The 143316-nt window shown below is 45.2% G+C and overlaps 3 protein-coding genes across 12 annotated transcripts; 1 reads left to right on the top strand and 2 right to left on the bottom strand.

Annotated features, from left to right (window-relative positions):
* Positions 1-426: 426 nt before the first annotated feature.
* On the bottom strand, positions 427-18604 carry CBX3 (chromobox 3). 6 transcript variants are annotated; one of them, XM_075922178.2, is made up of 6 exons: positions 18271-18604; positions 15936-15985; positions 11257-11399; positions 8674-8839; positions 2753-2847; positions 427-1087 (listed from the first exon to the last, which is right to left on the bottom strand). In XM_075922178.2, exons 2-6 carry the CDS (start codon positions 15957-15959, stop codon positions 961-963), a joined length of 555 nt encoding a protein of 184 aa, XP_075778293.1. In that variant the 5' UTR covers positions 15960-15985; positions 18271-18604; the 3' UTR covers positions 427-960. The 6 variants fall into 6 exon arrangements, with proteins under 6 accessions (XP_075778293.1, XP_006138442.1, XP_006138444.1 ...); XM_006138380.3 differs by lacking the exon at positions 18271-18604 and adding an exon at positions 17579-17665; XM_006138382.4 differs by lacking the exon at positions 18271-18604 and adding an exon at positions 17349-17520.
* Positions 17707-37837, top strand: HNRNPA2B1 (heterogeneous nuclear ribonucleoprotein A2/B1). Of its 4 annotated transcripts, XR_012901989.2 has the most exons (12): positions 19045-19503; positions 25923-26033; positions 27602-27748; positions 28414-28624; positions 28963-29064; positions 29154-29234; positions 30067-30129; positions 31085-31204; positions 31427-31549; positions 35088-35170; positions 36487-36617; positions 37486-37837. XR_012901989.2 is itself a non-coding variant. In XM_075922177.2 (11 exons), exons 1-10 carry the CDS (start codon positions 17911-17913, stop codon positions 35147-35149), a joined length of 1050 nt encoding a protein of 349 aa, XP_075778292.1. In that variant the 5' UTR covers positions 17707-17910; the 3' UTR covers positions 35150-35170; positions 35326-35811. The 4 variants fall into 4 exon arrangements, 3 of the variants coding, with proteins under 3 accessions (XP_075778292.1, XP_006138440.1, XP_006138439.1); XM_075922177.2 differs by lacking the exons at positions 19045-19503; positions 36487-36617; positions 37486-37837 and adding exons at positions 17707-17940; positions 35326-35811; XM_006138377.4 differs by lacking the exons at positions 36487-36617; positions 37486-37837 and adding an exon at positions 35326-35811 and having other exon boundaries at positions 19050-19503.
* A 9174-nt stretch (positions 37838-47011) lies between these two features.
* Positions 47012-70610, bottom strand: NFE2L3 (NFE2 like bZIP transcription factor 3). Of its 2 annotated transcripts, XM_075922181.2 has the most exons (5): positions 69270-70610; positions 57999-58169; positions 56600-56689; positions 55750-55857; positions 47012-52113 (listed from the first exon to the last, which is right to left on the bottom strand). In XM_075922181.2, exons 1-5 carry the CDS (start codon positions 69774-69776, stop codon positions 50905-50907), a joined length of 2085 nt encoding a protein of 694 aa, XP_075778296.2. In that variant the 5' UTR covers positions 69777-70610; the 3' UTR covers positions 47012-50904. The 2 variants fall into 2 exon arrangements, with proteins under 2 accessions (XP_075778296.2, XP_075778295.2); XM_075922180.2 differs by lacking the exon at positions 56600-56689 and having other exon boundaries at positions 47013-52113; positions 69270-70605.
* Between the last annotated feature and the right edge of the window lie 72706 nt (positions 70611-143316).

Genomic DNA, 143316 nt, shown 5'->3' on the forward strand with positions numbered 1-143316 from the left:
TTCCTCCTCACCACCATCTCTGTTGGGGGGGACGGGGACGGACAGTGAGCCACAAATCAGCCAATTCCTGGCTTGCGCCCAGTCTCAGTACATTTAAAAAGCAGAGGTGCAGCATCTAAGAGCTAACAGGTGCCTAATACATTTAAAAGGTTGGTGCGCAGCGGGGGGGGGGGGGAATTGGCACAAGCCGGAACAGCTGATTCCTGGCTCCCATGTGCTGCGCACCAGCCTTTTAAATGTATTAAGAGTATTCTTGCTTTTAATATATTTAAAAGGCAAAGCCGCAGCGGGGTTAGCTTCCAGGGCCGGATGCTAACTCCACTGTGGCTCCCCAGCATATCAGCTAATCGATTAGTTGATTAGGAATGTTAAATTTAGTTTACTCATAGTATGTGACAAAGGTTGAAAAAAACCACAGTATCAATATAAAGGAAGAATATAAAACTAATTTATTGACCACTGTTCACCAGTATTTACAATAAAGTAAACAATATACAGTATGATAACATTCAAATTACTACAAAGTGTTTTTACCTGGCCTCTTTGCGACTAAGTTACCTAAATACTAAAAAGAATGATTCTACATGTTAGGGGTGCTACGCTGTGGGTAAAGAAGATACATGCACATCAATAGCATAGATTACTATAAAACATCTGTGAGTTTGTTTAAACGTTTGTTATGATTTGGTAATAATTATGGAGGTTCATGAAAATTTATAAAAGCCTTTACCTAATATGGAAGAAATAATATCAAATGCTGTCCTGTCAATGAAGCAAGTTACAGAAAGCCTTCATTTACTTGCCGTTGATGCATAACACACTACTTCAAAAAGAAAACATATCTAACTCAATTCTCATTAGAATGTAGATGTTTCTCACATTGCTTATAAATCAAAGAATAAAATCAAAATCCAGGTTTTAATATTAATATATATTTATAAAAAAAAGCAATGTAAGTTATTATTGTGCTTCATCTTCTGGACACGAATGCCAAGTTAGTCGTTCTTCATAAAAAGCAATTACAATCTGAGGACATTTCATGTTAGCTTCTTTGGCCAGCACCAAGTCTGCCTCATCGGAATCTTTCCTAAGAGAGTAGGGTTTAAAAAAAAAAAAAAAAAAAGTCATGAGTGTAAAGGCTATCACTAAACCAGATATGTCTGAAATGGATACGGGAATATATTTTATGATCAACGAGCAGAAGTAGGTGTTTAAGTTTTAGAAGAAAAAAAATCTAGCTTGGTGAAACCATCACTAGAAACTTTTTAGGAACCATCACTCTGAGAAGTTTTTCTTGAAAGGACATCAACTATAAATCACAATCTTTTGTTTAAAGCAATTTCAATATAGCAATATCCAGTTTTCTCTGCCATTGTGCTATTTTACAGTCATATTTCCCCCTCAAAAAATATTCCTCTTTCCTATTTGAGAGATCCATACAGACAAAAAGGGAATCACTGCACAAAGAAAACATTGACTGTACACTATCATAATACTGGAAAGATTTTCCTTTTATTGCTTCTAATCTTATGTACAACTTCTCAGAGAGAAGCTTTTTTTTTTAAATTCAAAGTGTCACTCCGGGTAAAATGTGGCCATCACAAACTATTACATTCAGTTGGGATATATGCAGCAACTTATCAGACAAACTTCTGATCCTGTGTCAGAATGAGAGAAAGAGCAAGAGAGAAAGTACCCCTGTATTTTAAAAACTTACTGATTTCACATGCTTGCTGCATTTTAGAAGTAGGCTTGTTGTATATAGCAAAGTATAACAAGTTCTCTGGTATTTAGTTTCCTCATTCAATATTACTACAGAAAATGCCACAACTGCATTTTATAAACACTCGCTGTACGTATCCACTACCTGAAGTTTTTGAGAAGATGAGTAACAGCATCTTCTAAAGTGCAAATCTTTAAGGTCAGGTCTACACTAAAGGGGAAGGTTGAATTAAAATACGTTATGTACCTTAATGCACGTTTCTGCACCGTCTCCACAGTGGGAAGCTGATGGGAGCAAACACCCCCATCAGCTCCCTTTACTCCTCACGAGAAGTACTGGCACTGACAGGGGCACCCTCCGAGTTTGATTTAACGGGTCTTTACTAAACCCCTATTTCAACTCCAGAAGATCAATCTCGTGGCAGTGTCGATCTTCTGCTTAGTGAAGACATGGCCTATGTGTCTAGGCAAACAAGTGAGAGACTGATTTTTGGGACAACTGAGTTGGACTTCATTTGGAAAGCTATTATTGCACTACCCACGCTCCTCTGACAAACAGCATAAATTCAGTATCTCATCAGTTTGACAATTGAATTTTAGAAAGATTCCAATCTTACTCTGCAGGTTGAACTTCTCTGGTCCAACAGCATCTATGGTCCAGCAGATTCTACATGTTAGGGGTGCTAATGGATGGTATTGGACTAGAGAGAGCACCCCAGAGGTTGCCAAAGAACCTCGCTGGCCAAGGGTAGGAAGCCCTGCTGGCAGGCCAGTAGCCGCACACTGGTCAGGCCAGTGGCCAAGAGGGGAGCCAGCGGCCTGATCTCCCTTGGTCCGGCAAACTCCCTTGTTCGGGACCGCTAAAGTCCCAAGATGCCAGACTAAGTAAGTACAGGTTGGACCTCCTATTTGCTCCGGATAGGTATTCCTAAACAAAGAAACAAGTAACTTGTCTGCTTTCCTGTCACATTCCAAAATCAGTTTGAGGAATTTAAACACTTTGGATCAGACCAGTCTGTACATCACTTACCATTTCATAAGAAACATTAGTTCTCCGCTGCTATCTGTGGCTCCAATTATCCGCTCAGGATCCAGACCTCTTGCAAACCCCCTTGGTTTATCAACCTATTAAAAAGGTTGAAAGTCATATCTAGTTTAACATTAAATGCACATCATTTTAGGAAAGCATCAGACGACTTACAGCTTATATCAAGCCAAGATTTAGTTTGTTAAACTTTTAGGCTGAGCCACTGAATTAGTTACATTTAGCAAAAATTTTGAATTTATATAATTGAAAACTACAGAAGGCAGGTTGCATCCTTCTAGTGGAGGCTAAATGTAAAGACCAGGAAACATTTAAACACCACTTCTGTACGAACGTACCAATGACATGCAAACTACAGTCAACTTTCTGAATATAGGAATATGGCAATAGCTCGAGTTAGATTTAATTTCTCTGCAGAAATCACAATCCAAGCTTGCAAACAGTTACTCCCATATGAAAAAACATGTTAATAGTACCATGCGGGCACAAAGATTATGCAGTTGTTGTTCACAGGACTATAGCCTTAACACTTTAAAATTAAAGTTTAGATTAGATTAATTTATTTTGCTTAAAATTCAAATTTGAGGTTAAGAACACTGCGTAGCACTACATAAACCTGGCTATGATTTAATCATGGGTATTTTGTGATCCGTTCATTAATATTACTAAAAAATACCCTTACTAAATATTAGGTGGTTTGGGGTAGGAGTTACTCCAGAAGATGCTGCAGCACGTGTGTGTCTGTCCCAGAGCCCTGCTCACCAGACAGTACCAGGGACTAACTACCTCAGAAGATCTACAATGTAGACTGTTCTACCAACCTAAGTGTCTTGTGTCAAATTTGTTTTATAAACAAACAAAAGGCCACTGTGTACTTTTGTGAATTAACAGGAAAAGGTAAAGTACAACACTGGGAAGAGGACCAGTTATCTGTTTCTTTGATAGTCTTAAACGGCAACGGTATCTTCTCCTCATTCCTATTTTCAGATGAAGACTTGGAAGGATTTTAGTCATCATTATTCATGAGGTAATTACTCTTAAGCCAGATACATTCTCTTGTATGTTTAGAAGATGTGAGAAGATTTCCAGATCCATGGAGTTGATTTCTTTGACTTTCAAGAGAGTTATCAATGTTTACAGTTTTAACTCCCAGGAAAAATTGGAATTGCCATACTAGGTCCATCTAGTCCACTATGCTGAATAGCAGCCAATACCAATGCCTTAGAAGAAGATGTCAAATCCTCATTGTAGGCAGACATGGAATAATATGCTCTCAGAGGTCTCATCCTGATCTCTTACTGCTAAGATTTAGAAAGGGAAGTACATGGGTATCAAGAATATCCAGATTAATGAGAAATTTTGTTAAGAGAACGAAGATGTTAACTTAGGTCCTGAAGCATTGAGTACTTGACCTCAGTGAGTTCCTATGGCAAAGAAATCCACAGTTTAATTATCTGCTGACTGAAAAGTATTTCCTTTTCAGTTTTTTAATTTCCCACTTCAGTTTTGTTAAATGTCCCTTGGTTATGATACATGGAAGAAAAAAAAGTTATCTACCTTTTGTAACTGTTTGAGATGTTTTGCTCATATCCACTCCATTCTAAGGGAGTGCACATCCAATTGCACACGTTGGGAGACTTCTGCCTTTGCAGTATCCAAAGGATTGGCTGCTGTGCCCTCGAGCAATGCACTCATGTGTCACTATATTTTTAGGTTCTGCCAATCCTATACCCTCCCAGTTCCTTCTTGCCAGCAACTCACATGGGGTAGAAGGGCAGGTAATAGAATGGGCATAAGCAACAAATCTCAAAGAACAACAGTTATAAAGGTAGGTAATTTTTCTTTTCAAGTGCTTGCTCATGTTGATTCCATTCTAGGTGACTCAAAAGCAGTATCCTTGGTGAGCTTAGAAGTTCACAGAGTAGCAGCTTGTATGACTACTCTACAAAAGCCAGCATAATCCCTGCCCACGGGGTGGGTGCATAGCAGGATGTGAACAGACAAACAAGTGGCCATCCTGAAAATGCCATGGCCAGGAAAGCTGTCAAAGAGGCCTGTGCTCTAGTCAAGTGGACAGTCGTGGGAAGTGGCATTGTTACCTCATCATAGCAGCAGCAAATGCAAGCAGTGATCTACGAAGTTGTTCTTTGAGTGGACACTTTAAAACCTTTCATCCTGTCATCCACTCAGAAACAATTCCATCAACCTGTGGAATGCTTTGGTCCTTTCAATTTAAAAGGCAAACACCCTCCTGACAGTGAATGAATGAGAACTGGAAGGGACCTCAAGAGGTCATCGAGTCCAGCCCCCTGCCCTCAAGGCAGGACCAAGCACTGTCTAGATCATCCACGACCTAGTATTTGTATTATTTACCATCCTATCCCCTATGCATCCTAAGGATGTAAAAACCTGTTTAATAAGTTAACCAGTTAAATGTAACGTTTAACCAATTGGGGGGGGGGCCCACTCCAGTTCCCTCACCTGCCACAGCTAGGCTGGTGGATGTGCCCGGGTTCACCAAAGACAAGGCCAGGCTCTATTTAGGATGCATTAGGGATGTGAAAGGTTAATAAAACAAAAACCACAAAACCCATACCATAGCTTCATGATGAATAGGTATTTTCAGTTAACTGTCTAAGACGACACCAAGATCCCTTCCTTGAGCGAATAGTTACTTTAAAAACCATAGAATCTGATGGAACTTGGGAGTCATCAAGTTCAAATTTCCTACATTCACAGCAGGACAAAGAACCATGTAGACCACCCCTGACAGGTGTTTATCTAACCTGCTCTTTATAAAAATAGCCTATAAGCAGTGTTCCCTCTAACATTTTCTATCTTTGTGTGTGTGTGGGGGGGGGGGGGGGGGGGGGGGGAAGGGGGGCGCGCAGTGCTGAATTTTCTTATGTGCAACACCAGCATGGAGGTCGTGTACGGCTATATAAAGCAGTCCAAATGTGTGGAAGAAAATATATTAAAACCTGGAGTTTAGCAAAGTTACATCTGGACTTTAGCAAAGCTTTTGATATGGTCTCCCACAATATTCTTGCCAGCAAGCTAAGGAAGTATGGATTGAATAAATGGACTGTAAGATGGATAGAAAGCTGGCTAGACTGTTGGGCCCAATGGGTAGTGATCAACTGCTCGATGTCAGGTTGACAGTTGGTTTCTAGCAGAGTGCCCCAAGGATCTGTTCTAGGACTGGCTTTGTTCAACATCTTTATTAATGACTTTGATCAGGTGATGGATGGCCCCCTCAGCAAGTTTGCAGATGATATTAAGCCGGGGGAAAAGAGGTAAATACGCTGGAGGGCAGGGATAGGGTCCAGAGTGACCTAAACAGATTAGAGGGATTGGTCCAAAAGAAATCTGACGAGGTTCAACAAGGACAAGTGTAGAGTCCTGCACTTGGGACAGAAAAATCCCAAGCATTATTATAGGCTGGGGACCGACTGGCTACGTAGCAGCTCAGCAGAAAAGGACCTAGGGATTACAGTGGATGAGAATTGGATAGGAGTCAACAGTGTGCCCTTGTAGCCAAGAAGGCCAATGGCACATTAGATTTCATTAGGAGGAACATTGCCAGCAGATCCAGAGAAGTGATTATTTCCCTTTATTGGGCTCTGGTGAGGCCACATCTGGAGTATTGTGTCTAGTTCTTGGTCCCGCACTACAGAAGCGATGTGGAAGCATTGGAGAGGGTCCAGCGGAAGACAACCAAAATGATTTGGGGGCTGGAGCACATGACCTTTGGAGGCGAGACTGAGAGATCTGGGTTTGTTTAGTCTGCAGAAGAGTGAGGGGGGATTTGATAGCAGCCTTCAACTTCCTGAAAGGAGGTTCCAAAGAGGATGGAGAAAGGCTGTTCACAGTAGTGATGGACGGCAGAACAAGGAGCAATGGTCTCAAGTTATAGTGGGGGAGTCTAGGTTGGATATTAGGAAAAACTATTTCTCTAGGAAGGTGGTGAAGTACTGCAATGGGTTACCTAGGGAGGTGGTGGAATCTCCACCCCTAGAAGTTTTTAAGTCTCAGCTTGACAAAGCCCTGGCTGGGTTGATTTAGTTGGGATTAGTGCTGCCTTCGGCAGGGGTCTGGACTTGATGACCTCCTGAGGTCTCGTCCAGCTCTACAATTCTAAGACACCTGTGTCTAATTGCTGTGACTACAAAGTTAAGAAATTTGCCTTCTTCCACGCAAAGAAGAGTAGAAGTCCCAGAACAAATTAACATATGGCTTCAGGGTTTGTAGATAGATGCATGTTTCAAAGATCCTGCAAATACGGTTTCATTGTACAAAATTAGCAACGAACCAAGTATTTGCTACTTCTGGCTTATAAGAGCCAGAACTCTACCACATAGCAAAGATCTGGCCTTAATGTCTCCCACACCCCAGCTACTAATTCCCTCGTTATCCCACCTGCTTATCTTCTCTGGGAGCTCTTCAGTTCAAGCAACACACCTCCATTTAGCTGCTGCTTAGCCAGATAACCTGCCCCCCTCCCCCTGCCCCTCAGTCAGCTAATCTCCCTGCCTCCGCAGGAGCTTTGAACCTCTGAGCACGGCTCAGAAAATAGCTGTGCAGTTGCGCAGCTTAGAGGGAACTTAGCCTATAAGACATTTTAGCTTTCTTCTTTAGTATGCATTATTTTGCATATTTCAACAACAAAAATCATTCATCATGTTGCTCATTCACCTAGTCTGTAAATTCTTCAGACCCATTTGGTCCTGACTAATCTAAACTTCTTTAAAATTTGCAAACTTTAAAATATTCACCTTCCTTTTCAAATAATTAATATATTAAAACCATTGGACCCAAGACAAATCTTGAAGCTAGGAGAATAAGCGACTAGTCACTTCCCCCTGTTGCTGCCTCTATCAGAGAGGGGTAGAGAGGGAGTGCAGGAGGAGGAGGAGCAGGAGCGGTGCTAGGGGGAGCCGGCTTAAAAGCCGTTTCCCCCCCAGCACCATCTCTGTGGAGGTAGAGGCACAGCAGAAACAGCGTGAATAGGGACTGAAGTGGGGATGTCTGCGCTGGTTCTTGTTGCCTTTCTCCCTTTGAAATATACAAGAGCCACAGACAGCTCTTGTACATTTCAAAGAGAGGAGCGCAGTGGGATAGCAAGTGCCCCCTTAGCAGCTCCTTATTGACTAATTTCTGGAAATTTCATCAACTACTAGATTAGCTTATCAATCAAATTTAACATCTCTAGACTGAAGCAGTCTCACTTCACGCAGTTCTGCTGCGCTTCTGCTTTTGAAACGTGCAAGAACCCTGGTGGGGCTCTTGTACATTTCAAAGCCTCAGGTGCAGCAGGGAATGCAAGGCCAGTCCCCTGCTGGCCCTGTGCTCCCTGAGGGACTTCCACTTTTGAACAATAAGGAGAGCACTGGGCTCTTGCTACAGTTCAAAGGTGGAGGTGCCCTTATCAACTAATCGAATAGTCCATGGAAATCCCATCAGCTATTCAATTTGTTAATCTAAATTTAACATCCCTACTTGAAGTACCATAATTTATGATGAAAGGGGCCATTTAATCCTATTGTTTGCCTTTGATGAGGTCCACCAAAGAAGCTAAGTATTCTTGGGTGATAGAACCACAGTAATACTCTTACTAAGAGATGATGAATCATTTTGGAAGTCTAAGGAAGAACCAGTTGGCTATTCACTACTTTGTCAAATAAAAATTAGTGAGAATTTTTTTTGCAGAAGCTGTGCTGTTTAGATTCTATCATATCATGAGCTTCCAGAGGTTTTAAAAATAAAAAATTTTAAACCAATTTCTCAGGTACAGATGTACGGCTCATTTATAATTGGATCACCCCTACAGTTTTTTTTTTTAATATAGGTACAAACATTGAACAAAAGAAAAAACATCTGTATAGGAATAACTTGAACATACTTACAGAATCCCTCTTTTTCTTGGATTTACTGTCATCGGATTCACTGTCTGATAACGATTTTCTTTTAGCACCATCTGTTTTTTCTTTACCAGCTTTCTGGGAGTTCAGAAAGGCTTCGATTAATTCTGGACAATCTAAGTTTTCTTCAGGCTCCCATGTGTTGTCGGCACTGGAACATACACACAGCTCATGAAGGACCATCAAAAGCCAGAAACCTAATTTAGCCAGGATGCTTACTGTGAGCTAAGATTTCTTCCCTATAATGTGAAACAGGCTTCTTAAACCTGAGGTGATTTACTTTGTTTTTTTAAATGACCTTGCAGTCAGCAGATATGAGCTAGGAGTTCTGCTCTATTATGTTTGATGTTAAGACAGAAGACATAGGACATCCACAATTTTTAAAATCCTTTACACATCCACGCTATAGACTCTGATTAGCCCTTCAAGACCGCCTCCCTTCCTATTTAAAAACCTTCAAAGACAGATAGGGAACTGTAACAAAGTGGCTGGGGCTACACAGAGAAGCTATCTAAGTGTAGGGATGTTAAAATGCATTTATATTGGTGAACATGTAAACACTGAAGATTTTTATATGCGGGGGGAGGCATCTCCATGGGAGCTGGTGTATGTGAGGAACTGGCTTAAAAAGCTAGCTCTCTGCATGCACTAGCTCCTGCCCCCTCCCCTCTGTCACTGCCTCTAATAAAGAGGCAACAGCACAGAGGTGGGAGGGGAATGGGCAGGGCTCGACAATCTATGTAATCTATTTGCCTGTGGCGAGTAGATTACATCACAGAAAGCCAGGTTCGGGCGATCTGCGCATGCGCAGAACGATCTGCGCATGCGCAGAACGATCTGCAGTATGGCTGGTGAGGGGGGCTTGCCACGGCTCGGCAAGCCCTGGGAATGGTTGTGTATGTATGTATGTATGTGTGAAGGTTAACTAATGAGTTCAGGCTTGTTGGTTAACCATTTACATTATCATATCCCTATCTAAATATGCCTAGTTTTATTTTATTTGCTACTTAATGTCAAATCTATTAAATGTGCCCCTACACATGGTAAGTGCCTTCTCATTAGATTATACACACCAGTAACAAATAATGCACAAAGGAGAATCCCCAAGCTATTTTCAGTTATTGAAAGATACTCGGGCAACTTGAGGCAAGTCCCATCAACATCCAAACTAAGCAAGTTACTGCTATGTACATCTGAGCAGAATATGCACTTTCAGGGATATAACGACAGGCAAACAGTGAATGAGTTACTTCTGAGGGAATTCTGTGCCAAAAAAAGTGTGTCTGCATATATTAAAATTCTGCAAATTTTATTAGTCAATAAATACATGTAAAGACTTTAGCATGGCAGGGGGAAGCATAGGCCATGACTGTCCAACCCTAATACAAGGGCAGAACTTGCCCCAGAAACTAATTAAAAAGTAGTTAAATCAGTGCAATATTCAACATGGAGACAGTTATATTAATCAAAAGCTGTTCATCTACATTGCAAAACAGTGGTAAAGTAGTACTACTAGTGAGACCTGATCAGATATTACAGTTACTTGAGATTTTCTCCCATCGTCTCAAAAAATCCTTAAGAAGTGAGACAGAAGAACAAATACATACTTAATAGATCTGCTTGTTTTGAATTGGTATGGGCTACAGAAATCGGATGAGCAACCAAGAGAAGCTCTAGTACAGAACATCCCTTTCACACGTTTAAAATATCAAGTTATTCTAAACAAAAAGAGTAAAGTTGTTAAATTGCTGTTGTTATCTGGCTAGTCATGTAGTCGATACAATCTGTATTGTACCAAGTCCAGCAGCCCCTGTCCGAGGTGGTCAAGGCAGGCTGTAGGGACCGGCTGTTCTGGCAGCAGTCCCCCCGTCTGTGGCAAGCCTCCCCATCTCCACTCCCCTCTGTCTCTGATATAAGGATGTTAACTACCCATTAATTTACTAGTAGAGTAGTAGATGGAATTTCCATCGACTACTAGACTAGTCAATAGGCACTTCTGCATTCTCCCTTTGAAAAGTACAAGAGCCCCTGCTGATCCAGGGCTCCATGCTGCGCTGCCGACTTGAAATGCCACACAGAGCCCAAGGCGGTGTTTCAAAAGAGCAGCAGTACAGAGATCAGCTGTGCGGAGCTGCTGCTTTGAAATACCCCCTCGCTCCCCACCTTTGCTGCCTCTTTCTGATAAAGGCAGCAAGGGGAAGGGAGGGAATTGACTAGCAACTAGTCCTAACATCCTTACTCTGATAAAGAGGGGTGTGTGTGTCTGTCCGTGTAGGAGGCGGCACCACAGAGATAACAGTCAAGTACTATACTCGACTACTCACTAACATCCCTAAAAAAGACTATTCACTCTTTAGCCTGGGCTAAACTAGGCTGCTGTAACTATGTTGGTCAGAGTTATGAAAAAGATCCATATCCCAAGCAACACAGTTACAACTGACCTGATCCCCAACATATGTAGTGGTGGGTTTCTAGAAGCATAGAGGCCCTTGCTTCCATAGTCATATAGTGGAAAGTATCTAATGGATTTGGAGGCTACCAGAATAAAACGCATTTGCAATTTCTTACTCTGTAAATCCTTTCCATTTCAAGAAGTATTCAACCTTCCCATTTACTACACGTCTGTCCAGGACTTTCTCCACAACAAATTCTTCAGGCTCTGCTTCTTCAACTTTTTTACCTTTGCCATTCTGTTTCTTTCCCATTTTGTGCTATAAAAGAAGTTAAAAATATGTTTAATATATATATATATATTTTATATTGCTTTATGCAACCACTTCTATGGTCAAGCACAACCTTTGTTCTCTACATAACAAAAGCAACTTATATATACTGCATCCAGGGCTCAAATTCCTATTAGGTTAGTGCATCAGGGCAGGTAATCGAGTGCCATTTTTGTAAGTTGCTTTATAAAACATCAAACACTGAGCACCAGTCTTTAATAAAGATAAAACATTTTTACTCATGCAATTAATGCCTCCTTTCCCTTAGTTCTTATTCCACTCCTTCCTCAGGTGCCAAAGACCAAAAATTTACAAGAACTTGTACAGAAAAATCTAACTGAACATCTGCAAAAAAGGCAGTGTACTAGAAACAGCATAAAAAGTACATAGAAACAACAAAGCTAACTGTGGAGAGCGGGACAAAAGAGACCGGGGATACTATACTGGCTAAGAGAGAAAATTAAAGACAATTAATTTCTACTTTCCTCCCAACACCTCCAAAATATATAACTGTGAAGGGAAGAGGAGCTGAAATCATATTGCTATACCAAACTGGATACCCAACAATAACTGATAACAGCTGCCAACAGAATGTGTTATTTGTAAAATTCCATAGCTGATATTCTCTCCCATCCTCACCCATGCACCAAGCGGTGCAAAAACCTAAGAGCTATGATTAAAGAACAGCACATAATGTATAAAATTTCTCTAATTAAAACTTTACAGAATGTCGTAATTAAATATACATTAGATATATTGTCATATAACATCATTTAAATGCTTAAAATAAAATTTATTACATCCACATCATCCTCAAGGCATTCCACATTTAATAAGGCACAATTAAATGTATCAGGACAAATGGCATTTTTCAAAATTTCTTCGTTCATAACCCTAAAAGGTTTGAAACAAATCTCATTGTCATATGGAGTGGAACTCTATGGGCAGAGTTTTAGTTGCCATTTTGGATGTGCTCCTTATGGGTAAGCATTCAAAATGGCAGCAGGACTTTGACACTCCCAGAATTCAGTCCTATAAGAGTATTAAATTAAGTAGTGCTGTCACATTTCCCTTACCAAACTATTTTTCCACTGAACACGGCCTGCTATTATAGCATTGCCAATGAGTACTATCTACAATTAATACTGACATTTTGATAAAGCAATGAAGTAGTTGCTTTGAAACTCAGGCTCAAAGTTAGCTCTTTCCACTTTCTGTAATTTAAGATTTTGAAGTTATTTGTAAAAATAATAATTGAGGATCTTTTCCTAATTAGCCTTTCCCCAAATGCCACTAACTTCAGACTCCTAAGTTAGCAAACCTATAAATTGTATGTTCATACAGCAAAATACAAAAAGGAAAGGTTTCAAGATTTCTATTCTAAACATTATACATAGAAAAGATATCAGATGTGGTGTTTGTTTGAAGGTGATTTAGGCACAGTGTTAACAGTCTGTTTTAAATATCTTTTATTTTCATATCCCACAAATGACATTCTGAGCAAAGCACCAGTATTTGAAGAGTGCTAACTTAATTACACAAGTATTTTTTGGCCTCCAGAGAGAACGTAAGAGAACAAGGATGCAAGAGCAAGACTAAGTGAAAGAAAAATAGGACCATGATAAACTATCTTCTCAAGGCAGATTCTTTTAAAAGGAAAAAAAGCGAAGGACAGAAGAGAGAAATAGGTAGAAATGGAAAAACAGCAAAAATTGAAGAAAAAAAAGTGATATAATGGTCATAGCACAGAAATAACACTATTGTTACATTGGATGAGAGTCTTGTAAATATAGTTTAAATTAATACTTTAAAGAAATTCTCCTTTGGGCTTTAATTCAGTTCAGGAGTGGGCAATCATTTTGGTAGGGCGGGGTCACTTAATGAATAGTAATGGATCAGCACCTCCCCCAGAAGGGGAGGAGTTTGAGGTGCAAGGGGGCAGGGCTGAGGACTATCCCCCCCCCCCCCCCCCCGAGTTGTCAAGGACTCTAGGCTTTGAAGTAAAAGCAGAGCAAAGAGGTCACAGCTCCCGGCCCCACTGCTACCGCAGGCATCCAGGTTTCTATGGCTATTTAAAAAGCTCGTAGCTCTAACCCCTTCCAGGGTAGCACTGTGACCAGGAGTCAGCCATTTAAATAGATTCTGCTGCCTGAGCCACCGCCTGGAAATTTGGTGGCATATATAAATTTATGGCAGCAGGATATAAATAGAAATCAGCCAGATGCCGTCCCCGGGGTGGATCTGGCCCCCAGGCCACATCTTGCCCAGCCCTGACTCAGTTCCAAGGTGAATTGAGAAAATGAAAAAAAGTTAATGCATTCTTAGTCTCATAACGTTAAGGACAAATATTTAGATCTTTAAATCAATTTTAAAAACTTAAAAAAATTGGCACGTACAAAGCCTTCAATGGTAGCACATGAGCTTTGTTTAAAACAAAACACTACCCCCCCCCCCCCACATACTACAGGAACACACATTTAAAGTTGTTAATGAGAAAAGTCACTAGACCAGTGGTCTCCAACCTTTAAGCACAAGATCATTTTTCAATTTTAAGTCAGTCCAGGATCTACCTCAAACCCAAATACTGCTGCCCCACCCCTTAACCGAGGCCCCACCCTCTTCATTCTGTGAATATGGGGTGCAGGGGAGTGGGACAGTGACAACAGTGCCCCCCACCTCTATCTCCCCCACCCTGCACAAGCAGGAGGCTCCCAGGGGGCAGCTCTGAGCAGGAGCAACAGGGAAGTGGGTGAAGGGGCAGCTGAAGCGCTGGCACTTGATAAAGACTCCTGGCTGAACCCGTCAGAGGCTCCAAGATCTACTGATAAATCCTGATTTACTTGTTGGTGAGCACTACACTAGACTAAGCCCCTCATCCTGTATCTAAGAATACCCTTATCCTGGGCATTTTAAAGCTGAATGTTCAAGTAAAATGCACTTTGCTTCTGTTTCCCACATTCAAAATTCACATTAGTAGTATGGACACACACCACATTACCTTCAGTGTATAATCACTCACCTTGTAAATGTTATACAAGTGAAAGATATAACATTGATGTAGCATTGTGGTAGATAGTGTAGATACATTAAAGTCAGACATCAAAGTTACAGTGTCAAGAGAAACATAAACTGTCTCCTCATATACTGGAGGAAGCATGGTTCCCATGAGAACTAAGTTCCTAAAAAATAGTGATTGCATTAACAGGTTCTCTTCCTTGTCTCCAAGCACTTTGAGTCTGATACTAACTTCCAGTAAAAGTTTTTTTAGCTTGATAACTTGTTTGCAATGTTATTGCTTAAACCAGGACTACTCAACAGGCAGCCTGTTTGTTTGCGGCCCATGGGTGGGAGCCAAAACAAAAAAGTAGTCAATATAACGGTCTTCTATTGAAATGAGTTTTAGTAGTTAAATTCCTGGACTGTCGTTGATCATTAAAAGTACCCGATTTCCACGCATATGACAGCAAATATTGCTTTTTATTAATGTCAGCAGAACTGACTTAAACGGGGCCTGTGTGTTGTGTAGTCTTGCTTAATCTTTGTATTCATGCCTGTCAGTGTGAAAGAAACTATTTGCATATATATTTGTATGTATATGCAACCACACTTATTGCAGCCCTTGGCATGTTCTGTGAGTATCATTGTGGCCCCCAGGGGCTTCTAAAGTTGAGTAGCCCTGGGTTATATAGTTGCAGTCCAGTGAAAAATAACTAGGCAATTAACGGACAGAAGACAGGATACTAGTATTTGTGTGGATGTGGGATAAACTAGCTATACTAGTCAGTAAGTACTATTTGCCTATTATTTTTCTACTAGGTAAATAGAGCACAGACTTCCACACTGTTGTCCTTTACAAACATGTACTGCCACAGCTAAATGAATACTAAGCCAACTACTGTGGCATTTATGTGTCTTCAACTTCAGAGTTTTTTGGGCTCAATTTAACATCAAGAATTTTCATAGGAACTTGATACATGTCAAAGTCCTGTTACAATGGTCCAGATAGGGGAAACAATCTCTGCTCCTATGAAATCCAATTGAATCATTATTTACTAACAGCTCTAACCACAATCCACACTATGCCCCATCATATCAGTATTAGGTAATTGCACTCGTAGTTGTAGCTGAGGAGCTAGGGAGAAGTTAAAACAAATATGCTTCCCCCCCCCTTTTAAATATACAATGAATTACATGGGGTGCTGAAAGGAGGCTAAAAAATCACAAGTGTTTTCTGTAAAAGGTTATTAAACGTAATGTTCACTGAAAGTCAGAGAGCTGAACTGGAGCACAGGCCTCCATTAAAAAGAGAAGGGATTTTGTTTTGTTTGTAAGTCTTTCACTGGAAAACAGCAGTTTTATTTAAGCCAAAGTTAATGTCCTTTCTATTAGCCTTAGTTTCTGGATCTGAGATTTTAGTCAGAATAATGCTGGGGAGGAGAGATGTGGATGTATCTTCTACATGGAGATGCCAAGTTATAATTTTGAAGAAAAATCCTTATATATTTTAGGTGCTCATGAACTTACCAATGTAGTTTTATTGGAGGCCATTTTTATTGCAGACTTGCAGAGCTTTACTAGAAAAATGCATGACAATTAAAAGGAAATTTAAGTTACTCAGAAAAAGGCATCCCCATACAAGCATGGTCCTTGTTCCAACCCCCATGTGTTCACTGCACATAACATGTCAAGTGTGGATTAAATCCAGAAAAGATTACTGCTTTGTCCAGCAGAATGCACAAACACACCATAATGCTAGTCATGATCCTAGCTATTGATTGTGTATGATAGGTTGCAAGAAAGTCCTACCAGCATAAGGCAGAGATGTTTCACAGAGAGGTGGGGAGAACCATTTCCTTAAACCCAAGGAGGAAAAGTGTTCAGTTTCAAGCAATTAACTAAGATATTTAACAGCATTTTCAAGATGCAAAAGTGAAATTTTAGTTAGCAACAAAGTATCTGTAGCATAATTCACTAGTGAGTTACCAGTAATCCTGACACAGCAGGAAATATAAACTGCAGAATATTAAAACTATAATGTTGCAAATGTATGGATCAGAAGGCAAGAGTTAAGGCTAATACAGATACAAACTGCAAAACTGTGTACACTGTATGCGAAGACTAAAATGCTTAATTAAGAAATATACATTGAATTAACCTATATAGATTACATAAAAACCACATGGTCTGAAGAAAACTCATCCTCTTTCCCATGCAGTTGCTTACACTAACCACCTCTTTGGGCATACATTTAGTCACCCATCCCTGCAAATCACAAAATGATCAAGGCAAAAAAAAGCCTATATGGAAGTCAGAGGAGGGCTTTGACTCAGCGATCCTGCCCAATTCTCACCCCCTTGCAGCCCGAGAGGTGGTACTGTAGCCAAGAAGTCCAGCGAAGGACAGGCAGAGGCTTGGGCCCTGCTGCTGGGCACTTCATCTAGGATTCATTGCGATTGGAGGGGGGAGGGGGAGAAGAGGAGGGAAACAAAGGCCCATAGCACAGGAATGAAGGGTATGGCTGCGCCACAGGCCTGTGATGGGCGCATACGAGGCCCGGGTGACCTAACGGGACTAGCTGAGCAAGGAGTAGGGCCAACCTGCACGCCAACGCAGAGGAGGAAACCCTGCGCCCCTGCCTCTAGTCGGCGGAGGGAACAGCCGGCGAGTCATGCGTGTTGCCTAAACCTACACTCCACCATTTCACACACCCGCTCTCAAAAAAGGACGAGGGCCCCTTCCCGGCGCCACGTTGCCCCCTCACCGAACACGACCATTGCGCTCCAAGAATAAGCTGGGCGGACAGTGGAAAAACCGCCCTCGGGGCTGGCGGCGTCGCTTTGTCCCCTGAACGCACCCCCCTCCGCCTCTCCCCAGGCTGCACCCAGCGTCTAAGCGCTGCGCTCCCCTCCCTGTTAGGGCCCAGAGCCTTCCTCCTACCTATGGGGGCAAAGCACCCACTAGAGATCCCGGAGCTCAGCTCCCTCTTCCCCCGCACCGCCGCTACCCGCCTTCAGTAGCCACCCTTCAGGTAAAGGCGGGCAGCGAGGGGAGGGGGAGGGGAGCTCCGCAATTACACCCAACGCGAGCCCAGCTGCAAGGAATTTTGGGCGCTACCCAATTCCTGGCGAGATTAAATGGGAAACGAGAAGAGAGAGAAGGATACAGACTTCAATGGTGCCTGGCGGTGGCGGCGACTCGGGTTTCCCGTCTCCTCCTTGCTCCCTGCGCGCACTGAGCAGCAGCGACATCTGAGGGGGTGGGGGCAGAGGCTGGGGCGGCTGCTGCGGGGTGGGAGCGCTGAGCTGCGCGGTGGCTGGCGGCGGGGCACCGCGCACAACGCCGCCTACACGTTAGCTGCAGCCTCCTGCCGCCGCCACTGCTGCTGCCGTGTCGCTACCAGTGCAGGCGCGAGCGAGAGGGGGGCCAGCCAAGGCTTCTCTCCCAGAGAGCGGCTTGAAACACGGGGACGCGAGCTCGTCGAGCGCCTGGGCGAAGCAAGATGCCTCGCGGAGACCGAGAGAGCGACTGGGTGAGTGCCGGGGCCCAGCGGAGCGCGCCATAGCCGCCGGGCCAACGGCCAGCCCTGCCTGGGCGCGGCCCCGGGACGGGCCTAGAGGCCGAGCTGGCCGCGGAGAGCTCCCGCATCGGCTGGTGGGCTACGAAGGGGAACTTCGGGGGAGCGAGCGGAGGCCGGGGGGGGGGAGCATTAGAGGGGCTTGGGGGCCGGGGCCCAGCGACCATGCGGCCACTTCCTCGAGGGCGGGTGGTGGGAGACCGCGGCCATTTCCCCACTGAGCTCGGCGGGGGGAGGGGAGCTGCCGAAGCGCCATTTCCCCGGCGAACCGGGGCCGCCACTCACCCTGGGCTGCGGGGCCGCTGTGCGCGAAGCTGGGTACGGCGGGGTCCGCCTCGCTCGCGGGCCTGGCAGGCGGCGTCTCGCTGCTGGCGCCAAATCGGGCCACTTCCTCCCAGGCGGCCGGAGGCAAAGGGGCCGCCCCGCCAACAAAGGGGGTCTCAGGGCCGCGCACTCCTCGCGCTCCGGGTTTGGCCCCGTGGCCCTTGCCCACGCTCTACCAGCACCACAGGTGGAGAAAGGGGGCCCCTTTGGCTAATTATAGTCCTTTTGCTGCTGTTGGGATCGGTCTCCGGGCGGCTCCGGCAATTTCCGGAAAAACCCGAAGCGGGAGCTTCGGCTCTATTCGGACGCGAGAGGCTTTCCCGCTTCTTTGTCGGAAACTACCGAACAGACCTTCGTAGTCGAGGAAGCCTGTTTCGGCTCTTTCCGGAAACTGCCGAAGTGGATCGCGCTAGTTCGGGCTTTTCCGGGTCTTGCCGAAGTGGAGTTGGTCCACGACGACGCCTGCGTCGGTTCTTCTCGGAGACAGCCATTGCTAGCGGAGTTGTTGAGCTTTTTTACTACGTTACTAAAGCACAAAGGAGCGTTCCGCAGAACTGCGGGCGCTTCCGGGGAGCATTTAATTCCACTTGCGGTCCAAGCAGCCGGCGACAGTTAGAGGAAAGGGAGGGGCGGACGGACCATTGCCTGACGATGCATTTAAAAATACGTAACAAGGCAGCCATTACTAAAAAGGTTGGGTCGTATTCTCAAAAAGGGTTACGCCGGCCATGAGGTGGGTGGTACGCAAATAGCGCACGTCTCGGGTGTACAGTTGCGCAAGGTGCGTTTCGGCTCGCAAGAGTTAGTACTCTTGCGTCATGGCAGGCATATTCTTAAAACTGTTACGCTGTTAGCGCAGCGGGAGGCGTTCGAACTTCCCGTTCGCTAATACGCTTGGTGGCGCAGTGGGCGAGTCTTGGTGCTTTTCCGTAGTAGAGACGTTAGAGGGGAGGAAGGTTCTGGAAGCGCCGGCGGCAGTTGGGCTGGTGCGCAGCAGAGGGAGGCGGAGGCACACGCTGCGGCAACAGCGCACGCGGAGGCGAGCCCTAGATCCGCCTCACAGACGGTTTAACCGAGCTCCTGTCGCTCTAGCGAGCCGCGTGCGCTCTGGGGGTGACCATGGAGGGCAGTAAGCGAAGCGGGTCTATGTCCGGGCCTGGGAAGCGCCGGGATCAGTCCGGGGAGGCGCAGATGGTAATGGCGGTAATGAGGGGGAGGGGTAAAATGGCGGCGGGATGGCGGGGAATAGACCCCGGCTTGCCGGGAAAGGCCCGGAGAGCCCTGCTGCAGGGAAGCGCCGCCACGGAAGAGTAAGGGGTGGCGGGTATGAGGGAAGGGTGTGCGGAGCGGAGTAACTGTTACCTTGCGGGCAGCCTCTACGGAGCAGGAGGTGATGTAGGGGTGGGGGCACCGGGGTTCCCTGTCCAGCTTGGCTGGGAGCCGGCGGGGGTAGCTGAGGGGGGGCTTTAGGCATCTAGTTTTTTTACGATCTTGCGAGCGAAGCCGACCCCTGTTCTTGCAGTAGCGCCAGGCAGAATTTTTCTCTGCGGCATCGCTCTCCCTAGGGTTGCTGCTTTTAGGCGCCATTTTCCTTCTCTCTCCAGTGGCGGGTGCCTCTGTCTCCCGGCATTGCCACATGGCGGGCTCCGCGCAGCTGCTGCTCTGACCCTGGAGATTGCAGGCCCTTGCCCCGTTGGGAGGGTGCTGAGGTGGACTTGCGGAGGCACCGCTACCGCTACTCTTGAACAGACCCGTACGGGTAACAGTCGCGGGGAGCGGGGAATTTAAACCTCCTCCGCCCCCCCTCTCCCCACACACACGCGCATGAACTTTTTGGCGGGCACGCAGTACTCGGATGCTGATCTGAAGCTCCTGCTCTTTTACCTCTTCCCGCCATTTTTGTTAAGGTCTTAAGCTGCAGTTTGCAGCAGGTTATGGCCATTCTTTGTCTATTTCTGTAGGTATTGTTCTGTAAAACACATTCCTTGTGGCTGGACTCTTGCCTTCTCAATAGAGGCTCAACATATCCCCATCCTTGCAGATTCGCTCATGCTGTGGGAGAAGTACATTCTTGAAAGCTTCAAAGCTCGTTTATACCGTATTTTTTATTATAACTTTGTACAAAAATAGACGTTCTCACCGAGATTATAAATGGAAGGTAGCTGGACATGCTTAAGTTGCCACAGGTAACATTTAGGCCTTGTTTTCACTACAAACATTAGGCTAGTGTAAAGTTCTCCTGCCCTGCCCCATGACATTGTGTAAGTTAGAAACACTCTTCTATCAGCAAAAGTTCCATCTATATGAGGATTTTGCCACTTAGTTGTTAGGTATATGTTTTTTTCCCCCTTTCATACATCGTTATGCTGCTGCAGACAATATAGTGTAGGCCTGGCCATATTGTAGTTTCCTAATTGGTAGGATGCTAGCCAAGGTTGTAACAGTACTTTTAAGGAAAGAGACTGTTCTCATTCAAATCTCAGTAGCAAAGTAATATCTCCTCTCCTCCCCAGTATAGATATGTTCTAGGTAACACATGTTAAAATCACAGTGTAGATAGTTTTAAACATCTCAGCAAGACTGTAAATAATAGGGGGGAGCTGGAAGTCTGAAAATGGAGTCCATGTTCCACCCAAGGCAGGGCATAGCATGGGATCATGTACAATACTGATTTACTCAAGTACATGCTATTTTTGATGCACCATGTGGTAATTTAAATATGAGACTTCAATGTCAAACTTCAGAATAGTTCTGTAGCTCTTGTGGCTGCAGCATGAAAGCTTCAGTGCTGAAATTAAGCTTGTCATGCTTACTACTCCCCGGCCCCCCAAGAAGTTCTGTGCACAAAATGTTCTCAAACTTTCTTAGCGTAACCAATGTAAGGTGTAGACACCCTAGTTCCCCCTACTGAGTTACCTCTTTTTCCTTCCTAGTCTCACTGGTTGTGTGGTGAAAAATGACAGTTTTGTATATATTTTTGTTTCCTTGGTAACTACAGTGTCTTGCAAGTGTCCTTCAGATCCGCAGAAGTTTCATGTCATATATTCTAATAGGTAAACGGTGTGGGTGAGGTACTGTTTTTGTTTGTATTGGACCAACTTTACTCTAACATGATTTACAGCAACACTGCTTATTCTAGTAGCTCTTGTTAACTTGGCTTATAATACTTTCTGAAGATGTGTTATGAATATATGTAGCTTATACCAAATGATAGTAGTGCCTTGATCCAAGTTTTCATCAGCAGTCCATTTCCCCAAACCCTGTCTCAGCTTTGCCCCACTCCAGCTAAGTTTGGAGTAATTTGTGAAAAATATTTATGCAAATATCTTGTAGCATTAATATAGTGGTCCAAATATTCCCATTGAGCAGGGGTTCTCAAATTTTATGGCACCACAACCCCCCCTCTGTGCAAGAACAATTGTTAGTTTGATGCCAGTATGGGGCTTGAAGTCTGAGTCAGACTAAACCCTGGGTTGGGCCGGGTGGGGGAGGAGACAAAGCCCAGGGGCTTCAGCAGGAGACTGAAGAGGCCTGTTGCCTTAAGTCCTGGGCTAAAGCTCCTCAAGCTTTGGTTGCATGCTCCAGAAAGACTAAGCAAGGACTGTTAACCCCATTAAAATGGGGCTCGTTCTTCCCATATCTTTCAGTTGGCTGTAACATTAGTGTGTGGGTGTTTTTGTTTAGTTTTTAAATCCGAGTGGATTTTTGGAACTTATTTATGGGTTAGTACTTAATCATTCAATTTTTGATAAGACTGTGTGGTTGCTGCTTTAATCAGGCTTTGCAGATTGTCTTACAGCTGTGCAGTAATTAGAAATATGAAATTGAACAGTAAAAAAGGTATATAGGTTTGCATCGACAGTCTAGTGGCTGCAGAGCCTGAGAGAGGTAGCAGGATATGCAGCTATATCAAAACCAGGTTTGGTATTTTCTTAAATAGCTTCTTTTAGCTCTAAGGGTGCACCATTGAAATCTTGCTTCAGGCAAGATCAGGAGGCTTCTATTAGTCAGTGTGGTAATTAAACTGGAAAATAATTTAAGGGGATACCTGCTTTTAAAACTACAAAAATTGGTAATGCGTTAAGTATTCTTTAAAATGCTTAATTTTAGTTTTTCATTACCTGTTTGGTTCTTTTCCTTCTCTCTCGACATGAGTAGTGAAACAGATTAGCCAGCAACACTTTTCCTAATCTGGTTCTAGTCAGTATTATTAGGGTCTTATATAGGGGGAATGTAAGTGACTAGTTGAGTTGTGACTCGATTAGTCGCTTCTCCCCCCTGCTAGAGGCAGCAAAGGGGTGGGGAGCTGGTTTAAAAGCTGGTTTTCCCCCAGTACCATCTCCGCAGGGGAAAGGGGAGGCAGAGGTGCAGCATCTGGGACTGGGCACAAGCTGGGACAGCCAAGTCCCAGCTCTCACCCAGTCCCCTGCTGTGCCTGTGCCTTTTAAATGTAAGAATGGGGTGGCTCTTACTACATTTAAAAGACAGAGCCTTGGGGGTTAGCTACCTCTGCAGTTTTTGTCCCTTACCTATTAATTGAGTAGTAATAGAAATGTAGCCGTGTTAGTCTGGTGTAGCTGAAGCAAAATACAGGACTACAGGCAGTCCCCGGGTTACCTACAAGATAGGGACTATAGGTTTGTTCTTAAGTTGAATTTGTATGTAAGTCGGAACTGGCTCCAGATTCAGCCGCTGCTACTGAAACTGACTAGGGGCTGACTACAGGAAGCTGGAGGCAGAATTGCTCTGCCCCCAGCTTCCTGGAATCAGCCACTGATCAGTTTCAACAGCGGCTGAATCTCGAGCCTGGGTCATAACAGCTGGGCTGCCAGGTAGGTCCCTGCAGGACCAACCCGGCAGCACCCCAGCTGCTCTACCCCAGGATCCACAACAAAAGCCTGGTCTGCTGGGGGAGGGGGGGAATGCACTAACTGCCCCCCCCCCCCCCCCCAGCAGACCAGGGACACGGGGAGCAAAGCCGCAGCAGCGGCGTGGTGCTGCGCCTCTGAGGCTTTGCTCTGGCAAAGCCTCAGAGGCGCAGGACACTGCTGCCGCTGCGGCTTTGCTCCTGGTGCCTCTGGTCTGCTGGGGACCGTCTCCAGAAGACCAGGGACACCGGGAGCAGAGCCGCAGCGGCGGTGGGATCCCGCGCCTCTGAGGCTTTGCTAGAGCAAAGCCTCAGAGGTGTGGGGACCCCTCCGCCTCCCCGGCTTTGCTCCAGGTGTCCATGGTCTTCTGGAGACGGTCCCCAGCAGACTAGGGGCACCCAGAGCAGCTTTTCTCGCCCCGGAGGTCGAGGTGGCGGGACTGCTGCGCTCTGGGCGGTCCCGCTGTCTGCGAGCTCCAGGGCGAGAGAGCCCCGTTCGTAAGTGTGGATCCGACATAAGTCGGATCCGCGTAACTCAGGGACTGCCTGTATGTAGCACTGAAGTGCTACATAGTCCTGTATTTTGCTTCAGCTATTAATTGAGTGATTGTGAAATTCCCTGGATGACTTGATCAGCTGATTAAATGCAATTTAATATCCTTAGTCTTATACCCTAGTTCATTGCATCAGTGTAGAGGGTATAAATTATGCAGGATTTTTTTAAACATACTTCTATTTAAAATGTGGGTTTTTTAAAAGTTTTTATGAATCCTTGGAGCAAATTTGAGCAATCCAATATTTTTAAAGCATGTTTTGAAGGCTTGAATAGTAACGCAGTAAATTCAATCAATGTCTCCAAATTTACCACTGGTAAATATCTCATCCCAAACATGTGATTCTAGAAGGGGGGGGGGGCGGGGCGGGATATACAGCCTTTCAAAATTACTTAAATTCTGCTTACCCTCTCACTTTGCAATGACTGGTTCATTAGAGCCTTCAATTCCTAATTAAGTATACAGGCAAACAAATGTTGACAACACATTAATTCCATCTTTTTGATGGTGTTAAATGCCCTGGGAATTTTAATTATGTAAAATTTCTAATTGTGTTAATAGCTACTTCCTTTCCCAGGTAGGGATTTCTCTCCACTTTCATAATAAACTCTTCAGTTGAGTTTATTGGTCAGTTAAACTATATAGCTGTTGTTTGTGTTATGGTAGCTAGTCAGGATTATGGTACCATCATGCTAGACTAGACATAGTCCACACAGTGAAAATTGATCCTGATTTAGTCAGTTTCATCTGTTCATTACTCCTTGAGTTGGTCATTTTGTTTAAGATCAGTTGCTTTTCCTCTCCTCCTTTTTATATATGACTGCTTTAGTATCATACAATATTTAATGTGGTTACCCCAGTGTATAGTAAATTTACTGATCCTCTGAGCCACATACTGTAATCTTCAAAAGTTTGAAACAGGCACACTTGCCAGGGTTCTGGCACCTCATTCCTGCTGGAGTCCTGAGTCCGGGCAAGTGTTTCCCCATGGGGCTGAAGTGCTAAGCTCTCTGATCTGGTGTGGTAGATGGAGGATAGGGAAGCTCTGCAGCCACCTTTTTAGATGCAAAATAGCCATGTAAACCTCTGGAGCCATGGTTTGGCCATCCCAGGTTATATGCACAAAAGGTACATTTGCCTTTTTAAAGACTAGATGTTTTACCTACTTGTACAATATTCAACAGGTTGTGTTTTTTGTAAAAACAGGTGCTTAAAACTGCAAAACAATACCTGTCAGCCTTCACTTTTTTCCCATTATAAAAAGCCCCCAATCTTCTTCTAAAATTGCAGCTTCCTTTGTGTACCACCTTTTCATTTTTTTTTTTTAAACCATGCGAAGTGTGAGTTGGCCTATGTTATAACGCTAGTTCTGAATACGTAGTCTCCTTTTTTAATTTTTGGCATGGCCATAACTTTCAAACCCCTACTGGTACAAAATTGACCTCTGCTGTAAAGGTTGAAATATTTTCTTGAAAGAGTATTTCAGATAAAATGAGGTAAACTGCTTTCCACTTGGGACCCGATCCTACTTATAATGAAGTCAATGGCAAAACTCCCATTGATGTGATTGGTGCAGGGTCAGCTCTTTATATTTGTCATAAGAGCTTTAATTCTCCACATGTGAGTGAATTGATGAGAAATAATGTCTTAAGGTTTTTGGAGAATGAGTGCATGAGGTTTTTATTCAATTTAAAAAGAAGCACCCCTCCAACCCTCTCCTTTTTGTTTGCCTTACATAGAAACTTACTTATTTTCAGGATTATATTGGTGAACATCGATTGGAACACACACTTATTTTATTTTAAAATAAAATAGCCTACTTTTGGGAACGAACAACATACATTCATCTAGTAAAGAGGACACAGCTCATCTATTAGTCAATGGTTTTTTTTTTGGCCTTTTTTTCCTGAGAAGACACACTAATGCAGAGAGGAAAACTTGACACATCAAGGGGAAACTTCTGTAGTTCTAAGTGTACTTTAAAACCTAGTTTTCCCGTTTGGGAGGGGAAGGAAAGTAATTTTAAAACTCTGAACCTGTAGTACAATGTGGCAATAATACAACTTCGTGCCATAACAGTCTTTTGATGAAAATGAGTATTCATGTACATTTGTGAAGATGTCTCAGACTTAATCTGACTGACAGTAAAATGGAAGGAATTGCAAATGACATTAAAAATGTTCTCTAATTAGAGGGAAAAGGAGCAGTTTCGCAAATTATTCATTGGTGGCTTGAGCTTCGAAACAACAGAAGAAAGTTTGAGAAACTACTATGAGCAATGGGGAAAACTTACAGACTGTGTGGTAAGTTACATGTTAATAATGTGGACTTAAGAAAAACTTCATAAAAATTGAATGCCATTTTCTGAGGTAATGGTAGTAGTAGAGTTGGACCTCTCTGGTCCAGCATCCAAGTTTGCCAGACCAGGGGAGGTTGATTCCAGCCCCTTTGCTGTAGCTGGCCGCTGGGCTCTCCTGGAGGGGTTGCCAGCCTCTTGGCTCCCTTCCTGGCTGTCATCCCTGGCTCCCAGATTCCCTTCCTGGCCGCAGGCTCTGCTCCCGGCCCTGGCTGGCCTCCACTTCCTGTTGTTGTGGCTCTTTGGTCCTATTGGACCATAGATGTCGGACCAGAGAGATTCAACTGTAGAAGATTACTATTGTGAAGTATGTTGAGATATTTAGAATTTGCATTGAAAGTATAAATTGGTGAGTACTTGCAAAATCCAGATATGAGGCTATTGAAAACAGTCTTGTCTTTGCAGAAGGTCCACTAGTTAACTCTGTAATAACTCTACCCATCCAAACATAACTAACAGTACTGTCTTAATTTTTTCACAACTGTGTGTATCTTCCTGTATATTGCCTTATTTTAAGAGACAGCTTTGTACATAGTGTTAGGCCTAAGGCTGCCCACGTGCTCCCCGGCTTTTCTCCCCGTCTCCCTGGTGTGCTGGTCTCCAGCAGACCAGGAAGACGCGGAGCAAAGCCACGGAGGATCCAGGCGGCGGGACCGCGGTGTGTCTCGGTCCGCTGCCCATGTCTCCCTGGTCTGCTGGGGAAGGGGGGGGGGGGGCAAGCTAGTATGGCCCGCCCCCCTCCTCCCCCCAGCAGACCAGGCGTTTCTCCGGATGCCTGTGGTAGAGCAGCTGGGGCGCTGCCGGTTGGTCCCGCAGCACCACTCTGGGCGCTACTGGACCAACCCAGCAGCACCCCAGCTGCTCTGCCCCAGGCGTCCCCAAGTCAGCCACTGCTGAAACTTACCAGCGCTGACTACAGGAAGCCCGAGTTGCTCTGCCCCAGGCTTCCTGGAATCAGCCCCTGATCAGTTTCAGCAGCAACTGACTTGGGGACGCTTGGGGTTCTTAAGTTGAATCTGTATGGAACTGGCGTCCAGATTCAGCCTGTTGAAACTGATCAGAGGCTGATTCCAGGAAGCCCGGGGCAGATCAACTCTGCCTCGGGCTTCCTGTAGTCAGCCGCTGGTCAGTTTCAGCAGTGGCTGAATCTGGATGCCAGTTCCGACTTACATACAGATTCAACTTAAGAACAAACCTACAGTCCCTATCTTGTACGTAATCCGGGGACTGCCTGTAGTGGCATAGCTTAAGCACCACAGCTATGCCCCAGTGTAGTAGACCTACTATTAGATGTTACTAATAATTTTATCTAATGCATTTTTAACACTGTATTTTTGTGTACTTGTGGCCCAAATTGTTGGTATACACTGATTAAAAACCAAGTTATGGCTTTTGTAAAACTAGGACATTTTTTTAGTAAGTCTGTCAAACTGAAAATCAAATCTTGCTTTTATTTAACTGTAGAGCTAATATGAAATATAGTGAATTGGTGAAACTTCCTGACTCTCTTTGCAGGTAATGAGGGATCCTGCAAGCAAAAGATCAAGAGGATTTGGTTTTGTAACATTCTCCTCCATGGCTGAAGTTGATGCAGCAATGGCTGCAAGACCTCACTCAATTGATGGAAGGGTAGTTGAGCCAAAGAGAGCAGTCGCCAGAGAGGTGAGCAAAGTGTGATGAGATTCCAGTGCTCTAATTTTTCTTGGAATTAAGAGGCTCTAGTTAGGGGTAGGTGCCTTTTTTCCTCCTCTATCCTTTTATCACTTTTTATTAGCTTTACAGCAGTTCACATGTAGAGGTTGACTTGTACCGGTTTGAATTTAGAACGTGCTTGACAGAAGCCATTTCTGCTTCTTTAGGTTAAGTGACTACACTGTTGGTGGGAGCGTAAATATTAAAAATTTAATCCCTACTGTTGTAGGTTGAATATCCTGGTCAAACTAGATGCATCGGGGGCTTGATGGTCTTTTTGAGACTAGAGATCAAGGATGGGATTCTGGACCCAGTGAAAACAATGGAAGTTTTGCCAGTGACTGTGGGGCCAGGATTTCACTTGAAGTTATCTTTCTAGTAAATAGAAACACAAAATTTACAATTTTCATTCTTCAGCATAGCCTATTTCCCCTCTCATTGTTAAGAGCTTTTCCCATAGCAACCAGATGATTGTAAAACAAAATTGACAGAGGCATTCCAGATAATATGATTTACCCAAAAACTAAATTCATTTCTGAGAATTTAGATTCCTAAGTTAATTATCTTGGTAAAGAGTCTGTATACACTCTTCTACCAAAGTTGTAGTTTGAAAAAATATTTCAAATTCTTTGAAGGAATCTGGAAAACCTGGTGCTCATGTTACTGTGAAAAAGCTGTTTGTTGGTGGAATAAAGGAAGATACTGAGGAACACCATCTTCGAGACTACTTTGAAGAATATGGGAAAATTGACACTATTGAAATAATTACAGACAGACAATCTGGTAAAAAGAGAGGTTTTGGCTTTGTTACATTTGACGACCATGATCCTGTGGATAAAATTGTATGTAAGTAAACTTCATTTCACAATTTCATCTAACAAGTGTTACATAAGGTCCTGATATAGAGAACACTTAAGCATGTCTAGGTAAGTTTGAATTTAATTGGCTGGCTTACATGCATAAATGTCTGTAGGAACACAGCCTTTGTTTTGAACCTTTGATTTATAAATTTGAATGCATGTAACAATACTACCTGAAATTATCATGTGATCTTTTAATTAACTCTCTGATTGGCATTGCAAAAAAGTGTGAAAGAAAAGGCAATTTTAGCCATTCCTGAGTTACATTTCAGAAACAATGTTCACTGTATGAACTTCTTATTCTAAAATATTTATGAATTACAGTGCAGAAATACCACACGATCAATGGCCATAATGCAGAAGTAAGGAAAGCTTTATCCAGACAAGAAATGCAAGAAGTTCAAAGTTCTAGAAGTGGAAGAGGAGGTATTGAGTTTCACTCTGTTTTTAGGTTCAGTTTTTAGGTTCAGTTTTTATGTAATAAAACAATTAATAGGCATCTAAAATTATTTTAGGTAACTTTGGCTTTGGGGATTCACGTGGAGGTGGTGGCAACTTTGGTCCAGGACCAGGAAGCAATTTCAGAGGTGGCTCTGGTAAGAATGCTTTTTTTTTTTTTAATTGAGTTTGCTGTGTCAATTACTACCATCTACTGCAGCTTTGGCAATAGAAAAGGCTAACAAATGTCTTAAGCTGATCTTAGTGATTAAAAATGAGAGTATAAATGTCTGAAATCAGTGTCTTCGAGCTGTTCAAAACACAAGAACTAACTTTATTTTGAGTATCAAGTCTTTTATTTAAAGTGGTATATGTTCCCTAGAATGGACAAAGTAACAAAGATTGCTAGAGTAAATTATTAAAATTTCAGAGGGGCTTTTAAGTATAAGTAATTGAAGATGGTCAAGGTAGCAGTTTCCTCGTTGCCAGTTAAAGTCCAAAAATACAATTCAATTTTGTATGCCTTTTTTAGTGAAAGATGCATATTTTTGGTTCAGGGTGCATATGTCTGAAATTCTAAATTAAAATTATCCCCCCAAAGAGAGCTTGGAATGTAAGTAATTGTATTTTTTACCCCCTAAAATAGTTGTGGGTATCTAAAAAATCTAAAGTGATCTATCATCAGAGAAGGTTTGTCACAGTTTGGAGAGTACAGATGTGTTTTTGAAAGTCATATTTCAGATGAATACATTAGCTTATAATTATCAAATCTTCCCAACACACAAATTATGTAAATACAGTATTTGACACTAGTTTTTGAAGGGCCATACACAGCTTCTGCTTGGTACTGTTTTTGTACTTGAATTTTTTTTAAGAATTATAGCTTGTCTCAATTTAAAAAAAATCTTTACCCATTTTATTCATAATAGTGAACTGGAATTAACTTTTATTATTTCCGTACATATGAACTAAAACAAATGTTTCCAACAGATGGATATGGAAGTGGTCGTGGATTTGGTGATGGATACAATGGATATGGTGGAGGACCAGGAGGTTAGTGTAGGCTAGTAGATTTTTGTACCTTCTTATACTTGAAAAGGTCATTTTCTCTCTTGCTTTTTTGGCTGTCTCACTCATGTTTCTCATTTTGAAGTATATAATACTTTTGCCCCACAAATCAAAGCATGTAGTTCTGATGGCTCGTGCTCCTGTACAGATTACTCCCTTGTGCCTGAACCATACACTGTCTTCACTTCAGCAAAAATGTCTGGCACTGAGTTTTTTCTCTTCTACACTATTGTTTTGTTCCTTTATGATTTTATGCAAAAAGTCTATTAAAACAACTGGTAAAGAAAAATAGTGACTTTTTAGAGACTTGGTAGATAGAGTGTAACTACTAAGGATGTTAAGTATTGTGTAATTGACTAATTGAATAGTCAGTAGGGTGGCGCTGCCCCTTTGAAATGCCTGCCACCAGGCTCCAAGCAGTGCTGCCACTTTGAAATGCCATGAGGATCCTGACCCTGGGCTCCATGCAGTGCTGCCGCTTTGAAGTACCCTTCTCTTTCTCCTCTCCTTGCTGTCTATGGGATAGTCAGCAAAGGGAGGAGGGAAGCGAGTAGTTGACTAGTCCTTAACATCCCTAGTAACTGCAGCTCTATGTTGTTTAGCAGTGCTTTCTTAAACTAAACAGCATTATGAAAATAAGAATTTATTTCAAGAAAAGCCATCTTTTTAGACTTGTAATTATCATGTGTTGGTGGTAATTGTTTTAATCCTTAGGCAAAAACTGCAGTCAGGCTAAACAGTTAAGGGAGAGTACTTAGCTTTAAAATGACTATTATTTGTATAGATTGCCCTTCAAGACTTCCTCTTGGCCTTTCTGGCCTTCAGTGGAATGATACTGAAGAAAAGTAAGATCTAGGTCTTTGTGTGATCTGAGGAATAGTAGACTGAGTTCTGCTAACGTTTATAATGTAAAGTTATTTAAAGGCTTATTTCATAATAGGTGGCAATTTTGGAGGTAGTCCTGGTTATGGTGGAGGAAGAGGAGGATATGGTGGTGGAGGACCTGGATATGGCAACCAGGGTGGAGGCTATGGAGGTGGTTATGACAACTATGGAGGAGGTAATAAATGCTTTAAAGCAAATATGACTGTTTAGTTTTGGACTAGACTGAGCAAGAGTATTGACTTGAACATTTTACTTCAGTGTTGTCAGAATTAGTGTGCCATTTTCTGTGGTCAGGGAAGAAAATAATTTTTCATTGATTAGTGCCTGGATTTGTTCTGTTTGTAATAACGTATGTGCAGTAATTGTAACAATTAGCCTTCTTTTGTCAATAATATAGGCAATTACGGAAGTGGAAACTACAATGATTTTGGAAACTATAACCAACAACCCTCAAACTACGGTCCAATGAAGAGTGGAAATTTTGGTGGTAGCAGGAACATGGGTGGACCATATGGTGGAGGTATTGTATATGTCATGGGTTGAACTGGGACTAAACTTTTCAGTGTTCTGATACTTCGTAGTGGCTGATTAACTTGTATAGAGAATCGCTGCATATCTGTTTTGTTCTAGGGATGTTAAATATTGGTTATTGAACAGTCAACTAATCGCATGAATTCTTATCAGTCGACTATTTTATAGTCCCCGAGGGTGGGGCCAGCAGCCACTGAATCAAGAGGCAGCAGCACGGGGTGGCAGCACCCATCTATGGAGGGGGTTGAGCTCCTGGACCCAGCATGAGCCAGAATTGAGCCAAGTTGCCTGGCTCCTAATACATTTTAAATGCAGAGCTGCAACGGGGTAGGTCCCAGACCTGATGTGATCCAGGACTTAGCTGGGCTGCTGGCCAGCCTGCTGAAAAATTTGGGTGTGTGGGCAGGAGGATGTGTGTAGTCTATAGCATTAACCTATAAGCTTTTGCTTATTGATTAATCAGTTAATTGACTACACCACTATGTCCCTATTTAGTTCCACATAATCTTATAATTTCAGTGCCATTGTGAGCTGAATTCTAGAGCCAGTAAGCAGTGATTATCTCTTAATGCATCCAAACAGTATGGTTTCAAACAAAGTCACTATTTATTTGGTGTGGAGATGAGTTTTCTCAGTGCAGGAACAGTTAAGAGGATTTTGTACTTTGAGCAGACTACTGAGTTCATGCCTGACCCATGTGAAGTTTGTTTGGGGATACTAACTTTGGTGGGGATACTAACTTTGGTAAAATGTAGTATATTTATATTTCTTCCTGTTCCCTCCCTAATTTTAGTGTTGGTAGCTTTGGCAAAGGCTATCCATAAAAAAAAAAAATCATCTTTACATCTCTATACCAGTGGTTCCCAACTGCCAGACCACAACCAATGCAGTGTGGTGGGTTGCTCACTAGGACCCAGCAGCAGTGGACAGGGACTTGGGGAACTAAGGCTGTGCTCAGCCCCCACATCGAAGTGTTGTGGTGACTCAGGGATGGAGCCTGGCCCCAGAGTCCGAGTGGGGCCTGCAGCCAGGAGGGGGAATCTCCATTAGGGCCAGTCGTGCTGCTCCCCAAGTCCCTGGGCAGTGCCTCCAGACTGGCCTGGCCCACCTCTGCTCCAGAGTGGGCAGTGCTTGGGAGGCAGATAAGAGAGAGACACGCCCCAGGGAGTGGGCCCCCCGGGCTGTTCCTAGCAGAGTTGGCTGCAATCCCTGCCCAGGTACCAGGGAAGCTGCTGCCAGTTCTCAGCATGTGCAAGGCAGGGGAGCCAGTCCTGGGGGTGTCAGGTGTAGGCATGTTAAATATCAAGTAATTGAATACTCAGTGCATTTTGCATCTACTATTTGATTAGTCGATAGGGCATCTCTGCCTTTAAAGTATAGCAACAGCCCTAGGGCTGTTACACTTCAAAGGCCAAAGCTCCACATGGAGTCCAGGGTCAGCTGGGGACTCCCCCTCTGACCCTGGACTCTGTGCAGCACTGCTGCTTTGAAATGGAAGCCAGGCTCTTCTCAGCACTTGAAAGCAGCAGTGCTATGTGGAGCCCCACTCCTGGGGGGGGGGGGGGGAGAAGATGGGGCGGGGGAGTCCCCATCTGATCCTGGGTTCCACACGGTATTTCAAAGCAGCAGTGCTGTGTGGAGCCCGGGGTCTGGCCCCAGACTCCACATGGTGTGGCTGCTTTTAAGTGCCCCATTCTCCTTCCGCCGCGCCTCTCTCATGGAGGCAGCAAGGGGGCGGGGGGAGCGACTAGTCAACTAGCCTGTCAACTACCTGATAAACATTTGCTTATTGGATAGTCGACTAGTTGTTCATATTCCTAGTCGGGGGCGGGGAGGTGGCAGATAAGGGGTGAGGGGGATGCAGGAGGCGCGTTGATGCTTAAAGGCAGATGGGAACGGGTGCAATGCAGGGAAACTCTGGGGGCATGGTCACAGGGAGGGAAAAGGGTGGGATTGGTAGTAAGAGCATTCTGGGGTGAGGAAGGCAGATATACGGGGCAGGGGTTGTATCTCCCCCATCTTCTACTATACAATGGCAGTTTCCCTGCCCCATATCCCCACCCCATGGGGCAAGAGAAGAAGGGCAGATGTGATTGGTGGTAGTACCTGGGCACCAGCTCCTATGCCCTTGACAGAAAGTCAGTTGCTAAATAGGGTACCCCACATGCCCCTTGTCCCTTTGAGGGCCACTCCCTCTGCAGGCACCATTCACCCTTGGGGGAGAGGCTGCCCCACCCAGCAGCCATAGGATAATTCTTTCTGTGAACTTTTTTAGTGTTGTAGATATCAGCAAAGTCTGATATGTTACGTGTTGTCGGTGTGAATAGATGCGATGTAAAATAACACGTGGCCTCTTAAATTACCATAATGAGTATGCAAACAAAATGTTACCCATCTACCAATTTTATGAATGCATTTGCTGGTCCATGGTATAAAAAAGGTTGGGAACCACTGTTCTGCACATTAGTTAGAACAGGGATAGGGGACCTCTGGCCCAATCCAGCCCATGGCAAGTCTTTGCAGTGAGCAGGAAGCCATGAACCTCTGCAATGTATCAGAGGTGGCAGCAGCACTTGGTGGGAACTGGTGCACCACATGAGCTATCTTAAAAGAAGTCTTCCAGTGCTGGGAAGCTGGCTGAAATTTTTACCAGTTAGTTACTCATTTTCATGCATTTTAACATCCCCACTGGCTGGCAGCCAAACTCCACACCCTAAACCCATAACCCTCAACCCACTCCTGCAATTAAACATCCTCTCACATCCCAAACTCCCATTTACCAAGTCAGAATCTCCTCCCAGAGCCCATATTCAAGTCCTGAACCTGCTTCTGCATTCCAAACCCCTTGGTCCCAGTCAGGAGCCCTCTCCCACAACTTGAACCCCTCATCATGGCAGAACCTCCTCCCCTGCCACAGGGTTTGTGTGGTCCACAACTGACATTATTCTGTGGCTAAGTAGCCCTGGACAGATAAAAGGTGTCTGTCCCTTCCCGCTGCCCAAGTTGGAGACCAGTATGAATAAGTTGTTCAATATAGTAGTAATTACCAGCATCTCACTATTCCACTAAACTTTATTCTTTCTCTCTCCTTCTTTCATGTTAGGGTCATTATGTTTCTTCCTGTTTTGGGGAAGGGGTAGCAGCTTCTGAGCAGTTACGCTTTGATGTGGAAAGCATGTAAAGAGAAATTTACCTTAAACTATTTTCTGCAAGGTGTAGTGTGGGTGGATTGCTGTTGCCCAGTTCATTCATATTTGCAGGATCAGGCCCAAGAGAGCAGTATTAATTTCCTTATTTGTTTAAACCTTAGTCTTTCTGCAAGAATTTTGTGTTTTCAAAATGTGATTATCATGGCAATTCTTGAGGTAATTTCGGAGGACAGTGATAGTGCACACTACCTTCAATACACAGCTATGTTCTTGTGAATTGAATATACATCTTTTATGTAAATATACGGAAAATGTGCTTGCATTTAAAAAATAAAGAAGTTTTAAATGTTCTCTATCCTGTTATTTCCTCAAATGCAGGAAATTATGGTCCAGGAGGCAGTGGAGGAAGTGGGGGATATGGAGGGAGGAGCCGTTACTGAGCTTCTGCAAACTTACCATGGGTAAGTATCTTTTTTTATAAGTGTTAATTGCAGTGTTTCATGAGACTTAGCTGCAGGAGTAAAAGCTTTTTAGGATCATATTATCTTTCCTTTAAAAATACCTTAGATGGATAATTTCATAACCTATTTTTTACTCTTTACTTCTGTTGAAACAGGCTTCACTGTATAAATAGGAGAGGATGAGAGCCCAGAGGTAACAGAACAGCTTCAGGTTATCGAAATAACAATGTTAAGGAAACACTTATCTCAGTCATGCATAAATATGCAGTGATATGGCAGAAGACACCAGAGCAGATGCAGAGAGCCATTTTGTGAATGGATTGGATTATTTAATAACCTTTACCTTACTGTGGAGGAAGGATTGTAAAAAATGCCTTTGAGACAGTTTCTTAGCTTTTTAATTGTTGTTTCTTTCTAGTGGTCTTTGTAAGAGTGTAGAAGCATTCCTTTGATAATGTTAAATTTGTAAGTTTCAGGTGACATGTGAAACCTTTTTTAAGATTTTTCTCAAAGTTTTGAAAAGCTATTAGCCAGGATCATGGTGTAATAAGACATAACGTTTTCCTTTTAAAAATTTAAGTGCGTGTGTAGAGTTAAGAAGCTGTTGTACATTTGATTTAATAAAATAATTCTAAAGGAAATATTGTGTAATTATAGACTTTTTTTAAAAATATTGTAAAATAAGGCAAGGAGTGGGTAGTATAAGGTCCCACAAATAATACAAAGTTGTTGTTGTATATGTAAAATTAAATGCTGGTCAGAAAAAGTATGTTGTCTGTAAATTATCAGGTTTAAAATATCTAGATAACTTAAGGGATATCTCTGCAAGGAGAAACACCTTTTTAGATCTTTTAGATGCTGCTTCTTCAATGGCAAGGAAAGGAAATATCCCCAGCGAGGTACTCTTCCAGGGACACAGGTCTAGTACAAGAGAACTCTTGAAAACGGCACTAAGTTCAGCCAGTCTTAAAAAGCTGCGCTGTATTTCTGCAAAGGTTTAACTACCGTAGTTTTAAGGATGCCAACGAAGGCTGAGGGTGTAGAGCAAAATAGTTCTAAGCTTCAGTTAAACTTCTTTAGGTAAGATCTTATTTACTTTTCCTTTCTTAATGTTCCAAAAACAAGAAACTAATACTATGACAGTCTCTTTCAGTATAGTGGTTATCATATGTAGTTTAACATAGCAATGAATTGAGTTAACCATTACCAACTGAAGAGAATTTTGTGAACTTTATTTTTTTTTCTTGTATAATTAAATTTTGACATTGTCTAAACATTTCAGCTACTTAACATATTTTTTTCCTACTGGAATCTAGCTTTGATATGAGCCATGGACAAGCATAGACTGCTGCTACTGTACACTGCTACAGTTGAACAAATGAGACCTGCAAGTGTCCATTAGTAAAGTTTTGCAAGGGTTCCATACCTGGTGGTGTTAGTTAAAATGGTAGGTCACAAGTTAATTAAATCATGAAACTTTGTTTACACTTTGCAACCTTTTAGTTTTCTTGGGATTTTGATGTTTACAACTGCAATGAAGGTAGAGCAGTTGTACTATTAATCTTATGCTATTACAAGTGAAATGTACTGCATCTGTGTATACTGGCCTCTTGTTATATAGTGCCTTACTTGGGATCCTTCAGAACGTAACTTCTTTTTATGACCAGTTTGAGAAGTAGCGAGGTTAATCTGTTTCAGCAAAAACAACAGTTCAGTGGGCATAAGCAATTTGTGAGTTGCAATAAAATTAATCTTTTTAAGGTCCTATTGGACTCCTTCCTTGTTACACTTTTTTAATATATTTTAGGGATTTTTTTTCTACAACTGAAATGCATCTACATCGTAGTAATGAATGTGGCACCACCCATTCTTTATTGATGCGTAGTATTTCTCTAAAGGGCAAGTCAACTTCAGCTGTAACTACAAGTGGGAACTTTTTTTTACACACACTTTTATATATATAAATGGAATTTGGCTAGGATACTGTTTCCTACTTTTTAAAAATGTCTTACAGTTAATACATTTTAGTGCCAGATTCTGTAGCCCAAAACCATTCCAGTCAGAAATATTTTACACAGTAACATGCTTCTCAGCATGTGTAAATTGGTAGAATCTAGTCCTTTATGGGTTTTTTTGGTTTAATTGCCTGCAACAGGCTGCACACCTGAAGAACCTGCATTCAGCTAACCAAAGGTGTATTCCTTTTGTGTTCTGCACACTATTGAGTTGTTTAATTTTTTAATCTGTCCATAAGTAAATGGATAGACATACATGATAAACATCTTCAGATACACTTTATTTTTTTTCTTTGGCAGGAAGGTGCCATGCTGCAGGTAACAAATGAAGAAGTGGTCAACCACAGACATGCTTCAAGAAATAAGAAATTCTGTACCATCAGAAAATAGTTGCTTTTTCTGGCTTCATTAAAATTCTATAGGTTAAATGAATCCTGCAAATAAAACATCCTCAGTTAGTACAGGTTTCTGTAATGCTGGGTTTTTAAAAATAATAGTAATAACTGTCTGTAAATCTCTTGAATAAAATTCAGGGCTGGCTAGGAAAAGCAGACCAATAATGTTATGAAATAGCAAAACTTGTGAATAGAAAGATTACATACATATTTTTATAACTTTCATAGCTTTAAAATAAAATTTTATACCACAGTAATTCTAGTGTAATGATTGATAAATTTAATGTGTATTGATAACATTAAAACACCGTTAACATACAACTAAGTTGAGCCTTTGAGACCTTTAACCTCAAGGGAGGTTAAAGTTTTGACAACCATATTGATATAACTTCCATATCTGAGTAATCAACTTTTTTCTCTGCTGGGAGATACAGCACTACACATTCAAGAAGCTACTTTGATTTTTGGACAGCTTTTGTTTTTCACAAGTGCTTTTTGGCTGCAATATTTATCATGGTATATGAAAGTCACCGCTCGGTTAACAAGTTTTGATTAGTTTTCAAACAGTGGAGTCTCATTTAGAAACAGATTTCACATGTAAAATGCGACGCATAATATTATAAACTTTTACATGCTTTCTCCCCAGCAGTACAAGAGCATCATTTCAGGAGCAGCGGGTGAAGAGGTAAATTACTGTGGAGTTGGGGGCACCTTTTATCCTGCCTCAGGCTCAGCTGCTTGGGCTCAGTGGGACTTCCTCTTCCTTTGTGAGGAGGGAAATCAGTTTCACACAAACAGAATGGGAACTGACTGGCTAGGAAGGAGTACTGCAGAAAGATCCTAGGAATCATAGTGGACCACAAACTAAATGAGTCAATATTGTGACACTGCCAACAAAAACATGATTCTGGGATGCATTAACAGGAGTGTCCATAAGCAAGACACACAAAGTGAGTCTTCCACTCTGCTCTCATTAGGCCTCAGTTGGAGTATTGTGTCCGGTTTTAGGCATATTTCAAGAAAAAATTTGGAGAAAGTGGAGAATGTCTAGCAACAAAAATAATTAAAGGTCTAGAAAATGACCTGAGAGAACTGAAAGAATTGGGCTTGTTTAGTTTAGAAAAGAGAAGACTGAGAGGGGATAACTTGAAAACTGCTATCTAAAAAGGTGTTACAAGGCTGAGGGAGAAAAATTCTTTTCTCCATAACCTCTGATGGGCCAAAAAGCAATGGGCTGAAATTGCAGAAAAGGAAGTTTTTTAGGTTAGACATCAACCACCCTGACAGTTATGAAGTTTTTCTTAAACACTGGAATAAACTGTGTAGGGAGGCTGTGGAATCTTCATCGGAGACGTTTAAGAGCAGGTTCTCTGGGATGATCTGCTTGGTTCTGCCATGAAGGTAGGGGATTAGACTTTACCTTTCAAGGTCCCTTCCCATTTCACTATTCTGATTCAGGATGCCTATTTCTTCCGCCATATTGAGCCTCACCACCTGCACCCCAGTCTTTACCCTGCTCTGGGTAAAGGCTTCAGCTTCATCTGGGTCACCTGCAGTCTTATTTTCCCCCTGCTCCCAGAGCCCTGCAGTGAGCGATTGTGCATCCATATCTCTCCTCTCTCTTCTCTTCACCCCGCCCGCCCCCCCATCCCCCCCCAAGGTTGCCTGCAGCCAGATTGCCCCGATTCTGGGTTCTTCTGCACTTAGATCCTTCCAGGCTAAGCCTGCTTTCCCCACACCTGGATTAGGGTTGGGTACGCATGCAAGACTCCTGTGTCTGCCTGTAAGGGCAGTTCCCCAGATTGTTTCTGGGGCAGATCCAGCCATGTACACTCTCCAGTTCTGGTGCAGCTGTGGTGGAGTGCATGTCTGAAGTGGTGGGGGAGCTGCAGGATGATCTCCCAGCTCCATGCAGCCAGTGGCCTGTGCTTCCCAGTGTCTTACCTGCATATTATTGGCAAAATATCCATTATTTTAAAATACTGTGCACATGAGTAATATGTATCCTTGAATTGCAAATACAAGGTTGACATTCCAGTTTAGAAATTAGCTAAAGCATTTCAGCCTTGTATTTATTTGACTGTTGGCTATACAGGCAGTCCCCGACTTATGTCGGATCCGCACTTACGAACGGGGCTTTCTTGCCCCGGAGGTCGGGGTGAGAGCCCCGTTCGTAAGCTGCTCCGGTGCCCCTGGTCTGCTGGAGACCGTCTCCAGCAGACCAGGGGCACCGGGTGGGTTCCCGTGCCTCTGAGGCTTTGCCAGAGCAAAGCCTCAGAGGCGCGGGGAACCGCCGCTGCTGCCGCTTCAGTCCGGGTGCCTGTGGTCTGCTGGGGACGGTCCCCAGCAGACCACAGGCACCCGGACTGAAGTGGCAGCAGCGGCGGGTCCCTCGCCTCTGAGGCTTTGCCAGAGCAAAGCCTCAGAGGCGCGGCACCCCGCTGCCGCTGCGGCTCTGCTCCCCGTGTCCCTGGTCTGCTGGGGAGCAGCTAGTGTGCTCCCTTCCCCCCCCCAGCAGACCAGGCTTTTGTTTTGGACTCTGGGGCAGAGCAGCTGGGGTGCTGCCGGGTTGGTCCAGTAGTGCCCAGAGCGGGCGCTGCAGGACCAATACTGGACCAACCTGGCAGCACCCCAGCTGCTCTGCCCCAGGTCCTGATTCAGCCACTGCTGGTCAGTTTCAGCAGCGGCTGAATCAGGACGCCTGGGGCAGAGCAGATGGGGTGCTGCTGGGTTGCTCCAGTAGCGCCGAGGAGCGGTGCTACTGGAGCAACCCAGCAGCACCCCAGCTGCTCTGCCCCAGGCGTCCCCAAGTCAGCTTCTGCTGAAACTGACCAGCGCTGACTACAGGAAGCCCCAGGCAGAGTTGCTCTGCCCAGGGCTTCCTGGAATCAGCTGCTGATCAGTTTCAGCAGCAGCTGACTTGGGGACGCCTGGGGTTCTTAAGTTGATTCTGTATGTAAGCCAGAACTGGCGGTCAGTTTCAGCAGTGTCTGAATCTGGACCCCAGTTCCGGCTTACATACAGATTCAACTTAAGAACAAACCTACAGTCCCTATCTTGTACGTAACCCGGGGACTGCCTGTACTGAGTTTAAAACTAAGTTCAGAGCTAGTATATTTAGCTTGTATGTAGTAATAGACATTCTTATGTTACACTGCTACAGGAAAATGTAAATGTTCTGAAGCTTCAGTATAAAATTCTTCTTGTAAAACAGTAGCAAACCTGAATTACACATTTAATCTAGCTGTTTTCTCCCATACAGCCCCTAGTCATTATCCTAGAGCCAGACCTAATATGCTTTCTAACTACTCAGCAGGCTCTCCTGCTTGGACATGTAATATGATTTGAACTATGATCAATTTACAAAAGTGGGTTTACACTTAGCAGTTCAGTATTGCAGCTTGGTGGGTTATGGTGCAAATTGGAAGAATAACACTTGGGGAGGAATTTTTATGCATTCCAATGGGGAGGAATTCTTGTGCCTTTTTCCATTTGTTATTTTGACTCCCTATTTTCTATTCATTTTAATAAAACAGGTGGTACTTCATTGTCCGTATTTAGCAAAGGTGAAAGCATAATCTCCTCCTCCCCCCCTCCTGTTTCTGGGAAGCCACTCCACCGTCCTTCCCAATAAGGAAGTATGGGTTGGGGAGATACAAAAGGGAGGAAGCATTGTTCTAAAGCAGTGGAAAGCTTCAATGTTACTAGATTTTTAAGATGTCTTACTACAGCATACTGCTTTTTTGTTTATTTAGGGACGCGTTCTTAATCTAGAAAAGCTGCATTTGTGTGTTTAATGGTGAATTTACTGGAAAATTATGGTCTTTAGTCAACATGGATTCTAGTAATTCTGAATGTCCTGTAACGTGTAGTTGTTGCTCGTCATTAAATTTCTTGTCTTCCTTCCTCCTCCCCCCCTTCAAGCTAATATGAAACCAGTTTTGCAGAGTACATACTTTTAAAAGGTTCTTTGCCATTTAAGATATTTGCTATGTCTCATTAAAAGTCTTCATTTTCAGGGTAGAGGTGTCTTACTGTGGGTGCCTGCAGGCCAATAACGGGCTAAAGGGAAGCAAACTCCTCAGTTGTGCAGGACTAGGGCATGATAGACTGATTAAAATTACAATTGATGCAGAGCCTGCCCATGGGGCACAAAATTTGTGACAAGATGCCCCCTCCCCCCCCCCCCCCGTCCTCTGATATGAGTGGGATTCTTCAGTTTCTCCACTCACCTCTTAAAGCAGTGGTTTGTGTGGTCTGTGGATCCAATATTAATCCATGACAGTCTCACAGTTGAGTTGGGCCATGGGGTTTCAACAGGAAGCCTGGGCTGGTGCTCCAGCTCTGCTTTTCATGTGAAGTTGAAGCACCAGCACTGGCTTCCCAGTGGGTATAAGCCTCATTGCCTGTATCTGGCTTGTAGGGAGAGCATCTCCACAAGCTTATGGTCCCACTCTCTCTGGCAGGGGGAATGTTAGTGCATGAAACAGCTTGCCTAGAGGATTTCTTCACCTCTCCTATTGGATGGAATCCTAGCCAATGGGAACAGTGAGGAGTAATTCCTGGGACTAGCAGGATGCATGCTCCTGCACCTTCCCTCCCTGAGCACTGACTGTCCTGGCCTGACCTCTGCCCTCCAACCCTTTCCTGCACCTGTTTTGTCATGGGTGGTCACTGGTGCTATGCAGAAAGGTGGGTTGAACAGAGAGTGGCTCAAATTTTTTAGCTTGTAGCCCAATCTTCAAGGGTGATATTTAGAATGCAGAAACCTTGACCAATATCCTCTGCCCTACACATTGGTTGGTTGAGCACCAGCACAAGGGACTGTTGTGGAGTTGGTCTGGGCTGTTGGAAAAGATCAGCTGGAAGTTCTCAAGCTATTGACTTTTTATGTGTAATCTCATTGATCCATAGGCTGAAGGTTTTGTGACTATTTCAGCCAAAGAGTTGAACTAGCAACCCTAACTTTGACCAGAATGCAGGGTTGGAGATTTCAATTTTTGCCTGTAAAGGGTGAGTGAGTAGGAAATTTGCTGCATAGTTCAAGTCTAGCCATACATAACGTACCTAGGGTTACTGGCTCTCTGGTTTGAGATCCTGACAATTCTGGTCAGTTCTGTGGTTATACAGCAGGAGCCTTACCTATTTTAACCCCATGTGACTCTTGGAAAGAGCCCCCAGTCTCTGTGCTCCCTAACTGCATGGAGGAGGGATATTAAATTGCAGGTAATTGAATAGTTGATGCATTTTGCATCAACTAAGCAAGAGGGTGTGTCTGCCTTTGAAGTGTAGAGAAAGCCTTAGGGCTGTTACTACACTTAAAAGGCAAAAGCACCACGTGGAGCCAAGGGTCAGCTGGGACCCACTGATCCTGGGCTCCACATGGTGGTGCCACTTTAAATGACAGGCAGGGCTTGATGCTGGCCTCCTGTGGTTGCATTTCCAAGCAGCAGCACTGTATGAGCCTGGGGTAAGGCTCCAGGCTCCACATGGCACTGCTGCTTTGAAGTACCTCCTCCCTTCCCCCTCTTTCTGAGAGGAGGGGGAAACAACTAGTCTTTCACATCCCTACCATAGTGCCTGTCTGCCCCTATGCTAGCTCCACAGCTCACTGTTAGATGGCAACTGACCCATTAGGGGCTAAAAGAACTAACTGTTCATGGAGTGAGGTTAGCAAGCATCAGCCCAGCATGGAATGCCCTCTAGCCTACCCAGATTCCTTGCACACCAAACCCCTCATCCTGCCAGCCAACCCCAGAGGCTGCACCCACAGCTAGAAGCCTCAACCCCTTGCACCCCAGTTTCCTGCCCCAGCCTGGAGAAAGTAGGCACTGGAGGGAGAGGGGGGTGGGTGGGGGTGGGTGTGTGTGTGTGTGTGTGTGTGTGTGTGTGTGTGTGGTGGGTTATGGTTGCAGGGCAAGGGTGCTCAATTCTGTATAACCAGCAAGTTGGTAAATCCACGTGGGGCATAGTGGGATCTTATCTTACACCTCAAAAGGGACAATGTGAAATTTGAAGTGTCAGTGTTTCCCTCTGAGGCTAGGCTAATATTGTGGTAACCTAGTGATTGATGAGGAAAGGAGGAGATTGGATGTGAATGCAATGAAGAGAGCAGGTGCCCCCTAAACTTTGTTTTTAACATGTGAAGCAAAGGTGCTGTGAGTAGAGGCACTTCCATTCCCAGGTGTACTGGAACTCTATTTTTATAGTGACACACAAGCACCATGGGACTTGGAATGCTCCCCCACAACATACTTTCATTCCACCAAAAAAGTGTCACTATCAACCAGTGCTTCTCAAACTTTTGTATTTGTGACCTTTCATACAGCAAGCCTCTGAGTATGACTGACACTTCCCCCATCAAAAACTTTATAGTCAACTATTATAAATGTTGGCTATGTCTATATTGCAGTGCCATGGAGTCCTGAAATAGCTATCCTGTGTCTTAACAGTAAGTCTGTTTCAAAAGATAATGGGCTCACTAGTCTGACATCCCTGTAAACTACATTCCACAAGAAGCAAGGGATGTTTCAGAATAGTCAATTTTGAAATTGATTCAAAATGATCTATGCAATTTGTGTTGCTCAAATGGCGTAGCTTATTTCAAGCTATCAGTGCAGTGTACATGGCACCTCTGGACCTCTTGAAGGGTCATACTCCATTCAAGAACTCCTGCTGGAAACTGAAGCCAAAGCACAACATAGGGAAATGAAAATTTGACTAGAGCTGAAATTTAAGAAAAAGGTGAAGATTAACCTCTTACTAAAGTAGTACAGGTGGTCAGCATTTTATTTCTCAGCTCAATGCTTATGTGAAATAAGCCATATTGGAAACTGATTCAATGCTGTTTAAATACAAGTCTCTATCTAATGGTAGCTGTGAACTAATCTAGATTAGTATGGTCATTTGAAAGCTGTTTCTACAAAGTGGTCATAGATTCCATGTCTTCCTTCACCGTTCGAACTATGTAACTCTACCAGCCTGTTCCCAACTCGGTATGTCTACACAGTGTTTTGTCAGAAAAACTGCCATTTTTCCAACAAAACTTGAGTTATGTCCACACCGCAATCGCATTCTTCTGAAAGTAAATGGAAAGAAGAGGGGTTTTTCCAGTATTGGAAATCCTTTTTCTATGAGGAGGAAGCCTTTTTCCGAAAGAGTTCTTTTGGAAAAAGGCGTGTGTGGATGGGGAAGAGGGAGTTCTTTCGAAAAGAGGAAAAAGCATAGGTGCCCTGGTGGCCACTCTGTCCAAAGTAATCACAGCTTAAATGAGAGCGTGCATCCATTCCGTGTGGACGCTGTCTTTCAAAAAAGCATTTTGCTTTATGTGCTTTGTGTGTGGACTTGCTCTTTTTGGAAGAAGGTTGTGTATGGTAGATTTTTTTTTTTTTTAATCTATTCCGAAAAAGCTCTTCCAAAAGAAGACTGCAGTCTAGACGTAGCCTCACTCTGATAGCTGCTGTCTCTAGTGCCCATCTTTGCTGCCTCATTTGTTTACTTCTGCAACAACTCTTGCCATTTTCCATAAAACTCCTAGGTATAGAATACCTGCCAGTCTCATTTGGTGAGCAATTAAAGTCTCTCTCTTGTGTCTACAGGTAAATTCAACTTAATTCTGTTTAGGCATGTTCATAACTTATAAGCTGCTTGATCCTACTGAAATTGCTGTGTCCTCTCTGGTGTTTATTACTCTTATTTCTATGTCTGTTCTAAAACTAGATTGTAAGCTCTTTGGGGCAGGACCCATTTGTTTGTTCTGTAAACTGGGAGCTATAAAACTGTTCTACATAAAAAAAAATCTTCAAATAGCATAATGCAAAAGTATAGTTTACTATATTCATTAGATGTGCATATGTATTATATAATTGGGACAATGAGATGCCATTGTGAACAAAATGGAGCCTTATGCTATTGCAGTGAAACCCAGTGGGGAAGTTCCAGTCTTTTTATGCACGTTCACAAAGTGATGTCTGCTTTTAATAAACTATATTCTGAATTAGCAGTGGTCTTCAGTGAGTACTTCTTGAAAAGCCATCAAAAGGAAGTCAAGGAAAAAAGGGTTTTGTAAAGTAGTCCTACAGTGTGGGGGGTTTTCCCATCTACATGTTGTTACCAGTAACTAAGGAGAAGCTGTACACTCTTGCTTTGACTCTTTCATCTGAAATTAGTAATCTTCCTCTGCAACCTCTACCAGCTTAATTCAGCAGACAGGCTTCACAACCTGAGTAAGTTGTAAACTGGCTTCCTTTCTCACTCATCCTTTGCCTGCTTGCTGTCCCCATCTCCATGAAATAAGTACAACTTCTAAGGGCCAGCCAGATCAAAACCACTAGATTGTAGGTACTACAGGTAATTCTTTTAAAAGAGAAATCAAGCGATAATGAATTTAGCAAAGTATTCATGAGGTTGCTATTTCTGTTTTGTAGTTAGTTTGGCATTAACCTTTTTGTCATACTATTCTAGTGGATTATACTAGGGAAAAGTTAATGGCTCAGTGAAAGTGTTTGAAGCTTAAAGTTTCATAGATGTGGTATGAAATTAAAAACCTTTAGAGGCTTCAAATATGAGTTCGACTAGAATTTCAGGTTTTAAAGATCTAAAATGATGTGGGTCTGCATACAGCTGTTTTTAAACTGTACAGTATGCCAATTATGTTGCTGTTACTGTGATCAATGCCAGGGGTTAGCAAAGATTTAAATCTCCCTAGCATTCTTCACTCCATTGTTTTGCCTTCAAGAATGGATCATATCTTAACAATTCTATCAGATGCGGAACAGGACTTGGCTAATAAGTCACCTTTTTGAGAAACAGAAAATACAGGCAGTCCCTGGGTTACGTACAAGATAGGGACTGTAGGTTTGTTCTTAAGTTGAATTTGTATGTAAGTCGGAAATGGTACATACTGTAGGGGAAACTCTAGCCAAACATTTCTCCAGAGCTCAGTTTTATTCTGCCACACCTCCCTTCCCTCAGTCCTTTATTCTCAAGCTGAGGTGTCTGCTGAGAAAAGCCGCTCCGCGTCTCCCTGGTCTGCTGGGGGGCGCGCTAGCTTCGTGTCTCCCTGGTCTGCTGGGGGGAAGCAGCTAGTGCGGGGCTGCCTCACCCCGTTTGTAAGTAGGGATCCAATGTAAGTTGGATCCATGTAACCCGGGGACTGCCTGTACTTAAAACAGGTCTCTTCCTCTATATATCTTTGATTATCACTTAAAGATCTGACATTAGATTCTTAAGGCTTGTCTACACTACCACTTTACTGTAACTTTCTCATTCTTGGATGAGAAACTCCTTCCTCCTCCTTCTCCCCCCCCCCTCCCCCCCCAGCTTAGCAAGAAAGGACTGTAAAAGGCCAGTGTACATTGGTTTCCAGTACTGTTAGCTATTCCCCTCATGGAGATAGTTTGTCTAGAGCAGTGGTTCCCAATGTGTTGCCCGTGGGCACCATGGCACCCGCCAGACCATTTGTGTGCTTGCTGAGTGATTGGGGCTGGTCCTGCCCCCAGGTGCGCAGCACATGGGCGGTGCCGGCCCCTGGGCATGTGGCAGTTAGGTGGCCCTGCCCCAGATGAGCGGTGCGAGGGCTGTGCCAGCCCCAGGGCTTAGTGTATAGGCAGCGCTGACCTGGGTGCACAGCACATGGGCGCTGCTGGCTCCAGGTGCACAGCACATGGGTGGTGGTGGCCCTGCCCCTGGGATCACGGGACATTAGCTGTTCTGACCCCGGTCATGCGGTGTATGGGCGGCACCACCCTGGAGCGTGCAGCACAGATGTGGCGCCAGCCCTGGGAGTGCGGCACGTGTGGCCCCAAAAGGTTGGACCACTGGTCTAGAGCTCTGGGAGGGCTCTCTCCCAGTGCAGGTTACATGACCATGCTGCTACATTAAAGTGCTGGCGCAGCTACACATTTATTTATTAAGGCTTTGGCTACATTTACAAGTCAATATAGATTGATGTGCAGCCTCTTAGAATACATAAATTAGCCATTTACTTTTTCAGTGCTTCCCTTCACCAACTAAGCTGCAAAGTGCAAAATATTTGGTAAGGTCACTGACAAACTCCTATTACAAATGGCTGTCAGACTTCCAAAGCCCCCCCTGTAAATGAAACATTACTGCCTAGTCTTTTTGCTTTTTAGTTTTGCAGTGCCTATGAATCTTTCCATGATTAACAGGTACAAAGGCTTACACAGATGTAGAATTAAGTGAATTGTCCTACTAACACATGAATAATCTTTGCAGAATAGGCTTTACTTTGCAACTCAACTGTTTAAAGTAAAAAAATGTAGTGACTTGATTTTAAAAAAGGCAGCTCAGCCTAAAAATATATAGACGGCTAGCTATGGAGTTCTTAGAAGTGATCTACTGAACAGGAAAATTTCAGAAAACTTCAACTGACAAAGTGTTCTCCATGTAGCTTATGTGCTCAAGGAGAGGTGACAGTTGTGCACTAAAAGAACTTGGGATATATACAAGAAAAAAATCTTTAGCTGTATAAATACAATGTGACTGAAATGTTGTACAGGAACAGACTATTACCACATCACAGAGAAAGTTTTGTATTCTGAGGAAAGCATGTGGTTTTACAAAACATGTCTTGATACAAAGCTATCTGTGACTAATTTCTGTAAATGTTAAGTGCAGCAAATTTAACCATGTAGATTCACACCATGATAGGCATTGATTGATTTATATATTGATTATAACAAATTAATGAGGTAAGAATGAATAAGAGTGGATGCGGTATGGTTGTGGAGTAGACAGAAGAGGCAAAGAGGCAAAACATCAGGAGACCCGATTGCGCAAAGTGACTATGGGACAAACATGGAAAAAAAGCATGACTAAGAGTAACTCTGTGTGTGCTACCCAGAGAAAAGTCTGATGCAGCAGTTTCGGAGGAAAGTTTTACATAGCAGTTTCTCAGTGAATCATCAACAGAGCTACTGCTTAGAAGTGTATAAAGGTCCTTCGCGCCAGGGTATCAGTGAGGATGAATCAACAGATGCTGAGGCAGTGCATGCATGGCCATATCTCCAGCCTCTTCCAGCTACTATTAGGGTTGGCCACCTGATAAGGACGCTTGTGTGAGTGCTTGAAAAGGGGAATAGAATATATTGCAATTACATGCAAGCGATCTTAACCTCTTTGTTGATATATAAATACGGAATAAAACTAATAAGAATACTATCATTGTGCCCTCAATCCTTCAGCTCTAAGATCTCTGGAGCGGTCTGATCACCCACACCCAGAGGGACAGACTTATAACAGCATCTCTCATCTTATTTCTCTTTGAAACAAGTCATTTTGGCTTTTCCTTTTACATGTTTGGTACAGCACTGTTGAGTTATTAAACAGTGCTGCTATTGTGTAGTTGTACCCTCAGGGAGCATGGGATCAGCAGGCCCCAGCTGACCCCAGGCTCCACATGGCACTGTTGATTTGAAACACCCTGCCTCAATATTTCAAAGATGCAGTGTCGCACAGCTGATCCTGGGCTCAGCTATGCAGTGCTGCTGCTTTGAAGGTACCCCCTCTACCCTCCCCTTTGCTGCCTCTGATAGAGGCAGCAAGGGGAGGAGGGGCGGGGAGGGGAATCGACTAGGCGACTGACTGTCCGATAAGCATTTGCTTATCGGATAGTCTACTAATCCTTAACATCCTTAATGTATACCATTTGAGACTGTGCTACATGTATGTGTGTCTGTTTTTCTTGGATACCAGATGGTCACATAGCTGCATTCTGTTTCAGATACTTACACTTCAGAACTTACCCCAAAATTGTTACCTTTTATCTCAGCATTACATATTTGTATAACAAAATATAAGTGACCCATTATGAATAAGGATGCCTTTTGCACACTTCATGGCACAAATACATCTCCATGTTAGTTAAACCTAGAATGTCTTCACTCTAAACAATTTAGCTGGTCACAGCATGATCATAAGTCAAGTAAAATATTACAGTTGATTTTACCTATGTGGTTTGAGACACATTCTTGGCAAATCTGACTTTAAAAATTCTGTTTAAAAACAAATTAATTGTGCTTACAAAAGATTAATTTAAAACAACCAAGAAAGTGTTTTTTCTTTAGAGAAAAGGCAAGTTATCTAGAATGAAAACCTACCTGTCAGAGGAAATGCCTGATTCACCATTGTAGTTTTTCACTTTTGCACAGAAAAGTCAATGGTGTTACACAGACATAAGTGTAATGTGGTATTGAAACAGGTACAAACTATTTCAATATGTAATTAGAGGAAATGACAAGTATAAAATTAATGAGCAATCCAAGTTTGCTTGAGTATGAGGGTATGTCTACACTGCAGACTAAAGTCAAATTAAGATACACAACTTCAGCTACGTTAACTGCCTGCATAGCTAAAGTCGAAGTACCTTAATTCTACTTTTGGTGCTGTCTACACAGCAAGAAGTTGAAGGAAGAACACACTTCCCTTTCTCCTTGTGAAATTAGTGTTACAAAGAAGCCCATTATTTCAAAGTAAACATGAGTTATTTTGAAATAAATGTGCAGTGTGGAGTGTGTGTGTGTGGGCGCGTGCATGTACATACACTTATGGGGGAGAGGAAACGTCTGAATAGCCTTCAGGGCCTCTTCAGAAAACAAAGGAAAGAAGCATTGTTTTACACAAGTGCAAAAAGTATACTTTACATCCACAGAAATAGGAAAAATACATAAAACCACAAGGAATTTAAGCCAAACTTTTATGAATCTAAGTCTCTTGCTTTTTAAAAAACTCTGCCACTGCTAGCAGACTAAATCAAAATTTAAGGTCACTTTATCTGCCAAGAGTCATGAATTTAGGGAGAAAATACATTTTTCCCTCCATTTGCAACCAGTGTCAATTTTGTACTTTTTTTGGCATTCATTCTACAAAATATGGTTCCTAGTTCCAGTTATGACAACATTTACATACCCTCTATCTGGTCCCTACAACCCTTTTTCCATATAGTTCTATAAGTGCAGTATTGCAAATACTGTTGTGCAAACTAATTTAAAGGCAATAAATTCACACTAAGTAGAAATGCTTCTTCCACTGATGGCCTGGTATCCTCTAGTAACTCTACCTTTTGTTACATCTCAGCAGTTCAATCGGACTAGCAGCTTTTTACCGTTGTAGCTTCTAATGGTTGACAATTTACTATATTTACATAAACCATTCCAATAATTAAAGATGCAAGCCATCTGCATAAATCTCATATTACACTTTGGGTCATTTTTCTTTTTTAAAAGGTCCATATGCATTCTTGGCCATTTATGCCACTATCTTCAATCTCACTCTGTCAGAATGAATCCTAAATAATTTAGCAATTTTAATATTTTTGTTTCTGTCCTTTTTGGTTATCTTGTTTCTGTTCTGATGTGACCAGTCTCTTAGGTATTATCAAAATGCGGCCATTATTATTGCAATGAAGAGCATAGTGGCTTGGATTAACAGGTCTGCCCTGGTCGTCCCTTAACCTACTGAAAATTACATGATAAAGATCATTTAGCTTTTGCTTCATATGGCTAATCGATTTACTGCACTGAGATTTCTGCTTCTTAAGTCTTTCTTTTTGGGCTTGAAGATTACACACATCATCTTCCAAGTTCAGGATCACATCTAGTTTACGTTTGCGGCAGTTCTGAGCAGCAACCTTGTTTTTTCCTCTTCGCCTTATGTCACGCATAAGCGATATTTGAGTATCTGACAGATAGAACTTTGATAACATGTTGCTGAATGCCTCAACAGGCGCGCAGACAATTTCGTCTACAGAAAATGGAATTCTCAGGGCTCTCACGCGGCGTTCATCAGGGCTCAGATATTTATTTGTGCTATTGAGGCACCTGCCCTTTACTCTTTCTGATTTCTCAGAGGATGAAGGATAATGCTCAGAAGTGGATGCTAATTCATTTGACAGATGATTGTAAGTGTGATTATGAAGAATATGTTGAAGTGTGGTTTCCCCACAATAGTTTGAATCACGTTGATAGCCCAATTGGCAGTGTTTACTATGCTCTGGGTAATGACCCCCTACAGCTCCTATGTCCTCGTGTGAAGTATATTCTGTATCACTGCTATATCCAACAGCACCTTCATTGCAAGTTGAAACAGATGATGAATTTGAATTGTTTGAAGAGGCTCTGCTGTGGCTTGAGTTTAAAGAAAGTCCAGAATCTGAGTCCGGTTCTTCAAAGAGCTGAGAGACTTCCATCTGCTCAAAACCTTCTTCTAGTGCTAAGGCCATTAGATTTATCTCATCAAATATGTTTTCATCAAGATCTGAAAGAATATCGTGGTTTGTTAGGTTCCTAATGTCAACAGATGGAAATAACCCCAAATTAGTCCCATTAAGCAAGGATTCAGAATTTGTGTTGCTAGAATTTAACTGCAGAAAGGACTCTTGTTGCCGTACATTCCTTATTTCTGGGTTTGCCCAAGTGCTGTGGTTTGATCTCAGTAACATTGCTTCATGGAGGCTGACATCATGGCTAATCGCGTGGGTCAAATTTACACTGTACTGAGAGGAGGAGGAATTTTCCTAAAGAAAAAAATATACAGAATCAGGTAACTTTTCAAATTAAATACTTTTAATTTCCTCAGCTATATACATGCACATTTTTTTCCTTCACTATTATCCATACTAGTAGAATCCATAACAGCACTAAACTTTGTTACCTGTTGTGGAAGAACTATTTCCTACTTGTACACAGATCCTATCTAATTTACCATTGTAGAATTTTCCACAGATGTCATCCTTTAAGAATTGTGCTAAAAAAATTGAGATTAAAAACCATGTGTGATGGGGTGTGCACATCCTGCACTGTAGCAGAAGGGTTAAAACCCTGTGGGTAGAGGAAGTCCTGCCCCCCTCTCCCAGAGTGGGAATGCTCCAAGTGTTGGGGCAGTATAAAAGACAACACAGCAGCTTTGTCTGGGCTGGCCAGCAAGGGAGAAAGATCTCCAGCAGGAGCTACTGAGCTGCAGCCACCAGTGACTCAGATAGCAGGAACCAGAGCGCCAGGAGACTGATGCGACACAAATCCTGCAGAGTCCTAGGGAGATGATGCTGCCAGGAAACTAGAAGATCCGGCTGCTACGTAGGATGCTAACCCAGCTGAAGCGGTAAGAAGTAACCCAGGGAGGGTGCAGGAGTGGCCTCTCCCACACAGGTATCCTCAGTGTGATTTGGCTGGATTCCCTGCTGAGGGAGTGGCAGACTGTTCTGGTGCTCATACAGCCTTGGGTTGGGAGCTGGAGGAGCAGGGAGGGCCCAGGTCCCCCTTCTAGGGTACTAGCCCCAACCCTGGAGACTCTGGCCCTTAGGTCTCACTGCCCTGAACAAAGGGCTGTATACTGACTATTAGGCCATGTGAACCTGAGCCAAAGTCTGTCTAGAGACTCAGGTTGGTAAGGTATCCTTCCCTGTGCACGGAACTGCTTACAGATTCTAGATTAGGGAAAGATGAGGGAATGGTAGAGACGGCCAGCTACCTCATGGCCAATCTGGCAGCGTCCTAATCTGGAAGAGGCTCCCACTTGAGACAGGGAGTGCATATGCTGCCACACCATGTGTTTAGCCCCCCATCATTGTGAAACTAACAAAAACATGAGCAGCAGAGTGCAACCAATACTAGCGATGTTAAATTTAGTTTAATCGACTAGTCAAAATGTGGGGGAGACGCAGTGGGGTTAACTCCTCGCCCAGGCATGCTCTTAATACATTTAAAAGGCTGAAACACAGTATGGGGGACCCCGTGTGAGCTGATTACCGGCTTGTGCCAGGTCACCTCTGCTGCTCTTCTGCTTTTTAAATGTATTAAGAGCTAGCAGGATAGAATGGCGCAGCATCTGAGACTGGGCGAGAGCATGTCTGTTGTTCTGCCTCTCATGCCTCCTGCAGAGACAGTGCTGGGGGGGGGGGGGAGGAGAACCGGCTTTTAAGCTGGCTCCCCCCCCTTGCAAGGGGCAGGGGGAGAAGCGACTAGTTGCTTACATCCCTAACCAACACTGTGTTGTCTTCTCAAATGTGCCAACAGCTTCAAACAAGCTGTGAGAGTACCACATTCAGCATAATGGCTTGATAAATTGTCCTGTTTAGTTTTAAACTGTCCTTTAGCTATTTTACTGATCATTCTAGAAGACATGTCTAGTCAACTGGTGTCTCTCTGTCCCTGGTGATCGATACCCTAAAGAGCCTAGCCAGCATGACAAACCCCACCAAAAAGCCATAGTTAAGTTACTGTGTGCTTACTGGTGCTATATTGACGTGTGTTGCTAGGACTGCTTGGAGTCTGGAGGCCTGTCACATCGCTCTTTGTGTTTTAGCAAGCTAGGTTACCCTGATTCTTCCCTACTGAATGGTGGGAGAACAAATATGACCTTCTGAGTACCTGGGGTGAGTTGTGAGAAGGTGCTGAAGGACTACCAACATTCTATTAGTTTAACTTGTGTCCTCCCTGCGAAACAGGCAAGGTACCAGTTTGAGTGAAAACATCATTTGGATTTTAGCCTATACATCAGGATGAACAGCTCAAGTCAGATGGGTGTGTGGGTGGACTGGAAAGGTATTGGGGCAACAATGAAGTTACAGCTCAGATTAACTATGCAGTGTGAAGACATCTTTAAATTGCCTTCCATAACATCCACTAAAACCTCCAACTGTCCTCTTTCCTGTCGTCAAAACCTCCAGTTCACTCTCTATCAACACCTTCAAAATTTTATATTTATATACACACACACACGTATTTATATATAAAACTTCTCAAATTTCCAGCTAACAGAAAATACAGGGAAGCAAAATTGAATTACTCATTTTCATACTGAATTCATTATCAATATTTTATCTTTCAACATAAATGAAGGTGCTACATAACTTCCAATTTTCAAAAGCTAGAGTTCCAAAGAATCCAGGGACCTTGTCATAGCAGTTAGGTCCACACTGTTGCAGGGTACACAGGCTTTGGTTATGTGTCATAGCTTTTAACAATACAAAATAATTACAAAAATTGCAATGTCATGTTTGTTGACTTAGAGTCCAACACTCACTGTAGAATAGATGGTTTGATTTTTATCAAATCCAAGTTCAAAAAATAAATAGTCTTAAGACTAACTAAAAGCTTGTCACTTTAAAAAAAAAAAAAAAAGCTACGTAGTTTAAAGTATGTGCCCCTGGATAATTTTATCATTTTAAACCCCATTTTCTTACTTTTTTGGGGGGGACGGACCCTTGCTGCAAAAGACCCAGGCAAACCGGAAAGACCACACTGCACCCTCACTGCACACAAATATTAAATGCAAAATTAAAAAAAAGTCCCCCTTTTAATCTTTTTGTTTCCTGCCAAATATTGGTAAGATTCATGGAACATTAGACACTAAATATACTTTCAAATGTAAAGTATGTTTGAGAATTTAGATAAACTCTGATTCCTTTACAGATTAATTTATATACAATGCTTGATTGTGAATACATCATGGTACATAAATATAACACTTTTAATAAAACATTAAATAGGATTTCTAAAGCATAAATTATTAGCTTAGAAATGGGGAGAGACCGTTTTATCTAATAATGAGGTTTTAATATTTTGCAGGATCACAATCTGTTGTTCACAGATTATTTGATCTGTTTGCATTCTGAAGTTATGATTGTCCCAATATTTTGCACATTGTAAGGGCTGTTTTTTGCTTTCAGTTATGTAACTGCAACCACCTTTGCAAACAGTGGGATTTACAAACACATAACAGCAAAATTAGACCTACAATCGGTCCAGTTACAAAACCAAGTTTGGAGCTAGAAAGCTGGATTTGAAACAGAAAAGTATTATGAATAAAGTAACAAGCATATAACTGGTCAGCTCTACCAGAAAAGAAAATTATTAGGTAATGAAGTTCTGTCTAATGGCTATTTATGGAGATAGTAGGAAGGATATGTTTGTCAATTGACATATGCCTGTGTTCATCATCTGGATGGAGCCAGCAATATTCTCCACCTCACGAACTATGAAGTGTATAGCAAGGTGTCCTCACAATTCAATGCTACATAGTTTCATTTATAAATGAAACTATCAGACGGCAGTTCAGTAAGCAAATAATCTCAGATGCACTTGCACAAGTCAGACGTTTGTGTATTTTTAGAAGAACAATATATATACACAAAGTTCTCTACTACACTTACCTGTAATTCAGGTGATAAAAGAAAGTCCTGCCATATATCTTCTACAGCATTATCCTGTGCTAGCCCTGCTGTAGACAGGGAGGTAGAACTGGTGTTTTCAATTATGCCCTTAAAAGAAACATGGACATTTTTTCAAGATCTGTTGCTTTAAAAAAAAAAATGTTAGAAATGAATAGGCCCCCAGTGACTAAATACAGACTGTGATGATACTGTCAACATTTGGTAATAAACTGGAAAAAGCATGAGTATCCTCTTTTATATAGATATTATCTGGGGTGCTGGGAAGAAGTGAAATTTTTAGACAGTTTTCAAGTAATAAATTATGTAATTTTAACGAATTCCGGAAGCAGATAATGACTATACTAAAAGATAACCATCAAGACAGCTTTTTACAATAATGTTCAGATAAATTACTGAACTGATTTGGTGACATGCTCTCTGCTTATTCTTTAATTAAATGGTCTATCTCAGGGTTGGTTACTAAGGCGATGCTGCACCTGGTGGACCACCGCTGCTATATTTACCTGCACCTCCGCAGGTATCGGACAATCGCAGCTCTCACTGGCAGCCAATCGCCATTCCCAGCCAATGGGAGCAGCGGGAAGCGGCGCAGAGTGGAACACCACTTCCTGCCACTCCCATTTGCCAGGAATGCTGATCTGCAGCCAATTAGAGTTGCAATCGCCCAATACCTGCAAAAAGACAGATAAATATAGCAGTGGAGGCCCACCAGGAACTAACCCTGACAGACTGGATCCAGCCCATGGGCCAGTATTTGCCTATCTCTGAGCTAGTCCAATTATCCTACTGTATCAGTTATAATCCATTGCTAATACATCTGTGACTTCACATTTCCCTCTAGTGCATTTTCTGTCTGTGAGGACAGGAGCAGTAAATAGTCCTCCAAGAGGGGAGAGGAATCAATGGAATTTCTGTTGCTCTGTAGTGGAGGAAACAGAAACATTTTGAAAAGTGCAGGTTTTTTTAGACACCAACAAGGAGTGAAGTAAGGGCTATGGGAGATGGGAACACAACCCCTTCTCTGCTAAACACAGAGAGAGAGAGAGCTCCTTCTCACCACTTTTTCCTCCCACTCTTGTTTCGGTTGGCTCTAGCCATTGGATAGAGATGAGTACAAGTCAGCTAATGCAGATTCAATAGGCTTGTAATTTTGAGCAAGAGTATGGGTTAGGGTTTTCCATATTGCATTCTCAGCTTTCTATCACATCCCCACCATCGAGCGGATGGCACACTAGCAGTTAGTGGCATTTCTAGTTGACATTTTAGGTGGAACACTGTAATCCCATTAAAATTTAAGGTATCCCTCAATCCCCTGATGTGGCTGACAGAAGTACAAAAGGTGTATTTGCTGCTGCTTTAAAACAGTGCAACACAGGCTGATGCCCTGGACCTTTTGCCCCTGCATGGATCCTTCAACTGGAAAAGGAAATGCTAAAAAGGGCAAAATGATCCCACAACTAAAAGCATCACACTTGACCCACAAATGGAGCAACTGTGTTTCCTCTTTGATGACGCTGCACCCACTACCCTTCACGTTTGAAGCCTCGAAGTACAGTGAAGGTTGAAAACAGTCTGGGTAGTGACTGGCAGGACTGCGGGCAAGAAAACTGGAAATTAAATTCTCAGGAGCAACCTTTTATTACAGATTGCAGGGAGACAGGCCAAAAGTGCCCTACTGATTTTCAATCCATGCTTTAGTGTAACTAGACTGTACCAACCATAATGTAATCCCCCTCCCCCTTCAACCTACAACAATGCTTGGATATTGGCAACCAAGTCTTCCAAAATGTAATCTTCTAAGGACCTAGGGACCAATCCTACATTAAACACTAATCCTGTGGGTATAAAACTCCATCTATCATTACCTAAACCACAGTAAAGTGAAATCAGCATCATTTAGCATCCTTGTCTCAAATTGATGTGCTTAACTTTAAAACTGTAGAGAGGAAGTCTGCTGTCTTCAGAACTAGAGTAACTAGAATAGAATAAAAACTAATTTTAAGATGACTAATTTTGAAAGGATTAGGACGTTTCAAGGGGAAACCATATTTGTAAAAATAGCCTAAACTTTTGAGAAAGAGAATGGTAATGTCGTATTTACAGAGTATCATCCAGACATTGCCATTTTACTAATAGCATTCACAGAATGAATGACAGTAGGACAGCTACAATAAACCATGTACCCCAGGTCTGAGAGTTGTGTGGGTTTTTTCTATCATTACACTTACCTCTGTGCTAGAATCTATATTTTCTGTCTCTTCCCCCTCATTTTCAGCCTTTTTTTCATTCTCTTCATCATTCACTTGCTTTATCGTCTCCTCTTGTGATTCTGATTGTTCACTTCCTTTACGCAGAAAACAGCAATCCAAAACTTCCAGACCAGTTTTCAAATCTGTGTCCTAAAGTGTCAGAAACAAAAGTGTATTAACACCAAACATAATCTTTAAATATATATCCCTATTTAGTTCAGCCATATTATATCATTTCCAGTGAAACATATCTGATGTGTGTGCACACACACGAACATACGTGCACCCCTCCTGCCCCCATGTTTCCCAGGCCTGGAATAGGGGCAGTAGTGAGTGGTGCAGAGACCTCCTGTGGGGGCATCCCCAGGAGCTGAGGGGAGGGGCACAAGGAGGCCTCCCAGCAGGGCTCCCCAAGCCTAGGCAGGAGGGAAGAGGCTGTGCAGGCCTGCTGGCAAGGCCACACAGGACAGCCTGGCCATGCTGGGGGGAGCCACCTGTGGGCCCTGAGGGCTGTGGTGGGGCTTCCCTGCACCAGGGTCCAGTGCTGGGGCCGAGGCCTAGTGGCGAGCAAGATGGTAAGCCCCATTTCCTGGCTAGCCACTCTCTTCCTGGTGTGGCTTCCCTAGTGGTTACTCTGTAGTACAGCTGTTGCTTACGCATGCTGCCCCCCTGTGATGACTGGGCAGTATCGTGTCCCTCCGATCAGCTCTCCCTTTCCATGTTAAAGAAACCAATCAAATTCCAGGCACTTCCTGTTTTCCTGCCCTGACCTTGCTCTAAGTTAGCATAAGAGGAAGCTGCATTCCAAATTTGGTGGTCCTAGCTCTTACTGTTTAGGAGGAGTTCTTGAACGAATGGACACACAGAAGGACAGACTCAGACACCTAAAATATATATTTTAGAGAGTTTGTGCATCTGTCAATGAGTCCGTCCTTCTGCGTGTCCATTTGTTCAAGAACTCCTCCTAAATGGTAAGGGCCAGGGGGCTAGCCAGCAACTGTAGCACCATCTTCGCAAGCATAGGCAGACCTGGTGAGCCCCCTTTCCCCCCAGACCTCCCACCTCTGCTCTGAACTCCCATGTTCTACCCTGGGCCTGACTCCTGCAACCCTGCACTGAGCCCCCTCACACACAGCCCTCTGCCCTCACTTCTGCACCTCCCCATTACCTGTGCTGAGCCCCTGAACTCTTGCTCTGACTCCTGGACCCCCACCCCCACTAACCTCCTCCTTTGAAGGACCTGAACAATGCCAGGTAAGTTTTATAATGTGTGTTTTATATGAATTTATCATATAGAAGTGTAATAACATGACAAGCTGAGGATAAGACTAAAGTAGGACAGAACCTGCAAGTGTAACACACTAATGTATGCTATATATCTTCAGCTTCATATGGGGATACCGAGCCTCCTTAAGGTATACCTAGACATTCTTCTGCTTCACGCACCAGCAAGGGGTAATTGAATTGCAGAGTGCTGCAAATGATGATCTGCAATTGTGTTGGCTATAAAAGCGAATCTATTGTTTTTTAAAATATACAAACATGCTAAGCAGTGACACACAAAACTTATATGAAATTGTGCAAATGGTGATAAGGCAGTAAGGGGTTTGCCATTGCTATTACAAACCATTCCTTTTCCATGTAGGCAAAGGGGGAAGGGAAGAGGAGGGCTCAGAAGAGTTACTTTTGTAATTGTTTATACCTAACTTAAAACTTCATTGCATGGTGAATACGTTGTTAATATATTCCATCTCAGTGTTCTATTGTGGAATGATATCCAGAAGACAATGAAAGCAAAAAGTTTTCAATATTCTAAAATCAGAATAATGTTGTTTCTGGTATTTGAGAAGAATGGTTAGCAAAAGCCTACATACCGGAACTCTGAAACGTGAACTAAAAAGATAATGTCTACAATGGATAACTCCATTCTGTAGAATGAAATGTTCTGCCCAGCAAAAAGTTTCCCATTGAATAGCAAGTGTTACCTTGTTTGTTCCAAAACTGTATGCTGGGCTGAAGCACCATGAAGTTAAGTTTAAGGCTTTGTTGATCCCCAAACTGTATGCATTCTCCAGTTTATTCAGTTTTCTCCTGTATAAAAGCTTTTTCTGAACTTCAAAAACTGTCTATTTATTAAGTATAACTTGATGCAAAACACAGACTCAAATCATTTGATAGATCAATAAAGCAAAAAAGAAAGACACAGTATTTTAAAACACACTAAATGTTCTTGGGAAACAAAGTTAACTTAGGACCCTAACTTTTCCATGCCACTTTTGAAAAAGTCACAAGGGAATTTTAAAAATAACCTTTGTCAATGGTAAACAGGAATCAAATCCATTAATCAAGTCCTCTGATGCAAGTCTTTGTCCAGTAATATATAATGTACAATTCCCACATACTAATAAGGAGATTCAAATATAACTGAAACTGAAAAAGTAGACTATGTTAAGCTATGTGGAACTGATCAGAGAACTTGCTTCTCATGAACAAACATCGAGAAGCGATTTGTTTTTCCAAACACTTGTAAATTTGTAAATATATTTTCCCCTTGATAGTAGTACACCACTGGAAAGTCATTTGGAACATGAGATTTTTAGTTTGCACTTACTAAGGTATTTTTCCAGCACATGCTTTATATGAGTTCAGTAGTGCAACTTAGGACAAATCTCAGCTCCCATTTACCACTCTTTAACACTGTAGTAACAATATGGACTTAGTTCATAATACTTTGCAATCTTTAAACATCAGTTAAAGGAGAAGGAGAAAGAGGCCTCATCTCAGGTCACAGCAGACTCTTACAATCCAGCATGCACTGCCTTTCCACCCATCATTGCTTCTGAGCATGCATTTCAGTCAGATGTTCCAAACTTGACCCTTGATTATTTGTAGACATTGTTTTTATTTCTGGTTATTCTCTGTTCATTATATTTCATTTTAAGCCTTGACTGGAAATACTCGCTCCATTGTTGTTGTTAATCTGTGTGTTGCTTTGCTGGGGGAGGGGAAAATGTCCCTTTTCCTCTGTAAAACTATAGATAACATCCATTTTTGTTTTTGATAAAGTTAAAAGAAAACTGTAGCTTGAGAAATCTGTTAAGTGAACACACATTCTCTGTCCTGTTAAACTGGTATGCATCCCCACAAGTTGAACATATCTATTTTTACTATGCTTTGATTAAATAATAAATCTCAAGCTCTCTAGATTTTAATATCTCCCTCTCATACATCTCTCTCTGATTACTGCTGTTACTATTAAAGAAAGCTTACCGTAAACTCTCTAGTATAATGCACACCTATGTATAATGCACACCTACCTTTTAAACATCAGAATTCTGGAATGAACTGAGCTCTTATCTATAATGTGCACCCCCATTATACTCATGATTTTACGGTCCCGCTCCCACCTGCAGGCTCGCCCGGGCAGCGGAGTTTGGAACCTGCTCCCCGCCCAACTGCTCGTGCTGAGCTCGTCCCTGCGGTGGGACCCCTCCCCCCCCCCCCCCCCCCCGCCGAGCTGCCCCGCCCGCCGGCTCCTCACCTTGTCCGGGAGCCTGGCTGACCTTGCGCCTGCCAGGGGGGACCCCTGCTCAGCTGCTGGGGTGCCACGCTGACCTCGCGCCTGCTGCGGGAGCCCCCTGTTCAGCAGCACGGTGCACCAGCAGCTGAGCAGGGGGCCCCGGCAGCAGGCGCGAGCTCAGCGTGGTGCGCCGGCAGCTGAGCAGGGTGCCCCTGCGGCAAGCGCGAGGTCAGCTGGGCAGGGGGCAAGGTCAGCCAGGCTCCGGACAAGATGAGGAGCCGGTGGACGGGGCAGCTCCCTTGTCCAGGAGCCTGGCGGGGATGGTTAGGTAAAAACTTTACAAATTATCTCCTATGTATAATGCACATCCCGGTTTTAACCCTTAAAAAATGGGAAAAAAGTGTGCATTATACTCGAGATTTTACGGTATATATCAGTGGCACACTAAGGGTGGGGGTCTGAGTGGTTATCATCAAGGCCCAACAACCCACACCCACACCAGCTCTGACCACCCAGTGCTCCTGCAGAGATCCAGGGTTGGGACACTTGTCTTGCTCCTCCTACCCGACAAACTTGCTAAGGAGCAATAATGGTACATGGGGCTTATAAGCCCCTGATCTTACTATGGAGTGTCCATGGAGCACGGCAGGGCACAGCGGGGCAAGCACCCTGACCCTGTGCTCCCCAGCAGCAGCGCTGGGTGGGTGCAGTGGGACATATGCCCCAACCCCACTCTAGGGGTCCCCTCCCATCCCAATTTATCCTCTCCAAGGCTGGTTGGTGGCCCAATCTCTCCTGCCATACTCCCCAACGCCTACCCACCATCAGTGCTCACTCATCTGAAGTCAGGGCCCACCCAACTATCCCTTTCTGGCTATGCCACTGCTAGATCTATACTCAATTATACAAATTGTTTGACATCTACTTAATCTGGACTAAAGGGAAACACGTATCCAGTCAGTTCTGTACATTCATAATGAACTAAAACATCTCCCCCCCACACACACCCACACCCAATCACAGACACAGACACTTAAAGTCCTTTGAAAGGGACATTATCCTTGGAAATATAATCACAGTTTAAAAAATTTGGAAGATAAAACTGTCGCGCTGGAAATTTCAGGATTGTCACTATCAGACTGCCTTGGATTACAAATGTTATGTAATGTTGTATCTAGGCATTAAGATTTCTAAAAATTAGTCAAATTACTTAGGTTAACTGAATATTACATCTGTGGCTTCAAATACTGACTCTGTCTAACATCTGTTATTATTTCCAATATCTCAATCCTGAAACCCCCTCCTTCATCCCACCACTTTGCCTCTGCCCCGAGCTCCCCTTTGCACCCAAACGCCTTCCCAGAGTTTTCACCCATCACCCCCTCATGCACCTCAACCCCCTGAGCCTGGCTCAGCTCAGAGCCTCTCCTACATTGGCCCCCACCCAGAGCCTCTCAAACCCAACTCCCTGCCCCAGCCCAGCAAAGTGAGTGAGTATAGGGGAAAGTGAGCAATGGCAGGGCAGGGAGAGGGGAATGGAGTGAATGGAGCAGGGCTTTGAGTAAGGGACAGGGTAGATCTTGGGTTGCTCTTAAATCCAGAAAGTGATTTTGGGCATCCAAAGATGTGAGACTACTGGTCTAGCCCAATAGGAATCATGGAATACCAAGAAATAATGAATGTTGTGAACTGTACAAACACAACAGCTTGTTTGTTTATTTACTATTTTCTTCTACCCAACCGATGCATCTCTTGAAACCTTATTCCCTCCTGACTTCTCTTCATCTGCTACTTATGACCAAATTAACAAGAGAAACTTTTGCTAGAATAGCAATATCAGTTAGGGGTTGCTTTTTGACAACATTTCTAAACTAACAAAAGCCCTCGGCTGCTTCTAGACTGGCATGATTTTGTGGAAATACTTTTAACGGAAAAGTTTTTCCGTTAAAAGTATTTCTGCAAAAGAGCGCAAAAGCGTCTGTGCCCAATCTAGACTCGCGTTTGCCATCGGGCTTTCTTGGACTAAAAATTAAGGTGCCTGTCTACACTTATCCCTGAGCGGAAGCGTCAAAGTATTTGCGCAAGAAGCACTGAATTCTTACATTAGAACGTCAGCACTTTTCCGCAAACTCAAGGGGCCAGTGTAGACAGCTGGCAAGTTTTTGCGCAAAAGCATTTGCTTTTGCGCAAAATCTTGCCAGTCTAGACGCACCCCTCATGTAGTTGCAGTAATATCAGCATAAGAAGGCTTTCGCAGCTATTATTTTGCTCATGGAACCGCTTTACACTATACAGGCTTATACAAGCACATTTTTTGCCAGCATAAGTTGTGTCTGCACTTTTAGTGTAGACCTGGACTGATTCTTAGCTCCTCCATTCTGCCTCCTTTGCCTCTATTCTTAGATGTGATATTGAATCTCAAAAAGTTAATCCTCACTCAGCCTGTCTCCTTCCCAGCTACTGTCCCATCTTCACTTCTCACCTCCTCCATACTCCGGCTGCAAGTCTTTTCCTATTTCCTCAGTTTCCTCTCATACATTTCTCTCATCGATCTGAAATTGAGTTCCAGCCTATTGACTCCTCTGAGACCATTCTAAGTTTTCTGCCAAGTTCAAGGACCTTCTCTAGCCTCATTTTGCTCAAGACGTCCGATTCTGTTGACTATCAGTTACTCTCTCCTCCTTGGGCTTTTGTAATTCTGTGGTTGATATGATTGTATGGTATCCCAGAATAGCTACCCTGCATCTACACAAGCCACCCATTATTTCAAAATATTTTTCGAAATAACATGTTATTTTGAAATCTGGCACTGTGTAGATGTGCCAAATTTCAAAATAAGCTATTTTGAAATAGCACAAATTGCATATCTTATTTTGAGTTTAGGGTTCTGTGTAGACGCACCCACAGAGTGCCTCTGGGCTCCATCGTTGGTTCCCTCCTCTTCCCTTTCTCCTGCAACACCATACCCCTGTGCAACCTCAGCCGTTCTCATGTTAATTATAGTCTGTATGCTCACAACACCACTATCTACCTGTTCCCTCTCCTTTCCCTCTTTGCTCAGTTCTACAATCTGCAGATGTCTCTGGAGAGCCAGGAAGAAATATAATCCATGACTCTAGTGAGCAAATGCTGTCTTTTTTCATGGGGGCTATTGAAGTTTTTTTTTTATCCTCCCCAATTAGCAGTGTCTCCTTCCACATCTATCTGCTGTAGCGAAAGTGCTCTTCTCTGACCACTGCTCTGATTGGGGCACTTTCTCTTTGAATCACTGATCCTATCAGCTGATCTGCTTCTATATCAAATTCAGACTTCGTTGACCTCGCCTTTGTTCCTGTCTGCATTTCATCTCCTGCAACTTGCCTCCCTGGCCTCTGCCTCCCTGGCACGCCTTAGCACTTTCTTGACTCCCTCCCATAAATATCTCTTATGCACTTTCCACACCCAGAGAAAGCACCCTCCCATCCTAAAGACAGGATAAGAAATAACAGGCTGAATCTGCAGCAAGGGAGATTTAAGTTAGATGTTGGGGGAGAAAAAAAATCTACCTATATGGGTAGTTATGCTCTGGAATAGGCTTGCAAAGAAGGTTGTGCAATCCCATCATTGGAGGTTTTCAAGAACCAATTGGACAAACAACTGTCCAAATCAGAGATGATCTAGATTTAGTGGGCCCCTGCCTTAGATGGGCTGGACTTGATGACTTCTCGAGGTCTCATCTACCCCTGCATTTCTATGCTCAGATACTGTTACCAGCAATATGAATTTTTAAAAAAATGCATTACAAAATCTAAATCTGCATTATTTCACTGAAATTATAGCACTAATTTTTAAAAAAGGTATAATATACAAATTAAGCAGCTCTACTTCCATGTAAAGTCTTTAAATAATTTTAAAATTCAGGGTCAGGTTATACCCATACAACACCTCAGTTCCCTCAACAGCTGTTGCCTTAAAAAAAGGCAGCAGAATTTATTGGGTACTATTAACAGGCCATATATAATTCCCCTACAATAAGATCCTCAAACAAGGAGTTGTAGATAGTTATGAAAACAATATAATTACTGAATTAGTACTTGCTTCCCTTACTTTCATAATTTATAAACAATGTAATTAAAGTAATGATTAAAGCAGGCATTTCTAAATTGTACGCATCAAGTCAGTACTTGCAAAAGGTACCAGACAAGCATAGCCCCAGAAAATGGAGCGAAGCTACATAGCAAGTCCAACTGGGGCAGGGAACATAGCTTTTCCTGACACTGCCAATGTGCCTCTCCCAGGAGTTGGACATAATCCTATAAAGGAATGCATCAGGAGGGAAAGTTCAATGCCCACTCAGCTCTTCGGCATCTCTGCCAAGCCTGCCATCTAAGATGCTGCTTAATGCCAGCTGTACCACTCGTTTCTGTGATACAACTGACCACACAGGTAAGTAGTCATCACAAGACTCCATACCCCATTGTCAAACTTCTAACCCATACAGTCCCTGCCTGTTTCTCTTGAATGAAAAACAGCAATTCCCAATTAATTCCTTTGAAAAGCAAGTTCTACTCCAATGCTAACATCCTACTCTTGCAAACCACTTATACACTGAGTACTTTACGTATGTACACAGTCACATTGAATTCAGTGGGACAACTCTCATGCATAAGTCTTTGCAGAATGAGACCTTAGCTTGTGAACTTCTTTCTTGGATTGTAAACTCCTTGAGACAAGGTTTTGAGACTTGAGACTTCTTGCGTGTCTGAGGATAGATGCTATTGCAATATGAATAGTTAGAATGACACCATAACTTGCTGGGCTAAGATCTTTAACACTCTACATTAGTGTTTCTTAAATTGTGTTCCATGGCACACCGCAAGGCAGTCGGAGGTGTGCTGCAGAGAACAGAATTCAAAATGGCCATTCTTAAAGGGGCAGGCGACCTTTTTTTTTGCTCAATAACTTTCCCCCAGCCTTCTCCCCCCCCCCTTGATACCTTCCTTCCAACCCTTTTCCCCCCTCGATCTCTTTCCTCCCCCCCCAACAAAAAATCCTTGGTGTTCTCCATAAAAAAAATGTACTGTTTGGTGTTCCTCGGTCTTAAAAAGTTTAAGAAACACTGCTCTATATTCACATATTTTAAGGTATTTTTGGGAAATGGGTTGCACTAATTCACTATATAAAATTATAGAACAATCCAAAGTATTGTATAGGTTGAATCTCTCTAATCCAGACAAGGGATGTAAAATCCTGTTTAATAGGTTGACTATCCAAGCTGGAGCACTCACCCTCTCTCTTCCTGTGGCAGGTGCTGCAGGGCTGCTCTAGCCCTCGGCAGGCAGGGAGCTGCTCCAGCCCCCACCGGTTAGCCATTCACATCCCTAATCCAAACTTCCCTAACCCGGCAACACTTGTGGGCAGGCATAATCAGTGACCTCATAGGGTGGTCCTCGGCTGGAGCGCTCATGGAGAAAAAGTGGCAGGCTGGAGCCAGAAGCATTGCTGGACTATGGAAGAATGGAGCCCTGGTGGGCCTACCGGCTAGGGCAATGGAATTCCAGAGACTGGTGCCCAGGTGAGCCAGAGCAGCAGAGCACTGGTTGGGGCAGTATTGACATTTGGGGTTCAGTTTACTAGTCTGCATCTCAACCACTCTATACTGTAGGGAAGTAGGGCTTCATAGAGGTCTACAGCTAAATTAGCACAGAAAATGAATCATCCCTCACTCCAACACAGTGAGTGATCCCTTTAGGTTAGGGTGGAGAAACTAGTTCTACAACTACCTACAGAAATAATACCAACAAATACAGTACAGAATCATAACCAGGCTAATCCTTGTGCAAAATCCTAATAAGTAAAACAAATTAAAAGTTTATTTGTACAATATGACTATACATAATAATTAGAGAGCATCAGTTGCTGCTGATCACTGAACTCAAGTTATTGAAAAATATCTTGGCCCTTGGAGATTAAAATCTAGCATGCAAAAGTATGGTCATCTGAGTATTATTTTACTTTAGATTTCAAAATATGTCAAAGATGTTCGTACAACTCAGTTATTATTCAATGATTATATTATTATTAGTAGTAGTAGTAGTTATTATTCATAAACCACAATTTATAAAATTAAAACTCAAAGCACTGTTTCTCCAAAAATTACACAAGTAACTTTACTCCTGAGTGTAGTCCCATTAAACTGAACAGCTTTACTCACATGCATGTAGTTACACACATGTGCAAGTATTTTGCAGGATCAGTGCTGTGGATTAAATAGTTTGCTATAGTTACTAAACAGATACATATGGCATATGTTTATAACTGAATAATCTAACAAACTGATCATCATTACCAGGTACAATTTGTTTTAACTTGACTTATCTCCCTAATCAAATATTTGTAATAAATCAAAGACAGTTTGAAATGTTTTATAGAGCACTGGTGAAACTGGAGTTCAGCTCTGACACAATAAAATGGCCAAGATTTATGGAGACAATATATTATAATATTGACAGCACCAGCATTTAGATAGTGATGTACATATGGTCCATAGTTTTGATGGATCATGGATACATTACATTTAAAAGTGTCCACGTGCAACATTAAGAAAATACTTAAAACAAAGGCCCTAATCCTGCAACCCTGATTTCAATGGCATTTAAAACAAGTGAAGAATTTAAAATGAGCACATGGTTACATCTCTTCAGGACTGGATCTCATGGGTAGTCCTGTGTCCCTGCTTATTTGGCTAAAATCTGTCCTCTACTTGCTGACCCAGTTGATCACCTGCTTTTGTTAGACAATTATAACCTCCCCAGAGCCAACATTATAAGTAATGTAGGCTAAATAAAAAAGTAATCGGTGTATACAGTTATATTGCTCCAGCTTCAGTAAAGTAGATAACGAGGTTCCATTATTTGTGTACTTTTTGAGCGCACAACCAAGATGAAATCATTTGGAATTTGAGGTCTTTTTACAGACAGCAGAAAAATTTAAGAAGCTGTCTCCTTTTCCTTCTCTCTTCTGTTACAGGATGCACAGTAGACATGATTAAATCTACTGTAAAAAAGCGGAAGAGCAAACGCATTCCCTGGACGCAGTGGGAAAACCCACCAGTCTAGACATACCCTCTGTCTCCAAGGAGTGAGGGCAGTATCTGCCTGCACCTCAGCTGGGACATCATGAAGAAAAAAAGAAGCATTTTTAGACCCAGGCTTCTTGGAAATTCAGTGCAGCTGTGTCAAACACTGGACATTTAGAATTTGTCTCATTATAGGGCAGGTGCAAGTGAGAGCATTCTGATCCAACCCTAAATCGCTTTTGGAACAGCCAGGATCCCGCTGCCAAAGTTTGTGTTGTGGGTGTGCCTGTGGGCCAGCTGGTCCCAGCATTCCAAGCTCCTCCCTAATAGTTCTGCAACTCCATGTAACACCTCGTTATTTCATAAGCAGGAAGGGGAGTGTTTGTGTGGTGTGTGAGGAGTCTCTCGCCGTGAGTGCATTCTAGAGGTGGGATGGAGACGTATTGTTTAGTGAGAGTCCCCCTCCTCTCCTATGTCTGGGGAGCCCCCCGGCACGCGGGACTCCAGCTCTTCCTATTGGATCTGCAGATGCTCACTGCCCGCTTTCACCCGCAGAAAATGCTCTAAGAGGAGGCAGGTTCCCCCATACCACCTCCCCGGCTCTGTGGGGCCCCAAGCTACTTCCCCAGACAGGGAACGTTGCGCTGTGCGTCCTCCCTCCTCTGCCACTTACCTCTAGGCTAGGACAGTCACTTCCCCCCGGGGTGGACTCGGCTTCGGGGGCCGCTGAGACTTCTCCATCCCTTTCCTCCTGGGCCTGCAGGCTGCTCCCCCGGGAGGAGAAGGGGTAGCTGGGACCCTCCTGGGCACTGCTCTCGCTGGGGCCATCTCCGCCGGCGCCACTGACGGGCGAAGAGGGGAGCGCCCCATTCCCCTCCCCGGTTGCCACGGCGTGCACCAGCCAGGCCTCCACGCGGGTGCTGGGGATGTAAGGGGCCCCCAGCGCCCGTACCTCCCGCAGCAGCCGGTCCCAGTCGCGATCAGGGCACTTGGGGTGCGGAGGGCTACTCCCCGTAGCCCGGGCGGCGCCCGGCGGGGCCCACCCCGCGTGGAGAGTCTCCGGGGCCCGGCGCAGGTAGAGATCCAGGTCCACACGCAGCCCCGCCAAGCTGAGCAGGAGGGTGACCTGCAGCAGCAGCAGCCCCTCCTCGGAGCAGCAGCGTCTAGCCAGGGACTTCATCGCCGCTCGGGCAGCTCCTCCTCCTGCGGCGCGCCAGCCAGGGGAGGCCGGGACCGCACGTGTAGGCCGGTTTGTGCCGGGTAGGGAAAGAGAAAGCGGACAACGGAGCCCAGCGCCGCCGCTTCGGCTTCCGCAGCCAGCCACAAAGGGACCAGCCCCCTCCACACCCTCCGCGCCACGCGAGGCTCTTCCCTAGGGCGGCGAGGGGACGGGCTGGGGGCACCCCACGCTGCTGGAGCTAAGGGATGCTGACTGGAAGCGGTTTCCATTATATCCAGGGCTTGCAGTTTGGGTCAGCGGCTCTCAGCACCCCGCCCCTAAGTACCAGCCCCCTTGGGTGCTGCCACCCACCTACCCCTGGATCCCACCATCCAACCCTGGCTGGGAGGCAGGTAGCTGCTGGGTGTGGGGAGGACGGGGCTGGGAATCTCCCCCGCTTCAGGCCGGTGCAGCGACACAAAAACGGAGAGGTTTCACTTTTTGCCTATCCACCGGCCGCCCCAAACGGGGGTTACAGCCCGGTGGTTTGTACAGAGCTGCCCTGCAGGGAGCAGCTCCATACAAACCACCTGCATGAGCTCAGAGGGCGCCTACTGACCAGCCCAGCAGCAGCGGTATGTGCATTAGAAACGCGGTCACTCCAGCCCCGCAGGCTGGTTCCCAAGAGCACGGCGGCTGTCGACCTGTCCTAGGCTTTTTCCAGGGCTCCCCTGCCCCACGACTCGCTAGGGAGGATATTCCCCAGCGGGACGCTTTGTTCTCCTGTGCCTTTAACTCTGCCTGGGCTGGCTGAGGCTGCAAAAGCAATTGTGGCTGGTTAGTCCCGGGAACCTCAGGGGGGGGGGAAGCTGCACGAGGGCGGGGCGATACATACAAACTTGCGTCTCTGCGTCCTCCTGAAAGGAGGAGACTGAACAGGCCGGCGAGCGGGGAAGGGACACGCAAAGCTTTCTGGGGATTGAAGTCCTGCGCCAGCGTGCACCGATCCCAGCTCTGCGTGCGCGGCGTGGATTTTTAGTCCACCCGCGCCTCACGGGCTACTCTCTGCTCGTGTTCCACTCGGTCACACGCCCCTCCCCAGTGCTGGTACGTTAGCAGCGAGGCGTGGCTCAGCTGCGTTTGCCAGAGAAGCAAGAAGTCACCTTCCCAGATTCCATCCGTGCTAAGTGGTTTAGCCTTGTATTTATTGCACGCCCTGTGTGCTGCATTTTGAATTCACACCAACCCCCTAGGAGCTATAGACTCACTGATTTAAGGGAGAAGAGCAAACACCACGTTAATTTAACGAAACAGGTTTACCATCTTGCGGCATAACACTTTCATTTTACTGTAATATTGCATTCAAAGTTGGGGGGGGGGGGGGTTGGTTGCCTTTACAATTTTAAAAAGAAGGGACAAAATAAGAACTGCTAAATACAGGGATGAGTAATACTTTTTGGTGGGGAGAGCGGTTACTCCCAGATTTTGGAAAGGGGTCAAGGGCCACCCTTTTCTGTGGAGGAGATGCAGGGTCTGGGATGGTGCACAGAGTAAGGGACTGGGGTGCTGGAGATGATGTGGGGACTGAGAGGGAGTTTGGGCGACGGAGGGGGTTGTGACCTGGGGCAGAGGTTTTGGGTGTAGGGTCCAGGAAGGGGTCTGGATGCAGGAAAGGATTCTGGCCTGAGGGGGGGGTACAGAATCTGGGAAGGAGTTGTGACCTGGTGCAGAGGGTATGGATGGTGACCTGGGGGAGGGAGTTGGGGTGTCAGAGGCAGGCTCTGTTGGGGTGCTAACAGTCCTGTAGCACCCCCAAGGTAGACTAGGCTCCCTGCCTGCTGCAACCCCAGCCCACTTACAACTGCAAGGTGCTCCCTCCATGTGGCTCTTGACTCTGGGAGGAGGGAGAGGCTTGTAGGTCCCCTGGCCAATCTTGCAGCTCCTACTAGCTGGTTGTTTCTGGCCAATAGAAGCTGAGAGGGTGTGTGGGGTCAGTTCTGGCCAATAGGAGCTGAGGATTGGGCTGGAGGTGGGGAGATCACACAAAGTCTTTCCCTCCTTCCAGAGTAAAGCCTCACACCTAGCAGTCTTCAGCTTAAACCAGCAGCTGCTGTGTGCCTGAGGGTCCTGGCATGGGTCCGCAGGCCAGATCTGGTATCTTGCCCACTCCTGGCTTAATCATAGGGTGGTCATGTTTCCCTATGCCGAACATGGGACACCTGGTAAAATTAATCAAGTGAGTTCAATGGCAATCAGAACTAGGGACCACAGACAAACAAATTAACATCAAGTTGACTGTGCTCCAGTTAAAAAGAAATACTGTGTAGCTGGAATCTTTTTAATTAACTTATCTTTAAGCTTTGCCTGGGGAGAAGTTACATGACCCAACCTTCCCTGCTCAGTGCTTTCCACCCTCCAGGTATGGCTAGGCCCCTGGGTTGGACCTGCCTCTCTTGGTACCACATCTTCTTGAGGCAATATGTGGGGGACAGGCAGGGTCACAGGCCTGCGGGGGAGCCCTGGATGCAACCCACATCCCTGTCCGTGCCCCGGAGCATTGAGCACACCAGTTTGGGGTGGGCAGATCGACCGTCAGTGCCGTTGTCATACAGGTAAGTCCCGGGGGTGTGCGGGGGGAGTGCTGCACTCCATGCCCTGGGGCAGGCAAGACTCCAGGCTGGGTCACCCAGGGGTTTGGGCCATCCCTCCCTTGCACAGGCCTGCTGGTGGGGGCACCCTGATGCGTGCATGTGTGTGTGAGGACAGAGGGCATCATGGGTGGGGGCCCCCCTCAAGGGAGCACGCACTCCCTTGTGATGTGTTCCCCTGTGTTTCCCCTGCCTTATGGGATGTGTTCCCCTGTGTTTCTCTGCACCCTTCTGCAGGTCATCCATGCCATCAATGACGTCCTGCTCCCAAGAGTCATGCGCAACATGGAGGCTACGATGGCTGGCTTTACTGCCCTCGGGTTCCCCAACTGCAGGGGAGCCCTGGATGCAACCCACATCCCCGTCCGTGCCCCGGAGCATCGAGCGGCCCATTTTATAAACAGAAAGGGATATTTCTCAATTGTACTCCAGGCCCTCATGGACCACTGTGGCCGCTTCCTGGACATTTATGCGGGTTGGTCCGGCAGGGCACATGACGCCCGCATCCTACGCAACTTCGACCTGTTTGGCAGGCTGGAGGCGGGGCACTTACTTCCCCCAGCGGGAATTTACTGTCGGGGACGTGCCCATGCCCACATGTGTTGTGGGGGATGCGGCCTACCCCCTGCTGCCCTGGCTAATTGGGGGCGGCTGGACCACAACCGGGCCTGGTTCAACGATTGCCTCAACCGGGCCCGCAACCAAGTGGAGTGCGCCTTCAGGCGTCTGAAAGCCTGGTTTCATTGTTTGCTCACCCGTCTGGAGATGGGTGAGCGGAATGTCCTAGAGGTAGTGACCGCATGCTGCATACTCCACAATCTCGTGGAGCGGAGGGGGGAGGCCTTCCTCCCGGCATGGATGGCAGGCAAGGGCCATGCCTATGAACAGCCTATGAAGAGCTGCCATCCGCCAGGTGCACCACGATGTGGTGCGCATCCAGGAGGCCCTGACGGAGATGTTCTCCCAGGCTCCATAGTAGGGTTGCGTCTGTCTCCCTTTACATCTCCCTCCAATCCCCTCACCTTCCCTCCTTTCCTCCCTTTATCTTCCAACCAACACAGTTTTTTTTGGACCACAACGTTTGAACTTTTTATATACAATGGGGAGGGGGGAGATGTAGGTTGGGAGGGGGAGGAGGCTCTTAACTGGGAGTGGGAGCTACTGATGGGAGGGGTGGCCCCTGCGACTGCTTCTGCGGGGGCAGACCTGTACATGGGGGTGAGGCCACGTCAAGGCAGGCAGCACGGGGAGGTGGGGAGGAGGGGCAGGAGCAGGAGGGGCCATTGGAGGAGCAGGAGGGGGCACGGGCATTGCTGTGGGAGGGATGGCAGGTGCATGGGGCAAGGCCATGCCATAATGTATGGCGTGGCCAATGTGCGTGGTAAGGGTGGAAATGGCATCTGCCATGCGCACGCACTGGGCCTGGAAGGGGCCCCTGGCCTCCTGGCGCCACTGAAGGTCCGCCTCCACCCAGTGTGTGATGGCTGCCTCCACCCGTTTGATGGCCTGCATGTGCCGCCGAAGGAGCTGGTCCCACTGCCGGACCCGCCAGCTTCGTGGTTGGGCGGCTGGGGGTGTTGCCGCTGCTGGGGGTGGGAGGGCTCTTGTGTTGTGTTAACCTGTGGAACTCCCTGCCAGGAGGCTGTGAGGCTTTGGGCTAATCAATCAATGGTGTTTGACAAGGAGCAAGATGAATCCCCACACAGTGCCTGGGAGCACATCTGGCAGACGTGGTCTGGGCTCTCAGATCCCCATCACGTGGGATTCTCCTGGACCGAAACAGGAGAGTGACTGGGGAGTGTACCATCCTTGCAGCAAAACTCAGGTGGCCCTAGGGCCAGCCCGAGCGCTTCCTCCCTCCCCCTCCCGCTAGCCCTCACACATGTAGCCCAGGGACAAGTGTGGCCACAGTGGGGACTTCCCTGAGGGGGCCAGCCAAGGCATCAGGAGCAGGCGAGGGGCTCAGTGGGGGCCACGCTGACAGGGCTGTGATGCTGCGGTTTTCCCAGGAGCAGCCGGCTGTGCCTCAGAGCCAGGCATGGGACAGTGAGCCGTTCTGTGTGCTGCACCCTTGCGGAGGTGCAGGCTCTGGCCTGAACCCCTGGAGCCCTGGCTGGTTCCAGCCGGCATCCACCCTTCCCCCTGGTCCTGCCGGATATGTGTGAGCAGTGTGTAGCTCACGCGGCCTGATTGACGGGCAGCTCTTTCACCTTAGCCCGGACCTGCTCGAGTGTCCAGGCTGGATGTCCCTGGTGTGAGAGCGCCTGGGCCATGCGGTCAAAGATCTCCGTGTTGCAGCGACGGGAGCGGGTGTCGTGGAAAGCCTCCTCCTCCTCCCACAGGTCCAGGAGGGCCTCCAGTTCCCCCGCAGACCGGGATGGCGCCCTATGTTTTCGGCCCCTTGGGGCCTCCTGCACTGGGGGTGCGGGTGGCTGTTCCCCCCTGGAGCAGCCATCCTGCTCTGGTGGCTTTTCGGGGACGGCAGCAGAGCCGCGTGGCAGAGCTCTGGGCAGAGGCGGCAAAGCTGCTTCTGCCTCATGGCCTCTGCAGGCTGCATCTGCATTTAAGGGGGCTTGGGTTACCAGGAAGTCCGGAGCTGCCTGCAGGTACGGAGCGTCCAAGCGGCCACTAGGGCTTTTTTCTGTTTAGACTGCTTTTGCGCAAAATGTCTTGGCTGCCTGTCTACACTGGCCTCTTGCGCAAGAGGGCTTATTCCTGAGCGGGAGTGTCAGAGTATTTGCGCAAGAAGCACTGATTTCGTACATTAGAACGTCAGTGTTTTGCAAAAACTCGTGGCCAGTGTAGACAGGCGGCAAGTTTTTGCGCAAAAGCAGTTGCTTTTGTGCAAAATCTTGCCAATGTAGACACAGCCATAGGGTTCACACCAGACCATGACCAGCAGCAGCCTTTCTGCACTGCACTAGTGTCGGAGGGAAGGGATGGGTGCTGCTTCCAGCCGCAGGGAGGTGAGGTAGGAGGTAGGGATGACTTGGCCTGTGTATTTGAGAAGTCATCTCTTCCCTGCAGGAGGGCTTAAATATGGGACTGTCCCTTTAAAAACAGGACTTCTGATCATCCTACTTAATAAGGCTAGTATGTTAGGCCTAGAATCTGCTCAGAGAGGTACTCTCCTGTGCCCATGCCGCACCCCACTGACTTCACATGCACTTTTGTGCAGTTGTAAGGGTCAGCTTGTTTACAGCAGCGAAGTGGATCAAGTCCTTAGATTTTATTGAAGACATTTATTACTAAGGAAACACCTACTTGTGCTATTTAATACTAATGCTTTGTTCTAGTGCTAGAGCTAAAAACTGGGATCCAAGCATATCGCCGAAGTGGAAATTCTGAAGAATTCCATAGGTGTCACTCTCTTCTTGGCTCTCCAGCTAAGTAAGCACTTTTCCTCCCATTCCAGCACACAGTTACTTTCCTTCTTCACCGAGGGTTAACAATTTTCAGTCATTCAAACCGAAGCAGCTAATTTATATTCTCACTCTAACTAGGAAATTCTCAGATTGTCTCTGAGCTGTGTTGTTCTACTGATTATAAGGCCAATATTCATGGCCCTAATAAAATAATAAAACTTAATGGTATAGACACAGATTTTAAATGCAATTCATTTGGTAGCTAAATAGCCTTAATTGTTTAACTTTCCTCCCTAGAGTGGCTATAATTTCAATAACTACAGTATATACTTTGCACTATTTTAACTCACATTGGGATTCACATTTAGAGTAGTTTGCTATTTTTGCTATTTCCTTCTAATTGCTTTGCTTCTACTCTCTGTCTCTTCTGGGGTGTGTCTAGACTACATGGCTCCATCGACGGAGCCATGTAAAATAGCCTACTCGACATAGTCAATGAAGCGGGGATTTAAATAATCCCCACTTCATTAAAATAAAAATGGCCGCTGCGCTGTTCCAACAATCAGCTGATCCGGCACAGTGCGGCAGACTAGATGCAGCGGGGCTTCACGTTTCACAAGGTTTACAGGAGCAATCGACAAAGGCTTCCCTTGTCGACCGTGCCGCGTCTAGACTGCCGTGGTGTGCTGGATCAGCTGATTGTCGGCACAGCGCAGCAGCCATTTTTATTTTAATGAAGCGGGGATTATTTAAATCCCCGCTTCATTGACTATGTCGAGTAAGCTACTTTACATGGCTCCGTCGACGGAGCCATGTAGTCTAGATACACCCCTGAATAGGTCTCTTTCTCCTCCTGTTCTGCAGAATCTCTCCTTACCCCAATTCAGCTAAGTGTCTCAAACATTTGTGGTGACACAAAGAGGGACAAGATCCTGCTGGACAGAGACTGAAAGTGACATTTCCTAAACAGAAATTTCTGCCTGTAATGAGTGATAGGTCTCATTTGTCTTTTGGCAGCGGTAATATTTCCCTTTTTCAGTTCTGCTAATTATATGCTGTTACAAGCATATACTGCACAAGCATCTAAATACTATTCTCATTATCACTATTGATACCCTGTTGTCATTAACTTTTTCAATAATCCAAAGAAAAAGTCCATCTAATACCGTGGTCCCCAACACGGTGCCCGCGGGCGCCATGGCGCCCGCGGGGGCATTTCCATGCGCCCTCCATGGCGGGGGGAACGCCAGCCCCGGGCGCGCGGCGCTGGGCGGGGGGAGCGCCGGCCCCGGGCGCGCGGTGCTGGGCGGGGTGAGCGCCGGCCCCGGGCATGCAGCTATGGGGGGGGGCGCCCCCAGGCATGTGGCTATGGGGGGGGCCGCCCCCGGGGCGCAAGTGTCCCCGCCCCCTGGCGCCCGGTGGGCGAACGGCCATGCCCCCTGGCGCCCGACAACCTCGAAAGGTTGGGGATCACTGATCTAATAGAACCACGTACTTACTGCCTATTAATTTTTTCTAAATAGGTTGAGATGATGACTTCATTCCTGAATAGGTTCATTTAAGTTCATCTAATGTTCATATTGATGTTACAAAGAAATAAATTATGGAAAATCTGCACAAAGCTAAAAGAACCGGCTTTATTACAATGCAATCTGTTCTCATTCTTGACAGCCTAATGTGTTGTTGCTGCCTAAAGAATGCATTTAACCAGTTTATTGTCTCTAGAGTCTTCAGTGTCATTGGGCTGCACACACATTAAACTACCTTTATAGCTTTTTCTCTTAGTAGCTATTTGCTCTGTACCTCATCTAAACGAAAACTTACAAGAGTATTAAGACAAAAGCAAGAACTTTATCACTATGATTCATCTGTAAATACAGAAAAGACAGAACATTTAATGGTGGGTCAGACAGAACATTTAATGGTGGGTCCTTATGCTGTGCAGTATTTCCTTTAGCTTTTTTGGCAGCCCCTTAAAAGTTAGGAGATGAATACGAGTTACAACATGGTCTTTAATTATGTGACCATGTCACCTCTCGTGCTACCCACTAGTTTCCAATAAGCACTGGGCTGTTTATCTTTCACTGAGCTGTGTGTTTATTCCTCTCTTACATAATGATACCATCAGGGGCGGCCCGCGGCTATAGGCTGACTCGGCCGTTGCCTATGGTGCCACCTTCAATGGCACCCGATTATGATGTCTCGGAGTGCCCGGGGTGCCCAATGATGACGTCACCCCTTTGATGGTTCATTGACGGCCGTGCAGGCGGGGGCACCAATCACGCGTTCCGCCTGGGGCGCCAGCTGCCGCAGCCTGCCTCGAGCTGCTCCTGGATACCATGCAATGCTGGCTTACAACTAGGCTTCCTTGCAGCTCTCACTCCCCAGCCCAGGCTTACCTTTTGAGCCTCTGTTGCCTTCCTTTATATTCTCCCCAAATGGCTTGTGAGCTCAGCCCAGGGAGTCTCACTCAGGTGCTCACTTTCCCCCTATACAAAGTGTACCTCTACCTCAACTTAGACTATTTCTACACTGCCCCTCTCTTGTGGAAAAACATATGCAAATGAGGCTGTGTGGAATATTGCAATGCCTCATTTGCATAATTAATGAGGTTTCATTTCCCCCCCAGAAGAATGGCTCTTGTGCATGAGAGGCATTTTGTGCAAAAAAGAGCTGTGTAGACAGCTCCTTTTTGTGCAAAAGCCTCTTGTGCAAAAACAGAACCTCATTAATTATGCAAATGAGGCACAGCGATATTCCACACTTAGCCTCATTTGCATATGTTTTTCCGCAAGAGAGGGGCAGTGTAGACATAGCCTATGTGCTGACAATTTTAGTTGGACATATTCCTGGAGGTTTTGTCACATGACATAATCTTAAATTAAAGGTTAATTTTTAGTCCCTGGAGACTCAAAGACAAAGGGCCTGATGTGCAAAGGTGCCCGTTCCCCCAAGAGGAATAACGTGTCTGCTCCTGGCTTCCTGTGCTAACATTGATCCTTTGCTACGCTGTGTCCGTGAGAACCAATAAAACCTTCTACTCTATTGGCTAGATGAGAGTCACATCTGGCTGTGGATGGGGTACGTTACAGTAGCCTGCTCCCAGGAGCCACACCCTGTGCCAACAGCTCCTCCTGGTCATGTGGCTGAACTATCCTCCAGCCCTGCCCCCAGCCACACCTCCTGTCTGGGGTCATACAGCCCATTGGTGGTGGGGCGAATGATGGTACTGCTGCACAACCAGGAGGAGCTGCTGGTATGGGACACACGCTCCTGGAAGCAGCAGCACCTTTGGCCACAGTGGATGCATCTACACAGAAGGGCTTAACTCAAAATAAGCTACACAAATTGAGGTACGTCAATTGTGTAGCTTATTTCGAAATAGCTTATTTTGGAATTGGGAGCAACTACACAGCATTTATTTTGAAATAGAGCACCCTTCCTCCGACTTCCCTTACTCCTCCTACAATGAGGGTTACAGGAGTCAGAATAGGAATTCCTCCAGCTTGACAGTATTTTGACATTATTTCTAAATAAGTGCCAGGCTGGGTTGACATGGACTAAGTTATTTTTAAATAACACTAGTTATTTCGAAATAATGTTGCTGTGTAGATGTACCCAGTGTCTCCTGGGAGTAGAGCCCCAGGGATCAGAGGATACTGATTTCTATCTGCATTCACAAGTAGAAATTTGTATCCATGCAGGACTCTACCCATGAGCCCCAATAAGCTATTTTAGATCTTCAAAGTCTTGTGATCTTTGCAAAGATGCCCACATTCACAAGTAACCCTGTCTTGTGAGTGGCAGAGGGAAGAGGCAGGCATTCTGAAGGTCCTGGTTGGTACATCCTCGGGAAACATCAGTAGGGATGATGTTTTGGACACATTTCAGGACTGGGAACTGGTGTTAGGCTTTGTGGAACTTTTTATTTTATCGCCGGTAGTGAATGCAGCTCCAAAAATATGTGGATCCCAGCAGGCTTTGTGACATTTTTCTGTCCCTGAGTCAGCATTCTGTGCGTTGCTTACCACAGTTATCTTGTCACTGCACACTCCAGAGGAAATAATGGGTGTTTGGGGAAAATGTGGGCCAAGGCAATGCTTACTGCAACATATTATAAATTCTCTGTAGTGATTAATCTCTTTCCTTTGACAAGATGGCAGCTCTTTAGAGAGTCTCTTTGCACAGAGGCTCTCATCTGGCTGCTGTTTGTGGAACACAGTTGTCAAGGATGACCCTTGAGGCCAACTTCCTGAGTCTCAAAGCAATGGCCTAACCAGGAGAGAGTAAATCCACTGAGATTGTGGAGAGAGAAATTGGAACGTCCTGTCAGCCACTCATTAAAGTGGAGTTAAAATTATTGTTCCAGGTGCCTTATGCTTCCCGAATCCCCCCAGAATGTGGGAAAGCAGATTCTTAAACCCAACCATTGGAAAACCATGAAATGCTCATTCAGGAGGTGTCATCAGGTTTGGGCATCCTGTCTTAACCAGCTAGTATAGCTATGTTGGGTGTCTGTTACTAGGTCCTATCCCCTCTGTCAAGCAGTCTGGAATGGCTTGTGGCACAAATACCAACCTCAGTGTGGACTGTGAAGAAGCAGAGCAAAAACCCCAAATTGGTTGTGATTCTACACTTAGGGTGTGTCTAGACTACATGCCTCCATCGACGGAGGCATGTAGATTAGACAGATCGGCAGAGGGAAATGAAACCGTGATTTAAATAATCACAGCTTCATTTAAATTTAAATGGCTGCCCTGCTCTGCCGATCAGCTGTTTGTTGGCAGATCGGGGCAGTCTGGACGCGCCGCTGTCGACAAGGAAGCCTTTGTCGATCGGCGCAGGTAAACCTGGTTTCATGAGGTCGACGGAGGCATGTAGTCTAGACACACCCTTAGATGTCACCAACCAAGTATCAAGTGTGAACTCCTCAAGCAATATAACATCCTTAACATGGAGTCACAGACTGTACTTGTCACAAGACTCCTCGCCGCTTTTGCAGACTGTACTTGGGTACTCCTGTCTATCTTGGTAAGCTTGCCTTTGTGATAAATGATCCCTTACACCAAATATCACAACAATATTCAGGTTACTCCCAGTCTCAAGTGACCAGTTAATTGCATTTTAGATCTTTCACCAAAGATAATGCTTGAAATGAATCCAATAATAAATTAGGTAAAGATTTATTAATTAATAAAAATGAATTATTTACAAACAGAAAGCATATAAACATGCACACAGAAATGAGGTATAGTTTTAGCCTTCAAAAGGTGCTAAAAGCTGTTGTGATATGCATATTCTGTGTGTACATTAGGGCTAACTCAGGCTAAGAAGCTGGGGATTCCTTGCTTATGCTTAGAAATTTTTGCCTCTTAGGGTATGTCTAGACTATATGGCTCCGTCGAAGGAGCCATGTAGATGAGTTTACTAGACATAGGAAAATGAAGTGGTGATTTAAATAATCGCTGCTTAATTTACCTCAAAATGGCCTCCATGCTGTGCCGATCAGCTGTTTGGCGGCACAGCGGGGCAGTCTGGACGTGCCACAGTCGACAAGGGAAGCCTTTGTGGACCGCTCTGGTATGCTTTGTGAAATGAGGAAGGGGGAGCGGCTCTTTAAAGAAAGCAGATTTATGGTGTCTGAGCTAAGTAGTCCTGAGTTAGAAACCTTTTTTTTTTTTTTTTTTTTTAAAGAAGCAATCAACAAAACCAAACTCCAGGAAGGGAGCAAATATGAATGGGACACATCCAGCCCACTTCATTAACCTCATCAACATGTGTCCCAGGTATTTCTTTGCTGATATATATATATATATATATAACTTGGTTTCTGTTATTTCCACTCCAACTTATCTGATGAAGTGGGTTTTACCCACAAAAGCTCACTATATATATTTTGTTAGTCTCTAAAGTGCCACAGGACTACTCATTGATTCTATCTGTGTAGATGTAGAGCAGTTTGGGAAAGAGCTGTTCACACTCACAAGATTATAGATTTCAAGAATTTGTCTCCAATGCTTTGCTAGCCTCTTAGGTTTGCTGGCCTATTAGCTGACTGACTTTTGACCCACTGATTAATTTGGCCCTAGCCTTTATTTCAATTTGATTTTTTAACTGCAGTTTCTGGAGTCAGAAGATGCTGATTTCTGTCATAGTATATTTAGGATCCTGATCTTTATCATGTGACTGGGGCCAGCCCTCCTCTCTGTCAGATATTACAGTGATTAGTACCTGGATGGATGGAGTGCCTTATTACACCTGTGTCTTTGGAACTTGAAATTACTGCACAGTTCTGCTGAGCTCCACAACTATAGAGGAGAAAACAAATTGTGAGGGAGTGAGGCATTAAGTTGCCCAGAGGCAACCATGTGATGTTTATTTAACCACTCACCCTCCCAATCCTACCCCCATCTGTTGCCTTGCTAAGCCTGTCAGGTGGGCAACTGCTGAGGATTATAGTAATTCCTGTTGCCTCCAGCAGGAGGGAGATATTCTGCTGGGAAATATAGCCATAGAAGGCTACTAAGGGATTCGGAAGGGGAAGGCGATTGCTTTGCCTTGCTTCCTGTGCTTACAGAGGTGAAGGTCCTTCAAAAGTAAAGAGCTCTCTCACTTGCACACCAGGTCAACTGTCCATGGGATCAATGGGCCCCGTGTGGAGCAAAGCTGATAGACTAGTAAAAAGCTGCCATGCTCCTACACTATACAGGCTAATCCCTGAGTTTATCCTCAAGTGATAAACTAGCTGTTAACTTACTCTCTTTCTCCAAATCCCTTCTCAAAACTCCCTCCTTCCTTCTGTTGCTCCATGCACGTGCTTATGCACAGGAAATTGAACAGCCTGAGATTTTCCTTTCCGGTGCCCCAATTTAGATTTCTCTCTGCTAGCTGGTGAAAAAGACAAGAAATAGTGAGTAGATTCCTTTCAAAATCAGGAAGACATTTGATTTCCTACTTGACATGAGTCTAGACAGCAGTGGGCTTCTGACGTCATTGTCTCCTTTGTGGTCTGCCTGGACAGGAGCCATTCTACTAGTCCTCCTTCATTGTGAGGCCATTTGTCCTGCTCCTGAGGGCTTTGGCAGGCTGGCAGAGAGCTAAACTAACCAGAAAATATTTTGTTTAGTCTGGAAAAAGGCTTATTTTAGTTCTGAGGTTATTTACATAGCTGGGAGCTATATTGTTCTGATGCTAGTAGGCTAATTTCTGTAATTTTGATTTCTTATAGAACATACATTTTTAAAAAGTATATTTCCTCCCTACATTTTGAATAGTCCTGAATCCCTGTCTGCCTCTTTTCCCTGCTTGGTATCTGAGTCTCTGACCCTCATATCAGATTGACCCACTGGCACATAGCAAAGTATCCTAATTATTTATATGGCCCTATGACCCTCCAGAGCTCTTTAGCACACAGTGTATGGTGTGATAAGTCTCAGAGGGGTAGTCGTGTTAGTCTGTATCTGCAAAGACAACAAGGAGTCCTGTGGCACCTTAGCCCTGATCTACACTAGGACTTTATTTCAAAATAACTCTCCCCCCAGGTCGAAATTTATAAGTGGAGCGTCCACACTACCAAGCCCGTTACTTCGAAATAACGGGCTGAAGAATAAGAAAGCTGTACTCCTGCTTTTCATCAGGAGTAACAGTAATTCTGAAATGGTCATTTCGAAATAACAGTAGTGTGGATGCACCAGTGCCGCTATTTTGAAAGAGCTACTCCCCAGAGTAATTCGAACTAATTACTCTTGGGGCTCTAAGTCTGAGGTTGCGCATGCACAGGACTCGACAAACTGCGGTGAGAGCTACTCTCCAGCCTGCACCGTGCATGTGCCAGACCAGCACTGCACATGTGCGCAATGCCAGTGAATGGGACGCACGGAGCGACCGGCTGAAATCTACTCGCCATGGGCGAGTAGAAACAGTGGTTTGTCGAGCCCTGCGCATGCATATTAACAGAGCCTGCTTTGGACTAATTTTGAGGGTTCCCCATGGTGTGGACACACTAGTTCAATTTTGTTAAATTGGGAGTTAAGTCAAAGTTACTAATTATGAAATAGTTTCCTTGTGTAGACATGGCCTTAGAGACTAAGGGTTTGTCTACACTACAGCACTAATTCGAACTAACTTAATTTTAATTAGGTAATTCGAACTAAGCTAATTCGAATTAGTGCATCTAGACCAAAAAACTAATTCAAATTAGCGTTTTGCTATTTCGAAATAGCACGTACACGTTGAGTGGACCCTGAGCCGAAGTTAAGGCTGGCCGGAACCAGTGCCGGCAGGGCATCAGGTTAGGACTTAGAATGTGAAGCTTCTGCCTCAGGCTAGCCAAGGGCTGTGCTTAAAGGGACACAATCCCCACCCCAGACAGACAATTCTCAGGGTTCCCTGCTTGCTTGTCTACCTCGATGAGGGGCAGCAAAGCAGTCCTGTCTTGGAGTGCCCTGAGTGCCCGCACTCGGCACATCACAGCACTCGGCCATCAGACCGGCTGCACTTGCCGCAGGCTGCCATCTGGGGGGGTCAATCGGGGGCTGTCAGGATCCAGGAGGCCCTGCAGGAGAGTTTCCACCCCGAGGAGCCCACAGAGCCACCCCAGTCCTCCCCATCAGGGACTCGTACCCCATTCCTCCCTCAACTCCTTCCAATTACCCCTCCCTAGCCCCACTTCCCGATGTAAAAAATAAAGGACATGTGTGTTCAAAAATAGAAACTCTCTTTATTTAACAAAACTGGGGTGGGAGGATTAACCTCTGGGGAGACTGGGAAAAGGAGGTGGGAGCAGGGAAGAGAGAGGGTAGGAGGGGGAGGGGAAAACCTGAGAGGAGGGAGCTGGAAGGGGGAAGCCAGGGGAAGGAGGAGGAGGGGAAGTATAAAACTATGGTACGCCATATCTTCAGTACTGTGTGCAGATGTGGTCTCTTCACCTCAAAAAAGATATTTTGGCCTTGGAAAGGGTTCAGAAAAGGGCAACTAAAATAATTAGGGGTTTGGAACAGGTCCCATATGAAGAGAGGCTAAAGAGACTGGGACTTTTCAGCTTAGAAAAGAGGAGACTGAGGGGAGATATGATAGAGGTCTATAAAATCATGAGTGGTGTGGAAAGGATGAATAAAGAAAAGTTATTCATTAGTTCCCATAATATGAGGACTAGAGGACACCAAATGAAATTAATGGGCAGCAGGTTTAAAACTAATAAGCGAAAGTTCTTCTTCACACAGCACATAGTCAACCTGTGGAACTCCTTGCCACAGGAGGCTGTGAAGGCTACAACTATAACAGAGTTTAAAGAGAAGTTAGATAAATTCATGGAGGTTGGGTCCATGGAGTGCTATTAGCCAGGGGGTAGGAACGGTGTCCTGGCTTCTGTTTGTGGAAAGCTGGAGATGGATGGCATGAGACAAATCGCTTGGTCATTGTCTTCGGTCCATTCCCCCTGGGATACCTGGTGCTGGCCGCTGTCGGCAGACAGGCTACTGGGCTAGATGGACCTTTGGTCTGACCCAGTACGGCCATTCTTATGTTCTTATGTTCTAAGCTCAAGGCTCAGGATCGGGGGTCTCACTGGAACAACTTGATTTTCATGCAAACCTGCTCTTGGGTTCGCATGTGGCCTTTGGTGGCCAGGCTGGCAGCTATCCTGCCCTAGATGGCCGCATTCCTGTGCCTAGTGTGGAGATTGTGGACGTTGGAGGCCTCCCCCCAAACCTCGATGAGGTCCAGATCTCCGCACTAGACCAGGCGGGCACCCATCTTTTATGGCCCCAGGCAGGCTCTTGGGAGCCGTCAGTCTGGTCCTGGGAAGAGGCAAAGGGCTGGGTGGCAGCAGGTGGCTGGCTCATGCCGTGCCAGGTGCAGGGGCTCCTGGCTGGGTGCTGGCAGGCTTGCAACTGGCACAAACACCGTAGCCAGACTGTGCCCCTTTAAGGGCTCTGGGGCCAGGAGGGGGGCAGAAGAGTTTCCCTGGTTTGGCCCAGAGTGGCCACCAGGGCAACCCGGGAAGGGCTAGACTCCAACTAGTTCGAATTAAGTGGCTACACAGCCCTTAATTCGAACTACTTAATTCGAACTAGGTGTTACTCCTTGTAGAATGAGGTTTACCTAATTCGAATTAAGCGCTCCACTAGTTCGATTTAAATTCGAACTAGCGGTTTCTATGTGTAGCCCCTATTAAAGTTAATTCAAACTAACGGCTGTTAGTTCAAATTAACTTTGTAGTGTAGACATACCCTAACAGATTTATTAGGGAATAAGCTTTCTTGGGTAAAACTCACTTCATCAGGTGGACTGAAGAGGAAGCTAAAGAAGCAGGGATGTATATAAGGAAGAAGTTGCTTGTGTTAATGCAGCTAATCAAGTCAAGGTGGAAGTGGGTCAGTCACAATATTTTGTGTGGAGATGTGAATATCCAGAAAGGGGGAATTGAGTTTGTAATGTGTTAACTAGTTGAGATCCTTTTTCAATCCTAAATTGATAGTGTTAAATTTGCAAATGTATTCCAGCTCAGTTGTCTCCCTTTGTAACCGGTTTTTGAAATTCCTTTGTAGATGGATGGTTACTTTCAAATCCATTACAGAATGTCCATGGAGGTTAAAATGTTCCCCTACAGCAGTGTTTCTTAAACTGTGATCGTGGCAGGCCATGTGAGACAGTCAGAGGTGTGCCTCAGAGAACAGTGTTCAAAATGGGGCAGGCAACCTTTTTTTTTTTTGTTCAATAACTTTCCCCTGCCCCCCCCCCCCCCTTTTCTTTTTGCTCAACAAAAAATCCTTGGTGTTCCTCATAAAAAAAAATATTGTTTGGCGTACCTTGGTCTTAAAAAGTTTAAGAAAAACTGCCCTACAGGTTTTTGTGTTACCATTCCTGATGTCTGACTTGTGTCCATTTATCCTTTGGTGTGGAGACTGTCCAGCTTAGCCAATATACATGGCAGAGGGGCATTGTTGGCACTTGATGGCATATATCACATTAGTGGATTCAGGGCAGGATTAAGGGGGGGGCTAGCCAGGCAGCCGCCTGGGGCGCCAACCTATGGGGGGCACCTGATGACAGCTGTAAGGGGCGCTGCACACCCAGCTGCATGATGCCCCTTACAGCTGCAATCAGGCACCACGCGCCCAGGGCTGGGGGCTGTGTGGTGCTCCTTACAGCTGCAATCAGGTGCCGCGCACCCGATTGCAGCTGTAAGGTGCGCAGCATGCTGGGGGGCAGGTCTGTGCACACGCTGTGCGCCCGGGGGCGGAGCAGCACATGCGTCGTGTGCCCACTGCCCAGGGTGCAGGAATGGGTCGAGCTGGCCCTGAGTGGATGTGCAGGTGGATAAGGCTCTGATGGCATGGCTTATGTGGTTAGGTCCTGTGATGGTGTTGCTTCTATAGATGTGTGGGCAGAGTTGGCAATGGGGTTTGTTGCAGGGATAAGTTCCTGTGTAAGTGTTTCTGTGGTGTGTTGTATGGCTGCTAGTAAGTATTTGCTTCAGATCAGGGGGCTGTCTGTGGGTAAGGACTGGCCTGTTTCCCAGTTGGTTGGTAGGTTTCTGGTGTAGGGTGGTGTTTATGTGACTATCATTAATTTGTACTATAGTGTAGAGGAAGTAGATCTTCATGGATTGTTCCAGGCTGATCTTGATAGTAGAGTGGAAATTGTTGAAATCCCTGTGGAATTCTTCTAGAGTCTTCAACACAAGGTTTGGTGTGTGCCTACCCTCTCCTTCACTGTGCTGGAGGTGTTGCTTAATGTAGGTAAGGCTAATATAAAATGCTAATATAAAATCTTCCTCTCGAGTAAGTAAATCCATAGTGATTTTCTTGGCCCAAAATGAATTTTATAAATTGGTTGGTACAGGAGAAACTTTGGATCAAAGAGTCTTTTATTCCAGTTTTTCCCTTGTTTATTCCTGCTACTAAAGTAATCATAGAATGGTATGATTCTTGAGAGGTCCTGAAGTCCAGTCCCCAGCCGTTACAACAGGACCAAGCACCATCTAGATCAGGGGTGAGGAACCTAAGGCATGGGGGCAGAATGCGGCCCCTGGCTTGCCTGGATCTGGCCCCCAAGGTTCAGGGCTCCTCCCCGGCACTGGTGTTTCAGCCTCTCAGCAGTCCCCCACACAGAGGTGGAGCACACAAAATCAACTAGTTCAGGCTTCCCAGGCTCTGGTGTGCAAGGAATGTGGGGAATGTCTTTCTCCTCAGTCAGTAAGAATGTTTTTTTTTGCTTCGCTTCTCATTTATGTGCAGCCCCCGACTGATTTTTCTGTGGGTCAGTGGCCCCCGACCCAAAAAATATTCCCCTCCCCTGATCTAGATCATCACTGACAGATGTTTATATAACCCGCTCTTAAATATCTCCAATGATGGAAATTCCACAGCCTCCCTAGGCAACCCATTCCAGTGTTTCACTCCACCTTCCTAGTGACATAGTTTTTCCTAATATCCAACTTAGACCTCTCCAACTGCAACTTGAGACCATTGCTTCTCTGTTATCAAATCATTATGCCACCCTCTCTGATCTCGCTCATACAACCTGGAGAATGGCTCTGTTTAAACGTCTTCTTCCTAAGCACTCCAGTGCTCCTGCACAGCATCATAGCAACCAGTTATTTTGTCAACTATAGCACCCTGAGGTGTCTGGGCAGTGGCCTTTCTATTAGTCTTCAGACACGATGATGCATTTTCCTTTATTGCCCCCATCATCTTTGATTTTTCTACAGCAGCTTTTCAGCAGCTGGGCTGGTTTTCTCCAAGCCATCGTAGGTATGGGAGTTAGAAGCAGTGCTTGCATTTGACCAATTTCCTACCTGGCTAACTGGTTGCTGGGTCAGGCAACACGAGCCAGAGTGCACAGGGAGGGTGTTAAGGCTCCTCCACACACTGATTGTAGCCAGGCTGCTGACTGATTACACCTATACATTGACTTGTAACCTGCACACTTTTTGGTTGATTTGGGGTGTTAACAATATACTGAGTGAATTTGGTGATATTTTTTGCAATCCATGCTCAATGCTCACTTAAGAGGGACTTTAATTTATTTCATTGCTGTCTTTCTGAGTATAGATTCATTTTAAATGTTTTAAAAATTACATTTTAAATCTGATTTTATGTGAATGGTGGTGTTTTTCATGTTGTGCCTTTCTCTGGTTGTGCGCTTCAGCCTTACTAGTAAAATAGCAAAGTTACTGTGGTGTCTCAAATCTATTAATTTTTAAATGTAAATGAAAAATGTGTCCTAATTTAATAACCCGTATGTTGGTCAACCCCTCGCCTGACCCCACCCCTGTCTTTTAAAAAAGCTTTCAGGAATAAACCAGAGACAGACGTTTAAATAAAAATAGACACCATTTTGAATCTGGAGCTTTGTCTGGTCTCCCACTCTATGTGCATTTAAATGTCTGAACTGCATTGCTCTTCATAGAAAGCAATTAAACGATTCTATTACACGGTACATATAAGAAATACAGAGACATCTGCTGGCTGACTTGAGAAGTTGCTCCTTTTGCTGGTGCATGGATATCTGTGCTTTTGATATCAGATTGTGTAGTTTACACACAAGGCATCGTGAATATTTTTAAATATGAAATCAACAGCATTTATTACAGAAAGGAGGTGGCAGCGGATGAGATGAGAGTTGTTGCCAACTAATATCATTCAGCCCGTGTGTGTTGCTCTGTCATGAAGTGAACAAGACATATCAGTCTTTTGTGAGACCTTGTATGCCAGCATGAGACCCTTTTTCTCCCCCTTGGTCCTACTTTCTCATGATGTGAGACTCTGTGCTGTAGTGACTATCCTCTGGAAGAAGTGTTGCCAACTTTGGTTGGATGAATTCCTGGAGATTTTCATCACATGACATAAAGACAAAACTTTATTAAAGATTCGTCTTTAATTCCTGGAGACTCCAGGATAATCCCGGAGGATTAGCAAAGCCTCTCTGGAAGAGGTCACCTGTTTATCATTCCATCTAGTCTAGTCAATCATTGCCACTGCTTGTGTCATTTAAGTAATGCCAGATAGTCTGTCTCCCGTGGAACTCACCACGCTGCTCCCTACAGCAGGGCAACACAGATAGAAAATCAGCCCTTCCCATATAGACAGGGGAATCTGCAGATGGAGTACGGTAGGTCTGTCCTTGTGGCTCCTAAGTCACCTGTTGCTGTAGGAGGCTTGTTCAGGTGAGAGCAGGTATGGCTAGGGTTTCTCTGTATTCCAGATATTCCCAGCTGTCAAAATGGCCTTTAGAAGACATGGGCACCTGGTAGAAAAATAGAGTAGTTACTCTAGATCAGGGGTCTCCAAACTTTTCAGCCCGAGGGCCGCATTAACTATCAAACAGCAGTTCGGGGGCCGCTTTCACGACGGGGAATTTCAGTTGCCTATTGCGCCCTCTGTCGCAGCGCGGCCGGTACTCTGACCATGCACTCCCTCCAGTGCTGAAGGGGAGGGAAAGGGGGGCCCGGGCCCACCCTCACTCACGGGCCCCAGCCCAAGGCCCTAAGGACACGGAACCAGCTGGCTCCGGTCCGGTTGACGGGGCTCCTGCCGTAACTCGTCAGCCCGCCAACTCTAACGAGTTCTGCCCTGGGCTGCTTCCTTTCCCTCCTCGTGTGACCCTCTACCTCCCCCCACCGTGGGGCGGTCACCTTTGATTCGTCCGTCAGGCTGACGGTCGTATATCCAGACGCCCACCCCTCCCGCCGGGGCTGGTCCTGCCGTCTGGGTGGCCGTCGGGTCTGGACTCCTGAGAAGGGGGGGGGGGCTTTTCCCCCTGCTCTCCCCTTCCTCTGCACGCTGTCCTCCCCTCCTGCTTGCCACCGCTCACTCCTTCCCCCCCGCGGGCGGAAGGGGTCACCTTTTTAAAGTTCCCGCCGGGGTTCACGTTCCCCCGCACGTCGTCGGGCGGGCGTTACCACCACCGCCCATCCTGCCCCCTGATTGGCCGGCTGCCCTGTCAGTCTGGGCGGGGGAACGCCGCCCGTGCTAACCCCCGCCCCCTGCGCCGTTTGCCGCCGCGCGGCCGCTTGTCAGCGGAGCGGCCCGCTTCTCCTGCCCTGGTGCGGCGTGAGTACACGCCGCACACCCCTGACAGGGCCCCCCCCCCGCGGCAAGAAGGGCCCGTTCGGCGGCGCCCCAGGGACGGGCGGGGGTCACCTCGTCACACCGGCACGCGGAAGAAGGCGGGGCCAGACAAAAAGGTCTCCACGGGCCGGATGAGAGGGCCTCGCGGGCCGCATCCGGCCCGCGGGCCGTAGTTTGGAGACCCCTGCTCTAGATCATGCTGTGAACCAAACTGGTGGCCATATGGTCCTCATTTGGTGTGAAGGTTCTTCCTGAGCTCTGATGAGCATAGCTTGGAAGCCATCTAAAATCTGGGCAACTAACTTCAGCGTATTTATGCAAGCAGATCAAAATTGCTTTACTGAATCTATGATCCAGTCTAAGATCCTCACTCTCACAGTGGCCAATAGGAAGGAGGAAGAAGCCCTGAGATTAGCAATTATGGCAGGACCCGCCCAATGGGAAAGTTTCTTCCTGATCTTTTTATTACAGGTTGTCTTACTTGCCTTAGGTTTTAAACTGGTATTGGACAAGGGAGCAATACTGAACCAGTGGCACCTCTGTGTGAGGGTAGAACGTGGCAAACTTCCATCCATATTTAACCTTGAAGTATGGTACTCATGACTGGGGACAGGAATATGGGTATATTTTGCCCACAAGCAGTATCAGGTATATAAGGAGGTCCTGGAACAATTCATAATTATTTGTATTATAATGATACTTCATATGACAAGAGTAAAATTGTTGATTACCATAGCTGTATGCTAAACTGAATTAATATTCCCTAATATATGTACCCAACCAATATTGTGAACCTTTAGTTAATTTTTTCCTTACATTTTCAAATGACCTTTTCAGTGTTTGAAAAGTCATTTCCTTCCAAAAGGACCTGGTCTTAGATGGAATAGTTATACATTAAATACTTTATGTAATTCACTTGTGGCTTTATTCTGTTATTGGTCACTTCAGCATAAATACAAAGTAACTCCACTGCCATAATTATGTTGCCCCCAATTTATGCCAGAGAATAGAATTTGGTCCTTGAAATTTATAGCATTGTAACTTCATCAGTAACGATCAAAAGTAGTAATTCATGGTACTTTTTGGCAAAGCTAAACAATTCATTGCCAATGACAAAATGACAATTTGCAAGTAATTCATCAGGTTTTCTCCCTTTTTAATGATCACTGGCCTTATATTTTAAATATATGAAACATATCTATATTTTAAATAGTCTTCTGCTGATTTTTGGCAGCAACCTATGAACTATTCATAGCTGACTTCTCTGAAAATCTTTTAATCACTGTCCTGGTATCTTTGCCATGCAGAAAGCTCTACAGAATTATTTTGTCAGTCCGTGTTTACAATACAATGCCATTTTATGCTTTTAACAAATGCGTCAGAGACAATAGCTAGGGCTTCAGTCTGGTTATCACAACAGAGAACGTACTTGAGGAACAGAGCACCAGATTCTGGAGCCCAACAGCTAAGCCCATATGGCCTAATATTGTAGAGGCTGAGTATTTGCACTTTGCCCCACTGGAGTTGGTTGCAGCTGCTTAGAATCTCAAAGACAGGCCAGTACTGCAGAGCTGGATTCTGATCTCACTCTTATTTATTTGTTTTGCCATAGTGCTTGGAGACCTTAGTTTTAGTCTTGGATCCATCGTGCAAGGTGCTGCACAAACAGAAAAAAAGATCTCTGCTCCAATGGGCCAAAACACGCCATGCTGGCCTCCGCACCCCACAGTCAGACCTAAGAGCTGCCCAGAGTGTGCTCTGGGAGTGATTTAAAGGGCCTGAGACTCCAGCTGCCACCACTCCTGCAGTAGTGGCTGGCTGACCTGGGCCCTTTTGAATCACCAGGCCCCGTGACAACTGCCCTATTTCCCGCCCTCTTCCCCCCCATTAGCAGGCCTGCACTCCCTAATTTCTTTGATCATCTAAATAGATTGAGCTCTTTGAACCTATCACTATTGGGCATATTTTCTAAACCTTTTCTCATTCTCATAGCTCTTCTCTGAACCCTCTGCAATTTATCACATCCTCTGTGAATTGTGTTCCAGCAGCAGTCACACCAGTGCCAAATGCAGAAGAAAAATAACCTCTCTAATCCTACTTCAGATTCGCAGGATTGTATTAGTGTCAGGACCATTCTCCAATGCAATAGTTCTTGATATCTGTCTCCATTAATAACTATCTGCTAGCCTGACGTTATTGCGCATTAGGAAATAAAACCATGTCACAAATTTCTTTACATTTTTTCAAAACTCCTTTTCCTTTGCAGTTGTTAAAAATACCCCTGTTCTGCGCCTTGGTCTGAGATGTCACTGCTTGTTCTTGCAGGAGCATCCTTTGATCAAGGTTCTTAATCTTTTATTCTTGTATTATAGCCTCCACAGGAAGGGGATTTTCAGGCACATGTAAGAGTCCTAACAACTAGAGCATGGGAGAGGAACAGGGCAGAAAGCCTCAGGAGATGCTGAAGGTAACAGATTTAGAAAGGATGCAGCCTTACACTGCCTCCAGCACAGGTCCTCTGGTGATATTTAGTGAACAAGGGAGCCATGCCGCACATCCAGTTCAACAGCTTCTTGGGCAGTATTTTGTGCTGTCGGCAACACTAGCAGCCCCCTCCTACTCATGTCACTTATGTGCGAGCTGATGCTGCCTCATGCCTGGGAATTCTAGAAGAGGACATTGGCAAAGAAGCAAGTGTTGGGCTCTGTACTTTCTGAGTGCTGCAAACATGTACACACGCTCACCTGGATGGAGTTAGCAGGCAAATATCAATGTTGTAAGAATTGTCCTGGTAAGTCATTTCAGATTAGCACTTCATTTCTCTAGGCACTTTTTGTCATAACCACCTCCTCTAGGGTCAATCTTCCTTGCAGCTGTCAGGACCATTCTATAAAGCACTTTAGCTGTGATGATAATTTCTGTACTAGCATCTCCCATCCACTGAGGCTTTGGGAAGAAACAGAGTTTCCAACAGAGCTGCCCTCCCACCCCAGGGCTAAACTTCTGCAAAGAATTTACCCAGGCCCTAGAGACTCTCTGTAATCGTCCCTTCCTGCACTGAGATATTCTTCACCCCTCTCTCAGGTGGTCTATTTGCATGTTCACAGACACTGGCAGGGCCTCCTGTGGGTGATTCATTAACCTTTTTACAGAAACTCACAACATCCATAGGATTTTTATTTTCCAGTCTCAAAGAGACAGTGTCCGCTTTTGCATGTACTGCTAGACCAATATCTGGCAACAGTATGTTTGGGACTGGGGGTTTCCCCCAGTCTCTGTCCCAAGAGGCCAGTCACGGGGCTACCCGCTCGGGGAACTGAGAGCCACAACTCCCCCTTGAAACCTGAATGACAGGTGAGCAGCCTGATATTACAAATGCAGCCCCATCCTCCTCCTCCAGGGCTTATGCTCCCATGCAAGAAGTGTGGAGACACTCCTGCATTTCCCTCTCCAGGCTATTTGTCCTCTGTTGAGCTGTAGGCACACAGGTTCTAGCCATGACAGATCCTTCCCTGGTAAGCCCTGTATCCTTCTCCCCCTTGGAATGGGGTGACATCCAGTTACCAAGCCTGTGAGTTTCTCATCCCCCTGCAGTGGCTTCTCCAACTCCCATCTCACCCTGAAGGCCTCCTCCAAGAAACAGGTCTCTGTGCACCCCAGGGCTGGACTTGCCCCATGCTGATCTGCCGTTCCTAGGCATTTAGCAGTTTGAGTGTTCCCCTGTTACCATGCAAAACCCCTCCCTCTCCCAGGAAAAGGAACAAAGGCTTGGGGCTGGATTCTTCCTCCACCATCCTCCTCACCCTGCAAATTGCCTAGTACTCCTGGCCGGCTTTCTCAACAACTTCTGTGGCTGTACCTTCCCCTCCTTGGATTGAAGCACAAGATCCCTTCTTGCGATTAATAACTCTTGGGATGCCTCAAAAAAAGTCAGTTCCCAAACTAAACTGTGTAAAATTCTGTGACACAGCTGCAACAATTAGACAAGCCTGTTTCTGCACAGCTTGTACCCGTCCCTTAGCTTAGAGGCACAAGGATCTCATGACCTCCTACCAGTTCTAGTCCTGCCATTTTCCTAGGAAGAATATTCTTATTAATCAGGTCCCTCATGACCACAGACATGTCTGCACCACTATCCCTCCCTGCTTGGAGTTCTCTGCCATTAATTCTGACAATATGCACATGCTCACTACTTGGCTGTGCAATGGCCACCTGAGATACTACAGAGAATTCTTTCCCAGGTGTTTGGCTAGTGAGTTTTTGCCAAAATACTTGTGGTCAGATTGATCCCATGTTTGGGGTTGGGGAGGAATTTTCAGTGGGTTAGATGTGTCAGATTTGCAGAGGCCTTGGGGATTGGATGGGCAATTCACCATTTACACTAGTTGAAACCAGCAAGGTTGCCTTCCTCTGCAGCATGGAACATTTCTTGGAGACTCAGTTTCATTTTTGCTATTCCAGGAAATTAAGGAGGATGCAGCAGGTGGCAGGAGACTACAGAGTTAGTAGAAGGTAGTATGCATTCTGGCTGATACACGTGGCAAGGAGACACAGTATCTTTTTTCCTGGGTAAGTAACAGGTTTCTTTGTGTAAAGAAATATATGGCCACTTAATACAAGGGATGCTGATGTGCGATGGGCATATTATGCATCTGGGTTTTCATGGACATGACCGCCTTTTTGGTTCTCCAGTTTCCATCCAGACAAATATTTGAAATATGAAAAAACTTCCCTGAGAATCTACAACTGTTTCCACAGAAGTTGTGGGAAAGGATCTACCAAGAACTACTGGTTGTGTTCCTCAGGGTTGTCAAGGAATCCCCCAGTGCTGGTCAAATGCGGGGGAGGATGTGGTTCTAGTAAGGTACAAGGGCCAATTCTGTTCTCAGGGCTGAGCTAGTCCCCTCTTGCGCAGTGTGAGGGGAGTATGCCCTGTCACAGTCACCTAACATTGGACAGAGTATTCTGGGTGCAGGCATTCCCTGGATTTATATAGTGGCACGGTGGGTATGTCTACACTACCCCGCTAGTTCGAACTAGCGGGGTAATGTATGCATACCGCACTTGCTAATGAAGCCCGGGATTTGAATTTCCCGGGCTTCATTAGCATAAGCGGGGAGCCGCCATTTTTAAATCCCCGCTGCTTCGAACCCCGTGTAGCGCGGCTACACGGGGCTCGAACTAGGTAGTTCGGACTAGGGTCCTATTCCGAACTACCGTTACTCCTCGTGAAACGAGGTGTACCGGTAGTTCGGAATAGGCACCCTAGTCCGAACTACCTAGTTCGAGCCCCGTGTAGCCGCGCTACACGGGGTTCGAAGCAGCGGGGATTTAAAAATGGCGGCTCCCCGCTTATGCTAATGAAGCCCGGGAAATTCAAATCCTGGGCTTCATTAGCAAGTGCGGTATGCATACATTACCCTCCTAGTTCGAACTAGGAGGGTAGTGTAGACATACCCGGTGGGATTATCTGTCTTATTTTCTATCACTTTCTTAATTATCCCTAATATACCAATAACGTTTGTGATTGCTGCTGTATGAGGAGTAGAAGCTTTAAGAGAATTACCCATGGTGACTTCAAGACCTCTTTGTGTGTGTGTGTGAGGGGAAATTTGGTGCTCAACAACAGCATGAGTACGCCATCTTGGAATGTCCAAAAGCAACCTGGACTCTGTCTTGGCTGCCCTTCTCCTTCCTCCCTGGAGGGCACTTTCCCACTCTTTTCACTTTTTAGTGGGAAACTAAATAAACATGTGACCTGGGTTCTGCCCAGCAACAACAGTTTATTTAAGGGCTGCCTCACCAGTTCTAAAGGGCTGCCCTTCTGAGGCTGTGTCCAGACTCAGGGGTTTTTTCGGGAAAAGTAGCCTTTTTCCGAAAAAACTTCCCCTGCGTCCAGACTCAAGCCGCGTTCTTTCGAAATTAAATCGAAAGAACGCGGCTTTTCTTTCGATGGCGGTAAACCTCATTTCACGAGGAAGAACGCCTTCTTTCGAAAGTTCCTCTTTCGAAAGAAGGCGTTCTTCAATGTAAATAGGGCTTCTTCGAAAGAGAGCATCCAGACTCACTGGATGCTTTCTTTCGAAAAAGCAAGCCGCTTTTTCGAAAGTTCAACGTGCAGTCTAGACGCTCTCTTTCAAAAGAGGCTCTTTCGAAAGAGGCTTGCAGTCTAGACATAGCCTGAGTGTCAGTTTGAAGCTGCTAAACAGTGCACGCCAGCACCATGCGTAGAGGTCCAGCTGCAGGAGGGTGAGCTTACCTGCAGACACAGGGGGTGTTACCAGCTGCCACCCCTCCTCACGGAGGACATATGCACACCCACGCTGAAGCAGGGAGGGAAAGTGGGCTGTCACATCACTCCTTACCTGTGATACCATTTGGAGACAGGGTGCTGCTGTGAGGGTCCTCAAGCTGCAGGACATGGTAGAAATTCCCTAATCCTCTGTTCCCTTTCTTGGGTCCCATCCTGGGGGAGGGAACTCACCTGTGTCGCAGTCAGCATACCACTTCTTGTTACTTACCTTTAGTTGTCCTTGTTATACCTAGTTTCTTAATCCTTTGGTTTACCATTCATTTACCTTCTTTGGAACTGTTGAATAAATACCCTGTTTGTTTGCACCCACATTCTAGTTCAGGGGTGGGCAATAATTTTTGATGGGGGACCACTCCACGAATTTGGAAAGTGGTCGAGGGTTGTACTCTTCCATGATATTAATGGAGGAGGTGCGGGGGTTTGGATGGAGGTTGGGTACAGAAGGGAGCTTTGTGTAAGAGAGGGAATTTGGGCAGGGCCGGTCTACAACATTTTGGCACCTGAGGTGGGGAGCTCAAATGATACCCCAATGCCACCTTTTCTCCTGCCTGCCTGTTATATCTCTTGTGCCCTCCTTCCTTCAGCACAGCACTCCTCCATCTCTGTGCATCTAGAGCAGAGAGAATACATATCCACCAGCAGCAGACACAATTTTCTACACTCTGGGTCCTATTTTCTACACAATCTGGCACCTGAGGCGACTGCCTCAGTTCGCCTTATGGTAAAGCCAGACCTGAGTTTGGGTGAAGGAAGCAGCTGTGACCTGGGGCACTGGACTGGGGTGCAGGGGGTTGGATTGTGACCTAGGACAGGGAATTGGGGTACAGGAGGAGGTGCAGGGGTTTGAGTTGTGAGCTAGGGCAGGAAGGGACTGTGACTTGGGGGCAGGGGATTGGGGCACTGGTTCTGGAAGGGGATATGGGTACAGGAGGGGGGCAGAGGATTTGGGTATGTGGAGTAGGGGGCAGAAGGTTGGGGAAGGGAGGGTCTGGCCAGGAGACTTACCAGCCAGCAGTCATTCCTGAATCAGGCTCCCTGCCTACCCCAACCTTGCACAGGCGTCACATGTGCTCTGGAGCCCCCTGTGCTTTGTGGCTGCTTGTTATTGAAACAGGCAGCTTCCATTGGCCAGTTTCTGCTGGTGGTGGGAGCTGCTCCTAAAACTCCCCGCCCCCCTCCCCTCCGGACTCACAGTTAAAAAAAAAAAAAACCACACCCCGCAGCCGCATTTCTGAGAGGCTTGCAGGTGGGGCAAGGCAAGCGGGGAGCCTGCCTGGGGCTCCCCACAGCATCTGCAGGCTAGATCCATTGGTTTGGCAGGCTGGATCTGGCCCACAGGCCATATTTTGCTCATTTGGTTCTAGTTGGTTTTATTTCTCCTAAGGGGCTGAGATAAACCCTGGTAATAGAAGTGAATAGGGGGATATTCCTTAGGCTGGTTCCCTTTCAGCCAGGTTTATCAGTCAACATAATAGCTCTTTTAGAACCTATCAGTATAGCTGTATAGTGGGATTATCTTTTCCAAGAAGCATTTCTTCACACTTCTCAGTGTTGAATTTCATCTGCCATTTTGTTGTCCAGCCATCCAGGTTTGTGAAACCTCTTTGTAGCTCTTCACAGCCTGCTTTGGACTTAACATTCTTAAGTATTTTTGTATCCTCTGTAAACTGTGCCACTTCCCTGTTCACTTCCTTTTCTAGATTACTGGTGAATTCTTTGAAAAATGCAAGTCCCAGTATTAGAGATGTCCCATCCATAGAATGGTTTGGGGCAGCCACTCCGGGCCCCATGCTTTGGGGGACTCTATGGTGGCCACCTCAATGGTCCCCATATGGAAGTTAGCCCATGGGAGCCAGGGCTACCTGGGGGCTTCCCTGTAGAGCCTGGGGCCAGCAGCAGTGTCGTACTCACTGAAGAGGCAGGAACCGTGGGAAGCAGAGCAATGCATGCAGCAGCCTGCTCCACTCCATTGCCATCTCCCAGCTGGCTCCGCTCCCCCTAGTGTCACTGAGGGCTGCTGTGTCATTCCAGATGCTGCCACCAAAATGAGTGCGGTTGCCCGACCTCTGCTATTTCCCCATGCTCCGCCCCCGGTAATTCCCTGGGTCATGTAATGTGAAGAAGGGGACTTTCAGGAAGAGGTGCAAGGGGGGCAGGAGAGGGTGGAGCAGGCGTGGGAAGAGGAAACGCAGGGGTGGAGAACAGGAGCATGGTTTGGGGGAAGGGTTTCATGGGGTACACCGGAGGCAGAGGAGGGATGTTGGAGGGGGCAGGGCCCAGGGTGGAGAGGGGGTTGTCCCTGGTCCTGCCCCCCTCAGGGATGGCCCTGCCTGGTACAGATCCTTGAGGGAACTCACTGGTCACCTCCCTCCTTTGTGAGCTCTTGTGAACCATAGTCTGCCTGATGCCTGTATGTGGCAGAGCTAGGGGCTCTTTAAAGAAGACTAGGGATGATAAATTGCAGGTAATTGACTAATCAAACAGTCGATGCATTTTGCATCGACTGTTCAACTAGTCGATATGGCATCTCTGCCTTTGAAGTGTAGAAACAGCCCTAGGGTGTTACTATACTTTAAAGGTGAAAGCACCACGTGGAACCCAGGGTCAGCTGGGAAGTCCCCATCTGATCCTGGGTTCCCTATGGCGCTGCTACTTTGAAACGCTGCATGGAGCCCGGGTCTGGTTCCAGGCACCACATGCTGCTGCTATGTTGAAGTACCCACTTCTATCCTTCCCCCTTGCAGCAAACGGGGGTGGGGGAGCGGCTAGTCGACAAGCCTGGCGACTAGTCCTTCACATCCCTAAAGAGGCCTAGGACAACTTGAGCAGCAGTGATATTCAGGGCAGGTAGTCAAAGATCCTGAAGCAACAGAACTTGGGCTCAATAACTTTCCAGATGATTATCCAGTCTCTTTCAGGGATTTTCCTTTAGCTCGGCATTACAGGGAAACTTGTTTGTGCCCTCAGCAATGCCCTGTTGTGGCTCGGAAATTTCCCCCTTGTGCACCTGTTTTGTACCCTGCACCCTTCTTTAGAACCCCACAAATCCCACACAGAAAATCCCTCCCCCATCCAAGCCATTGTTGTCAAGGGCTTAGCTCCCTGTGACACAGGGTAGCTCTTTTGCACAGCAGCCTCTGAAATGAGACATTTAAAAAGCAGAGGTGCAGCATTTGGGACTGGGCATGGGCCGGGAATCAGCTGATTCCTGGCTCACGTCCTGTCCCTCCTACTCCTCTGCCTTCCCTGGCTTTTAAGCCGGCTCCCCCTAACATCAGTTGATAGAGGCAGCAAGGCGGAGGAAGCAACTAGTCAAGGGACTAATCAACTATCGGATAAGCATTTGCTTATCGGATAGTCAACTAGTCGCTTATATCCCTACTGATGACCAGAGCTGCCTAAAAGCCAAGTATTATTAAATGTGGTCTCACTGGGCTGTGCCCGTTGTGAGGCTGATCATTTTGCATGTCAAGCTCAGGCTCTGTGTGTAAACTCAGGTAAGCGCTAGGTGCAGCCCTCCTGCCAGGCCCTCTGCCTTACTCAGAAGAGGATGGGGTGATAAATGACCAGAATGGGGAGGGTGAATGGGTGTGTGTGATGTGGCCAGGGTTTAAGCATGTGCCTCGCAGTGCTAATGAATAGTTAGTTCCATGCCATGCTCTAGTGGAGTCTGGATCGGGTTCCTCTGCTCTCCCTGCACAGCTCTTTCTGTTTTGGTTTATTGCCCCTATCACTCTGCTCCTGCCCTGTGCAGGGCCTAGCCTTCAATTTGGGGCCAGCTGGGGCAGAGCTGTGAGGAAGGCATTTGGGAGAGGCCATGATTGTTTAGTTATATGGGGCGGGACAGTTCTCAGTTATAGGGTTTTTCCTGGGGCTTATGCTAGCCATGGCTAGTGCGATGCTCTTTGACTCTCTCCACTCAGCAAGGAAACCGTTCATAGGGCTTAAAGCATCAAGGTCTCTTCTGAAGGTCGGTCATGAGTTCCATTGTCACCCCATAGGGGAGAGGCAACGGGTTTTATGGAATGTCCTGGGTCATGCTACTCTGTAGAGTCTGTTTCCACATGCAAAGGGTTGGCTCAGGATCATTGGACGCTGCTCATTAGGCTTGCCGGGCAGATGGGCATAGTAAGTGTTGTGCTTATGTCTCTGTGTTCTCTGGTGGGCGGCACCAAGAATGTGCCTGTGCAGTGCAGACACTGTGCACAATGCCACTTTCGAAGTCTAGAGCACCACATACAGCCCTGGTGCCAGAGGACCACGGAGTTCACCGGAGAGCTTGTGTGTCAGCTCTCAGGCAACGTAGGTGGAGCCCCAATATCAGGAGTGAATTTAATCAGAACAATGGGAGGGATACTTAGGAACTGTTTAAGAACACTTCACTAGATGCCCAAAAAAGGCACAAGTGAGGAAGGAGGCCATATTGGTTAAAAAAAAAATCAACCTGCTTGAGGGGAAAGGTGAAAGCAGTTGTAAACCATTCTATATAAAACAAATAGAAGAAAGGTGAAGAGCATGGTAATAAATATAAATCAGAAGCTAAGACTTTCTTGGGAAAATATGATGATGAAATCATACCATGCGATATCCTTCAGCTATATTAGTAGAATGGAAAGACTACATTAGTTACTAACGTTAGAGAGAACTTGGGTCCAAGAGTTGTAAAAGAGCTGACTGAGGGCATCTTTGGACAGTGAATGTTGATTTCAAAATGTCCTGGAATTCTGGGACTGTTTCAGAAGATTGGAAGAAAGCAATTGTTGTACCAGTGATAAAGAAGAGTAAACAGTATGACCTGAGTCACTAGAGGCTTGTCATTCTAGCATCAGTCCCAGCAAGAGAATGGAATGGGTGTTATGGGGCACACTTAATAAAGAATTAAAGGAGGGGAATGTAACGAATGCCAATCAACATAGGTTTATGGAAAATAGATCCTATCAGACTACGTTGATCTCTTAGTTTGTGAGGTTGCACGTTTGATTGATAAAGGAAATTAATTCTTCTTAAAATAAGGAATAAGGGATCTTTCGGAAAAGGCTTTATTTTCTGAAAGATCCGCGTCTAGATTGGCGCTTTTTTCTGGCAAAGCTCTGAGCCGGAAAAAAGCAGCAGCCATGTTTATGCAAATGAAGTGAGGGGGATTTAAATCCCCGCTTCATTTGCAATTGCGATGTGTCTCATTTGCATCCCTTTTACGGAAAAGGGATGCAGTCTAGACACAGCCTGTATATGACTGGTGAGCACGGTAGGGCTGCTATTTAATCTAGAGCAATAGGGAGCAGATGCTGACTGGTTGTGGACAGAAACCTGGACCATATGCTGCATTGTTTTGTGCAGCAATGATGCCAGACTAATGGCTCGGCATGGGAAGGTGTCCTACCGTGGAGGATGGAATAAGGCAGCCACTCCAGAAACCCTTTGAGAAGGATGAAAGAGTTCCTGTATGAGAGCTTTATGGAAATGTGCTGGGAGGATTCCCGCTCCATCTCTAGACACGTTAACAAGCTGTTCTGGGGACCCTTTCCTGTTCAGGCACGATGGCCACCATGGATCAAACCTGATTGCTTAAGCCACTTGTAGCATGATGCAAAATGTGGACTCACCAGAAGTGCCCTGCCCGGGATCAGTGGCATGTCCTGGGAGGAGTGAGATGTCCTGAGAGGAGGGGATTGTCTCCAAAGTTATGAAAAGTTTCTAGCTGTCAGTGACATCGGCTACCTGCTTGCTTGCTGAACACTCTCCTACTCCTCTTCCTCAGCCATGCTGACCTCCATGCTGCTGCCCGAGGCTGCCCGAGGAGTGTCTTTGGAGGAATCCATGGACTGGCTTAGAAAACTGGTCAGGTCCTCCCCTAGAATCCCATACAGCTGCTCATAGAAGTGGCATGTTTTCGGCGATAATCTAGACCATCCATTTACCTCCTTTGTCTTCTGGTATGCCTGCCTCAGCTCCTTTATTTTCATGCAGCACTTCTGGGCATCCCTGGCGTATCCTTTCTCCACCGTGCCCTTCGTGATCTTGGCATAGATATCTGCATCCCTTTTGCTGGTTCATAGTTCTGCAAGAACAGATTCCTCGCCATACACAGCAACGAGGTCCAGGATCTCCTGCACACTCCATGCTGGTGTTCATCTATGACCCTGGAAACTCATGGTCAGGTGTGCTGTTCAGGCATGCTGCCTGCTCTGAGGTCTGCTTGCTAATCCGGCCACACACATTTTCCCAGAACTTTTCCTGTTTACCTGGAGAGCAGTAGAGTTGAAAGTCCTGGCAAGAGCGGTCATTGCAGAGCACCTCCTAGAGGCCAAGAATGTTGACTTTCACAGCACTGCGTCTGCAGTACAATAAAATCTACCATGCAAGATCGAATTTAGCGTTACTCCTTGCAAAATCAGGAGTACAGAAATCAACTTTAAGGGTCTTTAAAGTCGACAGAATGGGCTTCGGAGCATGAACTCATTGTTTAGAAATTCAACCTAAATGAGGCTAAGTTTGACCTAAAGTCCCAATGTACCCAAGGCCTTAGATGTGCTCTTTTCTCTGTCTAGTGAATCTTTTCCTAGACGATGGTCTTCTTTCTTCATCTTTATTTATGCTTTGACTGCAAATAGAATTGTTTGTGGCTGACTGTCCTGGCATTTTCCTTTTGTCTTGACAAGCCTGTATGTACTGTTTTAGAATGCATTAAAAATCCAGAGTTTATACATATAAAAATATATTTTTGCAACTCATTTCATGGAAATGAGATGTCTGATCCTACTAATTCATTCTGTCAAATTCAACTGTATTTTATTAACCAAATTAATCACAATGAATAACCAGGGTTATTTCAGAAAATATTAGCAACTGACCAGGACACTGAGGAACAGAAAGAATTCAATGTAAAAAGAAACAGAAGTTGGCAAATTTAAAAGTGGCCTATAATTTTGTATTTGAAGTTTTGCATCCACCCTGAATTGCATGTGCATTCTTGCAAAAGCAATTTATTTTGGAATGTAGCTGTTCACATGCAGATCTCTAACTGACTGATTTGTAGTCAGAAATGTCATATATCCCAGAAGTCAGATCGTCAGGCATCTAAATTGATTGCACCTGCCCTTAATTGCAGGCTCAAAATTGCAGGTGAAAAATGTAGCGGCCCTTTCTGAAAATTTGGCTCATAGCAGTAATTTATTACAAGCCTCCCTCTTGAGAATTCTGATTGCTTTTCAAATGCACATAATGGCACCAAAACCTGAAGCTAGACATGCATGACCAGTTGATGATACCAGAATAGTACATCAAAGAAAGTGTCTTGAGGATGACTGGTCAATAAATCTGCTTGACAATTTAATTAGTATAATTGATAAAATCCATATAACTACTAGGGAGGAAATTAAATTACTCAATACAAATCAGATTGGAAGTTAAATTAGAATTTTCTGGGTCAACTCTGTTTCATGCAAATTGTTGTTGAAGACTCTCTCATTTTGAATATGTTTTGTTATATTTTCCCATAAGAAGCTGAATTCCACTAGCGTGTCATAAGCAGGTGCCCTTAACTACATGTATCTGTTTTGGATGGAAGGGGGGCCTAGTCACAGTCCTCAGTGCATTGTTTTTTATTTGTATGTGATCTGATTGCACACATTTCCTCAACCTGCACAGTTCCCAATAGAAGTCCAGGGCTTAGAGATGTTAAAGCACTTATTAATCCGTGTAACCCACTGGGCCTTTTATAACAAATTAATCTGGAGCAAGTATTCACAGAAAGTTCTGTCTTTCAAGGACATCTATTTAGTCTTAAAATAAAGAGATAAAATTCAGGAAGCATTTGGTGAAATTTTGAGACCCGTGTTATGCAGAAGGTTAGACTAGATAATCATAAAGGTCTTACTGTCTTTAAAGCCTATGAAATGCAACATAGAAGCTTAATGCAAGGCACAAACCAGTTTGCTCTTAAGCTAGAACAATTGTTCTAGGTCCTTTGGTTTCTGGGCGTCTGGACATGCACCACTCCAGTGAAGGAGAGGGAACATTTCACAGGACCCTGGAAAGTTGAATGGGCTGGAGACGACAGGGCAGCAGGAATCTTGTTGTGTGACCTGCTATTGTTTGTAGGAACGTGGAAAAATAGAGAGGCTCTGAAATGGGGATGAAGCAAACAAAGTTTAAAAGAGACACAAATTTTCACAGCAAACTCTGAGGGTATGTCTACACTACCACCCTAGTTCGAACTAGGGTGGTTAATGTAGGCAACCGAAGTTTCAAATGAAGCCCGGGATTTGAATTTCCCGGGCTTCATTTGCATCTTGGTGGGCGCCGCCATTTTTAAAGCCCCGCTAGTTTGGACTCCGTGCCCGCGGCTACATGCGGCACGGAGTAGGTAGTTCGGATTAGGCTTCCTATTCCGAACTACCGTTACTCCTCGGGGAATGAGGTGTACCGGTAGTTCGGAATAGGAAGCCTAATCCGAACTACCTACTCTGTGCTGCATGTAGCCGCGGGCACGGAGTCCAAACTAGCAGGGCTTTAAAAATGGCGGCGCCCGGCAAGATGCAAATGAAGCCCGGGAAATTCAAATCCCGGGCTTCATTTGCAACTTCGGTTGCCTACATTAACCACCCTAGTTTGAACTAGGGTGGTAGTGTAGACATACCCTGAGAGATGCCAGTTCAGTGACTGAAAGGAAGAGACTTTTCTTTGGAACGTGTTATCCCCAGGAGGTAAAGGGATGTTATTCCATGTGAGGTAAAGGGATGGAAAATGCTCAGCCGCCTGCATGCCCACTGCTTCCATGACTGCATCCCAGCTGTACAGTAATATTGTAATAAACTGTTTGGCCAGTCATTGTTATGCGGCTGCTGTTTAGCAGCTTGCTCCCAATATTGCATTACAAAAATTACATATTTCATATAATCAAGTCTGTCTCTTACTTAATCATCCTCCTCCATTTATAAATCTTTACAATGGATGGGTCTATAAATCACATGCATTTTTCATTTATCGTTTATTTTAAGCCAGGCAGTTTCTTATTTAAATTGCCATGTGAGTAAATCTAATAACCCTTATTCACTTACATCATCCCAAACTTTAAATCTTGTTCTGACCGAGGTCATAAGTGAAATCAGTATTAAGGGCAAAACTAGCAGCTGTAACAACTGTAATAGCTTACCAAATGATATTAAAGGGCTCAAATAACATTAAAAAGGAGGAAGAATTGAATTACGTTATTAAAGCATGCTGTGCTGAATCAGGCAAACATTGGGCCTAAGCAGAGCTCCTGAACGCGCATCTACTGAATTTATTACCACACTAGTGCATATGCTCTAATTTAATTGAGGAATGAAGCCGCTTCCCTGAACATTTCTATTTATGAACTGCATTTGTATGTGATCCTGCATAGGCTTTAATGCACACAGTGTTAAAATCAAAACACTCAGAGCAATAAGCCCATTTTAAGGTGTGGAGGGAAAATACTTGTTGGGAATTGTAAACCAATTAAACAAAAAAGACCAGATTTTGCCACTCTTGCTCACAGATGTCTGTTGCTTGGGGGACAGCAGGTCTTCTGGTCAGGCCATAGCTAATCTCCCACAGCCTGGAGATGGCTCTTTTGGATATTCTGCAGCTCCAGTGGCCATGTTCATCAGACCCCCTTGGAATCCCAAGCACTGTTGCAGGCTGGGGACCAACTGGCTAAGTGGCAGGTCTGAAAAAGAGCTGGGGATTACAGTGGATGAGCAGCTGGATATGAGTCAATGAAGTGCCCTTGTAGCCATGAAGGCTCACAGCATTTTTGGCTGCATTAGGAGGAGCATTGCCAGCAGATCTAGGGAAGTGATTATTTCCCTCTGTTCAGCACCAGCGAGGCCACATCTGGAGTATTACACCCAATTTTGGCCCCACCTCTGTAGAGAGGGTGTGGACAAATTGGAGAGACTACAGTGGAGGGCAACAAAAATGATTAGGGGGCTGGAGCACTTGACTGATGAGGAGAAGTTGAGGGATTTGGGCTTATTTAGTCTACAGAAGAGAAGAGTGAGGGGGGATTTGATAGCAGCCTTCAACTATCTGAAGGGAGGTTCCAAAGAGGATGGATAGAGGCTGTTCTCAGTAGTGACGGATGGCAGAACAAGGAGCAATGGTCTCAAGTTGCAGTGGGGGAGGTCTAGGTTGGATATTAGGAAAAAACTATGTTACTAGGATGATGGCGAAGCACTAGAATGTGGTGCCTAGAGAAGTAGTGGAATCTCCATCCTTAGAGGTTTTTAAGACCAGACTCAAAGCTTTGGCTGGAATGATTTAATTGGGAATGGTCCTGCTTCGAGCAGGGGGTTGGATATGATGACTCCTGAGGTCTCTTCCAACCCTAATCTTCTATGATTCTGTGATTCTAATGCTGAGCCTTTACAGGCATGTAGTGGGTGGTTTATGTGCTTTAAAGCCAGGGCCAATTTGCATAACATCAAGATCTCATGTGTAGGGTGAAGGGTGAATCTGCCAGTGCTGATGAAGAGGCAGTTGGTGCTTTTCCTAAGACATTGGCTGACATAATTGAAGAGGGTGGGTATTGTGCTTGGCAAGTTTTTAATGTGACGAAACTGGGCTCTTTTGGAAAAAAAATGCTGTTGAGAACCTAGATTGCCAAAGAGGAGAAATCCATGCCAGGTACAAAGCTGCTAAAGACAGGATCAGTGTTTTGCTTGGTGCAAATGTTGCAGGAGACTTTAAACTTAAACCTTTGCTTGTATATTATTTGGAAACTCCCAGGACTTTCAAGGGATAGTCTGGAAGGGCTTCAACATTTATCATGCAGTTAAGAATATTGATCTAGCATGGAATGAAACCAAACAATCAAATTTGAATGGTATTTGGAGAAAACTGTGTCCGGAGTTTGTGTCTGACTTCTTCAAAGGCCTTATAGACACTACTGAAGAAGGCTACATTTACATTGTGGAACTATTTTGGGATACTGGAAGTATCCCAAAATAGCTATTCCACATCATTTGAGCAAGTCCGTTATTTTGAAATATAGCAGGCTCGCTATTCCAACATCCCTGTAAACCTCATTTTACAAGGAATATGGGACATTTCAGAATTGCTCTCTATTTTGAAATTTGGTGCTGTGTAGACAGTGCCAAATTTTGAAATAAACTATTTCAAAATTAACTCAAAATAAGCTACACAATTTGCATAGCTCAAATTGCATAGCTTGTTTCGAGATAAGGGTGCAGTGTAGATGCACCCAAAGTGACCAAAACCATGTTGAAATAGGCAAAGAACTCAACTTAGACATTGCATAAGATGATGTTGATGAGTTGCTGTCATCACATTCTGGAGAATTAACTAGTGAGGACCTCATTGAATTGGAACAGCAAAAAGTGGCAGAGGAAGAAGAATATGCACCCAGTATTGAAGAGACTCCTCCTTATAAAGTCTTGACAACAAAAGTGTTGGCTGATGCATTTCAATACTTGGAAGCTGCCATGTCCCTTTTTGAGGAACATGACCACAATGTTGAATGTGGTGAATCTGAGCATAGGGGCATAACCAACATGTACAGCTGTTACAGAGAAATTTACAAGGAAAAGGAGATTATCTGTCAAAACTTCCTTGGACACTTTCTTGAAGAAAGCAGACAAGACTCCAAAAAATCTTGGTACCAGGACTTCTGAGAAGACACTAGCCAAGAACTCCTCAAAGAAGTCTTTCCAGATCACCTCAAAACCCCCAATTAGAAATCCACACCCAATTAGAAATCCACACCCAATTAGAAATCCAATTGGAAATCCAATTGGAAATCCACACCCAATTAGATCCGACTATGAACTTGTAAGATGTCCCATCTTCTTTTTTTGAGTATGTTTAACCTACAAACCAAATGACAAGACCAGCAACACCCACGAATGATGAAGATATGTTAAAAAAAATCCAAGTTTTAAAATTTGTCTATGCTTTTTAGATCATTTGTAGGTAGAGGTAATGTATAATACTGTACAGTTGTATATTTCTTCATGTATTTAGCTTATTAGATTATTTTTATGTCACATAATTTATATTTACAATTTAAATACATTAATGTATCTATATTACTCGTCTATATCTGAGTACAAAAATCTATGTTATTGTGATGAAAACAGTATATTGGGCTTTGGTTTAGGAACCAACCCCCCATTTATAACATTGTTCCTATGGGAAAATTGGGTCCGAGTAATGATGTTTTGACTTACAATTGGTTCCTGAAAATCTCATGTTATCTTAAGTCGGAGGACTGCTTATGTTTCCATGAGTTTACTTCTTTGGGACAAACAATCACATTTTAATATCTGCCATCTGGTGGTCTTTCACTCCTTTCTTTATTTTCTCTTCCCCTAGCTCACGGGTGAGCAATAATTTTTAATGGGGGTCACTCCAAGATTTTGGCAAGTGGTCAAGGGCCGCGCTTCTATGTAGGGGATGCATGGTCTAGGACGGAGGTTGGGTGCAGAAGGGAGTGGGGGTAGGGGACTGGGATGCAGAAGAGAGTGTGGGGTCTGAGAGGGAGTTTGGGTGAAGGAAAGGGTTGTTACCTGGGGCAGGAGCTTCGGGTGTAGGGTCCAGGAAGGAGGACGGGTGCAGGAGAGGATTCTTATCTGGGGAGGGGTGTAGGAGGAGGTGCAGGTTCTGGGAGGGAGTTGTGACCTGAGAGAAAGGGGTACAGAGGTTTTGGGTGGTGGCCTGGGGCAGGTTGTTGAGGGGAGAAAGCAGGTGCGGTGCCAGAGGCAGGCTCTGGCTGGGAAGTGCTTACCTAGGTGGCTCCTAGCCACTGCTGGCCTCAGGCTGTCCACCAGATTTGGGCTTTCAGCCACTGGCTCCATTGCAGCCAGACTCCCAGCAACATGTTCTCTTGCTACCCAACACCTGGCCACTGCGGCTCTTTGGCCCAGGAACATCCATGGTCTTGCCAGACCCCAGATCTTGGAGTACCAGAGAGTCTCAGATTTTAGAGGTTCAACCTGTAGATTCACTGGCAAAACTGGCCTCCTAAAGTGGCAAGTCCCAATAAAATGCAAAAGATAAGTTATCCTTTTTACACTTTTAAATTATCCTTAAGTGGTCAAGAGCTTTTTTATGGGCAACAGATTATTTATCTGAAATATTCAGCTATAAAGAGAATGACAAGATATCACTTTGCTTGTACAGAAAAATGTTATTTTAGAAACTTTTGAAGGGAAGTCTATATTTTCTCCAGTGGTCCAAACTCTCATCATTTTGTGTCTCAATCATTGCAACATCCTTCTCTCTGGACTTGATAAATGCAGTCTTGTCCCACTCATCTCCCTTCAGAATGTTCTGGCATGATCATTTTCCTAGCCTGCTATTTTGTCTATGTCAGCCCTTTCTTTTCATCTCTTCACTACTCCCCCTTTATTATTCTTTACTTCCAAGGCCCTTCAAGGTCAGTCCCCACTGAAACTGACTTCTGATTGGCCCATGAGGCCAGCCTCTATTGCCCACTTGTTACATTTTCAAATAAGCACCTTTATGCATTCTCTCATACTCTCCCATTCTCTCATACGCACCCATACGCTTGGGATTTACTCTCCCGAAACATATACCAATTTTCCACTGTAGCCACCTTCAAATCCTGCCTCGAAACTTTCCATTGATGTGATGCCTACAAAAAACTTGACAACGATTGGGCTGAAGGAGAGCTGAAACCACTACCTAACAGGCTGACCAACATCATCTCATTGGTTTCCCTGATCTGTCAGTACCCATCAATTGTCTCTTGTCTTATACTTAGACTGCAAGCTCTTTGGGGCAGGATTGGTCTCTTTATTCTGTGTTGATACAGTGCCTATCAAATAGGGTCCTGGTCTGTGATAGGGGCTCCTATGCATGGTAACATAAATAATAAAAAATATGAATAACAATTAGTGACTGGTTGCATGTATCCTGAAAATAGCTGACAAGTTCCTAGGAAAGAACTGTGCAACTAGCCAATTTTTTGGTTCAGTGGCCGAATAAAAATAAAAAAAAATCAGGATTCAAATGGACCCAAAATTACATTTTGTGAAATACTTCATGTGACGGGGTGTATCAGCCCTGCACTGTGAAAGCTGAGCCTAATTAGGCCCACCTGGCTGAAGAAGCCCTGTCCCCATGATGCTGTTGGGCATTCTCAGACTGCAGCCCAGGTATAAAAGCCTTGAGAAAGGCTCCGTCTGGGCTGACTGCCGGAGAGGACGGACCTCAGAGGAGAGCTCCTGACCAGCACCAGCCAGCTGACCAGAGGGAAGACAGCAGCGACCTGAGCGCCAGTCGGGACATCTCCCCTGCAGCCCACGAGGGAGAAGCCGCCCCCAGGGAAGTAGTGGACCCGGCGAGCACGTGGGACGCTATCTTGCTGGATCAGGTAGGAAGTGGCCTGGGGGTGGGGGAGACAGGAGCCGCCTCTCCCGCCCCGGAATCCTTGGCACGTTTTAGATGGATTCCCCGCTGAGGGAGTGGTGAGTTCTCCTGCCACTCATAGGGCCCTGGGCTGGGACCCGGTGGAATAGGGTGGAACTGGGCCCCCCTACCGGGGGTAGCCCCTTCCTGTGACTCACCACCACCGGTCAGCAGACCCTGCCTTAAATGGCCAGCTACTGTCTTGGTTTATTGACTCTGGCCAGACGGCCAGCGGATCCTGCTTTAAAGGGCCAGTGAGTCTTCCTGTATGACCAGTTTGGGTTGAGCAGCCCGTGAAGCCCTAGAGTCAGTGCCAGGCTACAGCCTGGGGTAGAGTGCGTGGGGTGGGTAGTAGATTCGGGAGAGGGGAAAAGAGAAGCTGCCCCGAGACACTTCAGCAAAATGAAAAAAAATCAGAGAAAATTCATTTTGGGACAAAATCAATGTTTCATTTGATCAAAAACAATTGTTTCATTTAAGATGTTGGGTTTTTTTAACCTTTAAAAAAATTAAAACATAATTTGAACTGAAAAATCATTTTGAACGGGAAACAACATTTCAACAATGTCAAAATAAAATGTTTCTCACTTTCTGATTTTTTTTTTCTGCTGAAACAATTCAGCAGATTCTACAGGAATGATCAAAATGTTTCAGTTGTCGCAAGTAGGAATTTTTTGGGAAAAAAATTCTGCCCTGTGTAGTCTGGATACCACAGCTCTTATCAGCAGATGAAATTTGTTGAAATAGGTTCTCAAAAAAGGACAGTCTAGATGGGGATTCTCAAGCTTTGTTTTGCTGGGACCCTCTTTGAAAATAGCTCAGTTTGTGATAACCTCCTCCCATGCCATGCCACTCTTACTCCTGTGCTGCTGCTTCCAAGCTTGTCATGTGGGCAGCAGCCACTGCTTTCATGATAGCAGTCCCCTTTTGGGTCAGGACCCCCCAGTTTCAGAAATGCTGATCTAGAGACCTGACAAAATTAGCCATGTCAATTATAATTCACATTCTTTAAATGTACACTCTTTCAAGATGGGCATTCATCTATTTATGATTAATTATTATTATTATTGTAACAACATTTTTGTGTGGGAGTGTCTTCTGAAGGACAATGACTTTACAGATTTTGACTGAGAGCTTTTCCAACTTGTGAACATGAAGGGCAACATGGCAGAAAATGCAGAAATTTTTATTGCAAAAGTGGAGACTCGGTGAGTCTATAGTCCAAAATACAATAGAATCCCAGCTATCTAATCGTGACTATTCTAACTTATTTCTAATGAACTGTGAGGCTGTTTCCCTGGTTTGTTCACCTGATAATCCAAGTCCTTAATTATCTCATTACATTTTTAGTGCCACCCAAGCAGTGCGTACACCCAGCGTTGTACTGTTTGGCCTCTCTATTTACAAACTGAATGTTGTCAACATATATCCTGGAGGTGAATATGAGCAAAATCTATAGCAGCAGTGGGAGCATCTGAGGCTATGTATGTCTACACTGCTGCTTTTTCTGATAGTTTGGTTGAAGAGGCTTTTCCGAAATTTGGCCAGTCTACCCTGGGCCAAATTTCGGAAAAACCTCCTCTTTCAGAAGAGCCCTTCTTCCTCATGGCACGAGGAAAACAGGGCTTCTGAAAGAGTGTGTCTGCTCTTCTGCAAAAAATGTCAGAAGAGCAGATATGTTTCCTCTGGGATCCCGTAAAAACTCCATCATCGTAACATAGCCTGAGTCTCATCAGAGACTGGACTGCAGCATCCTGTTCACTTCACATAGTGAATGATAAAAGGTTGATTAGAGCTTTTGGCCTTTGCTGATATGAGATGGATTTGAACCTACAATTTAGATGCATGAGGCTCTTTATTCATTTGCTATGTCTCTCTCTAGTTAGTATCACTGCTCCCCTTTTTGCTTGTTACATCCACTTCTTGAGTCTTGTTTTAGGTTTGTTTGTAAACTGAGTCAACTACTGCCCTTACCTCTGCAGGTCCCCAAGCTTGACTATTACAAAGCACCCATCACCATGATATCTGAGCATCTTCAGACTTCTAAGAACTTCAAACACATAGTCCCCCAAGTCAGTGCAGTTTGTAAGAGCCAATCTTTTTCTCAGCTTAATGACTCGAGCACAGTTTTATTCATTTTTATACTGACAACTGATTTTACACTGACTAACACTGATTTTTGTGAATTAGCCAGAAAATGAAAAACAAGTTTTTAAAACAAAACAAAACAAACAAGGAGAATGAATCACAGAACATTTTGTTCATTTATTTAGCTAATTGTACTTTGGATTTAATGATTCATAAAACTTCATAGTACAGCGTGGCTACAAATGTAAAATAAATAGCATTTGCACACTGGTATAGGGAATACCTGTAGTAATGCAGTAGCCCTAATACTTTCAGATGATGAGTGTCAACATTTTAATGGCGACCTCTATATATGGTAAATATGATACCACAAAGTATATTTTGTAAAATACTTACATTTTAGTGATGAGACTTTACAGTAGTGTCTGCTATTAAATCTTTAGAGAGAGAGACCACCACATTTTTGTGCATGTTAAAAAGATGCAGTACGTTGGAGTATTGACTAACAAAGTTCTGCTCTGTTTTATTAATTAGATAAGAGCACAACATGCCACAAGAGGTGGAAAATATGCATCAGACTAGCAACATTTCTGTTATGTAAATGAAAATGTTCCAATAACTCTACACTTTAGCAAAGTACCAAGTTCTGTTTCCTTCTGTTCAGTTTGGCCAGATGGTTACAGTTACAACCTGTCAAATGTTAAGAAAACTTCTCCTGCAAAACATAAAGCAAGGCCATTGAGACACTTTGCATGAAATCACTGTGGGGAAACCCTGGGCCCTTCTGGAGAGCATGAAGTACTTCTTTATCTCCCGTTTATCATGAAGGATGATAGCAGTATAGCCAAATAAGATATAAATACCTTGCTAATCTACACTGCTTTTGCAAGCAGGTCATGGTGACCCTGGAAAAATCTTAGTTGCTTTTGTGTGTTTCATTATTTCTTCTACAATGCTGTCATTCTCTGTGCCTTTGAAAATGTTAACAGAGAGAAAATAAATAATTAACGTGTTATTTAGGGTACGTCTACACTCTAACGCTATTTCAAAATAGGTAGCTCTAGTCCAAAATATCTTAGTCCATGTCTACACAGCAGGCATTTATTTTGAAATAGTGTCAAAATATTGTCAAGCTGGAGGACTTCTTAGTCCGACTCCTGTTACCCTCATTGTATGAGCAGTAAGGGAAGTCAGAGGAAGAGTGCTCTATTGCAAAATAAGTGCTGTGTAGATGCTCCCGATTTCAAAATAAGATACACAATTGATGTAGCTCTGCTGTGTAGATGCACCCATAGTGCCTTTCACCCCAACAGATCCAGAAGTGATTTACCAACAGTGGGATGATGCTCAAGGGAGGGATGGAGCCCAAGAAATCTTCCCTACCTGCATTATACCATCTGTGCATTTGCTTGATCACTGTGCTGGGATGTTGGTATCACACAGACCCACTTTCTATAGAGCAATGCTTCAGAAAGTTAAGTTTGCCTTTCTAGCAAGGTGTGCTGGCCCTTTATAGCAGGGGTGGAGAACCTAAGGTCTGGGGGCTGAATCTGACCCTTGGCTTTCCTGGATCCGATCCCTGAGGTTTGGGGCTCCTCACCCCCAGCATTGGGAATCCTGCATCAGTGTTGCCCAGACCCCACCTCCCACTCCACTCCTGCATTCCCTACTGCCCAGACCCCCGAACCTCCTGCCTGCTTCTGCACCCCACCTCCTGCCCAGACCCCTCACCCACAGCCTGTTTCCCAGTAGCCCCTCCTCCACACTGAACTCCCTCACTTTTGGCCTCACCTCAGAGGCTAGGGGAGGGCTCGCAAAATCTACTGCCCCAGCCTCCTCCCCCACAAGCTTCGGTGTGCAAGAGGAATGTGGGGAATGTCTTTCCGCTTCTTATTTGGGGCGGCTACATCAGTGAGGTGGGTTTTTTTGTTTTGTTTTTCGCTTCTCACTTTTGTGACTGCCAACTGATTCTTTTGCGGGCTAGAAGAACTCTCCTGGGACAGTAACACCCAGTTTTAGGAATAATACCTTTCTGTAAGCAGTATCTGAAGGAATGTGTCCCTTACAACCAGTTGGAAGTGAGGTGAGACCCTATGTAAGTTTGTGTAAATACAGGTTGCTCCTGCTTTGCTTGGATTTAGTAAATATTCATCTGTTTTTCTCATTGTAACCAACTTGGCTGGTGTTGGGTCACAAATTGTGTTAATACTATTGGCAAAGTCTGTAACTATTATGGGAACACAGAAAAGATGGACTGTGTTTAACCTATTTCGAAGGAGGGAGACACTGTCAGTTTAAAGAATCTCAGATAGACAAGGGCTCCACAGCCAGAATTCTGTGAGGCTGAGGGGCAGAGGAGAACTCTCTATCCCCATGCCCTCAAAGCATTGGCTGTAAAATTGGCTCAACCTGTTTGTCATGAATGGGAGCTGCAAAGGAGAGCCTAACTTACCTGGAGAGCGAGGAAAGGCTTAAGCTAACCTTAAGCTATTCTGCACCTGAGGGAGGGGGATTTGGGCAGTGAGCAAATAAGGTGGGGGGAATCTTCTCCAGGCACAGAGGGAAGAAATGAACTCCCCCCAAAACAGATCCCCTGGGTTCATCAGAATGTGAGTAGGAAAAATTTTAGGTAGTTCATCAGGTTTATTGTTTTCCTTGTTTGGGGTTTGGAAATGATGTCTGAGCTGGTTAATTATCCTCTCCCCCAACTCCCTTGTAATCAAGAACTAATCCCAGGGAGAATCCCTGAGTTTTGTTTCAATTCATGGCTTTTTAACATCAAGTCATTTACTATGCTTGCAACGATAGTCTTGTTTTAATAATAAAAGCGTGTCCTTTTTTTTTATTCTGTTAGCCGGTATTGGTTGATCTTTTGGGTCTTAAACTTAAGTGCCTGACTGCAGACATGTTACCGGAGAGAGCACAGATTCATTGTTCTTTGCAAGAGTATTCTTGTTTGGTTTCCAGCTCCTTGTGGAAAGGAGGTTGAGGGAGGGTGGGGTTTGCCCTCAAGGAAGAGATTCCAAGTGATTTCTTCCCTGGAAAAGGACATTCGTACACGTGTGGTGGCATTACAATGGATTTCAGGGGAAACTGAAATCAGGAAAACTTTTTTGTCTCTAGGGGCTGCAGAGACAGGATCTGACTGTTTTATTTTGCTAGCTGGCCCACATTACCTACGCTGGTTGAGGATTTCAACTGTGAAACTGTTTCTCCCTCTTGTCTTGAAAGTAGAGCTAAAATAGGCTCCATAAGTCTCTTTTATTATTCAGTGGATGCTGAAATTCCTTGTGGCTGGACAGTGTTTTGGGCCAAGAGCTGAAATCACTCATGGTAGGACTGGGTTTTTGCCCAGAGCCAACTTCACCATGAGTAGGCAAAGGGGATATTTCGCCATGTGAAGGAGAAAGTTCGATTGCTGAACTTAAGAACCTGAGAGGAAAAGGATACTGCCCAACCTACTTGGGGTGGGACTTTTACTCATGGTTTATGTTTATGAACTCTGTTTGCGGTGTTTCCCCAAATTAATGCCACACTACTTCTCTCCCTTTTATTAAAAGTTTCTTTTCTACACGCTGACTGTGCTGGTGAGGGGGAAGCATTGCCTCTCAGAGGTGCCCAGAGGCAGGATGTGAGTTTCCCCAATTACTGGGTGGGGGGCTTAAGGCAGTTCTGTGTTGAATGAATGGAGAGGAATCCCTAAATATTAAATCTGGCCCTGGCTGCTGCTGGCTTCACCTGGCAGAAGGGTTGCACCTTTAAAATAAAGGCTGTGGTCTCCAGGAAAAGGAAATGATGGGAAAACCCAGTGTTCCTGACAACTTTAATTGACTGAAACTGGGTGAGCAGGGTGGGTTGAATTCTTCTGTCCCCACAGAAGTGAGGAGGAAAATCAGCTCAGATGCTACTGGGCATTGCAGTTCCTAGGGTAGCGGAGCTGGTAGCCTAAGATTCTGGCAAGGTCTGCCAGGAAATGGGGATGTATATGGAACCTGCCCAAAAGCCCGGGGAGAGGCTTGGAAGGAGCCAGTAGTGTTAAAGGGGGTCTCCAGGGTTTGACTGAACAGTTCACTTTTTTGTATTTACTTTGAGGCAAGGCCTTTTGAGAAGGGACTGAGCCAATCTGATTGCTCCTCGCTACAGAAGAGCTCTTTGCTGGCTAATCCATGGAGAAGTGGTTTTTCTTCCCCTTAAAGAGCATTATATAGCCAATGCAGTCCACCTATCATTTGGGTGGTGCTCAGCGAGCTGCTAGCTGTGCATTTCCATATGCCCACCTGACAGGGTTGCCGATTGTCTGCCTGTGCAAACCCAAAGATCCTTGCCCTACCCCTGCCCCACCTCTTCTCTGAGGTCATACCCCTGTGTGACAGTGCGTTGGGGTTTCTCCATCTCCTGCACCCCCATACTAACAGACTCCACCAGCCAGTAGAATAGAGGGAGTTTATTGCTTCTCCAGGATACAGCATAGATGTAATCTGGTTACAGGGCAGGCCTGGGACGCCTCAGCCCCCCTTGAGATGGGGGAGACTGGGCCCCTAAATTCCAGCCCCTTCCCTAGGCTGTCTCCTCCATGATCCCAGACAGACACTAACTAACCATCACTTCCAGCCCTGCCCCCCAGCCAGGGCGGCATTCCACCTCCCTTTGTTCCTCTCCCTGGGGGGTATCCAGTAGAACAGGTTACCTCCCTGTCCCATCAGCTACTCTGCTGGGCCGTGGTACAGACAGCAGCCTATGGGGGTCACCCACAGCCCAAGCCTACAGCCCAAGCCTAGCAACCAGCAAGGTACCCACACTACGTCACACCCTGTTACACCCCTTTTCCAAGGTCCAGCCCCCTGCTTACTCTATCCCTCTTCTGCTCATTCTCCCACACCCTCACTCACTTTCACCAAGCTGGCACAGAGGATTGGGTGTGGGAGGGGTGCAAGTTTTAGGAGGGTGTTTGGGTATGGGAGGGGATGTGGGGTCTGGCAGTGGGAGGGAATTTGGGTGCTGACTCAAGGCAGCTGCAAGACTGGGGGGGGGGGGGCAGGAGGTCTCTGCATGCTGCTACCCCCAGGCATCGCTACCACAGCTCCCATTGGCCACAGTTCCTGGCCAATGGGAGCTGTGGAGTTGGAGTTTGGGACAGGCTGCAGGTATATGTTGGCTTCTTGTGGCAACAAGAGGGGGCAGGGAGCCTGCCTTAGTTCTATTGTGCTTCCAGCAATGGCTGGGACCCCCAGGCTCTTAAGTTTCCCAGCCCTCTGGGCAATTTCCCCCTTTTCAAATCCCGCATTGTTGGCTGATTCCCAGAATTCTTAAATTCATTACATGATGTAGGGCTTTTCCGTAAAGGATAACTCACCAAATGCTTTGGTGGGTTATCCTTTATGGAAAAGCCCTACATCATGTAATGGAGAATGAAGCTTCCTATAGAGTATTTAAACTGGACTACAACATTCTATAGCACGAAGACAATTCTGTATAAAACTGTTCAGCCTTTTTTAAAGTCAAGTATATAGATTTCTGTTTACTTTCTCCAGAACCCTATTATCATCAGCCCCATTGAATTCTATAGGACATTTCCATAATATTTTCAAGTCACTCCCTTTTATTTGGACATGGATTTCTTTAACCTAGTTTTAAAATGTTTGGCTTAGGTCGTGTGGATTTTCACTATTTTTCTCTCTACATGGAACTTTCTGTTCTGCTTCATCCAGTCACATTCCAACTGCCTGCCTGCCTTTTAATATGCAACTCAAACACAGGGCAGGGATTAGAGTCCTGGGAGCACAGCCAATAGCTGGGACACCTGGTGCAGGGTCAGGAGGAGTGGAGCCCTGGGTGTGATGCTGGCAGCCTGAGCTCCGCGTAAAATGTAAGGGTGCTGCAGTACCCCCTGCCTCCGTTATTCCCATGCCTGTGTTCCACGAAGGGCACCCAGTTAAGGTTTCCAGCTTCCAGACATCACCTCCCTTGGGTAGACACTGGGTTCCTCTCCCTCCTGAGCAGGGATTTAAGGCTACACAGCTCCCTGCCATACACAGGTACATCTCCAGGAAAAGGCCAGGCCTGAATGTTGCTTTCTCTCTGGGAGTTATAAAGAGTATTTCCAGCCATTATAAGCTACCACATGCTGTCACCATGTTTCATTCAAAAAGTGTGAAGTTGAATCAGGGTTTAAGTTGAACAAATGGAACTTTATTAAACCAATGGCTGATCTACTATCAGCTTTTCCCCTGGTGTCCTCTTCACAACAGTCCCCTCAGGAAGCACACTAGCCCTCTGAATTTAGTTCCATTCATCATGATACACCCATATTGGGAATTTATAAAATTGAAATAAATCTGCCACATTGATCTCTGTTTTAATGCCACCTATGTGTAAGCGGGGGAATGGTCCCGCTCTTGTGGGGAACTTTCCTGGCTTCTATACACCCCGGTGAAATGAACCAGCGAAAGGATCTGAGTCCCCGCTCCCACTTCCTTTACCCCACGGCTCCCTGATCCTGAGGGCTCCCCCTCTACTCTCCTGAGTAGCAGAGCCCTTGAAACCCCAACAAGGCTGGGCCCAGGTTTCCTGGGGCTTAATCCCTGACCTTGTAGTCACTAGGGGCAGGAGTTAGGGTGTCCCCACTCCGAGGTGCTCTCTTTACACTGCAGGCCTTCTTGGCCCAGTGATCACTTCATAAGGTTCAAAGCAAATACAATTTATTAAACATCAACTGATTAAAGAGAATAGAATAAGAAACAATGAGAATGGTTAAATGAGAACACACAGCCCTGCTCTGTAGCACAGGGACATCAACACAGCAGCCTGCAGAGTGTAAGGACAGTTCACAGTCTCTTCCTTAGAAGCCCTGGATGTGCTGCAAGGGGCTGCAGGCTGGACACGCTTGCACTGGCAGTGACCACACAGCCTCAGTCTCTAAGTGGCCAGACCCCTCTCCCAGTCCAGAGCCTTTCCCCACACTTTGCAGGTCCCAGTAGCTCACCACATCCAGCTGCAGGCTGTGCTGCTTGACCAGTTCCAGCTCCTTGTGTTGTTCCTCTGTTCCTTTTGGCTTTCTGAGCACTGCCAGTCTGCTGCTCAACACAGGGTCTGCACTGCTTGGCCTGTCTGTGTCTGGTTCTGTCGCTGCAGGACTTCTTCTTGTACTCCTCTTTCAGCTCTCTGTCTTTGCAGGACCTCTTCTGCACACAGCTTGTTTGTTCAGAGACAGAGCCAGAACAATCCCCACTTACAACCTGTCAGTCAGGCTGAGCTGGAGTGTTGACTGCTTTCCATTGTCTCTGGGGTCTGTCAGTCTCATGAACCCTTCCCCTTCTGAAGCTGATAAACCAAAAAACTCCCACAGAGTTTTAGTAAGGGGTAACAGACCCCTTACATATGTCAAATGAATCCCCTCAGAAAATATTTTATCCCATTAAGTTTTAATGTATGCTAAAGGCATATTTGTGTGTGGGTGCCAATTGGTGGGTCAGTCAAGTTGGTTTTTTTTAATACTACAGTAATTCAAATTCAGCAAAAGTAGCAAAGTGACACACTATAACAACATTTTTTAAACCATCTGATGTGTCTTAGTGTCAATAATAAATTCTCTGTAAGCTGTGCTATGCCGCTACGTGAATAAAAAATGAAATAGGAGCGCGAACAAGTACAATCAATTACAATATGAGGGATGTCTTGGCTTAAAGATGAAAGAATTCTGTTGCCAACCAACCAACCTTGATAAAATGTCTTAATGTTGTATCAGAAAAAATGCAGCCTTGGTGAATGAGTTTGCAGAGCGCTGATCTATGAACACAACCATTTCTAATTTTCTACAGCAAATGGAATGTTTTGGATTCGTTCATGTCTCAACTGAAAAAATGGGAAACCCTCTAGAGTTGGCAAATGCTCTTAAATTGACTTATGTTTCTGACTCACTAGCTTTAAAGTCGTATCTGGCAAGATCTGGCAGTTTTCACTGCCAAGAGACAAAAAGGAATTATGGCTCATGATAAAATTAATGGATGGCTCCTGGTAATGTCAGATTTGAAAACTCTTTCGTATCCTGTCTCTACACACTGTGCACTCAAATACCTCGCATACTTTTGAGACCTGAATAAATAAATAATAATGCGGATATTTGATGATAGCTTGCAGGAAGACTCACTTGCAAAGTGGTTTCCTGCAGATCCATCATAATCTACAATATATGACTACTATTAAATGCACAATCTAATGCACAATCTAATGCACAATCTAGACTGAGTTATTTGAGATGAGGGCTAGCTTTTGTCTGAACAGCTGCGTGATCTCACACAGTGTGGCTCTAAGCCTTCATTCTAGCCTATTCAGGTTCTAGACTGTATTGTATCTTGATTGATGCCTCTGGGGGTAATGCGATACAAATAATTAATAAATATAAGATCTGTACCTTATTAAATCCTTAGATCCAGCAGAATAAAATACAAAAATATTGCAAATGCACCAGATGGTATGAAAACCTTAGCACTGTACTGGAAGGAAAAACACTGCTATTAATTTATTTTCTAGATAGGTTTCCAAATCAGATGCTTCCTTTGCTTAAGGAACAAAGTATGTAAGGTGGAGGACAGGGAAGGGGCTTTCTCATGGGCTAGAGAGCCAGAGGATAAGCCAACCCTGGTTAAAGAATGAGCCCTGATGAAGAGGAATCAGGTAATTTCCTACCAAGACCAGAAAGCAGCCACAGTAAGGTGTGTGTATGTGTGGCAGGGAATGCAGTGAGTTGCAGTAAAATTGCCACGAGAGTGAGGTTTCTGCAGGGGAGATCCTGAGACCAAGGGAATTACTTTAGTTAGCCAACTGCTCTTGGCCCTTTCTAAGCCATGAAGGACTCTGATCTGACTAGGGGAATATGGGCTGTGCCCAGCTGAAGACTGGAGGGAAGGCTTTTAGTTTTGAACTGTAATGAATTGGACCCTAAGCCCTGGCCTACGCTAGGGAGTTATTTCGAAATAACCCCCCCTCCCTTATTTCAAAATATGTGGAGCGTCCAGACTACCAAGCCTGTTATTTTGAAATCTGTACTCCTGCTTTCCTTAGGGAACAATGCTTCTTTCAAAATAGTTATTTTGCAATAGCATTAGCATGGACACTCCGCTTTTGCTACTTCGAAATAACTACTCCCCAGAGTAATTTGAAGTAATTGCTCCCCAGTGCTTCCTGGGTCTCTGAGTTGAGAGACCACGTCCAAGTAATGGAGCCTGCCTCGGATTAATTTTGAGGCTTCCCCATAGAGGGGAAGCGCTATTTAGATTTTGTTATGTTGGGAGTTATTTTCGGTTCTGTTCAATATCTTCATCAACAATCTAGATGATGGCATAGAGAGAACAATTATTAAGTTTGCAAATGATACCAAGCTGGAAGGGGTTGCAAGTGCTTTGGAGGATAGGGTCAAAATTCAAAATGGATCTGGACAAATTAGAGAAATGGTCGGAGGTAAATAGGATGAAGTTTAGTAAGAACAAATGCAAAGTACTCCACTTAAGAAGGAACAATCAGTTTCACACATACAGAATGGAAAGTGACTATCTAGGAAGGAGTACTGCAGAAAATGAACTAGGGTCATTGTGGACCACAAGCTAAATATGGGTACGTCTAGACTACATGCCTCTGACGACAGAGGCATGTAGATTAGGCTACGCGGCATAGGAAAATGAAGCGGCGATTTAAATAATCGCCACTTTATTTAAATGGCTGCCGCGCTGAGCCGATCAGCTCTTTGTCGGCTCAGCGCGGTAGTCTGGACGCTCCGCGGTCGACATCAAAGGCATTTGTCGACCTCCCAGGTATGCCTCCTGGGTTTACCTGGGAGGTCGACAAATGCCTTTGATGTCGGCCACGGAGCGTCCAGACTACTGTGCTGAGCCGACAAAGAACTGATCGGCTCAGCGCGGCAGCCATTTAAATTTAAATGAAGTGGCGATTATTTAAATCACCGCTTCATTTTCCTATGCCAGGTATCCTAATCTGCATGTCTCTGTTGCCAGAGGAATGTAGTCTAGACATACCTTATGAGTCAACACTATTGCAAAAAAAGCAAACATGATTCTGGGATGCATTATCAGGAATGATGTGACCAAGACATGAGAAGACATTCTTCTGCTCTACTCTGCGCTGATTAGGCCTCAGTTGGAGTACTGTGTCCAGTTCTGGGCACCACATTTCAAGAAAGATGTAGAAAAATTGGAGAAGGTCCAGAGAAGAGCAACATGAGCTAGGAGGGAAGACTGAAAGAATTGGGCTTATTTCATTTAGAAAAGAGAAGACAGAGGGGACATGATAGCAGTTTTCCAGTATCTAAAAGAGTGTTACAAGGAGGAGGGAGAAAAATTGTTTTCCTTGGCCTCTGATGACAGGACAAGAAGCAATGAGCTTAAACTGCAGCAAGGGAGGTTTAGGTTGGACATTAGGAAAAACTTCCTAACTGTCAGGGTGTTTAAACACTGGAATAAATTGCCTAGGGAGGTTGTGGAATCTCCATCACTGGGATATTTAAGAGCAGGTTGGATAGACATCTATCAGGGATTTATAAATGATCTAGAGAAAGAGGTAAGAACGAGGTGGCAAACTTTGCAGATGATACCAGACTGCTCAAGATAGTTAAGACCAAAGCAGACTGTGAAGAGCTTCAAAAAGATCTCACCAGACTAGGTGATTGGGCAACATAACGGCAAATGAAATTTAATGTTGACAAATGTAAAGTAATGCACATGGGGAAAAAATAATCCCAACTATAGGTACAATATGATGGAAACTAATTCAGTTACAACTACTCAAGAGAGATCTTGGAGTCATTGTGGACAGTTCTCTGAAAACATTAATTCACTGTGCAGTGGCAGTCAAAAAAGCAAACAGGGTGTGGACAGAGTAGCCACCAAGGCAGCTGTGAGAAGCCCCGGAGGCCAATTATTTCAAAATAAGAACAGCTGCACTGTTCACACTATTTTGAAATTGCAATTTCAAAAGAGGCATTATTCCTCATAATTTCTAAATAACGCTCTTGCCGTATGAATGAATGGCTTGTTATTGCAGAAGAACGTAAGAACGGCCATGCTGGGTCAGACCAAAGGTCCATCTAGCCCAATCACTTAGTTTGGTGAGATGTTTTTGAAGCTCTTTACAGTCTGTTTTGGTCTTAACTATCTTGAGTAGTATGGTATCAACTGCAATTTTTGCCACCTCACTGTTTATCCTTTGGGGACCCTACTAATTATGTCTCTCCACTGTGAAAACTTACTGTTTATTCCTACTCTTTGTTTCCTGTCTCTTAACCAGTTATCAAGCTGAACCTTCCCTCTTATCCCAAGACAACTAACTTTATTTAAGAATCTTTGGTGAGAAAACTTGTCAAAGGTTTTCTGGAAATCTAAGTACACTATATCCACTGGATCTCCCTTGTCCACGCCCACATAATGTGAGTTGTTTCAAAATAACGGTGCAGTGTAGACATGGTCTTTGTGTTCTTCTTCCACTCTTGGTGCCATCTGATTAACAGCTCCTATTTAGGGTGACCATCCATCCCATTTTTAACAGGACTGTCTCTCATATTTAGTCCTTCTGCAGCTGTCCTGACTTTTTTTTTTTTTTTTTAAAGAATGGGTGAATTGTCTCATTTTCAGCTCTAGTGCTCCCCTGCTGGTCAGTCGCAGTCAGTGCAGCTGCAGCAGCCTCCTGTTTGTGGCTAGCAGGTGAATGCGGTAGGCAGTGGTCAACAAGTTGTGTTCTCAGGCAGGGTTCAGAGGCAGAAAGACAGGAAGCCAATAGGAGAGGCAGCCAGTGTGTGATAGAGAAGTAAGGGTACGTCTACACTACAACGTTAATTCGAACTAACTTAGTTCGAATTAGTTCATTCAAACTAAGCTAATTCGAACTAACGGATCCAGACTAAAAAACTAGTTCGAATTAGCGTTTTGCTAATTCGAACTATCATGTCCACACAGAGTGGACCCTGAACCAGGCTTAAGGATTGCTGGAAGCAGTGCCGGCAGGGCATCAGAGGAGGACTTAGAGCGTGGAGATGCTGTCTCAGGCTAGCCGAGGGCTGTGCTTAAAGGGTCCCGACCCCCACCCCGGACAGACAGTTCTCAGGGGTGCCCCGCTTGCAAAGCAGTCCTGGCTTGGAGTGCCCGGAGTACCCACGCTGGGCACATCACAGCACTCGGCCATCAGACCAGCTGCACTTGCTGCAGGCTGCCATCTGGGGAGAGGGGGCAATCCGGGGGCTGCAGGAGAGCTTCCACCCCCAGAAGCCTGCAGAACCAGCCCAGTCCTCCCCATCGGGGGCTCGTACCCCATTCCTCCCTCACCTCCTTCCACTTACCCTTCCCTAGCCCCTTTTCTTGATGTACAAAATAAAGGACAATTGTGTTCAAAAATGGAATCTGTCTTTATTGAACAAAACTGGGGGAGACTGGGAAAAGGAGGTGGGAGAGGGGAAGAGAGGCTGGGAGAGGGGAGGGCAACTAAAATGATCAGGGGTTGGGAACAGGTCCCATATGAAGAGAGGCTAAAGAGACTGGGACTTCTCAGCTTAGAAAAGAGGAGATGGAGGGGGGACAGGATAGAGGTCTCTAAAAGCAGGAGTTGGGTGGAGAGGGTGCAGACAGAAAAGTTCTTCATTAGTTCCCATAAAGAAGGACTAGAGGACACCAAAGGAAAGGAATGAGTAGCAGGCTTCAAACTAGTAACAGAAAGAGTCAACCTGTGGAACTCCTTGCTGCAGGAGGCTGTGAAGGCTACAACTAGAACAGAGTTTAAAGAGAAGTTAGATCAAGTCATGGAGGTTGGGTCCATGGAGTGGTATTAGCCAGGGCGTAGGAGTGGTGTCCCTGCCCAAGGTTTGTGGAAGGCTGAAGAGAGATGGCACAAGACAAATGGCTTGGTCATTGTCTTCGGTCCATCCCCTTCAGGGTCCCTAGGGTTGGCCACTGTCGGCAGACAGGCTACTGGGCTAGCTGGACCTTTGGTCTGACCCAGGACAGCCATTGTAAGCTCAGGGCTCAGGGTCGGGGGGGGTCTCAGTGGACCACCTTGATTTTCATGCAAACCTGCTCCTGGGTGGCCAGGCTGGCAGCTCTCCTCCTGCCCTAGCCGGCCACCTTCCTGTGTCTAGTGCGGAGATCGTGGACAAGGTCCACGATGTCCGCACTAGCCCAGGTGGGTGCCCGCCTCTTGCGGTCCCGGGCAAGCTCCCGGGAGCCGCCAGCCTTTATGGGGTCCGGGGCCGGGAGGGGGGCCAGACGAGTTTCCCTGGTGTTGGCCAGAGTGGCCACCAGGGGAAACCTGGGGAGGGCTAGCCTCCCACTAGTTCGAATTAAGGGGCTACACAGCCCTTAATTCGAACTAGTAAATTCGAACTAGGCTTAATCCTCGTGGAATGAGGATTACCTAGTTCGTACTAAGCGCTCCGTTAGTTCGAATTAAATTCAAACTAACGGAGCGCTAGTGTAGCGCCTGTGAAAGTTAGTTCGAACTAACGTCCATTAGTTCGAACTAACTTTGTAGTGTAGACATACCCTAAGTGTGTGTGTGTGTGTGGGGGGGGTGTTACCCCTCTCCATGGGCACCCTTAAGCAGGGCTTTCAAAGGTATGTGTGTGGGGGGGTCAGCCTGCCCTTTCAGGCTGTGAGACTGATGTCACCATCCCCAGCACCTGCTGCGGGGCTTGTAATCTTGATCCCCGGTGGCCCTTTGTACTGAATTCTCAGCATCCCAAGGCTGAAGCCCTGATCCATGGACGCCCACTGAATTTCCAGTACCACAGAGACTGAAGCCCTGATCCTCAGTACACCTGCCCCCCATCCCGGATTAGCAGCCCCAAACCCAAGCATGTCCCTCCCCACTGGGTAGCAGCCTCGATCTCCCACACTCCCCTCCCCCAAGGACTGGGGTCACAAGTCCTGGCAATCCCTGCAGGGCTGGAAGCAGGAGCCAAGAGGCTGAAGTCCTAATTCCCACTCGGCCAAAGCTGAAGCTCAGAGCAGCAGGGCAGAATCCTGGATCCACGGTGCTCCCTGAGCCCAAGGGCAGAGCTGGGGCACCGGGGATCTTGTGCCCCAGCCGCTGCCAACTTCAGTGGAAGTGCAGGGAAATTCAGGGAACAGACACACCCCTCGTGTCTTGTGGCCAGTTTGGAGGTGGGAAGGCAGAGCGAGGCAGGCTGGGGCAGGGTGGGGCAGCTGCTCCTTTGGCTGGGGCCATGGCACAGGCAGCCATATTATTCCCTACTCTCCTGCTGTTGCAGGGGGTTGAAGCTGCCCCTCAGCTCCCAGCCCCCTTTGCTCACACAGCTGGTAACAGCCACAGGGGTGAGGGACCCAACTCCATGACTGGCAGAGCCCTGAAGGAACGGTAGGATCACAAAGTCCTCCTGGCACAGATAGCTCCGAGTTCAGAAAATAGGTCTCTGCCTGTCTGCACCCAGCCCCTAGCTACACCCTCCCTGCTTCCTAAGCTACTCCATCACCATGCACAGACCCTAGCGGCTCCCTCTGGTGGGGTAAACACAAAAATTATTGCCTTTTCTTCCCTACCACTTGAAATGTCTGATGTGCAGTGCGGATTCCAACGTCAAGGGTAGGTCTAGACTACATGGCTCTGTCGACAGAACCATGTAAACTACTTTACTCAACATAGTCAAAGAAGCAGGGATTTAAATAATTTTCACAATTAAAATAATAAGTTTCACGAGGCATAAGGGAGCAGTCGACAAAGGCTTCCCTTGTCAGTCGATCCGCGTCTAGACTGCCTCGCTGTGCCGGATCAGCCGACTGTCGGCACAGTGGGGCAGCCATTTTTATTTTAACGCCGCGGGGCAAAAGCCCCGGGCACGCTGACGTTCCCTTGCGGTGGTGCGCAAGGAGCATCACACTGTCAAAGAACTGAAAGATTTCTTTGTCGATTTTGAGTATTTTACATTACTAGACCAAGGCAGAGTCCCTTCTCTGGGACCAGCACTAAACAGAATGTTGTTGATTTTTATTGGGCATGAGACATATTTTCTCTCTCAAGACACATTCCTAACACTGTTCAGGGAAGTCTTCAGTGACCCTGGCACAAAACCGGGGTTTGCTTTAGTTACCAAGCAAGCAGTCACCTTTCCAAAGATGGTAGAGGCAATTGAGAAAAATGACTCACCAGTGCCAGAAGTTGCACTGCATATTTCCTACTCTTCAAAATAATTTAGCATGAGACTCAGAGGAAGATTTATCACATCACACACAAAGACCCTGCTGCAGTCTTTGGTTGAGGTGGGGAAATTAAGGAACAGGAATTTTACAATACAGTTGAGAATTCTTATTCAACATCTCTGAAATATGCGGAGCACTGGAAACCCACCTAGGAATGCACAGAAGATCTGGAGTGGGCCCTGTTAAGATCCATGCCAGTGTGAGATAATATACAAAGCAGTCACACAATAATTCCCAGATTAGATGCTGTGAGAATAGATGAGAACTGAATCAGGCTGGGGGCTCAGGGCAGGAATTGGGGGTACAGGGCAGGGGACTCAGGAAACTGAGAGCAGGGGTGGAAGAGATGGGGGGGGCTGAGAGCGATGGATGGGGCTGCAAGAGTCAAGGTGGGTGGGGCATTTGGTATGGGGTGGGAGGCTCAGGGCAGAGGAATGGCAGCTGAGGGTGGGGTGGGGTGGGGGTTGCCAGGGCCACCCATTGTGGTGAGGGTGGCTCTGCTACAACTGTGGCTCCTTCGTGAATGCAGTTGGGGGGTGGTGGTGGCTCATCCCAGGAGGCTGGTGCTGCACCTCCCAGCCCCCCATAGCCAGCAGATTTAGGAGGGGGACTGTCTGGCTTCTCTGGCCAGCCAGCCCAACCCCCCTGGTTGGTGGCTGCTAGCAAGGGGGGGGTTGGTGGCTGCTGGCATACTTCCCACCCATGGTCTCTACTATCCTTGGGGGATGGGGTTTCACTGTCCAGGGGAATGGTGCTAAAGGGACCACAGCTCTGGGGCCGGTGGTTGGCAAGGCTGATGGCTGTTACTGTTTAGGACAGGGTACGCAAATACCAGCCCGTGGGACCAATCCAGTCTGCCAGGGTTAGCTCCTGGTGGGCCCCCATGCCACCACCTTTACCTCCACCTCTGGGGGAACCACAGCTCCCATTGGCTGAAGACTGCCATTCCTGGCCAATGGGAACTGCGATCACCCATACTGGTGGAGGTAAATATAGCGGCTACAGCTCACCAGGGGCTAAACTTGGTGAACTGCAACCATTTTATTGCCCACCCCTTGTTTAGGAGGAGTGTGTGAACAAATGGACTCACGGATAGATGGACAGACAGATGCACATGTCTAAAATATATAGACAGCAAATAATGAAGTGTGTCTTTTAATGGAGGCTCAGTGAACTCAATGCCATTTTGAACATTTGTGCTGCATAGCTGTGACTGATTGCTGTTGAACTAATTGAAATCAGAGCCATTTTACCAGGTGTCCCATATTTGGCATAGGGAAATATGGACACCCCCACTCCTTTGTTTTGCATCCTCCCTAAATTCCACGAGAAAAAGGTAGGAACAGCTATCTTCTTCCTTTGTACCAAATTAATTCCTTCTCAGTCTTCAAATCCTTCCTCAGAACTTATTTCTTCTATGAAGCCAGCACAGTTTAACCTACCCTCTGGCCCTGTCTTCATCCAGCCTCATGCCTGAGCTTTTTGTTTTCATCAGTTTAATCTGTATTAGTGTCCTTGAGGCAGGGATCTTGCATGTTGCATCATTAGAAAGGGATTTATTCACCTCTAGTGCTATATAAATAATTAACACGGGGATATAAAACTTGACAACATATAGCTGCCTGCAAGCAATATAGTATATAAACCAGAGAAAAATAATTCCCACCCAAGGTCTGCAATTGATTCCTTCTCAAGTTTCAGCTTCAATTCAGTTCTAGCCTAAACACACGGATAACACCATTTGAAACCCACAATGTAAGCTGTATAGAGAGAGATTGCATGTCATGGCAGGCAAAGAGATTTCTCTAGATGCAGAAAATTGTTAAATTCATACTCAACAGCTAACACCACTAAATGCACTTCTGATTTACAATAAGTCTAAGAATAAAATATGTCAAGAACTATATTAATTATGCATCCTTTAAAAATTATATCATGTGGTAGGCATTTCTTTATATGCAAAGGAAGCTAAAAAGCTACCTGTAATAATAAAACATTTTCTGCCAGGGAATGTTCTTCTTTATGCAGTCATTGTTCACCCTTATGGGGGAAGAGGATCTCACTTCTATAGAAGATCAGCCTAAATATTAAAAATCCAAGAGCTCTCACACTGAATCAGACTACTTGGTATACTTGCTGTCCTGCCTCCTGCACCAGTCAACACATGATCCTTCCAAGGGAAGGAAAACTTTCCCTTCTCTTTTACTGTAATGCATTCAACTAATTTGAATTTTTCAACATGAAAGACTAGCAGTGAAAAACCTCTTCCAAAAAAGGTGAAAAAAAATCAAAGCTTTCAGGCCGTCTGCCTATATCATAAAGGTGCAAGACTTGGCACATTTACAATTTTGTTTGATCACTTCTGAAGTTAGCACATGCACCAATTGTAAATGTAAATGGACAATATAACTCTGCCACTGAAGAAAACTGAAACAGGTTCTTCCAGTGACCTCTAGTCTTTTCCACTACAGCTCTTTTATAAGACATAGTAACTAAAGCCATGTTCCTGAAAGTACCTACACAAGCACTCCCATTGACCTCCGTGGGCATATTCATGTGCTTTAAAGTAGAGCATGCTGAAAAAGAGTATTCCTGAATCAGGGCCTTTGGGGTGAGTGATCAGCTCTCTTGCAAAGCTCGAGAATAGAACTCTTTCCCAAGTTATACTGCTTTATGAATACAGAGACCAATTCTTTAGTGTCAGCTCAGCTATACCAGCGTAGGATGTCCACAGATCAGAGAGGAATAAGTTAGATCAGCATGAGACACCTCCACCCAGAGTACCCTCCTGCAGCAGGCCATGGCTTAGCAGGTGTGCCTGCCTCAGTTTCCCCTTTAAACTCCCCAGAAGTATAAATAGTTCAGTCTCCTTAAGTATAAATATCATCCTTCTGGGGTTAATTTCTAATAACTCTCACACACATAAACCATAAGAAAATAAGTCCCAACACAGTCTCACAGGTCATAGCATGGGCAAGACAGCACCTCACCAGATAAAACCCCAGCCTCCTTCACCGCAGCTCAGCTCTCCAGAGGAGCCCTTCATGCTCCTCATCATGGTCCTGATCCAAGAACTAGCAAACATCTCTCTCTACAGCTCCAACCTTCAGCTGTGTCTCTGGTAGGACAGCTGACTAGTCCTTTTAGGCTTCCAAGCACTGTCTTTTACAGGAGGCTAGCCCCACTACAGATTCCCTCATAACTCCTCCCTCTTTCCAGGCAAAGCCTACAGAGGGCTCTCTGCAGCTTTCCCTAGACTAGAGACTATCTCCAGTCTTCTGACTCTAGCAGCTGACCTCTAACTCAGATCAATTACATATGCATGCTCACTTGCTGTCTTCCTGTAGTCTTCTCCCTCCACCCCATAGCCCTTAATAGGTGGTGCCTTTAATTGGCCAAACTGAGAGCAACAGCTCTGGTACAGGGGATCTGGAGCTACTTCTTTTACAGGAACCAGCCATCCTGTGACAAACCTTTATACCAGCATGAACTGTGTCCACATTTAGAGATTGTAGCTATTATGATAAAAATACACCTGAACTGAAATGGCTACATTGGTATGTATGAAATCTGTGTGTAGGCCAGGAATCTGGGCTAGAGCATCTGAGGCTCTGACTATGCCATCCACTGGTCCTTTATATAAGGTTTGAATTCATGTTATTCATATTCCCTTTACTGATGGCCCTGTATCTCCTCTTCCATAACCTCTTCTGCTCACATGAAGCCTTAGTCTGGCCTAGGGCATGGGCCTTGTCTAAAATGTGTCTTACAACTTGTTTTAACTAACTTAGTTTAATTACAGGGTTTAACATGTTCAGCTTTCTCTGCCGACAGCATTTTGCCATATGCCCATCATATACTGTGACAATCTCACAGTGTAATGGAGAAGAACAGACTTTTTTGTGGATAATGTAATTTTTGGTATAGGACTTTAGAACCAGATTGCCGAACAAGTTGGATGAGCAATTGCATCTGCAAAATGTCAGAGCCATTGAGAGTCTGATTTCAATTACTGCAGTTGTTTGTACACATTGAGCAAGTGCGAATGCAAAACAGCTTATTAGGAACATGTGTGTACACAATTTCTCCATGAAGTGATGTACTAATAATAGGCACCAAACTGATAAAACACTCCAGTTTTCCAGGCTATCTGCAGAATATTAAAACCAGGGATCAAGAGTGCACCGATCTCCCATTTACCCTCTTAGTCTGTGTCTAGACTGGCAAGTTTTTCCGGAAAATCAGCAGCTTTTCCGGAAAAACTTGCCAGCTGTCTACACTGACCGCTTAAATTTCCGGAAAAGCACTGACAATCTCATGTAAAATCATCAGTGCTTTTCCGGAAATACTATGCTGCTCCCGTTCGGGTAAAAGTCTTTTTCCGAAAGACTTTTGCGCAAAAGGGCCAGTGTAGACAGCACAGTACTGTTTTCCGCAAAAAAGCCCCGATCGCGAAAATGGCGATTGGGGCTTTTTTGCGGAATACCGCGTCTAGATTGGCCACAGACGCTTTTCCACAAAAAGTGCTTTTGCGGAAAAGCATCCCTTCAATCTAGACGCACTTTTCCGAAAATGCTTTTAACGGAAAAGTTTTCCATTAAAAGCATTTTCGGAAAATCATGCCAGTCTAGACGTAGCCTTAGTGTGCCTTAGTTCTGTTTTGGAGGGACAAAGTCTATGGGTAATAAGTTAATTTAGTTTCTGCCTCAACAATCTGCTATAACTACTCTGGAGATTGCTAATAGCAAATGTAGTGGTGGTTTTAAGAGATGACCATCAAGAAACTGGACTGTGACCATTAGCTTATTTAATAAAGAGACTGCTAATGGAAGGAACTAAGGTTACTAGAGACCTGGACTCAATTTGAATGTGTCCTAAAAGTGAAAGGTTCATTCAGTCATAGATCCCACTGCTCCTGAGCCATCTAGTCTTACCTGATTCAGTTTTAAAGAGGAATAATTTAGCATGATTTTTTTTAATTTGAGGTACAGGCAGATAATTATGACCCAGTGAATCATTGGGTAATCTGTAATGCTAATTAGCCATTAATTAACTAGTTAAAATCCAGTGCAAGAGAGGTGATTCCTCCTCCCCTCATGTTACAGGGCAAAATTGCATCCACATTTTTCTGCAGTGATTGGGGTCCAGATCTTCAAAGAAATTTAGGCACCTATCTTCCATTAGTTTCAATGATTTTTTGTCCTATTTGCAGTTTTTCACTAGTCTCCTTTTCAACTTTCCCCTGGCCCAGTGTTTGTCATTTGTTTCTTCCCTTTGTTGTTCTTCACGCATGCTATCTATATCACTTTCTAGCTTTTTTGCATTCATTGTGATTCATTATGTTCTTGTTCAGCATGTTGTGTCCAGTTCTCCTCTGCCTTTCCCCATGTCTAGTCATTTAGACCTGATCATAGAGAAAGATGCCACTAAATCAGAAAGAGTGCCAAGTAAGAGCAAAAACTCCCAATTTGCATGAGTGCAAATAATTGATTCCACAAGTTGCAAAGTAAATGGAGAAGCCAAGCCTTTGCATTTTCTTTCCTTTTTCTTTTATTCTGTCTCATTCAGTTTCAGGGAGGTTTAGGTTAGACATTAGGAAAAACTTCCTAACTGTAGCTAAGCACTGGAAGAAATTGCCTAGAGAGATTGTGGATTTTCCATGATTCAAGTTTTTTAAGAGCAGGTTAGACAGACACCTGTCGGGGATGGCGCGTGGTCCTACCATGAATGCAGAGGACTGGAATGATGACCTCTAGAAGTCCCTTCCAGTTCTATGATTCTTGTGCTCACCCTATTTTTGTTTCATTCCCCCCCCCCCCCCCCCCCCCCCCCCCCCCCCCCCCCCCCCCCACGCCTTACTCCTTTTTTCTAGTCCCAACTTGTCTTCAACACAATCCATCCCTGGTGTCAAGCCATGTTTCTGCATGAAAGGTCAGCAGCGGTGGAATTCTTTCCTTGGTATTATTTGCAGATGCATTAATGGGTCTCATCTGCAATGCCAACTTGTACTCCCTGGAGTCAACGTTTCCGTAATAGTTAGTTAAACCTGGAGTCGAGGTTTTATTAATAGTTTCCAGCCTCCTTAACCATTCTTAGATCTATTCAGAATCTGGGCTCCCAACTGTGACAGATCTTTTACGGGTTTATGCAAATCTCCAGATCCAGTTTCAGTCTTGGCAATGTATGTTGGACTTGGATCTGGACAGTTTTATCAGGCACTGACAGACCTGCCCAACCTGTCTGGATCAGCGTCTGAATGACTCTGGGCTTGGCTCTCTATACTTTGAAGTTTTGTTTTTCTCTTCTAACCTGGAACAAACCCTGTAATTACGGGTTCAGGCCAATGCCTTGGCAAAGTGCCACAAGCTGCAAACACAATTCTATGTACACTGGGAGGAAATGGGATATGTTAATCCCTAACAGAAAAGCCAAATGTGGGAAAACACTTTGTGGTCATTGGATGTACTATGACATTTTAGTTTAGTTAAAGTAATTAACAGGTCAGAGAACTCTCCCATGCCCTGTAAAGTGAAAGGAGATTTGAGAAAAGACTGCACCTTGTTTTTTATTTAAGTACTTGGCAGGTTCTCTGTAACTTTTGCTGGGGATACCAATAAAACACTATTAAATGTGACAGACTAGCCTATGAACACAGATTGTCAAAATGATTACATTTTTTTCCAAAGGGAATAAGTTTCTTCAAGTAAAGGATGACTGGTGTGTAAATTAAAGCAAAAACAGGTGCAAGGAAACAAGTGGACTAAAATAGTTTAAAATGGGGGTGAAAGAAACAGATTTTAACTTTATTTGAAAACACTCTTTATGGCTTAACATCACCACTGTTCACTATAGCACAGATGTTGCTCCCAAGTGATTTAGTAAGTGTGTATGTGTGTAAATTTGACCTGCTTTTCCACAACTGCAGATTTCCTCTGGTACCCATAAACCATTGCACATAGGAGCATCAGCAACTTATGAATCTGTTCACGGCTCATGACTGTTTTCAACAGACTGCAAGAAGAAAAATGCTGGGGAGATATTAAAAACTTTTAGTGGTGAAAATATAATAAAGTATGAAACATCTAAGTTATTAGGGGTTTTTTTTAAACTCTGACTGGGGATTTTTTGGTTGATTAATTTATTCAGATGATAGAACCAATGAAACTAAAATGTGCAGAATAAAGCTCAGAAACTGCAGCTGTTCCAAAAATAAACATCTCAGAAATTAACCGCTCTGCTGCTGCACACCATCTATGGAGGGGAAAACCCTCAATCAGATGATCTTTAAAGTGTGTGTGGGGAGGGGAGGGGATATTTGGTCTCTTTTTTGCTTTTTATTAGAAATATTTTTTTTAACAAAAGGTGTCCTTCAGGCTGTTTTTCCCCCTAATCTTTTCATTGATAATTCAGGCCAAGATTCAGAAAGGGCCTGATTTGTTGGGTGCCTTGGGTTTTTAAAGGGCCTGATTTTCAGAAGGTGCAGACTAGTTCGAAAATCAATCCCTTTTAAAGTATATCAAGTTAGATGCCAAAAAAAGGCATCTGAAATATTTTTTGCTTGGATTGGTTCTTTGCTGAAAATTTCTGAAGAATATCATGAATAAATACTGACTAGAAGAATACAAATATTAACCCATGACAATATACAGCAGTGACGGGCACCCTAGCTAGTGAGTGGGCCGCATGAGTGGCCCTCCTCCATCTCAGTGGGCTGCAAGATTATTGTGACCAAGATAGTCTCCTGGGATAGGGTCGTATTGTTAACTGCACTTATGTATCTAGAATTTGCAGGCTGAGCCAACTGAACTGGTGTAATACTGGCAGGAGAGAAAAATCAAGTAGGTGAAACCCAGCAGAATCTGGCAAGCCTGCACATGGGCAGCAGTAAATAAAATGTCTCACCGGCCACATGTAGAGCTCTAGATGCAGCCCGAGGGCCACAGGTTGCCCACCACTGCTACACAGAGTTGGCAGTCTGTCAGGGAGGCACATCACGGCTCAGTTCGGGGGGAATTCTGCCATGTTACTATGGTTCCAAATGCAACACTTACAGAATTTCCCCAGGACTGACCACTACCTGCTCTCAGGACTGATATGTACCTGCTACGATCAGCTCCCTTAAACCATAGGCCTCTGGCAACACAAGTGCTGCCTTCCTGTACAGGTAACAATAGCTACATGCCAGCTCCAAGTCCTACTTCCTACAGTGTCCAGCTCCTTAGCCACTGAACACTCACACTTACCTGGCTGGCTCTTCCCAAAGGAACACTATGCTGCAGCTTGTATAACTCAATCTAATCCACACACCTAGTGGGTGTCAATTTCCCATGGAGTGGCACTTAGACCACTTATAAGAACAAGGGAGCTCTACTGCCAGAGGCTATGTCTACACTACAGGGTTTTTCCAGGATACACATTTTAGTTTCATTGGTTCTATCATCTGAATAAATAATCAACCAAAAAAATCCCCAGAGTTTAAAAAAAAAAAAAAAAACCCTAATAATTTAGAAGTTTCCTACTTTGTTATATTTTCACCACTAACAGTTTTTGGTATCCTGGAAAAACTCTGCCGCATCCAGGGAACGCGTCTGCTCTTCCACTTTTTTTTTTGTGTGGAAGAGCAGACGCGCTCTTTCAGAAGCCCTGTCTTCCTCCTCCCACGAGGAAGAAGAGCTCTTCTGAAAGAGGAGGCTTTTCCGAAATTTGGCCCAGTGTAGATTGGCCAAATTTTGGAAAAGACTTCCAAAAAAGCTATCGGAAAAAGGTATGCAAATTGCAGAGTGCAATTTGTGTACCTTTTTTCGATAGATCAGTGTAGTGTAGGCATAGCCTGAACTCAGAGCCAGCTGGCTCTACAGCTCAGGCTGTAGCAGTTATTATCCTATGCTCCAGAGGTTTCAGGTTCAAATCTGCCTAGTGGTGGTTACATCACTGAGAGATATCTCTGGTGCAAACAAAGGTTTATTATCTAAGACTAGAGATTCCAGAGATAGCAAGTAGAATTATTGTTGCTCTGGCGCTGCAGTATGGAGATTTTCGCAGCAGTTGTTGGCCGGACCGCTCATGCATGGAGGGCGTCTGGCGGCGTTTGCGCTCTTTTGCGCCGCTCGGTCTGGTTCCAGCCAGGTCCTCTTAACCGCCTCAGGCTGCAGATGAAGTGAACTGCTCTCTTCAGATCTTCTTGTTCATGAGAGAAATCAAAGTTGTTTTGTCAATAGTTGTTCGTTCTATTACTCTTGTCTTCATTACCGTTAGTTTCATTCCCTTGTTTAAAAAACAAACAAAAAAATTGTTCTTAGTTAATAGTTAGTCAGTTAACAGTTAACAGCCATGAGAGATGCATACGTTGCCTCGGGGAAGGCTACATTCCACAAAAATGCCCTCACTGCTCTAAGCTTACAGCTAGAGCACGAAGAATGAGGAAGATGAGGCTTCGCATGATCCTCTTCGATAAGGCTTTTCAGCCTGAAGGATCAGCCTCTTCCCCGTGGCCTTCCCAGCAGCTGAAGAAATGAAGGGCCTCCTCCCCGACTTCAGCCCCCCTGAGGAAAGCCAGACCATCTCCAACCCGCTCTCTGCTGGCCACTTAGAGTGGCGGATTGAGTATAGGGAGCAAGCCAGGCATGTCTGGAGTAGCCGCACCATGCGCCGTTCCGATGGCGCCGTCCAGATCAAAAAAGCCGAGTGCCACAGTGCTGTAATCATCCCATTCATTGACACTGATGACTGCCTCTGCACCGGCACCCTCCATGCGCAAACCTTTGGCACTGACTCCACAGCCGGCATTGACTCGCACCGGCTCCCCCATTGCACCGACCTCCATGCCTGAGCATCACCACAAGCACCGAGATCATGCAGCGCCGACTGTATCCGCACCACCTTTGGCACTGATCCCTTCCACACCGATTCCATTGGCACAGACAACCACTCTCTTGGTACTAGAACCTATCACAGCACCGCTCGGGCCAGTCTCTATGAAAACGACTGCTAAGACTGCTTGGCACCGAAGTCCCACACGCACTTGTCATCTCCAACCTTTTCTCCAAGTCCATCATCTCCACCTCCACCTCAGTTGCCCAGGCACTCACCAGTCAGATGTTTTTCACCCTTTGAACATCTGCCGTCTCCTTTCTTTACTCCACTGAGGCAGCATATTACCCACCACCATCAGCGCTTCTCTGCCTTGCCTTCACCGATGCCACGGAGGTCCTATTCCCATCACCATCACTTCATTCACCGGACTATTCTTATAGAGCGACGTATAGCAGGTTTCACCGATATGACCACTCCCCTTCCTGCTTTTCTTATTACCGGGACCATTACGACAAATGCACCTATTACAGGTGACATTTACCATACCACTGCTTTTACCACCATGACTCTAGGTCAGTCCCATGGTCTCTAATGGGCTACTCGTCCTCCAGACACTCGCCAGTGCTCAACCCACCCTACTTGACTCAGGAGCCGATACCTCCATCCTCTCCCCTTTCTGAAGTGGAGGAGGAACAACCAATTGTACCAGACGTACAGCAGCCTGAGAGATCTCTCACTGACCAGTCGTCCTCCTCGCTGGATGAGGCGGTCATTCCAGGGGACACCTTCCCTCCCTCCCCCGATGATCTCAGGCAGTTCCAAGACCTTTTTAAAACAGTTGCAGTGTCCCAGAAGATTCAGCTCACTGAGAAAAAAGAGAAGCAACATCATCTTCTTAAGAATCCTCAGACATCTCACAGAGCCAAACTTGCCATCCCACTCAACGAGGCCATAATGGAAGTTGCCAATGACCTATGGCAAACGCCAGCGTCTGCACTCCCAACAAATAAGAGGGCTGATAAGAAATATTTCATCCCGCCTAAAGGGTCAGAGTTTCCAACTCACTAGTTGTTGACGTGCCTAGTTGTTGACGCACCCTAACTCACTAGTTGTTGATGCGGCGCAACAGAGAGCAAAGGCCCCCCCAATGCAGAAGTCAGACATCAGACAGATGCAAAAAGGCTAGATTTATTTGGCAGGAAAGTCTGCACATCATCAGCCCTACTCCTTCGGATTGCCAATTACCTCGCACATCTATCGAATCATAACTTCGATAATTATACCAAGCTAACAACACTGACAGAGACCTTGCCCGATTCTAAAAGGCCCATCTTAAAGTCTGTTGTCCAAGAGGGCTACGCTTCCACCAGAGCCAGCTTGCAAATAGCAATGGATGTAGCAGACATGGCAGCACAAGGGCCTCGTAACGCCATTCCCAAAGACCTGCAAGTGAAAGTAGAAGATTTACCATTTGGGAGACAATCTTTTTTCTGAGAAGACTGATGCAGTTCTGCACTTGAGTAAGGATACTAGATCGACTCTCAGAACCCTAGGGTTGTATACCCTTCCCTATCGGAGAAGGTGCTACACTCCTTTCCAGAGGTGCTATAATTACACCCATAGCAGACAGCAGTGGCAGCAACAACACCGCCCATTTGACCAGTCATGCCAATGTCACTGGCCTCTCAGATGCTGAAACCAGAATAACCGCCCACAAACTCAATCCAATTCCAAGCAGCAGGTTTGATTGTGTGGTTGAGAGCAAGCAACCAGTGTTACCAGCCTACCCACTCACAAGTACCCATTTGTTTCACCATCGCTTATGCCCGTTCTACCACCAGTGGGTGGATATCCTCAATGACAAATGGGTATTGGAGATAATCCAATTCAGTTATGCCATGCCATTCCTATCCATCCCTTCCACAACCCCACCAAACCAATATTCAGGATCTACTGCGCACCGAGATCAACCATCTACTAGAAATCAGCACGGTGGAAAGGGTGCCTGTTCATTTCAAAGGGAAAAGCTTTTATTCCCATTGCTTCCTGATACAGAAGAAAACAGGGGGATAGAGATTAATATTGGATCTCAGACAATTAAACAAATATCTCTGAAAGCAACGTTTCAAGATGGTAACCCTGGCATTGATAATCCCATCCCTGACCCAGAATAACTGGTTTGCTGCTCTCAACCTAAAGGACGCATACTTCCACATTACAATTCATCCAGCACACAAATGGTTCCTCCACTTCACTGTCCGCGAAGACCACTTCCAATACCATATACTATCATTTGGAGTCTCCGCTGCCCCCAGAGCGTTTACGAAAATGCTCTCAGTAGTGGCCACTCACCTCTGATGCAATGGGGTTGTTATATTCCCCTATCTAGACAATTGCCTCATAAAAGGCTGGACCTCTTTGCAAATATGCACGATGCTCAACATCACCACACAAACTTTCCAGTCCCTATGCCTACTCATGAATGGGGACAAATCCACACTACAACCTACCCAAGACTTGGAGTTCATTGGAGCGTGACTAGACTCCATGGTAGCAAGAGCATTCCTATCTTTGACCAGATTTCATTCAATCCAGTTATTGATAGTTACCTTCTGAGCCAAACGCACAGTATAGGTGCTTACAGCTCTCAGGCTTATGGGTCATATGGCCACGACAACTTTCGTAGTCCCTCATTCCAGACTACACTTCCGTGCCCTACAACATTGGTTGGCCACTGTCCCAACCACACCACTTGGGACATGCACAGGGTAGTGAGTGTTCCACCCAAGGTCATCTCCTCCCTAAGTGGTGGACCATAGACAAGCATTTGCTGTCAGACGTGCCCTTCCACCAACCACTACCACGATATCAGATCATTACAGATGCTTCCCTTATGGGCTGGGGCACACAAATGGATGAAGTCTTGATACAGGGCTGCTGGGCACCCGATAAGAAATTGCTTCACATAAATCTTCTGGAGCTCAGGGCTGTCACCAATGCTTGCAAGCATTTTCGCAACCAAATACACAACTGCACAGTAAAGATCCTGACAGACAATGTAGTGACAATGCACTATGTGAATCGTCAGGGAGGCGCACGTTCACAATCCCTATATGCAGAGGCAGTCCGACTCTGGAATTGGTGCATCACCAACAGCATCACTCTTGTGGCATCATACTTACCTGACATCAACAACACAACAGCAGACTCCCTCAGCAGGAACTTCGCGCCTGAGCATGAATGGGAGCTTCACCGCGGAGTCCTCCATTCCTCCTTTCGCCAATGGGGCACACCACTCATTGACCTATTTGTGACCTACAACAACAGAAAATGTAGCTGCTATTGTTCCAGAGCAGGACTCGGACACTCCCTGGGAGACACTTTTCTTATCAGCTGGAAGGGTCGCCTGATGTATGCCTTCCCTCCCATACCACTCATTCCAAGAGTGCTTCAGAAGGTCAAGATGGACCAGGTTACGATCATATTGGTAGCTCCAGCATGGGTGAGGCAATACTGGTTCCCTCTCCTCCTACAACTGTCCTGGTATCCTTCATACCAGTTACCACTGCTCCCGGATCTAGTCACTCAGGACCATGGTCGCCTTCTGCACCCACAGCTTTGCACACTGCACCTCAAAGCGTGGTACCTAGCTGGCTAAATGCTGCTGAAACGTTATGGTCCGATCATGTCAAAGATGTCCTGATACACAGTAGATGACAAAATACAAGAAATACCTACCTCACAAAATGGAGAAGGTTCACTGGTTGGTGTTCTGAACCCTCACACTGCTTCTATCCACAACATATTGGACTACAAAATGGAGCTGAAACAAATAGGACTAGCCTTAGCATCACTTAGAGTACATCTCGTGGCAATGGCTGTTTTTCGACAACCAATTGAGGAATTTTCCGTATTTGCTCACCTCTTCATGAAGATATTCCTCAAGGGGCTAACAAATTTGAAATCCCCCCATTTGGACACCTCCGCCACTGTGGAATTTGGATCTAGTCCTATGAACTCTCACGGCCCCACCTTTTGAGCCGTTAGCCACAATACCTCTTCAGCTCTTAACCAAGAAGTTGGTATTTCTACAAACCATCACCTCTGCCCACAGATTCAGCGAGCTATCAGCATTGATGGTAGTTCTTCCATACACCATCTTCCAGAAGGACTGTGTCATCCTTTGGCATCACCCTGCCTTCATCCCTAATGTCTGCTCTGAATTCCACATCCATGAGCCTATTATAGTGCCCTCATACTACCCCAAGCCACATGCTTCCCCTCATGAAGTGGCCCTTCATACTCTAGATGTATGCAGGGCTCTAGCTTTCTATCTAGACTGCACTAAGCCTTTTAGAAAGACAGACCGGCTCCTCCTTTCCCTGGCAGAAAGGTCGAAAAGGGAGCCCATTTCATCTCAGAGAATTGCTAACATAATTGTATCCTGCATAACTCAGTGCTACGCCATAGGGGAAATACCGCTCCCTGAATGCCCTAGAGCCCACTCCATTACAGCCATATCAGTATCCACTGCCTTTCTGAGAGGTGTTCCCCTTGCAGATATTTGTAGGGCAGCCACATGGGCTTCCTATTGCACCTTCATTTATCACTACGCCATCCAGCGTAGATGTCTGCC

Source organism: Pelodiscus sinensis, chromosome 2, assembly GCF_052426305.1.
Source record: "Pelodiscus sinensis isolate ZL-2025 chromosome 2, ASM5242630v1, whole genome shotgun sequence".
Lineage (NCBI taxonomy): Eukaryota > Metazoa > Chordata > Testudines > Trionychidae > Pelodiscus > Pelodiscus sinensis.

Coding starts and splice junctions, on each gene's coding strand:
- HNRNPA2B1 (XM_006138377.4), top strand. CDS start 19,429: ATGGAGGGCAGTAAGCGAAGCGGGTCTATGTCCGGGCCTGGGAAGCGC. Junction 26,034..27,601: donor GAAAACTTACAGACTGTGTG/GTAAGTTACATG, acceptor CTCTCTTTGCAG/GTAATGAGGGATCCTGCAAG. Junction 28,625..28,962: donor TCCTGTGGATAAAATTGTAT/GTAAGTAAACTT, acceptor TATGAATTACAG/TGCAGAAATACCACACGATC.
- CBX3 (XM_006138379.2), bottom strand. CDS start 17,659: ATGTCGCTGCTGCTCAGTGCGCGCAGGGAGCAAGGAGGAGACGGGAAA. Junction 8,840..11,256: donor AAATGGAAAGGATTTACAGA/GTAAGAAATTGC, acceptor TGTATGTTCCAG/TGCCGACAACACATGGGAGC. Junction 2,848..8,673: donor CCAAGAAAAAGAGGGATTCT/GTAAGTATGTTC, acceptor CCTTTTTAATAG/GTTGATAAACCAAGGGGGTT.
- NFE2L3 (XM_075922181.2), bottom strand. CDS start 69,776: ATGAAGTCCCTGGCTAGACGCTGCTGCTCCGAGGAGGGGCTGCTGCTG. Junction 58,170..69,269: donor GTGACTGTCCTAGCCTAGAG/GTAAGTGGCAGA, acceptor CTGACACTTTAG/GACACAGATTTGAAAACTGG. Junction 55,858..56,599: donor AAAATGCACTAGAGGGAAAT/GTGAAGTCACAG, acceptor GTTTCTTTTAAG/GGCATAATTGAAAACACCAG.